General features: G+C 39.1%; 5 protein-coding genes and 3 pseudogenes across 5 annotated transcripts; 5 read left to right on the top strand and 3 right to left on the bottom strand.

Annotated features, from left to right (window-relative positions):
- Positions 1 to 1,254: 1,254 nt before the first annotated feature.
- LOC138086521 (olfactory receptor 2L3-like) lies at positions 1,255 to 2,190 on the bottom strand (annotated as a pseudogene).
- A 7,673-nt stretch (positions 2,191 to 9,863) lies between these two features.
- Positions 9,864 to 11,667, top strand: LOC138085838 (serine-threonine kinase receptor-associated protein pseudogene; annotated as a pseudogene).
- Positions 11,668 to 22,127: 10,460 nt separating this feature from the next.
- On the bottom strand, positions 22,128 to 23,066 carry LOC138086478 (olfactory receptor 2T27-like). The gene has a single exon (XM_068981291.1). The coding sequence runs from the start codon at positions 23,064 to 23,066 to the stop codon at positions 22,128 to 22,130; it is 939 nt and encodes a 312-aa protein (XP_068837392.1).
- Positions 23,067 to 62,159: 39,093 nt separating this feature from the next.
- Positions 62,160 to 63,098, top strand: LOC138086580 (olfactory receptor 2M5-like). Its single transcript, XM_068981422.1, has one exon. The coding sequence runs from the start codon at positions 62,160 to 62,162 to the stop codon at positions 63,096 to 63,098; it is 939 nt and encodes a 312-aa protein (XP_068837523.1).
- A 24,854-nt stretch (positions 63,099 to 87,952) lies between these two features.
- Positions 87,953 to 88,966, top strand: LOC138086273 (olfactory receptor 2L2-like). The gene has a single exon (XM_068981065.1). The coding sequence runs from the start codon at positions 87,953 to 87,955 to the stop codon at positions 88,964 to 88,966; it is 1,014 nt and encodes a 337-aa protein (XP_068837166.1).
- A 15,659-nt stretch (positions 88,967 to 104,625) lies between these two features.
- On the top strand, positions 104,626 to 105,575 carry LOC138086272 (olfactory receptor 2AJ1-like; annotated as a pseudogene).
- A 5,642-nt stretch (positions 105,576 to 111,217) lies between these two features.
- On the top strand, positions 111,218 to 112,165 carry LOC138086488 (olfactory receptor 2T2-like). Its single transcript, XM_068981301.1, has one exon. The coding sequence runs from the start codon at positions 111,218 to 111,220 to the stop codon at positions 112,163 to 112,165; it is 948 nt and encodes a 315-aa protein (XP_068837402.1).
- An 18,794-nt stretch (positions 112,166 to 130,959) lies between these two features.
- PGBD2 (piggyBac transposable element derived 2) lies at positions 130,960 to 138,932 on the bottom strand. Its single transcript, XM_068981064.1, has 3 exons — positions 138,811 to 138,932; positions 135,327 to 135,389; positions 130,960 to 132,724 (listed from the first exon to the last, which is right to left on the bottom strand). Exons 1-3 carry the CDS (start codon positions 138,930 to 138,932, stop codon positions 130,960 to 130,962), a joined length of 1,950 nt encoding a protein of 649 aa, XP_068837165.1.
- Positions 138,933 to 144,179: the final 5,247 nt, after the last annotated feature.

The following is a 144,179-nucleotide window of genomic DNA, read 5'->3' as shown; positions in this document are numbered from 1 at the left end:
GTTAGTTCTAGAAGGTGTTTTCTTGAGATATAGATACATATCTCAAGGAAATTTACTGAAGTTATTAAATTTAGGCTACTCTTGTAGCTTAAAGTGAACAAGGAATTCTCACTGTCTAAGGGGAAGCAAATCAACTCTGGAGAGTTCCTGAGGTTTCATTCAAGGGAAGGGAAAAATGTTGGGGAGAAAACAGCAGAAGGGCAGCATCTCATAATTTCCCCAATTGTTCAGTATACTACTTGTAGGTATTATTCTTCCCTATTAATTACGGTATGGAATTTGTATCCATTCAGTTAATGTGATTTTAGTAACTAATTATGTGTCAACTATGCAATAAGATATTTATACAGTAGGGTATGAGCTTATAACAACTAATACATATTTAAATGACTTTATCTCATCATCTTGTAGTTTAAAATGCACCCTTCCTTAGCATCTTGTATTATAAAAGATACCAGTTTATTTTAATATTAAACTTTGGAATTCACCTAAGCCTGGTTCATTTAAAATATTTTTTATTTATTGTATTTCAATTTATCTGCTAACTTTATTTTATGTTTTAATCTTTATTTATTTATCTATTTAATTTAAATTTATTTATTTTAATTAGAGGCTAATTACTTTACAATATTGTATTGGTTTTGCCATACATCAACGTGAATCCACCATGGGTATACACATGTTCCCCATCTTGAACCCCCTCCCACATCCCTCCCCGTACCATTCTTCTGGGTCATCCCAGTGCACCAGCCCCAAGCATCCTGTATCCTGCATGGAACTGGACTGGTGATTCATTTCTTATATGATATGATACATGTTTCAATGCCATTCTCCCAAATCATCCCACCCTCTCCCTCTCCCAGAGTCCAAAAGACTGTTCTATACATCTGTGTCTCTTTTGCTGTAGTAAGCCAGCTCATGGAATTTTAGTTCATCTTGAGGTCCAGAGTGAATTTATATTTTATTAGAGAAAATTTCTAAAAACTTCATACATTTCAAATAATATTTAACTAATTTTATGTAATATGTAAACTAATTTTCTTGAATTTTTCCTAACATAATAATGCCTCAATGAGAAGTTAAGGACCTCCATTAGAAACCTGGAAATCACACATGAGAAATTTTATTTACATAGGGTTGCACTCACCCTGGTTTCCTGAACCATGCAACACCTTGGTATTTAAACTCTGAACTGTAGTTTAGTCCGTGGTCATAAGCGTGTTCTTTGCACAGCTGAGAAGTATTCCTCATCTACTAAGATAGCCCACATCTCGCCATCAACTTCATGAGAGCTGCCACCACCTCCTTATTCCTCAGGCTGTAGATAAGGGGGTTCAGCATGGGAGTGAGGATGTTGCTGAAGAGAGAGAGAGCCTGGTCCTGCTCTGGACTATGTGAGGAAGTGAAAGTCATGTAGATGAATATGTTTGGGCCGAAGAAGAGACTTACCACAGTTAGGTGGGAAGAGCAGGTGGCCAGGGCTTTTTTCCTGCCCTTGACAGAGTTCATACGGAGGACAGTGAGGAAGATGAGTGTGTAGGAAGCTATGATGAGACTGAAAGGCACAACGAGCAGTACAATGCTTGTAACCACCACCACTAACTGATACACTGAAGTGTCTTCACAGGAAAGCTTAATGAGGACTGGGACCTCACAGAAGAAATGGTGGATCTCCCTTGACCCACAGATGTGAAAATGCATAGGGTAGACTGTATGGATAAATGAGCCTATGGAGCCTCCAATCCAACATCCAGCAACCATGTGCAGACAGAACCTGGGGCTCATGATGGAGGGATAACGCAGTGGGATGCAGACAGCCACGTAGCGGTCATAAGCCATGAGAGTCAAGATGAGGCATTCTGACATTCCCAACATCAGGAAGAAGAAACTCTGTGTTCCACAGCCAATCCGTGATATGGTCCTTCTCCCTGTGAAAAAGTTAGAGGCTGTCCTCGGAACAATGGTAGAAGTTAATGTCAAGTCAATGAGGGAGAGCTGACTGAGGAGAATGTACATGGGTGTATGGAGCCGAGAGTCCCCTCAGATCAAGACAATGAGAAGTAAGTTTCCCAGGAAAGCAAGGATGTAGATGAAAATGACCACGAAGTTGAGAACAGTGGAATGCTGAAACTCAGGAAAGAGTCCCACAAGGATGAAATCAGTTACTGATGATGCATTCCCACCCACCATGCCTCTAAAAGAAATATAACAAGGCCGGGGAACAAATCAAATGGATTCGAACAATGGACACTCAGTACTTGTCTTATATCAATATGTGGATCTAAAATTTTATATCTTTCCTCCCAACATTGGACTCTCACAATATGTGCTATGAACTCATCAGAAGTATTTAACTACATATTATTGAGCAATTGCCTAAAAGTGTGTTAAATAAAGAATATTAAAAAGAATGATCAAATTTAGTTCTTCACCTCACTTAGATTCATCTTGTTTTCCTCTTTCTATTCTTTATTTTTTCTCTCTCTTTGCTTTTACTCAGAGAATCTTATCGTAACAAAGGATCTACTTTCTGCAAATTTGAACCTCAAAATGTATATATTATTTCTGATAGTCATGGACCCTGATTATTAACTCTTGTAGATTTGGGCAAAAGAAATATCAACTTAATTCACTCAATTTAATTTTGAAAATCAGAAATCAATTGCTTTTCAAATTTTTAATGAAATATCCCATTGATTTACTTTTTATGGCTAAGTGCCATCAGAAACAGGCTTCCCAAGTGGCACAGGTGGTAAAGAATCTGCCTGCCAATGCAGGAGATGCAAGAGACATGGATTCAATCCCTGGATTGGGATGATTCCCGGGAATAGGAAATGGCAACCCATTCCAGTAATCTTGCTTGGGAAATCCCATGGACAGAGGTGCCTCGCAGGCTACAATCCATGGGGTCACAAAAAGTCAGACTTGATTGAGCAACTTAGCAGGTATGCATACCATCATAGATGGAGTAATAGAAATTCTTAGACTTACATTACTACCTGCTAGGAAGCCATCAATATTCCCTATTTCTGACCAAATAAAGCTTATATTTTCAGTCTAGAATTTTAGATTTTCCATGACTTGGGTCCAAGATACTTTTTAAACCTTAGATTCCATTAATTTAAAACAGATAGCTCAAATTCCAGTCAAACATACATTCTCATGGTTTCTCCACAGGACTTATGTATTCACACAGCTGAACCTTTGCTTTCACTTCTGCTCAGATTTATCAGTATACTGAAAGCTGAAGAAGAAGAAATTTTCTTATCCACATTCCCACAGTCCCTAATAACATCAGGCATATAATTATGTATCATCATAACTGAGAGACAGTGTGGCTTGGAGTCTAAGAGCATATGTCAGGGCTGCACACGTGTTCAGTCACTCAGTCGTCTGACTCTTTGTGACTGCAATGGACTGGAGCCCTCCAGGCTCCTCTGTCCGTGGGATTTTTCAGGAACAAATACTGGAGTGGCTTGCCATGTCCTCCTCCAAGTGATCTTCCTGACCCAAGGATCGAAACCACGTTTCCTGTGTCTTCTGCCCTGGCAGACGGATACTTACCACTGGGACACCTCAGGGTATCAAGGGCTAGGATACCCAAATTCAAGCCTAGCTGCATCACTTACTATCTGTGCCTCACTTTCCTCATCTTTAAAATAAGGAAGTTAATCAAATGACATCAAGAGTGTAGTCATGAAGCTTAGATGAGTTATTATTGTATATGTTTATTATAGTTTTCCATGTAAACATATTTCTCCCACATAAATGTTAAGGTTTTAAGTGCTAGGTTTGTGTTTTACTTATCTACTCTATCTCAATAAGATCAGCACAGTAGCTATAGAAGAATATATAGTCAATGAATATTTAACCAGAAAGTTGAACAAACCCCATGGAGTTAGCAGTAAACATTTTCATGTAGAATATATGACAAATCCCTCACTCGATTGGCATTGACGGTGAGAACTAAAGCTTGTTCCTTCCATGTCATCTTATGGAAAAGTGGATTTCCTACTCCTGAATAAGACAGTTGCTGTATATGGGGAAACTTCATATTCTTTGCTGTTTCCTCTCAGAAGTGCTGTAATATAGCATAGACATCAAAACAGCTGGAAATCCTGTTCTCTATGAATGCAGCAGGAATTTCATAATTTAAACAATGACCTCCTTTGGTTTAATGGTGATGGTTCATTTCTGAATGTGTTTATCCAGATGACTTTTGTAACAAAATATTAGTTGAGAAATACTATTATTGTTCCTTTAGAAACAACTCTGCTAAAATATAAATTATGAAGGTAATCTTGTTACAAATGATCAGGAAGCACAAATTTTGCTAAAGTCATATTCATATTATTTCAGAAGAGTTACAGAATAGTTCTTGAAATACTTTTACCATCCACTTATTTTTCATTCCACATTTACTTAATAATCACTATATTTTACACATTCTGTACTAGGTGTTGAAGAAGGGGCAGCAATGCATTAAGATACAGTCAATACCTTCAGTGAACTGTGAGTTTATGTATGAAATCATTTATATCTACTAATCACAGAAGAGTGAAATAAGTGCTATAACTAAGTCTCCTATAGGGTGACATGTCAACACAGAAGACAGAGGTAATGTCTGAGTATGATGTAAGTGGATAATTACGTAAGATTTAATTTGAGTTCTATCTACCTTGTGCTGTGCTTAGCTGCTCAGTCGTGTCTAATTCTTCGTGGTCCCATGGACTGTAGCCCGTCAGGCTTCTCTGTCCCTGGGGATTATCCAGGCAAGAATACTGGAGTGGGTTGCCATGCCCTCTTCTGGGGATCTTCCTAATCCAGGGATCGAACCCAGGTCTCCCGCATTGCAGGGGGATCCTTCACCATCTGAGCCACCAGGGAAGCCCCATAGCTGCCTTAGTACACAGCATCCCATGTACATTTAAAGACTGAGGCAACACAGAGTTTGTTGTGGTTAAAAACACATTGATGGCGAAAATCACATTTCCTAAGTAAGTGGGAAACAAATTAGAATTCTTACACACTTTTTGAGTCAACTGTTTTGAACTATATAACTCTGAAAGCCTGAGGTTTTCTCACTCCTGAGTAACCTCATGGAATTCTTAATTGTACAGTCATATCATGCCCCGTAACTTGCCCTGCCATTTACTTCAATGAGTCGAGACATCCAACTCTTTTGGTATTTTATGTTGAACTCATAAATCTATTAAAAATACTTGATTTCTTTTGCTAGAATAATACTCAAAGGACTTCCAGCTTAAAGTGAGTATGAGGTATGGCAAACATTCTAACATTCAAACATTCTAAATCTCAAAAATCATCAGTATCCCAGTAACCACCCTATTTGACAATTTGCTTTAGGTCTGTGCTCCTAACTTCAATTACCCAAGCTATGATATTCTTTAAGAGTATGAGTGGTTAACTTCATAACAATGAGAATACAACTGGCAAAAAGTTAACGAAGATGACCAAGTCAGTGTTTGAAAACATTGGAGCCAAAACTTTAAGAAAAAACATCCACATGTGTTTAATTGTTTTACTTGATACTTTTACTTAGCTTTTTATAAATTCTTATTAAATAATAACCAACTACCTGAAAACAAATTGTTGGTTGGTGTTTAGGAAGTAGAAACCAAATTATACACAGTATTTTAAAAATAGAACAATCAACTATCACTTAGTAAATATTTCTCTATTATTTATTAAAGTTTTCTCACAAAAGTGGATCAATTTGATTAGCTTAATTCAATGGAATAAGTGCTTACTGAGAGTCAACTCTGAATATATTTCCATTATTTCTCTAATATGGAAGATAAATCTACTTAAAAAGAGGACAGTGTGATATTAACCTGTAGAATTTTATTGACCTTTTAAGACTTTTTACAATGATATGACTACTATATCATTTTAGGAACAGAGTTTGTCCTTATTGTTAGTATACTTTGAGGTCATACCTATTATGGGTTGATACAAGGCAGATGGAAATGAAATCACAACTCAATCATCAAACAGCTTTTCTAAAGCAACAGGATTAATTCAAGAAATTATCAAGAGATTAAATTGTTTCCTGAGTTTAGGTGCATCTTTGGATATCAGTTTGAGTCTAAATGAATAGTAATTCTCATTCTCAAGTGTTTTACTTGACATCATAAATGGTACCTGCTCAGTATTATGCTGTGTTTGATTATATGAGTATTTATGACTCATTATTTAAGTGATATAATTAGGACAGATAGTCAAACAGAAATGTAATTCTATGTAGCTTTCCCTTAGACCTCAATCCTGGGAAGCCTACAGTCAGATTTTTATTTTCCTTTGATAAATATAATCACCAAAATCTGGCATTTGAGGACTTAATCATATAGATTCTCTACAGAATTTCCATTACCAGGCAAGGTTCAAAACTCTCTATTTTTCTCAGTTTCATTTCTACCTTAAATTCTTTTTGTCTCCAGTCTCCTCTGCCTCTTGGGGTTGCTGCAAACCTCCAAATTTTCTGTGATCAGGCACACCTTCTCACTATGCAGCATTAGCCCTTTATTTTGCATAGAAAAGTGAATGCAACTGACATGATGTTGATGGTGAGTCATGCATTTCAAAAGTGAGACCAGCAGCTATGATTCTATGTATATTATATACTGGTAGGTATATCAGTGAAGATCTAACTTAATAGATAGATTGTTTAATAATTTCCCATCAAGGATCTGGAGACCTTGGTAGTGAATGACTTATGGGAACACAGTCCCCAGACTTTAATTAATTTTGATTCCAGATTGTAATAAGAAAACTTAGAAATAAATTGGCAAAAGTTAAAATGTACAAAAATATTCCTCACCATGGAAAAACATTCAGATGTCTTAAAATATTTTCACATGATAAACCACAAGGCAAACGATGAATTTCCATCAAGGACATATAATCTGCCCTATGATAAACTTCAAAAATAGAAGGATACTCAATATTCAGTTTCTCTACATTTACCTCGCCTCCCAAGAAACTTCCCCCAATTTTTATATGATTCTTTATAGCCAATATGACTTATAATGAAGTTCATTTTATAGCAGTTTGATAATATAGCTTCATTTTAACATACTGACATTTGGTAAATAAAATTAACTGAGATCAGATGGACCTAAATTAATGGTCATCTCTCCAATTTTTTAACTGTAAATTTTATTCAAGTAAATTAAATTTCTGAGTTTTAGTAATGTTGTCTGTGGATGTGGGCATAGTAAAGCTGCCTCACTAGGCTGTGTTTTATACAACCCATTGAATTAACAAAATTAATGGAATCCTTGTAATGTTTCTCAGAAAGTCAATATGAGGTCTGTTGGCTTATTATTATTACCTGGTTTTGAGAGAAAAGATGGGCTTGATAAAGGACAGAAATGGTATGGACCTAACAGAAGCAGAAGATATTAAGAAGAATACAAAGAACTGTACAAAAAAGATCTTCACAACCCAGATAATCACAATGGTGTGATCACTCACCTAGAGCCAGACATCCTGGAATGTGAAGTCAAGTGGGCCTTAGAAGGCATCACTATTAACAAAGCTAGTGGAGGTGATGGAATTCTAGTTGAGCTATTTCAAATCCTGAAAGATGATGCTGTGAAAGTGCGGCACTCAATATGTCAGCAAATTTGGAAAACTCAGCAGTGGCCACAGGACTGGAAAAGGTCAATTTTCATTCCAATCCCAAAGAAAGGCAATGCCAAAGAATGCTCAAACTACTGCACAATTGCACTCATCTCACACACTAGTAAAGTAATGCTCAAAATTCTCCAAGCCAGGCTTCAGCAATACACGAACCATGAACTTCCAGATGTTCAAGCTGGTTTTAGAAAAGGCAGAGGAACCAGAGATCAAATTGCCAACATCCGCTGGATCATGGAAAAAGCAAGAGATTTCCAGAAAAACATCTATTTCTGCTTTATTGACTATGCCAAAGCCTTTGACTGTGTGGATCACGATAAACTGTGGAAAATTCTGAAAGAGATGGGAATACCAGACCACCTGACCTGCCTCTTGAGAAACCTATATGCAGGTCAGGAAGCAACAGTTAGAACTGGACATGGAACAACAGACTGGTTCCAAATAGGAAAAGGAATACGTCAAGGCTGTATATTGTCACCCTGCTTATTTAACTTATATGCAGAGTACATCATGAGAAATGCTGGGCTGGAAGAAGCACAAGCTGGAATCAAAATTGCCGGGAGAAATATCAATAACCTCAGATATGCAGATGACACCACCCTTATGGCAGAAAATGAAGAGGAACTAAAAAGCCTCTTGATGAAAATGAAAGAGGAGAATGAAAATGTTGGCTTAAAGCTCAGCATTCAGAAAACGAAGATCATGGTATCTCCTCTTATCGCTTCATGGGAAATAGATGGGGAAACAGTGGAAACAGTGGCTGACTTTATTTTTCTGGGCTCCAAATCACTGCAAATGGTGATTGCAGTCATGAAATTAAAAGATGCTTGCTCCTTGGAAGAAAAGTTATGACCAACCGAGACAGCATATTCAAAAGCAGAGACATCACTTTGCCAACAAAGGTCCATCTAGTCAAGGCTATGGTTTTTCCTGTGGTCATGTATGGATGTGAGAGTTGGACTGTGAAGAAAGCTGAGCGCTGAAGAATTGATGCTTTTGAACTGTGGTGTTGGAGAAGACTCTTGAGAGTCCCTTGGACTGCAAGGAGATCCAACCTGTTTATTCTAAAGGAGATCAGCCCTGGGTGTTCTTTGGAAGGAATGATGCTAAACCTGAAACTCCAATACTTTGGCCATCTCATGTGAAGAGTTGACTCATTGGAAAAGACTGTGATGCTGGGAGGGATTGGGGGCAGGAGGAAAAGGGGACGACCGAGGATGAGATGGCTGGATGGCATCACCGACTCAATGGATGTGAGTTTGAGTGAACTCTGGGAGATGGTGATGGACAGGGAGGCCTGGCGTGCTGCGATTCATGGGGTTGCAAAGAGCTGGACACGACTGATCAACTGAACTGAACTGAACGTTGCATATCTAGAGCAAAACACAGTATCTAAAGATTTAATGTTTCCTGTCTCTAAAAGTAGTCTGACTATGACTGAATATTTGCCCACAAAGACTCAAAAATAATTTGCAAAATAATTATCATGAAAACCAAATTGTTTTGAAATATATACTTCAATTCCTTATAACAACAGACAATTTTCAAAGGAAATAAAAAATCAGGCAAATACATTCAGAAAAAGTTGGAAAAGTAATGTACCTTAGTTAAAAAAGTAACCTTGGTTCTAAACACTTTAACCCCTTCATCACACATGTAACTCTCAAAAGGGTTGGAAATAATTTAATAATTTTATATTTCATCAATAAAAATGCAATTATAAATTAATATGTAGTATTTTGGCAATACCAACTCTTTGCACACAAATGTAAAAATTTATGTGTTTAATTTGTATAAGTGATATGAACAAGCATAACATACAGTACTCTGGATTTTTGATCAAAATTTCTGCCTTGTTATTTGAACTACTCTAGCATATGTGTTTACACTTTCATGTTATAATGCAGCTGTTGAGGACAAAGATAACACTAATTTACCTTTATATCATCTGCATTTGGAGTCAGCAACCTACCACCAAATCTGCCCTGCTGCATATATTTGTATGGCCCATGGGCTCAGAAAATTCAGATTTCAGTGTCCATCAGGAAGGCTTATTCTTTCTTATTAATTTCCATATTAGCTACAGTTGCTTCTATACTTTCAGAGTTGATTAATTGTGGCAGAGACCGTATAGACCCCAAAGACTAAAATATTAAATATCTGAATCTTAAAAGAAAAAGTTTGGACCGGTGTGGACGGTACGGGTCGTGGCCGCCCGTTCTCCGTTTCTCCCCTTCCCCTACTCTCCTCCCTCCTTCCCTTTCCCTCCCTCGGCGGCGGTCGGTCTCCCGTCGCGGACTCCCTGACCCGTCCCTAACCCCTTCCTGACCTTGGGGCCACCGGATTGGCCTTTTTCTGTGCCTTGGCCCAGCGTCAGTGTCGGGGCGGGGGCCTTGAAGAGCCGGAGGCGCTGCCACAGAGGAGAGAAAAGACTAGACGACCCCTCGGTTCTGCAGCGCGATCTCTCGGCTCGCCGCCGCCATGGCGATGAGGCAGACGCCGCTCACCTGCTCTGGCCACACGCGGCCTGTGGTGGATCTGGCCTTCAGTGGCATCACGCCTTATGGCTATTTTCTAATCAGCGCTTGCAAAGATGGTAAGCCTATGCTTCGCCAGGGAGATACAGGAGACTGGATTGGAACATTTTTGGGTCATAAGGGTGCCGTTTGGGGCGCAACATTGAATAAAGATGCCACCAAGGCAGCGACAGTTGCTGCAGATTTCACAGCCAAAGTATGGGATGCTGTCTCAGGAGATGAACTGATGACCCTGGCTCATAAACACATTGTGAAGACAGTGGATTTTACGCAGGATAGTAATTACTTGTTAACCGGGGGACAGGATAAACTGTTACGCATATATGACTTGAACAAACCTGAAGCAGAACCTAAGGAAATCAGCGGTCACACCTCTGGTATTAAAAAGGCTTTGTGGTGCAGTGAGGATAAACAGATCCTTTCAGCAGATGATAAAACTGTTCGCCTTTGGGATCATGCTACTATGACGGAAGTGAAATCTCTAAATTTTAATATGTCTGTTAGCAGTATGGAATACATTCCTGAGGGAGAGATTTTGGTAATAACTTACGGACGATCTATTGCTTTCCATAGTGCAGTAAGTTTGGACCCAATTAAATCCTTTGAAGCTCCTGCAACCATCAATTCTGCATCTCTTCATCCTGAGAAAGAATTTCTTGTTGCAGGTGGTGAAGATTTTAAACTTTATAAGTATGATTATAATAGTGGAGAAGAATTAGAATCCTACAAAGGACACTTTGGTCCTATTCACTGTGTGAGGTTTAGTCCTGATGGAGAACTCTATGCCAGTGGTTCTGAAGATGGAACATTGAGACTATGGCAAACTGTGGTAGGAAAAACATATGGCCTTTGGAAATGTGTGCTTCCTGAAGAAGATAGTGGTGAGCTGGCAAAGCCCAAGATCAATTTTCCAGAGACAGCGGAAGAGGAGCTAGAAGAAATTGCTTCAGAGAATTCAGATTCCATCTATAGTTCAACTCCCGAAGTTAAGGCCTGAGCACCAGGCAAATGCCACAGACAGTACACAACTTATGGACTAAAACAAGCAGAGAAAAGCGTCAGCCTCCAGAGTTACTCTCTGCTTACAGCAACATGGAGCAGTAAATAATGAGGAATATGAATTAGCTCCAGTGCTGGAACTAACCTACTTGGTGATACCTATGAGTGAGAACACAAGAGTATCAGCTAAAGGCAGGTGGGGTTATGCTCTTATAATGTGATGGTCTGTTGTCTTTTTAATGAGTATGTGTAAGCCAACATCCAGTTTCTCTTATTACAATTAGATTTCTTGTAGCTGTTTATGTTATTATGAAGAGGGAAAGTATATTGGCCTGTTTTTCTGACTTTTCCCTTAAAAGCAGAAAGCTGGGTTTTGTTTTGTTTTTTTTGCTTTAGTTATAAAGAAGAGGGAATACATGATAAAGTAACAGTTTGATTTCTCTTTTATTGTACACTGCTTCTGAACATCTAATTGTTTTTAGTTGTCTCAATAAAATGGCTCTAAAACAAAAAAAAAAAAAAAAAAAAAAAAAAAAAAAAAAAAAAAAAAAAGAAAAAGTTTGCCAACTCTGGTCTTTGTTATCTTCATAAGTTTATTGAAAACATATTCACTGTTAGCGAATATGAAATATGACATTATATTTAGTTTTATTCTCCATTTTAAGGATAAAGGGATTAGCAGGTTGGTGATATTCCCTAGAATGGTTTCATTCCAAATGTGATATCTTTGATGAATAAAATAACCACAATCTCTAGTACTGGTATTTGGTTGTTAATCTTGCAAAAATGTCCTTTTAATTTCCCACCAATGAAGAGAATGGGTCTTCCCTGGTGGCTCAGACAGTAAAGAATCTGCCTGCAAATCAGGAGACTTGCGTTCTATCCCTGGGTAAGGAAGATCCCTTGGAGAAGGGACTGGATACCCACTCTAGTATTCTTGCCTGGAGGATTCCATGGACAAAGGAGCCTGGTGGGCTACATTCCTTGGGGTCACAAAGAGACAGACATGACTGAGCAACTAACACTTTCACTTCACTTTTCAATAAAGAGAATAAAAAATGTTCAGTTATTATGTGGGAAGTACAAGTAGTAAATATTCACAGTCTTGCTATAGTGCAATGTTAAAACTCTCCATATCAAATATTGCTAGAAGAGTGAGGTAAGCATACAAATGGATAACAACCAGACTCTATCAAAACAGAACTTCTACCCACAACTTTCAGCAATCAGCCCAGGAAGCCAGCCTAAACTCTCTAGTAACCAATTCAAGAGATCAGATGATAACCCAATAGCAACTGACCCAAACCAGTTAAGACTTGATTAATTATTATCAGTCTCAGTTTTGTGCTCATTTCCAACTTATGACCTATTGGAAGAAGCCAAATATCCTCTCCTAATCAATGACACAGGACACTCTGTTTTTAGTTAGCCTGCCTACAGCTTCCACAAGTCAAAAACCTCCGATAGGGCATACATGACACCTTTGTTTTTCCCACAATGAAGTTTTCCCACTCCTCTTTGACTTTGATTCTCTACCAAACTGAAGTGATGGTAGCTGATTCCCTTACTGTAAAGCATTAGTCACTCAGTTGTGTCCAACTCTTTGTGACTCCATAGACTGCAGCTTGCCAGGCTCCTCTGTCTTTGGAATTCTTCAGGCAAGAATACTAGAAACAACAACAAAATCATAGGAGAATAAAATAAAAAGTAAAAACAAAACAAAACAAGAATACAGAATGGTTAGCCATTCCCGTCTCCAGGGGATCTTCCTAACCCAGGGATTGAACCTGGACCTCCGGCATTGCATGCAGATTCTTTACCTTCTGAGACACCAGAGAAACCCTCCTTACTGTAAAAGCTCTAATTAAATATCATTGATATTCTCTCATTTGTATTATCTTCAGTTATTTCCACAGTAGTGTTTAAAACGGTGTGTGGACTCTTAAACAGGAGCTATAGAAGAGTTACAATTCAGAATCCTAGGGTTCTAAAGTTGTCCATGTCTTCTATAGCAGAGCGTGGCTTATACATTGGACGCACAGCCTGATGTCAGAAACTGAACGCCTGTATATGACAAGTGACTATGCAGCAGGGGTAGCCTGCCATGAGCCATTATTTTAAATGGATCAGATTGTGAGTTTAACCAGGTGCAGCAGTCCAACATATAATGAAAATGATGTATTGAGAAATTGAATTAAGCAGATTCAGAGATCGTAAGTAATGATCCATGAATGGTACCACGAATGGTAGCCCAATCAGTCTTCAAAGATATCTACTTTTGTTAAACCAATGCCTCTTCCTAAGCTCATATAAGATCAAAGAATGCAAAAGGCAAAAATGTGAACCTAATTCACTGATGCATTGGTTTAGTACATTGGTTTAAGCCAAAATAAGGAATTTCTTTTACATTATGACCCCATTCTTAGGAGACCCTAAAGGACAGTTGTGTGTGAAAATCTTCCCTCAGGGCAGAGGTTTAATTATTTACTCTGTATGTAGAGAGATGTAGACTGAGATAAGGACATACATAACTTAAGCCATGGTTAATGGTTTGGCTAGTTTTATGTGGCCTGGGGAAGCATAATTTGAAAATCAGAAACAAAGAAGTCTAAGGAAGGAGCAAGAAGTATGAATGAATCTGTAAGATAGGAATAAACTGAGCAGAACTTTTTTTTCCAGTTAAGAATTTTTTTTTTATATTTTACAGCTTAAAAATTTTTTTATTTAATTAATTTATTTTTTTACTTTACAATATTGTATTGGTTTTGCCATACATCAACATGAATCTGCCGTAGGTGTACACGTGTTCCCAATCCTGAACCCCCCTCCCACCTTCCTCCCTGTACCGTCCCTCTGGGTCCTCAGTGCACCAGCCCCAAGCATCCTGTATCCTGCATTGAACCTAGACTGGCGATTCGTTTCTTATATGATATTATACATGTTTCAATGCCATTCTCCCAAATCATCCCACACTCTCCCTCTCCCACAGAGTCTAAAAGACTGTTCTATACATCTGTGTCTCTTTTGCTGTCTCGCATACAGGGTTATCGTTACCATCTTTCTAAATCCCATATATATGCATTAGTATACTGTATTGGTAGCAATTGGTAGAAATTTCTACTTCATATCAGTGCCTTCTCAGATCACCCATCATTGAATGGCCACCAAAGAAAGAGGTGGACAGAATGACTTATCCAGTAAAGGTCATGTAGTTTTTATCAGTGGCCCACCTGGTGCTTATATATAATAGGACAATGAATGGAATGACTATGAATGCAATGAAGCAGGCTGTGCATGGGTCCAATAACATGGACCAAAATCCAATACCATGGTCCAATACCCTTGAACCAAAATCAATCAATTGGGGATTATCTAGAAACCAATGCTGAATGAACAGTACAATTGTCACATTGGACCATAGTACCCCACATAAGACAGGGAAGCTTCTTTATGAGGCTTCTATGGTGGTGAGTTTGATTTTTATTTTCTGCACTACCTCTTCCAGTACTTCTTGAAGAGTTTGCACAGTTTCTTATTGAGAAATACTGAATCTTACATCAATATTGCCTCAGGCAAAGATGCCTATTTTACAGTGATGGCCTGTGGCAATGCATGTATGACCTCATGATTCTCTCATCCTACCATGTGAGAATTCATTTAGAAACTGTTAACTTGATAGAACAACAGAATACCTTTTAAAGTTTCATTGAAGATTCTAGCTCTAGGTCAGTGAGATGGGGTGTTGTTCTCCAGGGTGTGGTATATGAACTGAATCAAGGGTTATTACATGGTGTTGTAGCACAATACCTGGAATGTATCAGTGCAAGGGCTAAAGCACTGATTGCTTCTTCCTCCCTTTACTCTGTCACTTGTGACATTTATGCTTCCCATTCCCTCAAGCTTAAGTGAGTAAGTAAGTGAAGTCGCCCAGTCGTGTCCGACTCTGTGACCCCATGGACTGTAGCCTACCAGGCTTCTCAGTCCATGGGATTCTCCAGGCAAGAATACTGGAGTGGGTTACCATTTCCTTCTCCAGGGAATCTTCCTGACCCAGGGATTGAACCCGGGTCTCCCGTATTGGAGGCAGACGCTTTAACCTCTGAGCCACCAGGGAAGATAAAAATAAAATAACCTAACCCTCAAGCTTCAGTTTAGTTCAGTTCAGTTCAGTCGCTCAGTCGTGTCCGACTCTTTGCGACCCCATGAATCGCAGCACGCCAGGCCTCCCTGTCCATCACCAACTCCCGGAGTTCACTTAGGTTCTGTCAAAATATAGGTCCTGAACTTGGAATGCAACTGTGGAAGTAACTCCTGAGAATAAACATTGACCAAAGGAGATTGAGACTGGTGAGGGAATTTTTCTTCTACTGACCTTCAGTTAGGTAATTCTGGAAGGCATTATGTATGCTTCTTAGGAGTGCCAACAAAATAGAACTCCAGCTACACACAGTAACATCCTTGAATATCCTCTAATATGAAAATCTTATAATACATACTTCCCTGGCAGTTCAGTGGTTAAGACTCTGCACTCCAAACTCAGGGGGCAGAGGTTCCATTTCTGGTAGAGGAACTAAGATCCTGCATGCTCCATAGTGCGGCCAGAAAATGAACCAACCAACCAAACAAAAAAAACCCAATAAAAACTTTATATTTTTCCACCTTCTCTATGTCACTCTCCCTACTGTATCACTCTTGCTTTCTGAGATCATCTCCCAAGTCCCTGTATCAGGTTCTGTTTTCAGGAGAACTCAAGACAAGAAATTCTTCAAACTTAGTTCCCACCACTCTTTCCTTTCCTGCTAGTTACAATCACGAAGACTTGGAGACATCAATACCCAAAGTACTTCACAAATTCTAGAATCCTCTGCATTCTGTTCTTTATCCTGAAATACATTTTCTCTTTTCCTCAACTTCAGTTCAGTTCAGTCGCTCAGTTGTGTCCGACTCTTTGTGACCCCATGAATGACAGCACCCCAGGCCTCCCTGACCATCACCATCTCCCGGAGCTCACTCAAACTCACATCCATCGAGTTGGTGATGCCATCCAGCCATCTCATCCTCTGTCATCCCCTTGTCCTCCTGCTCCCAATCTCTCCCAGCATCAGAGTCTTTTCCAATGAGTCAACTCTTTGCATGAGGTGGCCAAAGTACTGGAGTTTCAGCTTTAGCATCATTCCTTCCAAAGAACACCCAGGGCTGATTTCCTTTAGAATGGACTGGTTGGATCTCCTTTCAGTCCAAGGGACTCTCAAGAGTCTTCTCCAACACCACAGTTCAAAAGCATCAATTCTTCAGCGCTCAGCTTTCTTCACAGTCCAACTCTCACATCCATACCTGACTACTGGAAAAACCATAGCCTTGACTAAATGGACCTTTGTTGGCAAAGTAATGTCTCTACTTTTGAATATGCTATCTAGGTTGGTCATAACTTTTCTTCCAAGGAGTAAGCGTCTTTTAATTTCATGACTGCATTCACCATCTTCAGTGATTTTGGAGCCCCCCAAAATAAAGTCTGACGCTGTTTCCACTGTTTCCCCATCTATTTCCCTTGGTTACTCCCTATTTTCATGTTTCAACTTCAGTAAAACTTCATCATAAATCAACAATACTTCAATTTAAAAAGTAAACTTCCTCAGAGGAATCTTCCTTGACACTCCCTAAATGTACTAAACTTGGAAGTCTGCTCATCCCAACATTATTTTTTACTCAGGTATAGTTGATTCACAAGATTCGATTAGTTTCAGGTGTATAGAAAAATGATACAGATATGTATTTTTTTCCCAGAGTTTTTTCCTTACAGGTTATGACAAAATATTAAATGTAGTTCCCTGTGCTATACAGCAAATCCTTGTTGTTTATCTCTTTTACATATAGTAGTATACATCTGTTAATCCCTTACTTCTGATTTATCCCTGTGCCATTTCCCTTTGATAACTCTAGGTTTGTTTTGTATGTCTATGAGTCTGTTTTTGTTTTGTAAATAAGTTCACTTGTACCATTTTTAGACTTCACATATAAATAATATCATATAATGTTTTTCTTTCTCTGTCTGATTTACTTAGTATGATAATGTCTAGGCCCATTCACACTACTGCAAATGGCAATATTTCATTCCTTTTGTAGAAGTAATATTCCATTTTCCATTGTGTATGTGTATATTCTTTATCCATTCATTTGTTGATGCACACTAAAGTTGCTTCCATGAATTGGCCAATTATAAATAGTGCTGATATGATCATTGGGATGCATATGTCTTTTCAAATTACAGTTCTCATTTTTTGGATATAGGTGCAGGAATGAGAATCTTGGATCATATGGTAACTCTATTTTTAAAAAGAAACTGCATACTGTTTTATATAGTGAATGGATCAATTTTCATTTCAACCAACACTGTAACAGCGTTCCCTTTTCTTCACATACTCTTCAGCATTTATTGTTTTAGTCTTTTTGATGTGCCCATCCCAACATTAAAAATAGACAGATTTTAATTCATATGCATTTTATGGGACTTTGGTCACAAACATCAGCATAGTTTATGGCACATAATATTTTCACAATACATTATATTCAATTTGATAAATATGATTGGTAAATCCTTGAGAGTAACAAGAGCTCAGGAAAGAAATGCATCTTAGTTCTCATTTTCTTTACTTAAGCAGGGTACTTAACATGGTTCAGACGTGTTCAAGAGTCACTATTCTGGAGAACCATATGGTAGATGTTATTTGGGATTTAATTAGAATATTTTTTCAGTTTTCTCAGGTGATAAATACATCATGAATACTACAAAGTACTATAAGGATACTAGGCTTTCCAGGTGGTGTTAGTGGTAAAGAGCCCTCCTACCAACCCAGGAGATATAAGAGATGCTGGCTTGATTCCTGGGTGAGAAAGATCCCCTGGAAAAGGATGTGCAACCCACTCTGGTATTCCTGCCTGGAGAATCCCATGGACAGAGGAGCCTGGCAGGCTACAGTCCATGAGATCACAAAGAATTGGACACGACTGAAATGACTTAGCACACATGCACAGGTATGCTATACACACAAAACAACTTTTTGAGTTATTTTATGATATGATAGCAAAATTGAGTTGTAGAAACCAATGAGAAAACAGTTTTAAATATATTTTTTCATAGGAAATGAACTGTTTGAGGCCCAATCTGGTTGCTTGCTGTAATTAAAAAACATTTTAAGCATATTATATACTTACTCTCTCATTTTACTTTGTTTCTGTGGGCATGTCCCTTTAGTAGCTTCTTTCTTTTGGTACTGAAGAGCATGTGTATTATTCAACTGCTTTGCTGAAGCCAGTGACTATGTTATTGACTCTATGTGCCAGGTATGACCTATCAAATCCCTTACAATTACACAGTGGAAGTGACAAATAGATTCAAGGGATTAGATCTGATAAATTGCCTGTAGAATTATGGATGGAGGTTCATAACAGGTACAGGAGGCAGTGATAAAAACTATCCCCAAGAAAAAGAAACGCAAAAAGGCAAAATGATTGTCTGAGGAGGCCCTACAAATAGCTGAGAAAAGAAGAGAAGTGAAAGGCAAAGGAGAAAAGGAAAGATATGCCCCTTTGAATGCAGAGTTCCAAAGAATAGCAAGGAGAGATAAGAAAGCCTTCCTCAGTGATCAGTGCAAAGAAATAGAGGAAAACAATAGACTGGAAAAGACTAGAGATCTCTTGAAGAAAATTAAAGATACCAAGGGAAAATTTCATGCAAAGATGTGCACAATAAAGGACAGAAATGGTATGAAACTAACAGAAGCAGAAGACATTAAGAAGAGGTGGCAAGAATACATAGACGTACACAAAAAAAGATCTTAATGGCCCAGATAACCACAATGGTGTGATCACTCAACTAGAGCCAGACATCTTGGAGGGCGAAGTCAAGTGGACCTTAGAAGCATCACCATGAACAAAGCTAGTGGAGGTGATGGAATTCCAGCTGAGATATTTCAGATACTAAAAGATGATGTTGTGAAAGGACTGCACTCAATAGGCCAGCAAATTTGGAAAGCTCAGCAGTGGCCACAGGACTGGAAAATATCAGTTTTAATTCCAATGCCAAAGAAGGGTAATGTCAAAGGATGTTCAAAGTATCACACAGTTGCACAGTTTCACATGCTAGCAAAGTGATACTCAAAATTCTCTAAGCTAGGCTTCAACAGTACATGAACCGAGAACTTCCAGATATTCAAGCTGGATTTGAAAAAGGCAGAAGAACCAGAGATCAAAATGCCAACAAGTTTAGGATCATAGAAAAAGCAAGAGAATTTCAGAAGAACATCTATTTCTGCTTCATTGGCTACACTAAAGCCTTTGTGTGGATCACAACAAACTGTGGAAAATTCTTAATCAGATGGGAATACCAGACCACCTTACCTGCCTAGTGAAACCTGTATGCAGGTCAAGAAGCAACAGTTAAGACCAAACATGGAACAATGGACTGGTTCAAAATTGGGAAAGGAGTACATCAAGGGTGTATACTGATACTCTGTTTATTTAACTTATATGCAGAGTACATCATGTGAAATGCTAGACTGGATGAAGCAGAATCTGGAATCAAGATTGTTGGGAGAAATATCAATAACCTCATATATGCAATTGACACCACCCTCATGGCAGAAAGTGAAGAGGAGCTAAAGACCCTATTGATGAAGGTGAAAGAGGAGAGTGAAAAAGCTGGCTTACAAATGAACATTCAAAAAATGAAGGTCATGGCATCAGATCCCATCACATCATGGAAAATACATGGAGAAACAATGGAAACAGTGATAGACTTTATTTTCTTGGGCTCCAAAATCACTGTGGATGGTTATTGCAGCCATGAAATTAAAAGATGCATGCTCCTTGGAAGAAAAACTATGACAAACCTAGGCAACATATTGAAAAGCAAAGACATTACTTTGCTGACCAAATGTCCATTTAGTTAGAGCTATGGTTTTCCCAGTAGTCATGTATGGATGTGAGAGTTTGACCATAAAGAAGGCTGAGCACTGAAGGATTGCTTTTGAAGTGTGGTGTTGGAGGAGACTCTTGAGAGAGTCCCTGGGACTGCAAGGAGATCAAACCAGTCAATTCTAAAGGAATTCAATCCTGAATATTCACTGGAAGGACTGATGCTGAAGCTGAACCTCTAATACTTTGGCCACCTGATGGGAAGAGCTGACTCATTAGAAAAGACCCTGATGCTGGCAAAGATTGAAAGCAGGGGGAGAAGGGAATGACAGAGGACAAGATGGTTGGATGGCATCACCAACTCAATGGACATGAGTTTGATTGAGCTCTAGGAGGTGGTAAAGGACAGGGAAGCCTAGGGTGCTGCAGTCCATGAGGTCACAAAGAATCTGACATGACTGAGTGACTGAACAGCAACAACCAGGACACAATACACAATTATTTGGCTAAGTATTCACCATACTCATTTTCTTTTCCTCTGGTGACACAGCTAGAAGATATTTTCCAGCCACCATTCAGTAAGATGTGGCATAGGACTTGCTGTTGTTGTCACTAATCAAGCTGTGTCTGACACTCTTGCAACCCCATGGACTGTAGCTCGCCAAGCTCCTCGGGAATTCCCAGGCAAGAATATTGGAGTGGGTTGCCATTTCTTTCTCCAGGGTATGTTCCCTACCCAGGGATCAAACCTACATCTCCTACATTGGCTCTATACCACTGAGCTGCCAGGAAAGCCCATGGTGTAAGACTGACAAATTCAATATGGGTAGATGTCATGTTTGCCACTTCCCTGACTAGCCTGTAACACCATCTCAGACGTTTCTGCACTCCTTTTTTCTGGATACACATCAAAGCCCATTCAGTCTTAGAAACCACATGCTAATGATGTCAGAACCTCTGTCAATCTGGATCACTGATTGTGAGAAACAGAACCACACATTTTACCTCTCTCAAGATTAGACTTTTATGAACAAAACATAAACTTTTATTGTGTTAGTGAGCTAAGGTTTGGGAGGGATATCTGTTATATCAGCTACCATTACTTTTACTAATGTTCTGTCTTTCTGAGATCTTGAAGGCATCATGGGAATCTTCTCTCTGCATATCAAGACACAGTTCCTTTGTTTGGCTATAATATTGTTGACCTCCATGAGATTCTGATATGGTAATGAGATACAATCTACTAACAAAACACTGTACTGTCTTCATCTCTCCTTTATCGCTCTCCCACTTTCACCATCCAACTTTTTCTCATAGGAAGTGGAGAGGGATAGGACATCCATCTGTCCTTGAAATTTCTTTCTCAAAAATATGTTGGTTTTGTTTATCCGAGAGAAATGAACAATGGGAGATGAGGTTAGAGAACTAAGAAACTGTAAACTAACAAATCTCTGAAAACTCCTAGTGTAACTATGAGGTCAGAATGTGATTTCGTTAAATTAAAAGATATGAAATACAGTCAATAGATAATTGTTCCTTAATAGTTGTCAAATAAATAAATTTGTTTTTCACTCAATCAAAAAATATTATTAATCTGGAGAAAATAGTTCTTCTTGGAGAAAATTAATGACCCTGTCTTATTCTTTGTTCTACTGTCAGACCAGGCTGATACTTAGTCAAACGTTAGAATAAGTAGTTCCAGATTTCTCTATCTCTGTGACGACAAAAAAAAAAAAAAAAAGATGGGAATCATCCACTTTTGTGGATGAATTAGGAAACTGAGTATATATGCTTCAATCTATGTGCTATTAAAGCCTTTTTCTCCAAATATTTCTATGAAAGCAACTTATAACTGAACTTAATTTTTTGTTTAAACATAATAAAGTAACTGGATAGCCCATATTTCTAAAATGATATATGTTCCTAAATAGGAATTCCGTGTAGAGGAAGAAAAAGCAAGCCAGGAACTTGGACTTCCATATTGAAACTAGGTTTATGGTAATGATATTTCTTAAATTACTTTGATACCAGCTTCTTCCTCAGGACCTTTCTCAGGGCCCCCACCACCTCCTTGTTCCTCAGGCTGTATATAATGGGGTTCAGCATGGGAGTAAGTACAGTGTAGAACACAGAAAGACCTTGATCCAATGCTGGGGTGTGGGAGGAGCCAGGTGTCATGTACACCACTATGCCTGGCCCCAGATAGAGACTCACCACAGTCAGGTGAGAAGAGCACGTGGCCAGGGCTTTGTTCCTCCCCTCAGGAGATTTCATTTTGAGAACAGTGAGGAAGATTTGAATGTAGGAGGCAATTATGAGGTTGAAAGGGATGAGGATAAATATGATACTTACCACAAATACCGCCATCTCATAATCTGAAGTATCCTCACAGGATAGCTTCAGGACAGCTGGTATCTCACAGAAGAAGTGATTTATTTCCTTTAGACCACATACAGGAAAATGCATGGTGTAGATGGTTTGAATGAGTGAGTTTAGAGCACCCCCAGTCCATGATGCTACTGCTATGAGCAAACAGACCTTAGAATTCATGATGACTGTGTATTGCAGGGGATTACAAATAGCCACAAATCGGTCATATGACATGAAGGTCAGAAGGAGACACTCAGCACCACCTAGACTCAGGCAGAAAAACATTTGGATTCCACAGCCAATGAAAGAGATGCTGTGCTTCCCTAAAGAATGGTTGATGACCATGTTAGGAACTGAGCTAGAGATGTAGAACAAGTCAATGAAAGAGAGCTGGCTGAGTAAGAAGTACATGGGAGTGTGGAGGTGAACATCCAGCCAGATCAGGAAGATGAGTATGGAGTTCCCTGTGAGGGCAATGAGGTAGATTAGAAGAATGAGGTAGACCAGGAGGCTGGCATATTGGAACTCAGGAAAGAGGCCCAAGAGGATGAAATCTGTAGTAGATACGTTATTTCTTTTTGCCATATCTCAACTTCCTCTATGATGGCTGATGCGCTGTGGGAGAAAAAATATAGGACATCTCGTAAATCTTATGCCTAGTTAAGAACCTTTATTTTAGACTAGTTATTCCCCTATCCATTCTTTCCATGTCTTAGTTGAACAAAATGATATTTAAAATGTCTTGAGGAACTTACAGTCTTCCCAGGTGGTGCTAGTGGTAAAGAACCTGCCTGCCAATGTAGGAGATGCAAGAGATGCGAGTTCGATCCCTGGGTTGGGAAGATCCCCTGGAGGAGGAAATGGAAACCACTCCAGTATTCTTGCCTGGAGAATCCCATGGACAGAGGAGCATGGTGGGCTAGAGTCCATAGGGTCGCAAAGAGTTGGACATGACTGAAGCGATTTAGCATGCACATGAGGAACTTATGGGTGTGAACATATGGAGAGTTGGGGAGAGTGAAGCATTCAGACAGGGCATGGAACCTCCATGTTTTACATATTTCTTTCATCTGAATGTTCATCCATATCTTTCACCACATCCTTTTATGATAAATCAGAAATCCATTAAAAAAAAAGGTGAGGTTCACCAGTCTTTAACTTATTGTTTTATAAACACTAAATGCTGATCATTTTATTCCACTATTTAAAAATTATTTCATATCTACACAGTTATCATACCCATCCAAGAATTAAAAACTCATTATTTGGAATTTCCTGGGACAATGAGACTCCATATTTTGGTCTCCTTTTAGTTTTTGACTTATCAACGGGACCATTTCCTCAAGCGTCTTAAGTAGCTCCTCCTCTCCTCTGTCTATATCATCTCCCTTGTCAATCTTTCATAGCCCTGTGCAGGACCAAATACAAACTTTACATGGCAAAATTAAAATGTGGTACCTTTTTTTCAAAATTATTAAAAATTTCAAGATGGCAACATCAGATCATTAAATCACACACGGGCCACTCCTAAGCACAGGACACTGTATGACCTCAGAGTGCAGCTTTTCCTGATTCTATGAGTTCAAGCTCTCAGAACAATATATTTACCTGTCTATCCTCTTTGGAGCTCAATTCTGTATTTCCAACAATTTCTTAAACACTTTCATCACATATCCTGCCAACACTTTCAATTTATCACGCCAAAACTGAGCTCAACTCCCACCTTTTATGCCTTGATTATTTCAGTCATCACCTCTCTTCTAACACAAACATTCAGGCTTATAACATTGAGACCACATTTAATTATTTTTCCTTATATATTTAATTAGTTAATTGATCTAACCATATTTAACTATCATATCTCTCAGACATTCCCCTCTTTTCCAAACTTATTATTTCACTCAATTCTAAATCTTTAGTCTTCTTCTCGTGATTATCTAGACTCCTTCTTCTTCAAACATAATCATCTTAAAGCATAGCTGTGATTGAGTCACTCTCCGTGGCAACATTTGAAATGTTCTCCATGAATTAGTGAATGAAACTCAATGCTGCTTATATTTGCATTTAAATACTCAACAAGTTTGTCACTAATTTAGCTGGCCAATTTTTTTGTATTGCAATAAAAATTTTCCCTTATAATGACTTACACCATAATCTTATGAAATATCATATCTTTCCATCTTCATGCATTTACTTATGTACTGATAGTTTTCCTTTTATTTAGACCTGGCTCCCTCCAGTAAAGGCTGTATCAAATCCTTCCCATCATTTAACATTCTGATCAATGTCAGTACCTTTCTGAAGTCTTCTCAAAACTCTGTCCATTCCATTCCAAATCAAAAACTGATTTTTACCTTCTTTTTAAAGTATTTGATTCCGTTTGAATTTCAACACTTGTAATAGAGAAGTAACTTTAATACCTGTAGTTGATAATCCCTACATATTGCTCCCTCAGTACAATTTTGCAACATGGATCATAAAATAGGTAAGTGTATAAGAAAGTATTGGAATGCAGATATTTCAAGATTATTATATCTTTGCTATTATTTGCTTTTGTGAACATATGAAAATGAAATATTACTTTACTTTGACAAGCTCAGTGCTTAAGCAGTATGTCTGGATGCTGTCAGAAATCATTGAAACCTAGAGTTAAAATAGCTCATGAAAAGAGGAGTTGAATAAAGATTGGGAGGAGAAAGAGAAAGAAATGGAATGGAGATAAAAGAAGTAAAATAAGAGGAGGAGGAAGAATAAGATGCTAGAGAATGTAAAGGAAAAAGAAGAAGAGGAAATGTGCTAACTGAAATGATGCCCATGGACTTCTCTAGCAGTCCAGTAGTTAAGAATCCCCATTTCCATTGCTGGGGACATGGGTTTGATTCCTGCTCAGGGAACTAAGATCCCATACGCCACGAGATGTGGCTAAAATATAAAATAAAATGGTGCCCAAGTTGTATTCTTTTATGATTTTATCAGCATGTACCATAGATATTATTACAAAAACTCTGCTTGTGGGTCACTTTTGAGGCCTCTAAGCCCTGGGTCCTTCTAATTACTTGTGAGTAATGGAAGAAACACAAGCTGGAATCAAGATTGCCGGGAGAAATATCAGTAACCTCAGATTTGCAGATGACACCACCCTTATGGCAGAAAGTGAAGAGGAACTAAAAAGCCTCTTGACAAAAGTGAAACTGGAGAGTGAAAATGTTGGCTTAAAGCTCAATATTAAGAAAATGAAGATCATGGCATCCGGTCCCATCACCTCATGGGAAATAGATGGGGAAACTGTGGAAACAGTGTCAGACTTTATTTTTGGGGGCTCCAAAATCACTGCAGATGGTGACTGCAGCCATGAAATTAAAAGTCTTACTCCTTGGAAGAAAAGTTATGACCAACCTAGATAGCATATTCAAAAGCAGAGACATTACTTTGCCGACTAAGGTCCATCTAGTCAAGGCTATGGTTTTTCCAGTGGTCATGTATGGATGTGAGAGTTGGACTGTGAAGAAGGCTGAGCGCCAAAGAATTGATGCTTTTGAACTGTGGTGTTTGAGAAGACTCTTGAGAGTCCCTTGGACTGCAAGGAGATCCAACCAGTCCATTCTGAAGGAGATCAGTCCTTGGTGTTCTTTGGAAGGAATGATGCTAAAGCTGAAACTCCAGTACTTTGGCCACCTCATGTGAAGAGTTGACTCATTGGAAAAAACTCTGATGCTGGGAGCGACTAGGGGCAGGAGGAGAAGGGGACGACCGAGGATGAGATGGCTGGATGGCATCACTGACTCGATGGACGTGAGTCTGAGTGAACTCCGGGAGTTGGTGATGGACAGGGAGGCCTGGTGTGCTGCAATTCATGGGGTCTCAAAGAGTCAGACACGACTGAGCGACTGAACTGAACTGAATCATTTATGTGAATTAATGTATTTGTTAATTTACTTTTTATTTTAACAAACTTTCCTTATGGCTCTTTGTCATAATCAAAATACAGTTTGTGAGAAATGTGCTTCTTCTATTATGTATGACAGTAAATTAGTTTTAGAAAAACCAAGAAATTTTCTCAATCACAAAAAAATTGGTATAGAATCAGACCTCTAACTGACAAAATTTGACTACTTTTCAAGACCTAATTAGGGCTTCCCAGGTGGCACTAGTGTTAAAAGAATCTGCCTGCCAATGCAGGAGACACAAGAGATGCAGATTCAATCCCTGGGTTGGAAAGATTCCTTGGAGGAGGAAAATGGCAACCTACTCCAGTATTCTTGCCTGACAAATTCCATAGATCAGAGAAGCCTGGTGGGCTGCTGTCCATGAGGTTGCAAAAAGTCAGACATGACTGAGAGACTGAACACAGTATGGCTTAATTATACCGTGTTTACAAAGAAATCTGAATTTTCTATGAAGAGAGGTAGAGACAGCTAGATAAACACATGCACTCAAATCTTCAAATTGGGTGAGAGTTATTATGCATCAGCTAAGTTCCAACTGGCAACCTGGTTTCAAGCTTAGCACTAGAACGTGACTAAATACTGGAATGCAGCCAGATCCTATCTCCAAAAGCAGGAAACATAATGTGCAGTCTATGGACCTTTTTAGAACTAGACTGTGTTACTGAAACCAGTGCACATTTATCACCAACAAATATAAAAGCAAAGACGTCTCCTGCTCTTGGACCACTGCTTATTAATTGAGATTAATTCCTTTTGGTCATTTTATACTATAGGATAAGGAAAAAAGGTGGGTGGGACACCATAGAAATAGAGAGTAAGGGAATAAGGCAGTTGATAAGGGAGAAATAAGGGAGAAAATGAGAGAAATAACTGGGCTCTTAGCTATAGCTCTCTCTGCTTTTACTGCCACACCCGCCACATTGCTGCTCCCCCTGTCACTCTAAATCTGTTAGCAACAGCTTCAGGCATTAAACCAAAAACTTCTACCTCTAATATCAGTGGCTTATGTGTCTGCTCTGTAGAATCCTATGATAGTTATCACCTGGCTGTTTTTGGAGGAAAACATGTTTAGAACTCTCCCCTGAACCTCATCAGGAACTAAGTTTCTCTCCACTAGAGAAAAAGCAGAGTAGAGGGTGAGGCTGGTGAAGAGAGCTGTTGCTTCTCACTACTCCATCATATAGAAAGAGACCCTGGAGTCTGTGTTCCAGGAGACCCAGTGGGAGCAGAGAAGGGGATGGAGCATAGGACATTTCCAGGGCTTGTAGAGGTCATGCAAGTCAACCGTTCATCAAATAAGGTGATCTCTGCAACAACAGACAAGAAAACAAATGGCGAGAACTTGCTTACCGAGCATTAAGTGCGTGCGTGCATGAATGCTCAGTTGCTTCAGTAGCGTCCAACTGTTTGCGACCCTATGGAGATTTTCCAGGCGAGAATAGTGGAGTGGGTTGCCGTGCCTTTCTCCAGGGGATATTCCCGACCCAGAGATTGAGCCCGAGTCTCCTACTGCTCCTGCTTGCAGGTGGGTTCTTTACTACTGAGCCTTGGGGAAGCCCACCAACCATTCAGTGAGTTCAGCCACTCAGCCATGTCCGACTCTTTGTGACCCCATGAATCGCAGCAGGCCAGGCCTCCCTGTCCATCACCAACTCCCGGAGTTCACCCAAACTCATGTTTGTCGAGTCGCTGATGCCATCCAGCCATCTCATCCTCGGTCGTCCCCCTTTCCTCCTGCCCCTAATCCCTCCTAGAATCAGAGTCTTTTCCAATGAGTCAACTCTTCACATGAGGTGGCCAAAGTATTGGAGTTTCAGCTTTAGCATCAGTCCTTCCAAAGAACACCCAGGGCTGATCTCCTTTAGAATGGACGGGTTGGATCTCCTTGCAGTCCAAGGAACTCTCAAGAGTCTTCTCAAACACCACAATTCAAAAGCATCAATTCTTTGGCGCTCAGCTTTCTTCACAGTCCAACTCTCACATCCATACATGACCACTGGAAAAACCATAGCCTTGACCAGATGGACCTTTGTTGGCAAAGTAATGTCTCTGCTTTTGAATATGCTATCTAGGTTGGTCATAACTTTCCTTCCAAGGAGTAAGCATCTTTTAATTTCATGTGTGCAATCACCATCTGCAGTGATTTGGGAGCCCCCCAAAATAAAGTCTGACACTGTTTCCACTGTTTCCCTATCTATTTCTCAAGCATTAAGTAGTACTAATTAAAGATGCCACAAATATTCATTTAAAAAATAGGTTCATATTATTAGTACCATCTCCATTTTTGCTGAGGTGAAACAGGGGCACAGAGAGGTTCTATAATTTCCCATTCAGCTATCAAGGAGCAGAGTCAGTTTTCAAACCAGGACCCTGAGCAGCTCTACAGCCAGGGTCTTCTGGCTCTCAAATGCCATAGAGCTCAAGGATGTTTTCCTTCTCCTAAAAGTTTTCCACAAGGGTCCACAATAAGTAGGGACACATGAGTGCTGAAAAAAAGAGAGGGTGGGGAATTTAGACGCTGGAAAAATGAAATGTGCTACATTAGAAATGTGTTATATACAACATAGATATCAGCAGTGATTTTGGGAGAGCAGAAAGAGGATGGTGCGAATGGACACAGCAGTGAAGTGAGACAGGAAAAAAATTGGAGAGGCTGTAAAAGTATTGATAAGGGGCCTTGATAGAAGGCTGAAGGAAGGAGTGACTGTGCCTGACAATGTAAGAAATCATTAGTTACCCGATATTTATAGAGAAGTTAGCATCCTTCAAGCAGTCCTTCATAATTTATTATTCCCATATTTTTCCAGTTTTAGTTTCTATCTATATATCTATCTCCACCACTAGTCCATGAGTTTTTTGACTGCTGTGATCCTGCCTCATTTATCTTGATAACCTCCACATTTAGTATTATTTGTAGAACATAGAAGGTGCTAATAAATGAAGAATGAGTAAATCATAACTCTATGAAGAAAATAGTATCATCTCTATTTTTCAGACAAGAAAACTGATGTTGAAAGATTCAGAAGTTGGCCCAAGTTTTCACAAGTATACGACATATCCTGAGTCCTTAGTCTGTCATGTCACAATTCCATATTTCGTCTCAATTCCCGTAGCATTGAACAACTAATGAGAACACCAGGAGTTTGGCTAAAGGTTTATTTGTGCTGGTGTAGTTACTCACAAGAACCATTTGTTGTTGTGCTGTAAAATATAGCATGGAAAGAGACAAGCTAAATGGTCTCCATATCCTTTTAGAGCTTTAATTATGAAAATTCTCTGCTGCTTAGTCACTCAGTCGTGTCTGACTCTTTGTGAACCCAAGGACTGTAGCCCACCAGGCTTCTCTGTTCACGGGATTATCCAGGAAAGAATACTGGAGTGGGTAGTCATTCCCTTCTACAGGGGATTTTCCTGACCCAGGGATCAGACCCTGTCCCCTGCATTGCAGGCAGATTCTTTACCATCTGAGCCACTGAGGAAGCCCTGGGAAATGCTCTAGTAGTGGCAAAAAGTGGCAGGGATTTGCTTTTTCTTGGAGGAAGGGCTGAAACTAAAGTACAGGTTAACTTACTATTGTTGTAGTCATATATATATTTCTACATCTATTCCCAAGCCCTGACTCAATCGTGTGTCTATTAATTGTAATTTTATGCTTCAGAAAATGCTTGTATAATGACTAGAAAATGACAAGAAAACGACAAACCTCAGGATATTGTTCTAGCAAGGTGATGACCTCTTAGACTTATTCAAGTCCATTCGATCTCTTTTTCTTATAAAGGTTGGTTTTCAGACTTTTGTTCAGTGGGTGGTGACTGTTATCACAAGGAGACACCTTGTGTTTTTAAGGAATGAAAACACAGATATATCAATGTGATACTGACAGAAATCAACACATCTTCATTTTCATCGGGTCACAGGCTTAGCCCTGAGGACAGGTTGTGATGCCAAAATAAACTATGGATTAAACATGAGCTGGGTTTGAGGGAGTGAAACCTCCCTCAAAGTATTAAAGCGAAGTATTTCATAAAAGGAAGCAAACCTCTTTCATTCTGGTCACTTAATAGTGTTTAGGGCCTTGTTTCAGGTCCCTTGTGGGATTTCTGTCCTTTCACTTTAATTATTAGGATCTTCCACTTCCCTGAGCTTGCAGAACTTCTCAAAGGTATACTCACATTTAAACAGCCACTTTTTTCCCCACTGGACCCTGGAATATGTATATAATATCACCTCCTTTGGGGCCCTGAGCCGTTGTCATCTTAAAGTTTCCCTAGGGTTTTGTTTCTTGCTGATGAGTAGAAGGCCTGTGAATTCCCTGGATGCTTTGTGAAATTAGCTATGTAAACACTTGATTTTTTTTCTCATGAGAGTAAAAGTATGATGAAAATGTACAAGTGTATGTTAATAAGAATAAGTTCTTACTAAGAAGTTGCTCACAAGAGATGATATTCAAGGAGTTTGATGATTCAAATTATATTCTTCAGGAATAATGTGTCATATTTATCAAAAGACTATTAAAATCTGCATTTGGATAGACTTTCAAGCATCATTCACAACTGATTCAAATTAAACTAATGGCCTTTTCCTTATTTTTTAAAATTTATTTTTAGTTGGATGGTAATTGCTTTACAATGTTGTACTGGTTTTTGCTGTACAACAACATGAATCAGTTAAAAGAATACATATGTCCCCTCTTGAAACTCCCTGCCACCCCCAATCCCATCTCACCCATCTAGGCTGTCACAGAGTACTGAGTTGAGCTCCCTGTATTACACGGCCACTTCCAACTAGCTTCTACTTTACGTATAGTGATGTATATGTTTATAAGCTACTCCCTCAATTCATCCCACACTCACCTTCCCCTGCTGTGTCCACAAGCCCATTCTCTGTATCTGTGCCCTGAAAATAGGGTGATCATTGCCATTTTTCTAGATTTCATATGTTCATTAACATATGGCATTTGTTTTTCTCTTTCTGACTTACTTCACTCTTTACAACAGGCTCTAGGTTCATCCACCTCACTACAACTGACTCAAATTCATTCTTTCTTATGGCTGAGAATATCCCATTGTATATATGTACCATAACGTTTTTATCCATTCATCTGTTGATGTACATCTAGGTTGCTTTCAAGACCTGGCTATTGTAAACACCACTGCAATGAACATTGGGGTATAGGTGTCTTTTCAAATTATGGGTTCCTCAGCATATATGCTTAGTACTGGGATTGCTGAGTCATGTGGTAGTTTTATTATTAGTTTTGTAAGGAATCTCTGTACTGTTCTCCAGAGGGGCTATATCTGTTTACATTCTTACCAACAGTGCAAGAGGCTTGGTTCCCTTTCTCCACACTCTCTCCAGCATTTGTTTGTAGATTTTTGTTCTGACTGGTGTGAGGTGATACCTTGTTGTGGTTTTCATTTGTGTTTCTCTAATAATGAATGGTAACTTTTCATGCGTTTATTAGCCATCTGTATATCTTTTTTGGGGAAATGTCTCTTTAGGTCTTTTCACCACTTTTTGATTGGGTTGTTTGTTTTTCTGATATTGAGTTTTATGACCTGCTTGTATACTTTGGAAATTAATCCTCTGTTAGTTGTCCCACTTGCTATTATTTTTTCCTATTCTGAGAGTTGTCATTTCACCATTTCTCCTTTACCGTGCAAAGTTTGTAAGTTTTATTAGGTTTCACTTGTTAATTTTTGTTTTTATTTCCATTATTCTAGGACATGGGTCATAGAAGGTCTTGCTGTGATTTATGTCACTGAGTGGTCTGTCTATGTTTTCCTCTAAGTTCTATAGATTCTGGTCTTAAAGTTAGGTATTTAATCCATTTTGAGTTTATTTTTGCGTATGGTGTTAGGAAGTGTTCTAATTTCATTCTTTTACATGTAACTGTCCAGTTTGCCCAGCACAACTTACTGAAGGGACTATCTTTGCCTCATTGTATGTTGCCTCCTCTGTCAAAGATAAGATGCCTATAGGTGTATGGGTTTATCTCTGGGCTTTCTGTCGTGTTCCCTTGGTCTATGTTCTGTTTTTGTGCCTGTACCATACTGTCTCAATGACTGTAGCTCTTTAGAATACTCTGAAGTCAGGAAGGTTGATTCCTTCAACTCCATTCTTCTTTCTCAAGATTCCTTTGGCTATTTGTGGTTTTTTGTGTTTCCATACAAATTGTGAGGGTTTTTTGTTCTAGCTCTGTGAAAAATGTGATTGATAACTTGATAGGGATCACATTGACTCTGTAGATTGCCTTTGGCAGGACAGTCACTTTCACAGTATTGTTTCTTCCAACCCAGGAACACAGATTATCTCTCCATCTGTTTATGTTTTCTTTGATTTCTTTTATCAGTGTCATAGATTTCTGCATACAGCTCTTTTGTCACCTTAGTTTTATTTATTCCTATGTATTGTATTCTTTTTGATGCAATGGTAAATGGAATTGATTCCTTAATTTCTCTTTCTGTTTTTCATTGTTATTTTATAGGAATGCAAGTGATTTCTGTGTATTGATTTTGTATCCTGCAACCTTACTAAATTCCTTGATTTGCTCTAGTAATTTTGTGATAATATCTTTAGGGTTGTTATGTATAGTATCATGTCGTCTGCAAACACGGGGAGTTTTACTTCTTCTTTTCCTATCTGGATTCCTTATATTCCATTTATTTCTCTGATTGCCATAGTTAAGACTTCCAAAACTATTTTGAACAATAGTGGTGAGAGTGGGTGCACTTGTCTTGCTCCTCATCTTAGAGGGAATGCTTTCAGTTTTCACCACTGAGAATAATGTTTGCTGTGGTTTTGTTGTATTAGGGCCTTTGCTATGTTGAGGTAGGTTTCTTCTATGCCCATTTTTGAAGAGTTTTTTTTTTTTATTATAAATGGGTGCTGGCTTTTGTCAAAGGCTTTTTCTTCATCTATTGAGATTATCATATGGTTTTTAATCTTTCAATTAGTTAATATGGTGTATCCCATTGATTGATTTCTGTATATTGAAGAATCCATGTATCCCTGGGATAAACCCAACTTGATCATGATGTATGATCTTTTTAACGTGTTGTTGAGTTCTGTTTGCTAGAATTTTGTTGAGAATTTTTGCATTTAAGTTCATCAGTGATATTGACCTGTAATTTTTTTCCCCTGTGTGTGTATGTGTGTGTGCGTGTGTGTGTGTGTGTGTGATGTCTTTGTCTGGCTTCGGTATCATTGTGGTGTTGGCCTTGTAGAATGAGTTTCAAAGTGTTCCTTCCTCTGCAGTTTTTTGAAAGAGTTGCAAAAGGATAGGGCTTAGCTCTTTTCTAACTGTTTGATAGAATTCACCTGTGAAGCAATCAGGCCCTGGGCTTTTGTTTTTTGGGGAAGTTTTTTTTTTTTTTTTTAATCACAGGTTTGATGTAGGTGCTTGTAAGTTGTTCATCATTTCTTTTTCTTCCTGGTTCAACCTTGTAAGGTTGACGTTTGCTAAGAATCTGTCCATTTCCTTCAGATCATCCATTTTATTTGCATTCTGTTGTTCATAATAGTCTCTTATGATCCTTTGTATTTCTATATTGCCTGTTGTAACCTCTCCTTTTTCATCCTAATTTTGTTGATTTGATTCTTCTCCCTTTTTTTTTCTTGATGAGTCTGGTTAATGGTTGGTCTATTTTGTTTATCTTCTCAAAGAACCATATTTGTTTTATTAAACTATTGTTTCCTTCATTTCTTTTTCATTTATTTCTGCTCTGATCTTTATGATTTCTTTCCTTCTACTAACTTTATGGTTCTTTTGTTCTTCTTTTTCCAGTAGTTTTAGGCATATAGTTAGCTTGTCTATTTGATGCCTTTCTTGTTTCTTCAGGTATTGATTGTATTGCTATAAATTTCCCTCTTAGAACTGGTTTTGCTGCACCCCATAGGTTTTGGGTCATTGTATTTTCATTGTTATCTGTTTCTAGGAATTTTATTTCCCTTTTTATTTCTTCAGTAATCTATTCACTGTTTAGAAATGTATTGTAAAATCTCTAGGTGTTTATGTTTTTACAGTTTTTTTCCCCTGTAATTGATAAATGTCCTATAGTGCTGTGGCCAGTAAAGATGCTTCATATGTTTTCAATTTTATTAAATTTACTGAAGCTTCATTTGTGACCCAACTGATTCTTGCATTTTCTCCATTTTATTTTCAAGGTATTGGATTATCTTTACTATCATTACCCTGAATTCTTTTTCAGCTAGCTTGACTATTTCCTTTCATTTATTTGGTCTTGTGTGTTTCTGCCTTGTTCCATTTGTGCAGTATTTCTCTGTCTTTTCATCACTTTTTTCTAAGTTACTATATTTGAGGTCTCCTTTTCCTAGGCTTTAGGGTCATGTTATTTCTTCCTTTTGTTTTCTACCCTCGATGCATAAGGTTGGTCCAGTTGTTTGCGTAGGCTTCGTGTTGGGAGTGACGTGTCTGCATTCTGGAGGGCAGAGGTGAGTTTTCTTTTTTCCCTCTGATGAGTAGGGCTGTGTGAGATGGTATGTTTTGGAGTGTCTCTGGTAATTTGTCTGCTGTTGATTGAGTCTGTATTTTTCTCTTGCTTGCTAGTTGAGTGAGGCATCCTGTACAGGGTGCTGTCAGCAGGTGGGCGATGCGGGGTCTTGCATATAAGTAGAGGCCTTTCTGGGAGTTCTCACTAATTAGTACTCGTCTGGGCTAAGAGTTCTTTGGCAGTTTAGGGTCCTGGACTCAGCAGTCCCACTCCAAAGACTTAGGACTGATCTCTGGGCAGGGAATCAAGACTCCACATATCACTTGTTATGGTATTAAAGGGGATTAAAACAAACGTGCAAAGCAAACAAACAAAAAACATAACAGAAGATAAAAGTTGAACCCAGAGGAATGGTAAGTGGAAAATTGGACTAATAATAACAAAAACAATGTAACATACCCACACACATATACACATAAACAGTCGAAACAGTACAAAGGAAATAAAAATACACTAGATTGACCTGGTAGGCAAAGGAATTAAAAAATTATATCAACCAATTAGAAACAAAGCTAGCTAAAATATAATCCAGGAAGCCAAACCAAAGCAGAGTGCCAACTGGTGAATATTGCAAAGAAAACAAAGCAAACTAACAAACATGGTTAAAAAAAGAAAAAGAAAGAAGAGGAAGAAAAGGTAAGAGGAAAATAACAGAAAAGAAAAGTTAAATAGAAATAATAAAAAGATTTGTATGTATTAAAGAATGGCTACAGCAGGAGAAGAACAATAAGAAAAACAAAGAAACAAGGCAGAAAGAAAAACCATTTCAATAAGCCAAAATGGAGTTAGAAGTATATAAATGAAATTAAAAGTGTGGTTGAAAAAAAGAAAAAAAAAAGTTCTCAAGGTTGTACTTGAGACCAAGGAAAACACACTATAAGAGAGCAATTCAATGAACAAAAGAAAGAAAAAGTAAAATTAACCAATTAAAAACAACTAACTAAAACACAAAAGAGAGAGAGAAAAAACAAACAAACAAACAAAAGAGAGTGCCAAGTGAGAAATAAAGCAAATAGGACAAACAGACAAAAATTGTAAAGAAAATAAAAGAAAAAACAGAAAAGCAAAGTTAAAATAGAAGTAAATATATATATATTCATACGTATATATATACAAACAAATAAAACTAGAAAAGACACAAAACAGCAAACAGTAGAAGTAGAAATATAGGAATAAAATAAAAGCATTGTTAAAATAATTCTATGTTTTCATAGGGTCTCAGCTGTCAGTGTTCTTGATCCCGGTTTCAGACACAACCTTCCTCCACCTTCTTAAGAAGCCCTCCAGTTCTGGGGAGGGCTGGTCTCTGGAGCTACTGTGGGCAGCTCAGACTCTAGTCTGGCCCTGCTCATATGTGTACTTGCCTCCAACGTCTGCAGCTGCCAGACCTAGAGTGTTTTCTTATGTGAAAACACTCATTGTCCTTTTACATATTCCATAGACACAGTCTAACTAGTTGATTGTACGTATTTCATCTGCAGCTTGTGCAGCTGATAGAAAGGCTTTCAATCCTGCTTCTTTGTTGCTCCACCCCTAGAGCTCAATTGTGGTTTTATATTCACCTCTGTGTGTGAGCCAGCCACAGGAGTATGCTCCTGAGGTGTCCCTGGAGGACTTGGGTCTGCCCTAGTGAGGACAATGAATAGAGGTGGCATGACTGCTTGGATAGCAGGGATTTTGGCAACACAAGGTGTGCAGAGAATACGGCAGCCATGGGCACAAGAGATATGGCTCTATTAGGAGTCTTTTCTAGCCTCCAGCAGCAAGCACTGAAAGGGCAGTCCTGACTGGTGCCTCTATTGCTCAACTGATAGCACTGCCAAGTGGGGAGAGAAGGTCTAGAGTGGTGACTCCAGTCCTGTACACAACTCAGCAGTAGCCCCTAGCTTCCATGAGTACCCAGTTTTTCTCCAAAGACATTGCCTATTGTGAATTTCCTCCCTCCCATTCCTCATGCCAAATCTCCTCAGTCAACAGCAGTCTTCCAGTTGAGATTCTAGTCCCCAGACCTGGTGCACACCAGTGGACCTGTGTCTCAGTCTGGGATATGTACAGCTGCAGAACTGATTTTGTGGTTTTCACTCATTTCAGACTTTCACAGATCAGCTACTTCACCCTCCTTCAACAGCCTCAAACGCTTCTCCTCTGTTCCAACTGATTTCCCTGGATGTAGGAGTCTCTCCTGCTTCAGCTTTCCCACCCCCACTGCAGGTCCTCTCTTGATTTTGCTCTGTTCCTCCATCTCCCTTATTTCTTTTGCCATAGCCAATCATGTGTCTATCCATATAATTCTTTCTGTTGGTTAAGGACTCCTGCTAGTATTCTTCCAATGATCTGTGAAAACTGTATTTGTATTCCCAATGCATTTGTGGACAGAGATGCACACACTCGATATCCACCTACTCCTCTGTCATCTTGGTTCTCCCCAGTCTTTCCCTTTAAATCCACTTCGCTCTCTCTATTTGTGATATAATCCTTGGAACTAATGCTGCCATGAGAGTAACTACTCAACAAAGAAACCCTGCTATATCAGATCAGAAAAAATTTTATATGGCTTTAACAGCTTTTTGGGCTCCAAGATCACTGCAGATGGTGACTGCAGCCATGAAATTAAAAGACACTTACTCCTTGGAAAAAAAATTATGACCAACCTAGATAGCATATTGAAAAGCAGAGACATTACTTTGCCAACAAAGGTCTGTCTAGTCAAGGCTATAGTTTTTCCAGTGGTCATGTATGGATGTGAGAGTTGGACTGTGAAGAAAACTGAGCGCCAAAGAATTGATGCTTTTGAACTGTGTTAGAAAAGACTAACAGTTAGAGAAGACTCTTGAGAGTCCTTTGGATTGCAAGGAGATCCAACCAGCCCATCCTAAAGGAGATTAGTCCTGGGTGTTCATGGGAGGAGCTGATGTTGAAACTGAAACTCCAGTACTTTGGCCACCTGTTGTGGAGAGCTGATTCATTTGAAAAGACCCTGATGCTGGGAAAGATTGAGGGCAGGAAGAGAAGGGGAAGACAGAGGATGAAATGGTTGGATGGCATCACCGACACAATGGACATGGGTTTGGGTGGACTCTGGGAGTTGGTGATAGACAGGGAGGCCTGGCGTGCTGCGATTCATGGGGTCGCAAAGAGTTGGATATGATTGAGCGACTGAACTGAACTTATTCCTAAGTATTTTATTCTTTTTGTTGCAGTGGTGAATGGGATCATTTCCTTAATCTTTCTTTCTGATTTTTCATTGTTCGTGTATAGGAATGTAAGGGATTTCCATATATCATATTATATATATTCTGTATAATATAGGAACAACTATATTCATTGATTAGCTGTAGTGATTTTCTGGTGGCATCTTTAGTGTTTTCTATGTAGAGAATCATGGAGAAGGTATGGAGAAAAGGGAACCCTCTTACACTGTTGATTGAAATGCAAATTGATAAAACCACTATGGAGAAAATATGGAGATTCCTTAAAACACTAGGAATAAAACCAACATATGACCCAACACTCCCACTACTGGGCAAATACCCTGAGGAAACCAGAATTAAAAAAATACACATTTACCCCAATCTTCATTGCAGCACTATTTACAATAGATAGTACATGGAGGCAACCTGGATGTCCATCAGCAGGTGAATGGATATGGAAGTTGTGGTATACATATATATACACACAACGTAATATTACTCAGCTATAAAATAGAATTCATTTGAGTCAGTTCTAATGAGGTGGTTGAACCTTGTGCCTATTATGCAGGGTGAAGTAAGTCAGAAAATATTATATATTAACACACACACACACATATGGAATCTAGAAAGATGGTACTGATGATCCTATGGGGAAGGCAGCAAAGAAGAAACAGACATAAAGAAAAATTTTTGGACACAGTGGGAGAAGAAGTGGGTGGGATGATATGAGAGAATAGCATTGAAACATATACATTACCATAAATAAAATAGATGGGCTGTGAGAGTTTAACGTATGATGCAGGGAACAAAAAGCCAGTGCTCTGTGACAGCCTAGAGGGATGGAGTGGGGAAGAAAGTGGGAAGGGGGTTCAGGATGTGGGGGATACATGTATACCTGTGGCTGATTCATGTTGCTGCTGCTGCTGCTGCTAAGTCGCTTCAGTCGTGTCCAACTCTGTGTGACCCCATAGACGGCAGCCCACCAGGCTCCCCCATTCTTGGGATTCTCCAGGCAAGAACACTGGAGTGGATTGCCATTTCCTTCTCCAGTGCATGAAAGTGAAAAGTGAAAGTGAAGTCGCTCAGTCATGTCCAACTCTTCGAGACCCCATGGACTGCAGCCTACCAAGCTCCTCCATCCATGGGATTTACCAGGCAAGAGTACTGGAGTGGGGTGCCATTGATTCATGTTGATGTGTGGCAAAAACCATCACAAATTGTAACTATCCTCCAATTAAAATAAATACATTAAAAAATTATTTTCCCATTTAGATTATTACAGAATGCTGAGCAGAGTTCCCTGTGCTATATAGTAGGCCCTTATTGGTTTTCTATTTTAAATAGAGTGGTGTATATATATCAATCCAAATCTCCCAATATATTTAATATACATATGAATGAATCACTTTGCTGTATACCTGAAACTAACACATTATTTTAAATCAACTATACTGCAATGTAATATAAAAATTAAAAAATAAACACACACACAAATGACCTAAAAGAGGAAATCTCGGTATCTAAGTCACTATCCAGTAATTTGTTTTCCAATCAATTACCAAATTTTAACAAGTTTCTCATCAGACTCGAAAAACAGTATTTGTATTTAATGACGATGATAAATGAAACCCTTTAAAGGGTTTCACAAGACAGGGCTTTCACCCACTCAAAAGTAAAGGCAAGATGATATAAATTCAGCACTACTTGGGCCTTTCTTAGCCTCAGTAACAACTGTCTCTTTATTTGTTTGTAAATAACTACATTTTTATCTTTTTTATTAGATTCTACACATGTGATATCATATAATTTTCTTTTTTTATTATAAATTTATTGATTTTAATTGGAGGCTAATTACTTTACAATATTGTATTGGTTTTGCTACATATATGCAATGGAGTATTATACCTGTCTCTTTAAATTACTTCTCATAATATTGCACCAATGTAGATTGGGGAAAAAATGCTTATATGTTGCATTCATGAGAATATACCTCTCTAAATTCCTCTCCTCCTATTATTCATTCTGGAAGATTCAGTTGATTTTTTTGCCCCAACTCTTTCCTCTACCAACCCCATATTTTAATCTTTCAAACTAACCTTTGAATATTTGCTGATTTTGAGTTATTAATGTAATTATTTGAAATGAGAAGAAAGGGAAATTGAGCATAGAAAATTGTCCTGTTCATTAGGAATGCACAAGACATGATTGTAAAATATACATCTCAGTGTTGTGCTGAGCTGTTTGCCATCAGACCCTTGAAACATTAGCTCACATTTAATAGATTAACAGTTGGGTCAGGCATATATTGTGTGTGTTGACATTCTACAGAATAAAGTTAAGTAGTTTATATTATAATCAAATTCATGGGTAAGATTTCAAACCATAACTGATCTTGTCTCTAACTGATAAAGTTAGAATCAAAGGAGCCCATTAGGGGGAGATTTAATTATGTAAATGACTATAAGATGAATTCTGAATTGTAAGGAAATTCAATACCCATAAATGTGATTCAAGGGAGACTGGGGAAAGAGTTTCTAAGAGTAGCCAATTCTTGTTTTTTAATTAACTAATTAATTTTATTTGGAGGATAATCACAATATTGTGATGGTTTTTTGCCACATATCAATATGAATCAGTCACAGGTATTCGTGTCCCTGCCCCCCATCCTGAGCCTGCCTCCCGCTGATTCTCTTTAGAGATTTTTTACAAGCATTCAATTCTAATTCTCCAAGGATGTATTAATTAAAGTTTAGGGGAATATTTTCTCCAGAAAACTGAGGTAAATCTCGTGTTTCCTCCATTATGAAAAAATGAATCTAAATTGAAGCTTCCTTCACCAAGCACTCTGGGTCTTTTATTTATAACAATGATCTCTGGCTCACCCATCCTGGAGAGATAAAATGGGCACTTGACTGAGTATTTTCCCTATGTGAACACCCTTCTTTCAGGTCTAAATCCCATACCTTTCAGACTACAGGTTTTCTCAGCCCTGGGGACATGGAGAGCTAGGCATGCCTCACAACATGGTCAGACAAAGTGAATCAGGGCATTGAGATGCAGACAAAGTGTGTATGATTATTGATTTATTTTTGACTTGTTAAGTTTTGCAATTAACTATAATTGTGAAAAAGAAATGTTCATTGCAGCGCTGTTTATAATAGCCAGGACATGGAAGCAACCTAGATGTTCATCAGCAGACGAATGGATAAGAAAGCTGTGGTACGTATACACAATGGAGTATTACTCAGCCATTAAAAAGAATACATTTGAATCAGGTCTAATGAGGTGGATGAAACTGGAGCCTATTATACAGAGTGAAGTAAGCCAGAAAGAAAAACACCAATACAGTATACTAATGCATATATATGGAATTTAGAAAGATGGTAACAATAACCCTGTATGCGAGACAGCAAAAGAGACACAGATGTATAGAACAGTCTTCTGGACTTTGTGGGAGAGGGCGAGGGTGGGATGATTTGGGAGAATGGCATTGAAACATGTATAATATCATATGTGAAATGAATCACCAGTCCAGGTTTGATGTACGATACAGGATGCTCAGGGCTGGTGCGCTGGGATGACCCAGAGGGATGGCATGGGGAGGGAGGTGGGAGTGGGGTTCAGGATGGGGAACACGTGTACACCTGTGGTGGATTCACATTGATGTATTGCAAAACCAATACAATATTATAAAATAATTAGCCTCCAATTAAAATAAATTTATTTATTTTAATTGGAGGCTAAAATAAATAAATATAAATTAAAAAAAGAACAAAAAAATTTATATTAAAAAAAAAAAGAAATTCTCACTGGGTTCAAATTCTTCTGAACTAATTACAAGCAGAATTACCTAGAGAGAGAAAACCCCATGGGTTCCATAAGGCAAATGGTCACAGAAGTTTATGAATGGATATTGGCAGACTTGAACCTGAGAAGCAGCCTCTCATCTCTGCTCTCCAGAGTCTTTCTCTCCTGAAATTCTCTTATGGGGTGATTTCCTCACCATTAGGAAAACGTATTCTCTAGTTGGTGGTAACAGGAAAGCATGAATATCTATCTGCTTTATTCTCAGCTTTAATGAGCCTTCCTCTTTGCTTTCTAGGTGGTGAAAGGAATGAACACAGACTTTCTCACTTCCCTGTTAATGCTTAGTTGCTAGAAAACTTGGGATGATGAGACAAAGGCCTGAAAAAAATGGAAATTCAGGTTATTTCCTGTGATTAAAAAAATAAAACTAGCAGTCAACGTAGTTAAGTAGTAAAGATGTAGGGAGAAAACATATATAAACATAGAATTTAGAATTGCAACAACTTGAGATGCCTTCCCCCTAATGGCCAGAAATGAAAGCTTGAAGGAAGATTATGGCTGCTGCATATTAAAAAGAAAAGAGAGTGGAATTTCAAGAAACTTAAGAATCCATAAATGATCCACTAATTGTATTTATTACAATTCAGTATAAGCATGTCTTTTACTTGCTGTAATCTCAGATGAGTCACAATTTGTGTATCTACTGTTCCTCATATTTAAAGTTGAAATGGCTTTGTAAACCTAGAGTCTTCACGGGGTTGTCATAAGAATGGCATGACCTTGTAAATGAAAGCTATGTAAAAACCTTTTTAGTGTAACCTCAAAGAGATTCACCTTTGGTTTTCATTTGGGGGTCAATTAAAACACTCACAAATTATAATATTTCCTTCTAGAACTGAGGCTGGAGATGTAAAAAGACAGAAAAAGAAGCTTGAGTCTCAAAAATTAATCTACTGTGTGAGCATTCTGATGCTTATTTAAAATACTTCTACTAAGATTATACTCTCAGAAATTCTCACTCAGTAGGTCTATGGTAAGAAGCAGATATAAGTATGTCAAAAGCAACACTGCCTTCCAGTACTTCTCTTGATTCATGTAAGAAATCTTGAATTGGAGCAAATATTTTATCACTGGTGGCTACTTAATCATTCTTGTCCCTCAATTCCTTAAGGATAAACAGAGTTAATGATTATATTCTGTTCCCTGAGACAATATGAAGATCTTTTCTTTTAAGGAAGAAACAGGTGCCTGAAAAAAACACCTCCAATCATATATTTTCCTTAATTTGTAGAGCAGCAGACATGAAGTTTTTATTCCTATTTACCTGAATGTCCAAAGTTTGGAAAATGAATATGATCCAGAGAAGATAATAAACAGTTGAAAGGATACAACTAAATGAGAGAGGTGAGTGAGAAGTGAGGAAATATTTTCTTCAAAGCAGAGTCTTCAATATAAAGATATTTACAATGCACCAGAAGAGCTTTTGTTCCAATCAATCATAAACCTAATTTTGTAAAGGAGAACAGAAAAGATTAGAGAAGACCACAGTAGATTGATCTGATGCCTATTATGAAACTAGACGCTGGGCTGGATGAAGCACAATCTGGGATCAAGATTGCTGGGAGAAATATCAATAACCTCATATGAATATGACATCACCTTTACGGCAGAAAGTGAAGAAGAACTAAAGAGCCTCTTGATGAAAGTGAAAGAGGAGAGTGAAAAAATTGGCTTAAAGCTCAACATTTAGAAAACTATGATCATGGCATCAGGTCCCATCACTTCATGGCAAATAGATGGGAAAACAGTGGCAGACTTTGTTTTTCTGGGCTCCAAAATCACTGCAGATGGTGACTACAGCCATGAAATTAAAAGACGCTTGCTCCTTGGAAGAAAATTTATGACCAACCTAGATAGCATATTCAAAAGCAGAGACAATACTTTGCCAACAAAGGTCTGACTAGTCAAAGCTATGGTTTTTCCAGTAGTCACGTTTGGATGTGACAGTTGGACTATAAAGAAAGCTGAGCACTGAAGAACTGATGCTTTTCAACTGTGGTGTTGGAGAAGACTCTTGAGAGTCCCTTGGACTGCAAGGAGATCCAACCAGTCTATCCTAAAGGAGATCATTGGAAGGACTGATGCTAAAGCTGAAACTCCAATACTCTGGCCACCTCATGCGAAGACTTGACTCATTGGAAAAGGTCCTGATGCTGGGAGGGATTTGGGGCAGGAGGAGAAGGGGACGACAGAGGATGAGATGGCTGGATGGCATCATCGACTTGATGGACATGAGTTTGGGTGAATTCTGGGAGTTGGTGATGGACAGGGAGTCCTGGCGTGCTGCAATTCATGGGGTCGCAAAGAGTCGGACACAACTGAGTGACTGAACTGAACTGAACTGAAAAATGAGTGAGGGCTTCCCTTGTGGCTCATGAGTGATGTTGATTATCCTTTCATGTGTTTATTGGCCATCTGTATGTCTTCTTTGGAGAAATATCTATTGAGGTCTTCTGCCTATTTTTTGATTTGGTTGTTTTTCTGATACTGAACTGCATCAACTCTTATCTATTTTGGAGATTAATCCTTTGTCATTTTCTTCGTTTGCAATTTTCTCTTGTTTTGATAGTTGTTTTATCTAAACTCTTTTGTGTTTAGTTTCCTTTGCTGTGAAAAGGCACTCCCTGGTGGTCTAGTGGTTAGAATTCGGAGCTCTCACCACCGCGGCCTGGTTCCCTGTCAGGGAAGCTTTTCTTCTCAGACTTACCTGGTAGCTCAGCTTATAAAGAATCTGCCTGCAATGCAGGAGATCCTGGTTTGATTCCTGGGTTGGGACGATCCCCTGGAGAAGGGATAGGCTACCCACTCCAATATTCTTGGGCTTCCCTGATGGCTGAACTGGTAAAGAATCTGCCTGCAATGTGGGGGACCTGGGTTTGATCCCTGGGTTGGGAAGATCCCCTGGAGAAGGGAAAGGCTACCCACTCCAGTATTCTGGTTTGGAGAATTCCATAGACTGTATAGTCCATGAAGTCACAAAGAGTCAGACACAACTGAATGACTTGCACTTCACTTCACTTCACTTCTTTGCTGTGCAGAAGCTTTTAAATTTAGTTAGGTCCAATTTGTCTATTTTTGTTTTTATTTCCACTACTCTGGGAGATGGGTCATAGAGGATCTTGCTGTAATTTATGTCAAAGAGTGTTTTATCTATGATTTCCTCTAAGATTTTTATAGTTTCTGGCCTTGCATTTAGGTCTTTAATCCACTTTGAGTTTTTATCAGTAGTATGTACACACACATATAAAATATATACACACACACACATACCATTTGCGCTTTATACATTCATTTATTGATGGACTGTTAGGTTGTTTCTATATCTCAGCAATTGTAAATAATGCTAACATGAACACTGGGATGAAAGTTCCTTTTAAAATTAGTGCTTTTGTTTTCTTCAAATATATACCCACAGTGGAATTGCTGGGTCAGATAATAGCTCTATTTCTTGTTTTTTTGAAAAACCTTCATACTATTTTACATGGTGACTGCTTCAATGTACATTCCTACTAACAGGGTATAAATATTTCCCTTTCTCTACATTCTCACCAACACTTGTTATTTGTGTTCATTTTGATGATAGCCATTCTGACAAGTATGAGGTGATACCTCCTTGTGTTTTTTATTTGAATTTCCCTGATTATTAACAATGTTCAACTCTTTTCATGTGTTTCTTATTTTCTACATTTCTTCTTTGGAAAAAATATCTTTTTGGGTCTTCTGCTCTTTTTAAAAAACTGGTTGTTTGTTTTTATTTTATTTTGCTATTAAGTTATATGGACCTTTTATATTTGCTGGATATCAATCCCTTATCAGCCATATAATTTACAAATATTTTTTCCCATTCAATTTGCTATCTTTTCTTTTAGTCAATAGTTTCCTTTGCTGTGCAAAAGCTTTCAGGTTTAACCATATTCCATTTGTTTATTTTTGCTTTTATTTCTTTATTTTTGGGGATATCTCCAAAAAACATGGCTAAACGGGGCCATTAGAATTTTTGATAGACATTGCACTTAATCTGTAGATCATTTTTGATAATATGAACATTTTATAATATTAAATATTTCTAATCCATATGAGGAATGTTGTTTCATTTAACTTTGTCTTGCTTAAATTCTTTCATTAATGTTTTATAATTTTCAGTGTATAAGCCTTTCATCTCCTTGGTTAAGTTTATCTCTATATTTTTTTATGCTTTTATAAATGGAATTCTTTCTGGATTTCCCTTTTGAATAGTTTGTTGTTAATTATAAAAATGAAGATGTTTTTATTCTTATGTAATAAAAATAAATGTTAAAAACGAATTATCTAGCAAACCATATCCACTAACACTTTAAAAGGATCATACACCATGATCAAGGTGGGATTTACCCCCAAATGCAAAGATTCTTCAGTATCTGCAAACTAATGTAATATAGCACATTAACAAACTGAAGAATAAAAACCATATGATCATCTCACTAGATGTAGAAAAAGCTTTAGCTAAAATTCAATACCCATTTAAAAACTCTCAAGGAAGTGGGAATACAGGGAAACTACCTCAAATAATATAGGCCAAACCCAAAGTTAACATCATTTGTAATCATGAAAAGCTGAAAATGTTTCAAATTCAGGAACAACATAAGATTGACAAAGCAATCTTCAGATAGAAAAACAAAAATGGAGGCATCACACTTCCTGATTTCAAAATATATTACAAAGCTACAGTAAATTAAAACAGTATGTTGCCAGCATAAAAGCAGATATATAGACATATGCCACAGAACAGAGGAAGCAAAAATAAAGCCAAATATATGTGGCTTTGACAAGGGTGCCAAGAATACACACTAAGGAAAAGTAGGTCTCTTTACCAAATGTGGGGAAAAGCATATATCTATGCAAGGAAGAGAAAAATTAGACTCTCATCTTGCACTATACAAAAAAATACCAACTTCAAATGGATTAAAACTTGAAAGTAAGAGCTGATTCTGTAAAAACCCTAGAATAAAACATAGGGAAAAATCTTCAGAACAGTGGTCTTGGTAACGATTTCTTGGATGTGACACCAAAAGATATACAACAAAGCCAAAAAGTAAAACAAAATAGGACTACTCAGGAGAAACACTGCTGCCCAAAAGAGAAGTCAACAGAATCAAAAGGCAACCTATAGAGTAGGAGAAAATGTTTTCAAACAATATATATAAATGAAGTGATTAATATCCAAAATATATGGTTGTTCAGTTGCTAAGTCGTGTTTGACTCTTTGCAAACCCATGAACTGCAGCACACCAGGCTTCCCTGTCGTTCACTATCTCCCTGAGTTTGCTCAAACTCATGTCCATTGATTCAGTGATACCATCCAACCATCTTATCTTCTGTTGCCCCTTTCTCCTCTTGCCCTCTATCTTTCCCAGCATCAGGATCAAAATATACAAGGCACTTCAAATGTCAATAGCAAACAAAACAAAACAAAAACAAAAACACTCACAAATAGCCCAATTTAAAAATGGTCAAAGGACTGAATTTCTTCAAGAAGATATAGAAACATATACGAAAAGATGCTCAGCATCACTAATCATCAGGGAAATGCAAATAAAAAGCACAAGGAGATATCACATCACATTTGTCTGGTATTATCCAAAGCAACAACAATGGAATGGAAAGTAACAAGTTCTAAAGAGGATTTGGATAAACTAAAACCCATGTTAACTGTTGGCTGGGATGTAAAGTGGTGAAACTACTATGGAAAAAACATTATGGAAGTTTATAAAAAATTAAAAAACTACCATATGATCAGCAATCTACTTCTAGATATTTATTCAAAAGAACTGACATTAAGATCCTGAAGAGATATATACACACACATTATTATGGGACTTGGCATTATTGACAATAGACAAGAGTTGGAAAAAACTTAAATACTCATCAGTAGATGAAAAGATACAGAAAATGTGTTATATACATACAATGGAATATTGTGTCTGTGTGCATGCACGCTCAGTTGTTTAGTCTTGTCCAACTCTTTGCAACTGTATGGAAAGGCACAAAGTTGGACCTCTCCAGATTCCTCTGTCCATGGTATTTCCCTGGCAAGAATACTGGAAAGGGTTGTTATTTCCTCTTCCAGGAGATCTTCCTGACCCAGGGATCAAACCCGTGTTTCTGGTATTGTACGTGGATTCTTTACTGCTGAGCCACTGGGGAAGCCCACAGTGGAATATTATTCAGCCTTAACTAAAGTATTCTTCCATATGTGATAGTATGTATGAATCTGGAGAACACTATACTGAAATAAGACAGTGAAAAAAACCCCCAATATTTTATGACCCCAGTCATATGTCATAGCTAAATTTGTCAAACACATATAACCAATAAGATAGTGGTTGTTAGTGACTATTGAAAAATGAAATATGGGCATTGCATTTCAACTAGTTTGAAGATTTACTTACACAAGATAAATTAGGCATCTAATTTATGCTGTATGATTAGTGCTGTACAACACTGTGTCTGTAGTTAAAATTTGTTATTTAGTCACTAAGTCATGTACAACTCTTTTGTGACCCCCATGTACTGTACTCATCAGGCTCCTCTGTCCACGGAATAGTCCAGACAAGAATACTGGAGTGAGTTGCCATTTCCTTCTGCAGGGGATCTTCCCAACCCAGGTATTGCACCTATGTCTCCTGCATTTGCAGGCAGGTTCTTTACCACTGAGTCACCAGGGAAGCCCTATAGTTAAAATATTTGCACTCCAAAACCATTGAAAGGGTAGACAATATGATGTGTGTTTTTACTACACAATAAAAAGAACCTTTTAGAAAAACAAATATCATATATATATATATATATATGTATGGAATCTGAAAAAATGACGCTGATGGACTTATTTTTAGGGCAGGAAAAAAGCTGTAGACATAGAGAACAGGCTTGTAGTCACAATGGGAGGAGAAGAGGGGTAAAAATTGAGAGTAGCACTGGCATATATACATTACCATGTATAAAACAGATAGTGGGAAGCAGCTGTAAAGGACAGGGAACTCAGCTTGGTGCTCTGTCATGACCTACAGGGCATTGGATGGGGGTTGGGGGTTGGGAGGCAGTCTCAAGAGGGAGGGAATATATGCATGCTTACAGCTGATTCATGTTGTTGTACAAACACAACATTGTAAAGCAATTATCTCCCAATTAAAATTGTAAAAGATACCCTTTTAAGAGGGTCAAAAGACAAGTTACACAAAGGGAGGAAATCTGTATCAATTACCTATCTGAAAAAAAGTATATATAGAATACATAGCAGACTTTCAAAGTCAATAGTAATAATCTAATTAGGAAATGGGGAAAAGAAATGAATGGACATTTCACTGAAGAACATACATAAATGGCAGAAAAGCACATGAAAATATGTTTAACATCATTACCCATTACAGAAATGCAAATCAAAACCATCATATATCATGACATACCTATCAGAATGAATGAAAGAAAAAGTAGTGACAAAAACAACTGCTCAAAAGAATGCAGAGATATCAGATGTTTCATACATTGTTTTTGGAACTATAACCAGCCATTCTGGAAATAATTATCCAGCAATTATATTCTTGGGCATGTATCCTAGAGAATGAAAACTTAAGCTTATGTGGAAACCTACACATACTCAAGCAACTTGAGTCAAAAATGGCCAAAATTGGAAACAATCTAACTATTCTTCAATGAAGAGTTAAATAAACTGTGATACATCCATACCATGAACTGCTACTTAGAAATAAAAATAAATGAGTGACTGATACATTATACAACTTGGATAGACCTCAAGGGAATTTTATTGAGTTAAATAAAGCCAGTATTAGTATGTAACATTTGTCAAATAAACATATGATTTGTATTGGCAAAGCTATGGCTTTTCTAGTAGTCATGTACAGATGTGAGAGTTGGACCATAAAGAAGGCTGAGTGCAGAAGAATTGTTGCTTTTGAATCGTGGTGCTGGAGAAGCCTCTTGAGAGTTCCTTGGACTCTAAGGAAATGAAACCACTCAATCTGAAAGGAAATCAACCCTGTTGATTCATTGGAAGGACTGATGCTGAAGTTGAAGCTTCAATAATTTTGCTACCTGATGCGAAGAGATGACTCATTGGAAAAGACTCTGATGCTGGGAAATATTGTAGGCAACAGAAGGGGACACAGAGGACGAAGTGGTTAGATAGCATCACTGATTTGGTGGTGAATTTGAGTAAACTCCAGAAGATAGTGGAGGACAGAGGAGCTTGGCATGCTGCAGTCCATGGGGTCACAAAGAGACAGAAAGGACTTAGCGACTGAACACAATGACGACAATAGAGAAGGAGAAAAGATTAGTGATTGTTCAAGAGTTAAGGAAAAGGGAGAAAGGGAGATTGCTGTGACTATGAAAAGGTAGTATGGGGGAATATCTGTGATGGAGACCTTCTGCATCTTGACTGTGTGGGTGGTAACACAAATTTACACATGTATGAAAAATTTGTAGATATAAACCCACAAACAGAGAAATGAGTAGATACAGACTGGTGAAACAGAAGTAAGGTCAGTGGATTGCATCAATTCCTGATTGTAACTGGGGAAAAGTATGTGATGCCTAATGAGATCACTCTATTATTTCTCATAACTGTATATAAAGCTCTGTCTCAAAACTAAAATTTATATAATGGTATTTGGAGGCTGAATCTATCACTTGTGGGTTTTTGGGAGAAGAGTTAAAGTATTTTTTTTCCAAAACATAAAATCTCTAAGTCCATACTGATAGAAGTAGTGATTGCAAAAGGAATGAGGAAAGGAAGGAAGGAAGGGAAGGAGGAAGAAATGGGGAAAAGAAGAGGGATTGCTGGAGGAACAAGGACAGAAAAGAGGGAATGAAAACAGGAGGAAAAAATCTGTGCAGGGAAATTCCAAATGATGTATATTGATACTTCATCCCTTAAGAAGGTAGAGCTTAACCTCTGTCTTGCCTGAAATGTAAGGTGCAATTAGTGACTTCCTCACAAAAAGCAGGGTCTAGAAAATGGGAGAAAAGTAACTTTACAGTTTGGAAAACATAGTCAAGTGGCAAGTCATGTAGATATCATGTGCCCATAAAATAACATGGTGATAAGGGCATTTTATCTCTGCAATCTTCTGCACCAAAACCTGTAACCTTAGTCTAATCATCAGAAACAGAAATCAAGGGATATTCGATGAACTATCTGATGTAGTACTCCTCCAAACTATCAAGGCCATTAAAAGCAGTCTGAAAAACTCTCAGTCCAGGGCAGCCTAAGGAGACATGTTAACTAAATACAGCATGATCTCCTGAAAAGAATTCTGGATGAGGGAAAGGACATTAGGGCAAAAATGAGTGAAATCTGAAGAAACTATATAATTTAGTTATTATTAGTGTACAAATATTTCTTGTTATTTGTACTAAAAAACCACTGTAAAATGTCAACAATGAGGAAAACTTGGTGAGAGATTTATGAGAACTTTCTGCAGAACTTTTTAAAAATTAAAAGGTTATTTTTAAAGTATTATTGGTCTTTAAAAGATATCTAGTTTGATGAACCAATTCACTTTTCTTTTGAATCCGGGATTTGTTTTGATTCATAGGAGGAAAACATCCAAAAAATCTGCCTGATAGATTCTGATAGTCAGTGTACTTGATTGGAGCTCAAAAACAATCATTATCAACAGCAACAAAGGTGACCGTGAGGGGAAGAATGAGGAGATAAGAATGTGGAAAGGAAATAAATTTCCTCCAAACACAAGATGTTTCTACATTTCCTTAAATTCTTCAAGGCCCTTGCTGAGTCTGGCTTCAAGAATGTGGCCACTTTAATATGTTGTCAATTTTTCTTATATCTTTATTTCATAATATCTGTTAATCATAGAACCTTCTCCACTGGGTAGGGGCTGGTGGTGCAATAACTTAGTACCTAAGTCATATTCATTCCCTAAGCTAAGTGTACATTTTGAGCCTCTTTCCATATTTCACCATCATTCCCTCTCCATCCCTACAGCTTGCATATCCATCAAAAATCATGAGTGACTAAGTTTTTCCATAAAAGCCATGTTAGTCCATCTGCCTTGACACTATTTCCTATGCTTAAATTTTCCTCATTCTTATTTTCACTTATTCCTATTTATTCTATTTTTTTTACTTTTTATTCAACTTTAGTTGATTGACAATATTATGTCAATCTGTGCTGTACAGCAAAGTGACTCAGTTTTACACATATATACTGTCTTTTTAAAATATTCTTTTCCATTATGGTTTATCCTAGGAGACTGGATATAGTTCCCTGTGCTGTACAATAGGACCTTACTGTTTGTTGTTGTTGTTCAGTCACCAAGTCACGTCCAACTCGTTGCAACCCCCTGGACTGCAGCACGCCAGACTCCTCTGTCTTCCTTGTTGTTTATCCATCCTCAGGGTCATAGTTTGCATCCACAAACCGCAGACTCCCAGTCCATCTCTCTCTTTACCCCTCTCTCTCTTGGCAGCCAAGAATCTGATCTCTACGTCTATGTCTATTTCTGTTTTGCATTCCTACATATACTTTAAGGTTTGGTCCAGATATTGTTAGTTTCAGGAAAATATTCTTTGACCATCAACCAGTTTTCCATCTAGACAACTTAATCCTTCCTTGTTTACGTTACTGTAGCAATTTCTACATGATTTTGCTGTGGTACTCATCTCCCAAATAATCATCTCTTTTTTTCATAAATCAGTTTAGCTCATTTTATCAGACCTTAGTGCACTTATTATTTTTTTCCTTTTGAATTCCCATATAGAGTAGATCATTTAATGATTTTAACAAAATTTAATTAGTAGTTTAAGTCACTGCCTACTATGAATAAAATAATCTACCAAATATAGGGAACAAAAGAAGGACTGAGGCAAAACCCTACACTTACATTGCTTGAAATCCCATTGTTAATTGTAAAAGCATGATAAAAATATCATTAACAATGTAATGTAGGTATGGCAAGCCAAGAAAGAGAGAGAAATGTTATAATTAATTAAAAACATTTTGATATTCATCACAGAAATAAAAGAAAGATGACTTTACTGAGGAGGTAAGAACTAAAACCAACCTTGGACAAAAGGGAGAATTTGACTAAGAATATAGGACAAAGGGGTATTTTAGACACAGGAAGTAGGTCTAGAGTGTGGGTCCTAAAAATAGAAAAGAAGGAGAAAATAAGAAATATTGGAAAGGACAAATCAATAGTTTGATGAATGTTTGTATGGCTTCCCTTGTGGCTCAGCTGGTAAAGAATCCGCCTGCAATGTGGGAGACCTGGGTTTGATCCCTGGGTTGGGAAGATCCCCTGAAGAAAGGAAAGGCTACCCGCTACAGTATTCTGGCCTGGAGAATTCCATGGACAGTATAGTCCATGGGGTTGCAAAGAATCGGACACGACTGAGAGACTTTCACTTTCACTTGTGTGAGATTGATGATCAAAAGTCAAAGAAAGATATAAATTGGATATCTGGGGAAATGAGAGCAATATTGACCAAGAAAATAAAAAATTCAGAAATGTAGATGCTAGTTTTCAAAAACTCTGATTATCTCCTGGGGGAAAGGACATGGGTTCCCAACCTCTGGGCCACGGACCAGTACCTGCTATCAGGTCAGGACTGGCATTAGATTAGAAATAAAGTACACAACATATGTAATGCTCTTGAATCATCCTGAAACTATCCCACACCCATACCCAGTCTGTGGGAAAATTGTCTTCCATGAAATTGGCCCCTGTGCCGAAAAGCTGCCTAGGACATTACACCTTGGCACTCAGGCTTTAATGAGCAGTTAACAGGGCTAAGTCCCAAAACATCAGTGCTCAGGCTGACTGGCCTCTCTGCACTGAATCTCAGGCCTTTGAGGAATTGAGGAGATTCCAGCTCTGCTTACAACTTGACAGACTGACAAGAGACAGGCTTTCCAGATCTACTTAGTTATCTGTCTTTTCCTACTGAAATAGGTTTTTTTTTTTTTCTTTTTAAATAGTAAAAATCAGAGTCATGGGAAGAAGGAATTTTATATATTTTGCTCTTTCTAAGAAATTGTAACTGAGCACAAATTCAAGGTAAGCATCTTGATAAAGAAACAATATACATTCTCCAGATTGTGAAAATCCATTCCTAAATGCTAATTCTATAGTTATTTGTCATTAGTATTTGTGAGGCTCAATCTTGTTAAGCAGATAATTATTCAGGAGTAGAAAAGTGTTATTTAACTATGTGACCAGATATGTTTACTTTCTGGATATCATTTCTTAAGTGGATGTAACAATGCTGAATTTCTTCTCATATATCCCAACCAGATAAAATGCTGAAAAGTGCTTTGAAGGCAAAAAGGGACCATAAGGCAAACAAAATATTGCCATTAGGTAGAGAAATGGTTTTTGTTCTGCAAGTATCTCATTTGATAAAGGCACTGAATTCAGAGTTCTAAGGCCTGAATTTCAGCTTTGAGCTGATTGCTTATTTAACTTATTTTCGTGGAAGGGAATGTGTTAGCTCTAGAGAGAAAAGGCAGAATTCAGCAAACAGTTTGTCAAAGATTTTATAATTTAAAGGATAAGATACATGTTAACACATATAACCACAAACAGTGATGAAACAGGCTTAAATTTATTTTTTTTAAAAATAATTTATTTATTTTAATTGGAGGTTAATTACTTATAATATTGTAGTGGTTTTTGCCATACATTGAAATGAATCAGCCATGGGTTCACATGTGTTCCCCATCCTGAAACCCCTTCCCACCTCCCTCCCCATCCCATCCCTCAGGGTCATCCCAGTGCACCAGCCCTGAGCACCCTGTCTCATGCATCGAACTTGGATTGGTGACCTGTTTCACATATGATAATATATATGTTTCAATGCTAATCTCTCAAATCATCCCACTCTCACCTTCTCCCAGAGTCCAAAAGTCTGTTCTTTACATCTGTGTCTCTTTTGCTGTCTCGCATATAGGGTCATTGTTACCATCTTTCTAAATTCCGTATATATGCATTAGTGTACTGTATTGGTGTTTTTCTTTCTAACTTACTTCACTCTGTATAATAGGCTCCAGTTTCAACCACCTCAAAAGAACTGATTCAAATGCATTCTTTTTAATAGCTGAGTAATATTCCATTGTGTATATGTATCACAGCTTTATATCCATTCATCTGCCAATGGACATCTAGGTTGCTTCCATGTCCTGGATATTGTGAACAGTGCTGCGATGAACATTGGGGTACACGTATCTCTTTCAATTCTGGTTTCCTCCGTGTGTATGCCCACCAGTGGCATTGCTGTGTCATATGGCAGCTCTATTTTGAATTTTTAAAGGAATCTCCACACTGTTCTCCATAGTGGCTGTACTAGTTTGCATTCCTACCAACAGTTTAAAAGTGTTCCTTTTTCTCCACACCCTCTTAAGCATTTATTGTTTGTAGACTTTTTGATAGCAGCCATTCTGACTGGCGTGATATGGTACCTCATTGTGGTTTTGATTTGCATTTCTCTGATAATGAGTGATGTTGAGCATATTTTCATGGTTTGTTAGCCATCTGTATGTCTTCTTTGGAGAAATGTCTATTTAGTTCTTTGGCCCATTTTTTGATTGGGTCGTTTATTTTTCTGGAATTGAGCTGCAGGAGCTGCTTGTATATTTTTGAGATGAATTCTTTGTCAGTTGCTTCGTTTGATATTATTTTCTCCCATTCTGAAGGCTGTCTTTTCACCTTGCTTATAGTTTCCTTCGTTTTGCAAAAGCTTTTAAGTTTAATTAGGCCCCAGTTGTTTATTTTTGCTTTTATTTCCATTACTCTGGGAGGTGGGTCATAGAGGATCCTGCTGTGATTTATGTCAGAGAGTGTTTTGCCTATGTTTTCCTCTAGGAGTTTTATAGTTTCTGGTCTTACATTTAGATCTTTAATCCATTTTGAGTTTATTTTTGTGTGCGGTGTTAGAAAGTGTTTTAGTTTCATTCTTTTACAAATGGTTGACTAGTTTTCCCAGCACCACTTGTTAAAGAGATTGTCTTTTCTCCATTGTATATTCTTGCCTCCTTTGTCAAAGATAAGGTGTCCATAGGTGCATGGATTTATCTCTGGGCTTTCTATTTTGTTCCATTGATTTATATTTCTGTCTTTGTGCCAGTAGCATACTGTCTTGATGACTGTAGCTTTGCAGTATATTCTGAAGTCAGGCAGGTTGATTCCTCCAGTTCCATTCTTCTTTCTCAAGATGGCTTTGGCTATTAGAAGTTTTTTGTGTTTCCATACAAATTGTGAAGTTATTTGTTCTAGTTCTCTGAAAAATACTGTTGGTAGCTTAATAGGGATTGCATTGAATCTATAGATTGCTTTGGGTAGTATACTCATTTTCACTATATTAATTCCTCCGATCCATGAACATGGTATATTTCTCCATCGGTTTGTGTCATCTTTGATCTCTTTCATCAGTGTTTTATAGTTTTCTATATATAGATTGAGGCAGGAGGAAAAGGGGGTGACAGAGCACGAGATGGTTGGATGGCATCATCAATTCAATGACATGAGTTTGAGCAAACTCAGAGATATTGAAGGACAGAGAAGCTTGGTGTGCTGCAGTCCATGGGGTCACAAAGAGTAGGATACAGTTTAGCAACTGAACAGCAATAAAATGTCAAGAAAGATGAAAACATGGTGAGGAATTTATGAGAACTCTCTGTGTTATTTTTACAACTTCTCTGTAAATCAAGAAATTTTCAGAAAATAAATGTTTATTTTAAAGTATTATTGGTCTATTAAAAGTGTGTAGTTTGATGAACCAATTTAATTTTGTTTTGGATCAAGAACCTATTTGAATTCATATTTAGAAGGAAAATACCCCAAAACTCTTTCTGATAAATTCTAACGGCCCAAATAATTTTTTTTTATTTTACTTTATTTTACTTTACAATACTGTATTGGTTTTGCTATACATCAACATGAATACGCCATGGGTGTACACATGTTCTCAATCCTGAACCCCCCTCCCACCTCCCTCCCCATACCATCTCTCTGGGTCATCCCAGTGCACCAGCCTCAAGCATCCTGTATCCTGCATCGAACCTAGACAGGTGATTCATTTCTTATATGATATTATACTGAGGTGGATGAAACTGCGGCCAAAATAATTGATTGGAGGTCAAAAGCAATTGTGAACAGCAGCAACAAAGTTGAGTGTGAGGAAAAGAGCAGAGGAGAGTATGAAAAGGCACAGAATTCTCCATACACAAGATGTTTCCACATTTCCTTAAATTCTTCAAGGCTCTTGCTGTGTCTATCTTCAATTGTGTAGCCGCTTAAGTATGTTGATTATTCTAATACCTGTCTTTTATTTCATAATACCTGTTAATCATAGAAGCTTCTCCCCTTGGTCGGGGCATACAATAATTTTGTGCCCAGATCATACTCACTTCCTCTAAGCTGAGTATACATTTGAGCCTCTTTCTATATTCCATCATCATTCCCTGTCCATTCCTATAGCTTCTATATCCATCAAAATTATGGATGATTAAGTTTTTCCATAAAAACCATGTTAATCCATCTGCTCTGAACCAGCTTCCCATGCTTAAATTTTCCTCATTTCTACTTTCATTCATTCCTACTTATTCTTTAAAATTCAATTCAGATGTTATTATACACATGAAACCATCCTTTAATCATCTACCAATTATCTATCTAGACAACTTAATCCTCCCTCACTTATGGAACCATAGCAATTTCTACATAATTTTGTTATGGTACTGATCGGTCATATCATAATCTCTCTTTTTTTTTCATAAATCAGTTTCCCTACTTGATCAGATCTTCTTCATTTATTATTTTTCCATTTCAGTTCTCAGCATATAGTACAGCTTTTGTTGATGAAATGAAACATAAATTTAATTAATAGTGTTAAGTCAGTGCCTACTAAGAATAAGATAATTTATGAAAAAGAGGGACAAAAAAGGAGGGAACATAATGAGGACTGATGCAAAATCCTAGGCTTCCATAGCTTTATTCCCACTGTTAATTGTAAGAGAGTTGGAAAAAATCATTAACAGTGTGACGTAGGTATGATAAGCCAAGGGAGAGAGAGAGAACTGTAATTAACTAATGAAAATATGCTGATATTCACTGTGGAAATAATGGTAGATTTTGATGCAGAGACAAAACTTAAATCTGACCTTGAAGAAAAGGGAGAATTTAGCTAAGAAGACAAGAAAAAGTGATATTCTACACAAGGGAAATAGGTCTACAGTGAGGGTCCTATGAATAGAAATGAAGGAGAAAATACGAATTGTTAAAAACGAGAAATCAATAACTTCTTAATTGTTGTATGAAATTAATGATTAAAAGTAAAAGAAAAGTACAAGTTGGAACTTAGAGGAAATGATGGTGGTGTTGACAGGAAAACAAACAAAAAATTCAGAGTATGTAGCTAGTGGATAGTTTAAAAAAACACTAATTATATCCTGGAGAGAAGATTCCTCTAGGCCACTACACCTGGGCACCTCAGCCCTTAATGAGCAGTTGGTGGGGCTGAGTCAGGAAGCAGCAATGCTCAGAGTGGCCACTCTACGCTAAATCCCAGGCCAGTGAGGAATTAGGGAGCTTCCAGTCCTGCTTACAACTTACGCTGAGGAGAGACAGCTTATCAAGATATACTCAATTACCTATCTTTTCCTACTGAATAGTTTACTTTTCTTTTTAAATGGTATAATCAGAGTCACTGGGCCAAAGGAATTTTTAATATTTTACACTTTGTAAGATCTTATGACTGAGCACAAATTCAAGGTAAGCATCTTGATAGAGAAACAATCCAATTTTTTCTGGTTGTGAAAAATCCATTCCTAATGTTAATTCTACAATTATTTGTAAATAATATTTGTAGGGTTCAATCTTGTTAAGCAGGTAATTATTAAGGAGTAAGAAAGTGTTATTTAACTATATGACTAGCAAAATTATGTGTCCTTTAGTCATTTATGGATATTATTTCTCAAGTGGACATGGAAATGATGAACCTCTTCCCATATAGTCCAACCAGATAAAATGCTACAAAATGCTCTGAAGTCAATGAGGGATCATAAAAGGAAAACAAAATAATGCTGTTACGTAGAAAGATGGTTTTTGTCCTATAAGCTTCTTTTTTGATACAGGAATTAAATCCAGAGTTCTAAGACCTGTATTCCAATCTTGAATTGATAGTGTATCTAACTTATTTCCACAGAAGGCAACATGTCAGATCTAGAGAGAAAAGGTGGAACTTAGCAAATACAGTTCCTTCCATCACAAATTTTATGACTTAAAGGGTAAGATACATATTAACACATGTAACCGCAACAATGAGGAAATATAGGTTTAAATTCAGACTGTGATGAATGGAATTTGGAGAGTTTATAATTGAACCTAGCCAAGTAGGAAAGCAACACCTGTGCTAGAAATGGGATGATGTGTAACAAGCACTTACATCACAGAATCCTGCTTTCTTATTTACAAAGTCAGAAAATTTTCAAGGATCTGGCCAGTCTGAAATCTCAGTTTCTCACCATCTGATGACTCTAGATGAACCACAAACAATGCCCTGACTGCACGAAGGCTCCCTTTAAGGCAGGAGAGAATAAGATAAATGTTGACCATTTTTATTATTAAATTTATTTTTTAAAATCTTAAACTGTCCACATCTAAAATCAGGCTAACTCATCAAGACACTCACCCAGGAGAAAGGCCCTGATTAACTGTGATTTCTTAGTTTGAAGGTGATCAACATGGTATGCTCAAATAAATGGTGGATATGTAAAGATAGATGTCTCAATCTGGCAGTGCCAACCCACAGAGTTCAGCTAGTTCTTCACAAGAAATGAAGCCTTTTAATGATTGATCAATGGGAGAACAACTTAGACCATTTTTGTTATCAGAATTCCTGCACTAAAAACATCATTATTTTTGATGAACAAATTTAAATCAGTATCTGGATGGAAGCAAGGAATTTAGGTCAAATTGCACAAGATTAGAAATGTATTGTTCAGTTGCTCAGCTGTGTCAGACTCTTTGTGACCCCATGGACTGCAGCACACCCGGCTTCCCTGTCCTTCACCGTCTCCCAAAGCTTGCTCAAACTCATGTCCATTGAGTTGTATACAATGACCTAATGTTTGAGTTCACTGTTTCTGAGAAGAGAATGTTGTGTTAGAGGGGGAAAGACTCTGCAAAAAGACTTCTTGCAAAAAGTAAAGGAAACATGGATCTTGTTAATGTTGACACATATACAATGCACACCTGTGAAGAAAGAACTAGCTTAACAGTTTAGAGATGATGTGTGTGTGTGTGTGTGTGTGTGTGTGTGTGTGCTCACTCAGTCGTGTCAGACTCTTTGTGACCCCATGGACCATAGTCCAACAAGCTCCTCTGTCCATGGAATCTTCCAGGCAAGAATATTGGAGCGAGTTGCCACTTCCTCCTCTAGGGGATCTTTCCTAGCCAGTGGTCGAACTGGCATCTCCTGTGTCTCCAGCATTGGTTGGTAGATTTTTTACCACTGAGCCACCTGAGAAGCCCCTTAGAGATAGTGAAAAGTGAAAGTGAAGTCGCTCAGTCGTGTCCGACTCTTTGCGACCCCACGGACTGTATAGCGTACCAGGCTCCTCCGTCCGTGGGATTCTCCAGGCAAGAGTACTGGAGTGGGTTGCCATTTCCTTCTCCAGGAGATCTTGCCATCTCAGGGATCGAACCCTGGTCTCCCACATTGCAGGGAGACACTTTACCATCTGAGCCACCAGGGAAGCTCCTTACAGATAGTATTTTCAGTAATTCCATTAACAAATTTGCAGGAAAGTAATAGAATAGGATATTAGAATACCTTATTCTACTACTAGTTATTAATAGTTAGGATGGCTTTTAAATCAGTATTTAGTAATTAATTTTATCAAGTTTTTGTTCTAATGTGTATACCTTTTTCTTTAATCTGTTCAAATGCTTAGACACATCCATTCTTACTTTATAAACATTCTAATGTTATTAATTGCGCTTACATTAAATTTGGACAATTATGAGGCTTTAATACACTGTTAGAGTCACTTTGATCTCTTTTAGAATTTTAAAAACTATTTTCATGAGTACAACTTGTTTACAATTCTCCCATCCTTATACTGTTTGGTCAGGTTTTTGTAACTAAGCCCTATGAGTCTCAGTAGACATGAGTACAAGTCCTCTTGTAACCCCAGCAGGAGTATGTCTAGGAATTTAAAGGGTTATACAGGTATCAAGGAGAAGGATTGTATACAGCTCAGAGAGTCTTAAAAGAAAAAGTTCCTAAGCCTGAGAGAAAGGAGCCCTAAAATTTCTCTGTGCTGATCATGCACATAAATACTATAACTAAAGTTTTAGGTTATATGAATTTTACAATATCAGGAACCCTGCTAGTTCATGTAGAAACACCTTTTTCCCTTATTGATACTTGGTATGAATTTATTGTATCGAAACCATGTAGACATAATGCATTTATTTGCCAGAGTATAAAGAAGGGTCGATTAGATTAAAAGCTTAAAATAACCTTAAATGTACATACTACAAAACACCTAATGACCAGTTAATTGTATGATTATGATGCCCAAAGCCAGAAGCTTTGATTAAAAAGGAGCATTAAAAATTTTTTTAAATCCTTATATAAATTAAATTAATACTATTTTTCATGAGCAAATAAAGACTATATGACCTGGAAATAAATGTAAATTATTCCTCAAAAATATTGCTAAGAAAATCATTGAAAGGATAAAAATGGAAATATCATTATTTTCTAAAAACAGCAAAAAACTGAAAATGTGCAGGTGGTGATTGTGATTTCTCAACCCAATAACAAACATTACCATTCTAAAGAAAAAACTGTAATGATCAAAAATTATTCTTAATATAAGAAAATATATTTCAAACATTAATGATAACGAGTCACATTTAAAAACTTACACTCTGGTTTCTAAAGTACATTAGATTGTGGTTCAGGGTTACTGAAAAAAAAAAGTTAAGAATTGATACAGATGATCATGGATAAGCACTTTTATGCTAATCATTTTTGTTATAAATTATTTTAAACAAACTTTAAAAAACTGTTTCAGCACTGACTTTTTTTTTTTAAAATAAATCTCCTCCCTTTGTGTTGTCATTGCAGAGAGCCATGTGGGGAGGGAATGAGACAGAACTCACAAATTTCATCCTCCTGGGATTCTTCCCTGAATTTAGATACATCACAGCTTTGGTTTCCATTGTTCTCCTCATCTACATGGCTGCCTTCATTGGCAACACTCTGCTGGTCCTCCTCATTTGGTTGGATTCCCGGCTCCATACCCCCATGTACTTCCTGCTCGGTCAGCTCTCTTTAATGGATTTGACTTTGACCTCTAGCATCATACCCAAGATGGTGGCCAATTTCTTCTCTGGACAGCAAAGCATCTCATTCCTGGCTTGTGGGACTCAAATATTTTTCTCGCTGACAGTAGCCATTGGAGAATGCATCCTTATAACTGTCATGTGTTTTGATCGCTATGTGGCTATCTGCAGTCCCCTGCGGTACCCTGTCATCATGAGTCCTAGGATGTGCTGGCAGATGGCTGCCATGTCTTGGGCTGGAGGTGCCCTTACTTCCTTTGGCCACACTGCTTTCACCTTACATTTTCACATCTGTAGCCCCAGAGAGATTCCTCACTTCTTCTGTGAAGTCATGGCTGTTCTTAGGATTGTCTGTGAGGACATCTCAGCCTATGAGAAGGCTGTAGTGGTGACCAGCATCCTAGTCCTGCTGCTGCCCTTATCTCTCATCTTGTCCTCCTATGTTCTCATCTTCCTTGCTGTACTCCGAATGAACTCCCCAAAAGGCAGGAACAAGACTCTGGCCACTTGCTCCTCTCATCTCTGTGTGGTGGGTCTCTATTTTGGTCCAGGTATGTGCATCTACATGAGGCTTGGTTCTGCCAAGACTCCAAAGTTGAACCAGGGTCTCTTTCTCTTTGGGACTGTCCTTACCCCTCTCCTGAACCCTCTTGCATACAGTCTCAGAAACAAAGAAGTTCTATGTTCACTAAAAAAGTTGATGGGGAGGTTTCAGTCCACCAGATAGAGAGCAGAGTTTTCCTTTTAGCTGCAAATAATCTTAGTGATGCACATGCAAAGACAAGTTTTTTTTTAAAATTAAAATATAATCCCTGTAAGAATTATATTGTATAATTCCTGAAAAAGTCAACCAGTTTTTAAGAGCTGCTTCCCTCAACCTGACTTCATCTGGAAGAAAAAAAGTGTTTGATATCCTCCTTTCTCCATCTTGGAATTTCTGTTAAATTGTCATAGATGATACATTGATGAGGGAAAAGATATTTTGCTCATCAGCCCTCCACACCATTCATACTTGATAGCCTCGTGTACCATAATATTTGCCAAGTTTCTTGTTGTTTCATGAGAGAAAGGTCAATATCTGCACCTGTAGAATGAAGAATATTGTTAAGCACACAGGTGGTGCTCAAAATCATTCACTTGTTAAATTAATGAGCATTATAAAGTTTCCAGTGTTGTTTTGTTCCACCAAACAGGAATGTAGTATCTCTAAATCCTATGGAAATGCAAAGTCTTCAATCCACATCACTGTTTACAGAGTAGTTCTTTGATCATCTGCTTTAGAATTACTTATTGCCTTTATTAATAGTATCTATAAAGTTCAGTTCTGTGTCCGTCTCAGACCAGCAGAATTAGAATATACTATGTGAGCCTCAGGAATCTGAGTGGAAGACCTTCTTCCATTGATTCTCTCATGTAACAGTGGGTAGGAGCCACTGATCTACTTAATGATTTAGTTTCCTAGAGCATCATTACAAAATGATTTTTCAGTCTTAAAGTGTCCCGATCTGTTTTTTTTTTTTTTCTGATCTGTTTTTAATGAAGCATCAGTTCAGTTCAGTTCAGTCGCTCAGTTGTGTCCAACTCATAGGATGAGTTAAATAGATGGCAAAAACTATTATTTAAGAAAAATAGTAGAGGCTTCCCTGGTGATTCAGTGGTAAGGAATCCAGCTGCCAATGCAGGAGACATGGCTTTGATCCCTGATCTGGGAAGATCCTACATGCTGCGGAGCAATTAAGCCTGTGAGCCACAAATATTGAGCCTGTGGTCTACAGCATGGAAACCACAATTACTGAGCCCAGGCACCACAGCTCCTGAAGCCCATGTGCCCTAGATCCCATGCTGCACAACAAGAAAAGCCACTACAGTGAGAAGCCTGAGCACTACGAGGAAGAGTAGCCCCTGCACGCTGCAACTAGAGAAGCCTGCATAGCAATGAAGGCCCAGCACAACCAAACAAATTAATTCATTCATGTAGAATAAATTAATAGTGTAGAAACGGTTTCAAGCATCTTTTCTGACCACAACAGCTTGAAACCAGAAATTTACCAAGGGGAAAAAAATGAGGAAAAAATAATTACATGGAGCTAAATAACATGCTACCAAAATGGCTCAATGAAAACATTAAAAGGGAAAAATTAAAAGAAATTAACAGATACCTTATGGAGAAGGCAATGGCAACCCTCTCCAATACTCTTACCTGGAAAATCCCATGGATGGAGGAGTCTGGTAGGCTGCAGTCCATGGGGTCGCTAAGAGTCGGACATGACTGAAGTGACTTAGCAGCAGCAGCAGAAGCAGCAGCAATAGATACCTTGAGGCAAAAGAAAATGAAGCACAACCATATGAAATCTATAGGACACAGCAAAACCATTTCTTGGCAGTTCATAGCGATAAGGGCTGTCCTCAAACACAGAGCCAAAAACCAGGAGAAACCAAACTGCCAAACAGACCACTAAAAATAATTTGATAAGAAGGTGGGATGATTTGGGAGAATGGCATTGAAACATGTATAATATCATATATGAAATGAATCGCCAGTCCAGGTTCGATGCATGATATTGGATGCTTGGGGCTGGTGCACTGGGACGACCCAGAGGGATGGTACGGGGAGGGATGAGAGAAGGGGTTCAGGATGGGGAACATGTATATACCTGTGGTGGATTCATGTTGATGTATGGCAAAACCAATACAATATTGTAAAGTAATTAACCTCCAATTAAAATAAATAAATTTATATTTTTAAAAAAGAAGAAAAAGAACAAACAAAACTCAATGTCATCTAAAGGAAGGAAATGACAAAGATCAGGGAGGAAATAAATAGATATTAAAAGAAAAAACAATAGGACAAAAATACACAAGAGCTGATTATTTGTAAGGGTTAACAAAATTGACAAAACTTTGGCCAGGTTCACCATGAAGGAAAAAGAATCTCAAAAAATAAAACCTGAAAAAGGAGAAATCTCAACTGATATCTCAGAAATAAGAAAAGAAAATACTATGAGCAATTATATGACAACAAATTTTTGAAAACCTAGAAGAAATGGACAACAGTCTGAGAAACATATAGCCCACCAAATTGAATCAAGAAGAAATAAATAATTTAAATAGAACAATCACTAGACATGAAATAGAATCTGTAATTTAAAATACAAGAAAGAAAAACAAAAAAACTCCCCACAAAAAAGTCCAAGACCAGATGACTTCACAGGTGAATTCTAACAAATATACAAGGAAGAGATTATACTAATCATCCTTAAACACTTTCAAACTGTTGGAGAGAAGGGACCACTCCCAAAGATATTCTATGAATCCACCATTACCCTAATATGAAAACCAAAGATACCACCAAAACAGAAAATTAAAGGCCATATCTTCGATGAATATAGGTCCAAGAATTCTCAACAATATATTACCCAACCAAATGCAACAAAACATAACAGCAATCATACATAACCAAGTAAAGTCAACCAAAAAAATAAATAAATAAAATATCTAGGAATCGTTGTTTAGTTGCTATGTCGTGTCCAGTTCCTTGAAATCTCATGGGCAGCGGGCTTTCCTGTCCTTCACTGTCTCCTGGAGTTTGGTCAAACTCAGATCCATTGAGTTGGTGATGCCATCCGGCCACTTCATGCTCTGTCATCCCCTTCTCCTCCTGCGTCTTTCCCAGCATCAGGGTCTTTTCCAATGAGTCAGTTCTTTGCATCAGGTGGCCAAAGTACTGGAGCATCAGCTTTAGAATCAGTCCTTTCAATGAATATTCAAGGTTGATTTTATTTTAGGATTGGCTGGTTTTATCTCCTTGCTGTCCAAAGACTCTCAAGAGTCTTCTCCAGAACTACAATTTGAAAGCATCAGTCTTCAGATTAAGCATTCATCCTTTTTATGGTCCAACTCTCACATCTGTACATGACTACTGGAAAAAACCATAGTTTTGAATGTATGCACCTTTGTCAGCAAAGTGATGTCTTTGCTTTTTTATGCTGTCTACGTTTCTCATAACTTTTTTTCCAAGAAGACAACCATCTTTTAATTTCATGGCTGTGTCACCATCTGTAGTGATTTTGGAGCCCAAGAAAATAAAATCTATCACTGTTTCCATTTTTCCTATCTATTTGTCAAGAAGTGATGGGACTGGATGCTGTGATCTTAGTTTTTTGAATACTGAGTTTTAAGCCAGCTTTTTCACTGTATTCTTACACTTTCAGCAAGAGGCTCTTTAGTTCCTATTCAATTTTTGCCATTAGGATGGTATCATCTGCATATCTGAGGTTGCTGATATTTCTTCTGGCAATTTTAATTCAGCATGTGATTCAACCAGCCTGGCATTTTGCATGATGTGCTCTGCATATAAGTTAAATACACAGGGTCAGGGTACTTCTTCCCCAGTTTTGAACCAATCTGTTGTTCCATGTCCAGTGCTAACTGTTTCTTCTTGACTTGAATACAGATTTCTCGGGAGGCAGGTAAGGTGGTCTGGTATTCCCATCTCCAAGAATTTTCCATGGTTTGTTGTCATACAGATAGTCAAAGGCTTTACCATAGTCAGTGAAGCAGAAGTATATGTTTTTTCCGGAATTCCTTTGTTTCTCTATGATCCAGCAGATGTTGGCAATTTGATCTCTGGTTCCTCTGCCTTTTCTAAATCCAGCTTGTACATCTGGAACTTCTGAGTTCACATACTGTTGAAGTCTAGCTTGAAGGATTTTGAGCATTACTTCACTAGCACATGAAAAGAGTGCTATTGTATGGTAGTTTGAACATTCTTAGGCATTGCCCTTCTTTGGAACTGGAATGAAATCTGGCATTTTCCAGTCATGTGGCCATTGCTGAGTTATCCAAATTTGCTAATATATTGAATAGAGCACTATAACAGTGTCATCTTTTAGGATTTGAAATAGGTCAACAGGAATTCCAACACCACCAATAGCTTTGTTCATAATAATGCTTCCTAAGGCCCTGACTTCATACTCTAGGATATCTGGCTCTAGGTGAGTAACCACATCATCATAGTTATCTAGGCCATTAAGAGCTCTTTTTGTGTAGTTCTGTGTATTATTGCCACCTCTTCTTAATCACTTCTGTTTCTATTAGGTCATTGTAATTTCTGTCCTTTTTTGTGCCCATCTTTGCAAGAAATGTTCCCTTGGTATCTGTAATTTTCCTGAAGTGACCTCTAGTCTCTCTCATTCAGTTGTTTGCCACCATTTCTTTGCATTGTTCACATAAGAAGGCTTTCTTATCTCTCCTTTCTATTCACTGGAACTCTGCATTCAGTTGGATATAAGTTCCCTTTCTCTTTTGCCTTTTGCTTCTCTTCATTTCTCAGCTATTTGTAAGGCCTCCTCAGACAACCATTTTTCCTTCTTGCATTTCTTTTTCTTTGGGATGGTTTTGGTCACTGCCTTCTGTACAATGTCACAAACCTCCATCCATAGTTCTTCAGACACTCTGTCTATTAGATCTAATCCCTTGATTCTGTTTGTCACCTCCACTGTAAAATCAATTGTAAGGAATTTAATTTAGACCATACCTGAATGGCATAGTGGTTTTCCATACTTTCTTCAATTTAAGTCTGAATTTTGCAATAAGGAGCTCATTATTTGAGTCACAAATGTCAGATTTTTGGCTTCCCTGATAGCTCAGTTGGTAAAGAATCCCCCTGCAATGCAGGAGATCCCAGTTCAATTCCTGGGTTGGGAAGATCCCCTGGAGAAGGGATCGGCTACCCACCCCAGTATTCTTGGGCTTCCTTTATGGCTCAGCTGGTAAAGAATCTGCCTGCAATGCGGGAGACCTGGGTTCGATCCCTGGGTTGGGAAGATTCCCTGGAGAAGGGAAAGGCTACCCACTCCAGTTTTCACAAAGAGTCAGACATGACTGAGTGACTTTAAATGTAAATGTAATATATCTGAGTCATAGTCAGCTCCACATCTTGTTTTTGCTGACTGTATAGAGCCTCCCCATCTTTGGCTCAAAGAATATAATCAATCTGATTATGGTGCTGAACTGTGTGTATTATGGTGATGAACATGTATAGATTCATCTCTTGTGTTGTTGGAAGAGGGTGTTTGTTATGACCAGTGTGTTCTCTTGACAAACTTCTGTTAGCCTTTGCCCTACTTCATTTTGTACTTTAAGGCCAAATTTATCTGTTACTCCAGGTATCTCTTGACTTCCTACTTTTGCCTTCCAATATCCTATGATGAGAGCTTCCCTGGTGGCTCAGAGGTTAAAGCATCTGCCTGCAATGTGGGAGACCTGGGTTTGATCCCTGGGTCGGGAAGATCCCCTGGAGAAGGAAATGGCAACCCACTCCAGTATTCTTGCCTGGAGAATCCCATGGACAGTCCATGGGGTCGCAAAGAGTCGGGCATGACTGAGCGACTTCACTTTCACTTTTCATCCTATGATGAAAAGGACATCTTTTTTTGGTGTTAGGTCTTGGAGGTCTCCATAGAACTGTTTGACTTTAGCTTCTTCAGCTTCTTTGGGCATATACTTGGTTTACTGTGATGTTAAATGGTTTACCTTGGAAATAAAATGAGATCGTTCTCTCATTTTTTTGGGCCTGCACCCACTGAGATGGCAAGTACTGCATTTTTGGACTCTTCTATTGACTATGAGGGTACTCTATTTCTTCTAAAGGATATGTGTAAAAATCTTATATGCTGTGGACTATAAAACATTAAAAAAGAAAATAAAGCAAATTCAAAGAAATGGGAATATATCTGATACTCTTGGATTTGAAAAAAATAATATTGTTAAATGGCAATACTACCCAAAGCAATGTACAGATAATGCAATTTCTATCCAATTACTCATGATATTTTTTTCACAGAACTAGATAAAAAAATCCAGAATTTTATATGAAATTATAAAAGACCCAGAATTGCCGAATCAATCCCAAGGGGGGAAAATCCCAAAGTAGGAGGCATAACCTTCCCAGATTTTAGAAAATATTACAAACTTGCACTAGTCAAAAATCTTGTGGTATTGGTAGAAAAGCAGACATATGTATTAATGTAACAGAATAGAGACTCCAGAAATAAACCCACATACTTAAGATCAATTAATCTTCAACAAAGAAGGCAAGAATATAAAATGAGAAAAAATCTCTTCAGCAAGTGAAGGTGAGAAAGTTAATCATTGAAATTAGGACACACCCTCACACCATGCATGAAAATAAATACATGATGGCTTAAAGATTTAAACTAAAGTTATGACACTAGAAAACTAGAAGAGAGCATAGGAAAAACATTCTGTGCCATAAATCATACCAATGTTTTCTTAGATCACTCTCCCAAGGCAATAGAAATGGAAAAAATATAGAGATGGGACCTAATCAAACTTACTGGTCGGGGCATAGACTTGGATTGCCGTGATACTGAATGGTTTGCCTTGGAAACGAACAGAGCTCATTCTGTCGTTTTTGAGTTTGCATCCAAGTACTGCATTTTGGACTCTTCTGTTAACCATGATGGCTACTCCATTTCTTCTAAGGGATTCCTGCCTGCAGTAGTAGATACAATGGTCATCTGAGTTAAATTCACCCATTCCAGTCTATTTTAGTTCACCAGTTCCTAAAATGCTGATGTTCACTCTTGCCATCTCCTGTTTGACCACTTCCAATTTACTATGATTCATGGACCTAACATTCCAGGTTCCTATGCAATATTGCTCTTTACAGCATCGGACTTTACTTCCATCTCCAGTCACATCCACAACTGGGTATTGTTTTTGCTTTGGCTCTGGGTTTTCATTCTTTCTGGAGTTATTACTCCACTCTTCCCCAGTAGCATATTGGGCACCTACCGACCTGGGAGCTCATCTTTCAGTGTCCTATCTTTTTGCCTTTTCATACTGTTCATGGGGTTCTCAGTCATGTCTGACTCTTTGGAACCCTATGGACTATGCAGCCCATGGAATTCTCCAGGCCAGAATACTGGAGTGGGTAGCCTTTCCCTTCTCCAGGGGATATTCCCAACCCAGGGATTGAACCCAGGTCTCCTGCATTGCAAGCAGATTCTTTACCAGCTGAGCCACAAGGGAACCCCATAGATTCAAGGGATTAGATCTGATAGACAGAGTGCCTGAAGAACTATGGACAGAGGTTCACGACATTGTACAGGAGGCAGAGATCATGATCATCCAAAGAAAAAGAAATGCAAACAAGGCAAATGGTTGTCTGAGGAGGCCTTACAAATACCTGAGAAAAGAAGAGAAATGAAGGGCAAAGGAGAAAAGGAAAGATATACCCATTTGAATGCAGAGTTCCAAAGAAGACCAAGGTGAGATAAGAAAGCCTTCCTCAGTGGTCAATGCAAAGAAACATAGGAAAACAATAGAATGGGAAAGACTAGAGATCTCTTCAGGAAAATTAGAGATACCAAGGGAACATTTTGTGCAAAGATAGGCACACTAAAGGACAGAAGGTATGGACCTAACAGAAGCATAAGATATTAAGAAGAGGTGGCAAGAATACACAGAAGAACTATACAAAAAAGATCTTCATGACCCAAATAAACACGATGGTATGATCACTCACCTACAGCCGGACATCCTGGAATGTGAAGTCAGGTGGGCCTTAGGAAGCATCCCTACGAACAAAGCTAGTGGAAGTGATAGAATTCCAGTTGAGCTATTTCAAATCCTGGAAGATGATGCTGTGAAAGTGCTGCACTCAATATGCCATCAAATTTGGAAAACTCAGCAGTGGCCACAGGACTGGAAAAGGTCCATTTTCAATCCAATCCCAAAGAAAGGCAATGCCAAAGAATGTTCAAACTACCACACAATTGCCCTCATCTCACACGATAGTAAAGTAATACTCAAAATTCTCCAAGCCAGGCATCAACAGTATGTGAACTGTGAGCTTCCAGATGTTCAAGCTGGATTTAGAAAAGACAGAGGAACCAGAGATCAAATTGTCAATATCCATTGGATCATTGAAAAAATCAAGAGAGTTCCAGAAAAACATCTATTTCTGCTTTATTGACTATGCCAAAGCCTTTGACTGTGTGGATCACAACAAACTGTGGAAAATTCTTAAAGAGATGGGAATACCAGACCACCTGACCTGCCTCTTGAGAAATCTGTATGCAGGTCAGGAAGCAACAGTTAGAACTGGACATGGAACAACAGAATGGTTCCAAATAGGGAAAGGAGTACGTCAAGGCTGTATATTGTCACCCTGGTTATTTAACTTCTATGCAGAGTACATCAAGAGCAAGCTAGAATCAAGATAGCTGGGAGAAATATCTATAATCTCAGATACGCAGATGATATCACCCTTATGGCAGAAAGAAGAAGAACTAAAGAGCCTCTTGATGAAAGTGAAAGGGGAGAGTGAAAAATTTGTCTTAAAACTCAGCATTTAGAAAACTGAGATCATGGCATCTGGTCCCATTGCTTCATGGGAAATAGATGGGGAAACAGTGGAAACAGTGTCAGACTATTTTGGGGGGCTCCAAAATCACTTCAGATGGTGACTGTAGCCATGAAATTAAAAGACGCTTGCTTCTTGGAAGAAAAGTTATCACCAACCTGGAGGGCATATTAAAAAGCAGAGACATTACTTTGCCAACAATGGTCCATCTAGTCAAAGCTTTGCTTTTTCCAGTAGTCATGTATGAATGTGAGAGTTGGACTATAAAGAAAGCTGAGCACTGAAGAACTGATGCTTTGAACTGTGGTGTTGGAGAAGACTCTTGAGCATCCCTTGGACTGCAAGGAGACCCAAACAGTCCATCCTAAAGGAAATCAGTCCTGAATATTCATTGGAAGGACTCATGTTGAAGCTGAAACTCCAATACTTTGGCCACCTGATGTGAATAACTGACTCATTTGAAAAGACCCTGATGCTGGGAAAGATTGCAGGCAGATGACAAAGGGGATGACAGAGGATGAGGTGGTTGGATTGCATCACTGACTCAATGGACATGAGTTTGAGTAGGCTCTGGGAGCTGGTGATGGACTGGGAGGCCTGGGTGCTGCAGTCCATGGGGTCACAAAGAGTCAGACTTGACTGAATGACTGAACTGAACTGATGGGGTTCTCAAGGCAAGAATATTGAAGTGGTTTGCCATTCTCTTCTCTAGTAATTGAACTCACCTGTGAAAAAAGAACAGAAAAGAGTGGATATATGTTTATGTATAAATGATTTACTCTGCTGTACATATGAGCTTAATGCAACATTGTAAGTTAGCCATATTCAATTAAAAAATTAAAATTAGTCAAATATTTTAACAGCTTCTTCAGATACCCAGAAGAAGAAATTACTTCTGAAGATGGCCTTCGGATTTGAGTTGCAACATCAGCTCTTAGGAGAATCTGTAGCCTGTTGTCCTGATGTAGAATTTAGTCTTGCCAGCTTCCAGAACTGCAGAAGCCAGTTACTTTCAATCAATGTCTATTGTCAGTCAATGTCAATGTCTGTCTCTCTAACTCCTTCACAGGTATATATACATACATGTGTATATGCACACACACACACACACACACACACACACACACACACACACGTCCTATTGATTCTTTGCAACCCCATGGACTGTAGCCTGCCAGGCTCCTAAGGCCATGGAATTCTCCATGCAAGTATACTGGAATGGGTAGCCATTCTCTTCTCCAGGGGATCTTCCTGACCCAGAAATTGAACACAGGTCTCCTGCATTGCAGGAAGATTCTTTATCATTTGAGCTACAGTACATCATGTGAAATGCCAGACTGGATGAATCACAAGCTGGAATCAAGATTGCTGGGAGAAATATCAACAACCTCAGATACACAAATGATACCACTCTAATAGCAGAAAGTGAAGAGGAACTAAAGAGCTTTAGATGAGGGTGAAAGAGGAGAGTGAAATGTTGGTTTGAAACTCAAAACACTAAGATCTTGGCATCCAGTCCCATCACTTCATGGCAAATATTAACAGAAGGGTGAAAAGTTGAAGCAGTGACAGATTTTGTTTTCTTGGGATCCAAAATCACTGCAGATGGTAACTGTAGCCATGAAATTAAAGGATGCTTGCTCCTTGAAAGAAAAACTATGACAAACCTAGACAGCGTATTAAAAAGCAGATACAAAAAAAATAAAATAAAATAAAAAGTAGATATAACACTTTACCAACAAAGGTCCGTATAGTCAAGTTATGGTTTTTCCTGCAGTCATGTATGGATGTGAGAGCTGGACCATAAAGAAGGTTGAGTGCCGAAGAACTGATGCCTTCGAATTGTGGTACTGGAAAAGACTCTTGAGAGTCAGTGGCCCACAAGTAGATCAAATCAGTCAACCCTAAAGGAAATCATTCCTGAATATTAATTGGAAAGACTAATGCTGCAACTGAAACTCCAATACTTTGGCCATCTGATGCAAAGAGCTAACTCATTGGAAAAGGCCCTGATGGTGGGGAAGAGTGAAGGCAAAAGGAGAAGGAGCAGTAGAGAATAAGATAGTTAGATAGCATCATCAACTCCATGGACACGAATCTGAGCAAAGTCTGGGAGATAGTGGAGGACAGCGCAGCCTGGTATGCAGGAAGTAGTCCATGGGGTCAGATAGAGCCACGCATGACTTGAAAGTGAAAGTGAAGTCGTTCAGTTTTGTCTGACTCTTTGTGACCCCATAGACTATAACCTACCAGTCTCCTCCATCCGTGGGATTTTCCAGGCAAGAATACTGGAGTGGGTTGCCATTTCCTTCTCCAGGGGATCTTCCCAACCCAGGGATTAACCCGGGTCTCCTGCATTGTAGGTAGACGCTTTGCCTTCTGAGCCACCAGGGAAGTCCATGACTTCCCTTCCATGACACATGCCTTAGTGACAAAAAATTAAAAAAACAAGAATATTGAAATGGAAGAATAACTTAATGAAATATGGTATTGATGATAAAAATAGCACAAAAATTCTTTTAAGCAAATTTGTACAATAAAATCTACCTTATCTGTTATAAATATAAAGTATTTATAATCTAAAATACTATAACATATAAAATTGATGAATCTGATGATCTGAAAATAAAAAAACCTTCAGTTCAGTTCAGTCGCTCAGTCGTGTCCGACTCTGCATGAATCGCAGCACGCCAGGCCTCCCTGTGCATCATCATCTCCCGGAGTTCACTTAGACTCATGTCCATCGAGTCCGTGATGCCATCCAGCCATCTCATCTTTGGTTGTCCCCTTCTCCTCCTGCCCCCAATCCCTCCCAGCATCAGAGTCTTTTCCAATGAGGCAACTCTTCACATGAGGTGGCAAAATCTCCAAGCAAAGTCAAATGATAAATGAATAACTGCAGAAAATATGTTTACACTTGTACCACAAAGAATTAGTGTTTCTAATATTTAAAACCTTCTTAAAAATGAGAGTTAAAAATCAACAACCCCTTAGAGAAATGGCAAAAGCTTTGAAAGGACAGTTTATAGATAGGGAAATGCACATGGTTCTTAAATACTAAAAAATGATCAATCTGATGCTCATAATACAAATTAAAATAATACTATATTAAAAACACAATGCCTCACCTACAAATCTCCTAAAGTTTAACAACACATATTATTGGTGAGGCTGTGGAAAATCAGTTCAGTTCAGTTGCTCAGTCGTGTCTGACTCTTTGTGACCCCATGGACTGCAGCACGCCAGGCCTCCCAGTCCATCACCAACTCCCAGAGCCTACTCAAACTCATGTCCATTGAGTCAGCGATGCCATCCAACCATCTCATCCTCTGTTGTCCCAAACTAGGCACTTTCAGACATTGCTGGTAGAAACAGAAAATGATACAATCCGTATACAAAGAAATTTGTATTTAGTAAAATTACACTCACAGTGCCCTCCAACCTAACAATACCACTTCTAAAATCCTAAACTGAATTTACACATGTAGAAATTAAAAAGGTATTTGTTGTAACGCCATTTATTTTACAATAAATAAAGGAATCAAAAGAAACCTTTTGATTTCAAATATACCTTTCCTATTTTTTTAATTCATGCTCTCTTTAGGAATGCAATCTTGACACTGTGATGCTTCTTCAATTTTCTCCATTATCAAAGAAAAATATACTAACATAAATACACATTTATGGAATTTTACAGTTTTGTTATTCTATATGCCATTCTGCAACTTGTTCTCACTTGACATTACCTCATGGACATTTTTCTCAGTAAATAGATTTGGATGTAGCACATTGCTTTTAACATATACAAAATACAAAAATATGAATGTGTGTCAAAATGTTCAGCTCATTTGCAGGATTTTGCTTCCATGGTTAATGGTAGTTACAATAAAAATTCTTAAACATATATTTAAATTGTGGTGCTTTCATTTCTGCAGAATAGTTTTAAGGTATGTATGTTCTAATGTGTTTTCAGGTTACTTTCTTAAAAGATTGTGACAATTTACCCTACCACCAACAGTTTATGAGAAGGTATATTTGCCTGAATCTTAACTAGCACTTGATAGGGATTATGGAATAAGGTTGTAGTCTGTGAAGCCTTTACATTCACTCTAAAGTGAATTGGCTTAAACAGAGATTTAACCTTGGATCCTAAGGCCACTGACTCAATCATTAATATAATAATTACAGATACATCCCAGACTAAAGAATATGGATTAAAATGGTGACATGATCTAGAAACACCTGGCTAAACTGTATCTTCTTCCCATAATTTCCATTAGCCTTCTCCTCTATTTATTGGTTTGAATAATGCATATTTTATCACTTTAATTAAGTGAAAGGAAGTGAAGTTGCTCAGTCATGTCCGACTCTTTGTGACCCCATGGACTGTAGCCCACCAGGCTTCTCTGTCCATGGAATTTTCCAGGCCAGAGTACTGGAGTGGGTTGCCATTTCCTTCTCCAGGGAATTTTCCCAACCCTGGGATCGAATCCAGGTCCCACATTGCAGGCAGACACTTTACCGTCTGAGCCACTAGGGAAGCGGGGTTGTATAATGCATATTTTTTCACTTTTACTTAAGTGCATTGTAAACACCACATCCAGGTAAGTCACACCAGCCTCTTGTCATCCTTTGCCACAATAATGAGTCCAATGATGGGATAAAGCAGAAGTAAATTAAGCAAAATGTTGGCTAAATTTGTGGCAGCCTGAAGAAAAGAATGATGAATGGTGGCTATTTTTCTTCAGAGAATAATTGTAAATAATTAGATGTGATGAATATGCTAATTTATCACAATATGCAGGTATAAATTCATGTTAATTAAAGCCTTTGGACAAGTTTCCAGGACATCTCCCCCTGAGGTCCTCAATTAGCCAAGCGTCTGGATTGTCAGACACATCCTGCCTCTGATCAGTAAGCTTAATTTACAGACACTACTCATATTAATGATGGTTTAGGGCCTTTTAGGAGATAAAATGAGCCTCTATCCACCTACACCCTCAACCAACCCTTAGTCTTAGTTCTGACACAGGAAAGGAGAACATAGCACTTATCACCCAGGGAGAAGCACAGAAGACCCCTGGATTTCCAGGTGACAGTGACAGAATTCACAAGGTAGCTAACTTTAATATTTACTTTTGCATAAGATAGCAGAAGATATGCCTATAATTTTCTCGTACTTCCTAGACAAAATTAATCATATTGATATTTTACAGCTAATTTACATTAATAATGAAATCATGGGCTATTAAATACAATTTTAATTACCCGGCATGTTGACTCTGATGGGCCAAGCAGATAAAATTGTCAAATTATACTGAGAATGTAGAAACAAAGTCATAGCTATATGGATGGTTAATAAATAGTGCCTATCGTCATGTTCTGTATAAGAGTTTTTATTTAATGATGTGTAGAGTTTTAATGTTCCATCTCTGAGATAATTTTTCCTCATAACTTATATATTAATAATAGATAAGCCTACATATATTTTGGGCCTAAAATTTTATATTAATGATGGTGATTATGGTCATGGGCCCCAGAGTATAATAGAATTGGGTTAAAACTTCATCCCCATCACCTATATGCTCTGTGGGCTTGGGCAAAGAGTTAATATCTTTCTATACTTTGGCTTTGACATCTGGAAATTGGATGTATCAAGAGCACCCATCTCTGAAGGTTGTCAGTGGGACTGAATGCAGCAATGTGTGTGAAGAGCTGAGCTGGTACTCAATAAAGGAAGGCTTGTAACTGTTATTTTCTCCAGTCAGTGAAATATGTAGTGACACAGGAGGCTCTGTGTAACTTTCTTCTACATGTTTTTTTACCAAGTTGCATATTTGGCTGATTTTGTATAGTCATGTGAATATTAAAAATAGAATTCATTAAAAATTCTATCCAAGGGGTTTCCCTGTGGTTCAGTGGTTAAAACTCTGCACTCTCAATGTAGGGGACTCAAGTTTGATCCCTGGTCAAGGAACTAGACCTGGCATGCCACATTAAAGACCTAGTGCAGACAAATAAATAAATATTAAAAATTTTTTTCCAATAAAATGTCAATATTAAACCATAAATCAAAGCAGACGATTATAACATAATCTAACATGTTTTTAAAAGTCAGCTTATGAAATCATCTTTATGTAAGAATCAACACACCAGTTAGTCTCTTAGGGATCTTGTCCAACAGTTTTTTCCTAACAGAAAACATTTGGAAGGTCATGCTAAAACCAAAGCCATCATGGGTGGGGCTATGATTTGCTTTGAGTTTTTTTCAGTTCCTGACTCATCCAGATTTAGGAGAGGTGACAGACAGGCATTCCTCTTACCAGTGAACTGTTCTGATGTCATGGAGAAGGATAGGGGTGTGCTCACAAATAGCACCTCTGCCCCAGGGTTATTAGGACTGATTTGAAGCTGAGCGGAGGCAAAGTTGTTTTTCAAAGAAGTAAGAATTGAACAGCCAGAAGGCCACTACAGGTGTGGAGTGTCGGATCCCTCTCTGTTCTATTGGGTCTCTGGGAGAGAGGCCACAATAGATGGAGATGTCTCATGAGAATCACTGGACACCATAACAAATGGCATTTCATTGGCAGGCGGGCCAAAATGTGCCAGGCCATGTTAGCTGTTCATTCTAAGATGTGTAGTACAAAAGAGATGTACTTATTTCCACCTGGCTTTTTGATGTTGATACTCTCAAGAAGAGGAAAGAAAACTTAGGAAGAAAAACATTGATACAAAGGAGAGATATAGGGGCTCTGGTGACTGAAAAGTAAAATGTTTTCTCTGAGAATATAGGTATATGATATGTCATTAAAGCATTCTGATTCTCTGGAGAATTTCTTCTCATCTGTTCTTAAAGATTAAATTGAAACCCTTTTTAATGTCCACCCCCTATTCCAGTAGCTTTGGATTGTGGTAAGGAAATCTGGGTTTTTATAAAGGTCTTTGAATCTGATGAACATGTAATTTTAGGAGATATTGAGTAAGTTGAGTTCAGGCTCTAGAATCAGGTTGCCAGGGTTAGTTTATGGCTCCTTGCCTTTGGAAAGTTAATCCCTCTAAGTTACAGTGCTTTTATCAGTAAAATGAGACTACAGTTAATAATTTATATAAATTAATTCTTATGTATTGTTGAGAGAATTCAATTATAACAAATGCCTATAAAATGCTAGCATTTGATGAGTGATCAATAACTATTATGTTATTATCACTGTTGTTATGGTGATGAATTGTACCAAATGCTTTAGAATGATGTCAATGTGCATTAGAAGTAGTATATCCAATTGCTATAAAAAAGATGTTTTAAGTGCCATGCAAATAGATCTTAACTCTCTGCTAATTCTCTAAATACTCCTAAAATGTGAGAAACAGAATCTATTTGTATGGCACCTAAAGCATTTTAGTTACAAGGTCTCACTATAAATTGCTTATCTAAATATTTACATTGACCCAAGGCAAAAGGCAAACCCAAATCTCAGGTCTTCCTTGAAATGAACTGCATAAAAATAGACCCATCAGCAGAAACACTGTGTCTTCTATATTCATATACCTTATTATGCATTTCTGAGGGGCAGAATATATTTCTAAGTGTACAGTGATTGTTAATTAAAAGCCATCTTGGAAAAACAAAAACAAAAACATAGGCTCCTTGTTGACTCAGCCTACGCCAGGCCTATTGGAAAGAAAAGAGAATAACCTCACCCTGGGCCGAAGTGAAGCTTTGCCAAGGGTTAATTTTTAGATAAGAAGTAAATATGACAGTGTGGATGACAGTGATGAAAAATGGCAGAAAATTAAGTGGATAAAAGATAATTGGTAGAAAATATGAAGGCAACATGGGGAAAGTGCAAAGCAAATGGTGCCATGTATCATACTATTGGCAGGAGGAATGTGTGGCTACTTACTTATATTTAACTTAGTAGAGCAAGAAGACCCCAAATTTCTTCATTGCTCTAACTCTGGTGATTGGCATTCCAGCATTAGAGATCCTTCATCTTTCTTAAGGGTTTCTTAATGCTAAAAGTTTAACCTCCTCATCACCCAAACATCAGATTAAATATTAGAGCACTGTTTACAGCCAACCAATTACTGGGACTACACTTGAGAATGACAGAAAGCTTGAGAATGTTGGGCACCAACATGGTCAAGGGAAGCCATCTGAAGAAGAATAATTAAGTAGAGCAGTTGGTAGCCCTCTTCATAATTTGGCTTGTCAGGAAAATGACCATGCATTGTTTTCAAGGTTCATATATATGTGCACAGTCATCAGTGAGCATGATTTTATCTTCCTCTGCCCTCTGTGATCCCTCCAGATGAATCTGGAGAGTGACAATGTTAAAAGTGTCACAGCTTTCCCAGATGCATAGAATGCAATAGTTCTAATACTAGGGCACCAACCATCTCTGTTAAAAGACTGTATGAACATTCATAATATGGCTCAGTGACAATCTAAGTAGGCTGCCTGCCTATGTAACATGTTCACAGAGGGCACTGGAATCCTCAGTAGGAGCACAGACATGATCGGGGTACCTGACACTTATTGTCAAAAACTACCAACACTCAGGAAACATTCACTGAACATGTGCAATATTCCAGAAGCTGGTGAAAGACTGACTTCATAAAAGTTTTATTAAAGCCATTAGCCTTCTTCTCTCGCCACTGTACCTCCTCTAGAACAAGATCATATCGGTGCGCATTGCTTCCTCTGTTTATCAATCTCTCAGTCATGTCTGACTCTTTGTGACCTCATGGACTGCAGCATGCCAGGCTGCCCAGCCCATCACCAACTCCTGGAGCTTGCTCAAACTCGTATCCATCAAGTCAGTGATGCCATCCAACCATCTCATCTCCTGTTGTCCCCTTCTCCTCCTGCCTTCAATCTTTCTGAGAATCAGGGTCTTCTCCAGTGTGTCAGTTCTTTGCATCAGGAGGCCTAAGTATTGGAGCTTCAGCTTCAGTGTCAGTCCTTCCAGTGAATATTCAGGACTGATTTCCTTTAGGATGAACTCGTTTGATCTCCTTGCAGTCCAAGGGACTCTCAAGGGTCTTCTCCAACAACACAGTTCAAAAGCATCAATTATTCAGCGCTCAGCTTTCTTTATAGTCCAACTCTCATATCCATACATGACTACTGGAAAAACTATAGCTTTGACTACATGGACATTTGTTGGCAAAGTAATGTCTCCGCTTTTTAATATGCTGTCTAGGGTTAGTCATAGCTTTTCGTCTAAGGAGCAAGCCTCTTTTAATTTCATGACTGCAGACACTATCTGCAGTGATTTTGAAGTCCCTCAATATAAAGTGCCTCACTGTTTCCATTGTTTCCCCATCTATTTGCCATGAAGTGATGAGACTCTATGCCATGATCTTAAGTTTTTTGAATGTTGAATTTTAAGCCAAATTTTGTCTCCTCCTTCACTTTTATCAAGAGGCTCTTTACTTCTTCACTTTCTGCCATAAGGGTGATGCCATCTGCATATGTGAAGTTATTTATATTTCTCCAGGAAATCTTGATTCCAGATTGTGCTTCCTCCAACCTGACATACCGCATGCTATACTCTGCATAGAAGTTAAATAAGCAGGGTGACAATATACAGCCTTGATGTACTCCTTTCCCAGTTGGAACCAATCTGTTGTTCCATATCTGGTTCTAACTGTTGCTTCTTGACCTGCATACAGATTTCTCAGGAGGCAGATAAGGTGGTCTGGTATTCCTATTTCTTGAAGAATTTTCCACAGTTTGTTGTGATCCATACAGTCAAAGGCTTTAGCAGAGTCAATGAAGCAGAAATAGATGGTTTTTTTATTCTGGAATTCTTTTCCTTTTTCTATGATCTAACAAATGTTGACAATTTGATCTCTGGTTCCTCTGCCTTTTCTAAATCCAGCTTGAACATCTGGAATTTCATGGTTCATATACTGTTGAATCCTAGCTTGGAGAATTTTGAGCATTACTTTGCTAGTTTGTGAAATGAATGCAATTGTGTGGTAGTTCAAACATTCTTTGGCATTTTCTTTCTTTGGGATTGGAATGAAAACGGACCTTTTCCAGTCCTGTGGCCACTGCTGAGATTTCCAAATTTGCTGACATTGAGTGCAGCACTTTCACAGCATCATCTTTTAGAATTTGAAAGAACTCAACTGGAATTCCATCACATCCACTAGCTTTGTTCGTAGTGATGCTTCCTAAGGCCCACTTGACTTGACACCCCAAGATGTCTGGCTCTAGGTGAGTGATCACACCATTGTGGTTATCTAGGTCATTAGGGGTTTTTTTTGTATAGTTCTTCCATGTGCTTTTCACTCTTCTTAATATCTTCTGTTTCTGTTAGATCTATACCATTATTGTCTGTATTATGCCCATCTTTGCATGAAATGTTCACTTGGTATCTCTAATTTTCTTGAAGAGATCTCTCGTCTTTCGCATTCTATTGTTTTCCTCTATTTCTTTGCATTGTTCACCTAGGATGGTTTTCTTATCTCTCCTTGCTATTCTTTGGAACTCTGCATTCAGATGGATATATCTTTCCTTCTCGCCTTTGCCTTTCACTTCTCTTCTTTTCTCAGCTATTTGTGAGCCCTCTTCAGATAGCCATTTTGCCTTTTTGCATTTCTTTTTCTTGGGAATAGATTTGATCATTGCCTCCTGTACAATGTCATGAACCTCTGTTCATAGTTCTTCAGATACTCTATCAGATCTAATCTCTTGAATCCATCTGTCACTTCTACTGTATAATCATAAGGGTTTTGATTCAATTGTGCCTGAATGGCACAGTGGTTTTCCCTACTTTCTTCAACTGAAGTCTGAATTTGTCAATAAGGAGTTCATTATCTGAGCCATAGTCACCTTCCAGTCTTGTTGCTGACTGTATAGAGATTTTCCGTATTTGACTGCAAAGAATATAATCAATTCAATAGTGTCATCTCTTGTGTTGTTGGAAGAGGGTGTTTGCTATGACCACTGCGTTCTCTTGGCAAAACTCTGTTAGCCTTTGCCCTGCTTCATTTTGTACTCCAAGGACAAACTTGCCTGTTACTCCAGGTGTCTCTTGACTTCCCACTTTTGCATTCCAGTCACCTATGATGAAAGGACATCTTTTTTGGTGTTTACTTCTAGGTCTTGTAGGTCTTCGTAGAACTATTCACCTTCAGCTTCTTTGGCATTAGTGGTTGGGGCATAGACTTGGACTACTGTGATATTGAATGGTTTGTTTTGGAAATGAACCGAGATCATCCTGTTGTTTTTGAGGTTGCACTCAAGTACTGCATTTCAGACTCTTTTGTTAACTAAGATGACTACTCCTTTTCTTCTAAGAGATTCTTGCCCACAGTAGTAGATATAATGGTCATCTGAATTAAATTCACCCATTCCAGTCCATTTCAGTATACTGATCTCTAAAACGTTGATGTTCACTCTTGCCATCTGTTTGACCACTTCCAGTTTGCCTTGATTCATGGACCTAACATTCCAGGTTCCTATGCAATATTGCTCTTTACAGCATCAGACTTGACTTTCACCACTAGACACTTCCATAACTGGGCATTGTTTCCGCCCAGAAAGGCTCAGCCTCTTCTTTCTTTCTGGAGGTATTTCTCCACTTTTCTCCAGTAGCCCGTTGGGCACCTACAAACCTGGAGAGTTCATCTTTCCATGTCATAGCTTTTTGCCTTTTCATACTGTTCATGGGGCTCTCAAGGCAAGAATACTGAAGTGGTTTGTGTTCTCTTCTCCAAAGGACTACATTTTGTCAGAACTCTCCACCATGACTCTTAGATTCCATAAATAGACATGATACTTCCAATATTACATCTCACTTTCTCTCTTTTTTCTCCAGAAAGTTGGAGCCCTGAAATAAAAGAAAACTGCCTATAATCCTATTTCTTATTCCCCTGCTTCATTATGTATAGTGCTCCTGACCCTTGAAATGCCCTTTCTGAAATGGAAAACTTATTTTTCCATTTAATGCAATCTCATATTTTATTATATTAATGGTCCTTCTGTTTCCTCAAGCTTACTGAGGCCAGAGGGGAGGATTTATTAGAGTTTGTCTAGAACAGACACTGGACTCAATAGACATGTATAGAGTGAAAGAATGACAAATGACAGTGAAATGAGTCATGTAAAAAATGAGGGATTAATTTCTAAATCTATAAATACATAAATCTTGAATTCATCTTCTTTACCATGATTATTAGTAGATGACTACATGTCTTGATGAAAACGTATAGTCTTAGATATACCCTGTAATAAAAGGGAAAAAATGATGAAGAAGTGAGACATTTTTGTTCTGGAAATAACTTACAATAAAATACTGGATGTAACTGAAAGATATGTCTAGTTTTCAAGTTTTACTTGACTGACTTACCATGTGAACTAGCAAATATTATACAGCTTTGAGTCAATTTAATCAAGTCAATTAAAATCAATGAGTTTCATTTCCTTGTTTATATAATGCAATTACTGTACTACATCTCTGTTTCTTAATTTGATCTGATTATAAGGACCACTTGGAGAATATGATTTAATAGGTCTGAAGGAGGGGACAAGTGATTTTTCAATAGGCAGCTGTATGTAACTCTGGAACACTTGATTTCATGGAACTGTAAGAATCAAATATTGTATTATTAACTTCTCAGAAGCTATAAGCAGAAAATATGGGAACAAAATCCATCTTGTCACATAGTTATTGATAACCTGCTTCTTCAATTTACAGGCCTAGGCAATCTTGGGAGTTCAAAGTATTTTATTTAAGGGAAAAAAGCAGAACCTCTCCTCTGAAAAGGCTAACAATCTACAGGGTTAAAGATTAATCCACAAATAACTGTGGCTTAAGGCAAACTGCAACATACACTGTGATAAACTGATGAACATAAAAGAGGACAGAGAAGCAGTGGATGCTAACGGGGAGGACCACAGAGGAGGGAACATCTAAGCTGGGACTTTGAAAGTGGATAATATGATTTATTAGTTCAAGTAAAACTGAATTGCTGTCCCTCTATCCACTGGGTTTTTAAAAACATGCCTCAAATCTGTGGCTTAGTCACACTTCCTCCCATACAGCCCTAAGAAAACTGTTATAAATTCCTGTCCTTTACATTATTTTTCCTTCCAGTTTTATTGAGATATTGACATACAGCACTGTATAAGTTTAAGTACAGCATAAAGATTATGTACAGCATAAAGATTTGACTTACACACATCATGAAATAATTAACACAGTGAGTTTCAGTTCAGTTCAGTTCAGTTCAGTCGCTCAGTTGTGTCCAACTCTTTGTGACACCATGAATCCCAGCACGCCAGGCTTCCCTGTCCATCACCAACTCCCAGAGTTCACTCAGACTCACGTCCATCGAGTCAGTGATGCCATCCAGCCATCTCATCCTCTGTCGTCCCCTTCTCCTCCTGCCCTCAATCCCTCCCAGCATCAGAGTCTTTTCCAATGAGTCAACTCTTCGCATGAGGTGGCCAAAGTACTGGAGTTTCAGCTTTAGCATCAGTCCTTCCAAAGAAATCCCAAGGCTGATCTCCTTCAGAATGGACTGGTTGGACCTCCTTGAGTCCAAGGGAGTCTCAAGAGTCTTCTCCAACACCACAGTTCAAAAGCATCAATTCTTCGGCGCTCAGCCTTCTTCACAGTCCAACTCTTACATCCATACATGACTACTGGAAAAACTGTAGTGAACATCATTTCATATAGATACAAAATTAAAGAAATACAAAAAAATTTTCTTTTGATGAGAACTCAGGATTTATTCTAATTACAGCTTTCATAACATACAGCAGTTTAATTATATTTATCATGTTGTATATTACATCCCTAATGTTTATTTACCTTATTACTAGAAGCTTGTACTTTTTTGTCAAAAGGACCACCTTCAGCCAATTTCCTCAGCTCCTATCCCACCACCCCTAGTAACCACAAATATGATCTTTTTTCTGTGATTTTGTTTATTTGATTGTTCTTGAGGTATAATTGACCTACAATACAATGTTATTTTCCTGGTACACAACATAGTGATTCAGTCTTTCCATATACATTTTTATTGGCCATGCTGTTGGGATGTGTGATCTAAGTTCCCCGACTAGGGCTCACACTCATGCCACCTGCAGTGAAAGCATGTATTCTTAACCACTGGACCACCAAGGAAGTCCTTATTTCTATACTTTTAAAAATGATCACTATGATAAGTCTAGTTGCAATATCACCACACAAAGATATTATTTAGATGTTGGCTATACTCCCTTCTCTGTATATTTCATGTTTGTGACTCATATTTCTCTCTGCCCCTCAACCCTCTATACTCTGGCAACCACCTGTTTGTTCTCAGTATCCATTACTCTCTGTTCATTGATTTTTAGATCCCACATATAAGTGATATAGCACAGTATTTGACTTTCTCTGACTTATTTCATTTTGCAAAATATCCTCTAGGTCCAGTGCACCTTACCAGTCAACGTACAAGAAACATAGCAGAATCACTCTGATTAACTGTGTGAATGTCAATAGCTGTGTATGTAATAAGGGACCGGAAGGCCTGATTCTGCCTCTTGTGCAAAGTAAACTTCAATTATACCTACTATATCCATTTAACACTGCTGCCTAGGCAATGTTCTCAAATCTATACTCATTGATACTTTTAATCTGCACATCCTTCCTATGTTGTGCGTTTGCTTTAGTCCAGTTTTACAAAGGAAAGAAGAGAGGCACAGAAGGATGATTGTCCTAGTCCAAGGATATCAGGTAGGTAAATGTGGTCTTTTAGCAGGAGCTTTAAACCATGGTACTGATCTTCTAGAAGTTATACTTTTAACTGGTCCACAATAATCTTTCTGCTAATAGAGTTAATAAACCCAACCAAAACTTTGCTAAACAGAAGATATCCTGCCTTTTAAAATAAATAATTTCTTACAAGCTGTATCCTAGCAATCCCTTTCATCTTGACCTTGTGTTTCTCCTTTTGCAACATCAGCTAGTACCAGGAATTACATTGATGATAGGTTCAAAGTTTACAAGGAGGAGGGTGACTTAGTGAAACTGGCAAAAATCATATTTTTAAGGTTCCTCCTTAAATACTGGTGCTATATATAGTTGGTCATTCTGTTCCAGTTGACTTAAGAGATACTTGTTGCTATTGTTCAGTCGCTCAGTTGTATCTGACTCTTTGTGAACCCATGGACAGCAGCACACCAGACTTCCCTTTCCTTTACTAAATCCCAGAGTTTGCTCAAACTCATGTCCATTGAGACGATGATGCCATTCAACCATCTCATCTTCTGTAACCCACTTCTCCTCCTGCCCTCAATCTTTCCCAGCATCAGAGTCTTTTTCAATGAGTCAGCTCTTCACATCAGGTGGCCTAAGTATTGGAGCTTCAGAGGCAGCATCAATACTTTCAATGAATATTCAGGGTTGATTTCCTTTAGGATTATCTGGTTTGATCGCCTTGCTGTCCAAGGTACTCTCAAGAGTCTTCTCCAACACCACAGTTCAAAAGCATCAGTTTTTGGTGCTCAGCCGTCTTTATGATCCAGTTCTCACATCCATACATGACTACTGGAAAAACTATGGCTTTAACTATATGGACCTTTGTCAGCAAAGTGATGTCTCTGCTCTTTAATATGCTGTCTAGGTTTGCCATAGCTTGAGTCAGGATCAAAGTTAGGAGGACTCATGGGAAGTGGGAAAGTTCCCCACATGAGAGGAAAAGGTGAACATAGACCACATTCAATTCTGAAAATGTTTTTCTTTACTCAGGTTATCAAGGCTCTACTTCCCATCTTCAAAAGAATCTTTTTTTTTTCATGAAACCTCATAAGATTGAGTGAAAATGTTGACTTTTCAAAATTTAAAATCATCATAACTGTTCTGTTGAAGCTGTGTGGGCCTCAAGGTGATGACTAAATGAGCTCTTTAAGAATTTTCATCAAATTGACTGACTTGTTATTGATAGCACATTCAATGTATCTGTATTCTTATTTGGTTAGTGTTAGTGGTTATAGTTTGCAACAGTAGGTACAGTGTGTAAACATTAGGTTATTAAGTAATCCATGAGATAATGAATGAAAATTATATATTTTGAGAAGTTATGCATAATACTGAAGAGACCTCAACAGGAAAAAAGTTACAAAAAAATATTCAAAGGAGTCCTGGGAGCAAGGAAAATAGACAAGCTGTACAGCAACACATCATCAGATGGAACAGTGTTCTTACAGTTGTTTCCTGGGCAATAATGTTCATCCATGGAGAGAAACAATAACTATATCCACAGATTTTATTCTCCTGGGGCTCTGGCCTGAGTCCAGCCACCTTGTGATCCTTATCTACCTTATCCTTTTGGTCTACTGTATGGCTGTTATGAGCAATGTTGTTCTCATTCTCCTCATCTGGCTAGATTTGCATCTCCAATCCCCCATGTACTTTCTGCTCAGCCACCTCTCCCTCATTGACTTGGCCTTGATTTCAACTTCTGTCCCCAAAATGGTCACAAACTTCTTCTCAGGGGAAAGAGTCATATCACAGGTAGGTTGTGGAACCCAGATCTTCTTCAGCTTAACCCTGGGAATTGCTGAGTGCCTCCTGCTAACTCTCATGTCTTATGACCGCTACATTGCCATCTGTAACCCACTTCGTTACTCAGTCATTATCAGCCATGTCACCTGCAAAAAGATGGTCATTGTGTCCTGGGCAGGGGGAGCAATAACTTCCTTGGTTCATACAGCCTATGCTATGCATTTTCCCATTTGTCACCCCCGAGAGATCCTGCATTTTTTGTGTGAGGTCATGGCCCTCTTGGAGCTCACTTGTGAGGACATTTCAGCCTATGTGAAGTCAGTGGTGGTCTCAAGCTTTCTGGTGGTCCTCATCCCTCTAAGTCTCATCCTGGCCTCCTACACCCTCATCTTTCTTGCTGTCCTCCACATGAACTCCTCTGTGGGCAGGAACAAGGCTCTGGCCACCTGCTCCTCCCACCTTTGTGTGGTCAGCCTCTACTTTGGCCCTGCCATATTGGTCTACATGAGACCAGGGTCTTCTAAGACTCCCAGATTAAATCAATCTCTTTTTATGTTTAATGCCATCCTTACCCCTATGCTTAACCCACTCATCTATAGTCTCAGAAACAAGGATGTTATAGAAGCTTTGAAGAGTAGAGTCATCAATAGATTCCCCCTGAGGAAGATGAAAAGACATCTACATTGCTATACATGATTATAATCTTATGTTAGCATATTTGTTTAAATTGCTTTCAGGAGACTTTAAGACTTGAAAAATTCTGTTATAAATTATAGGATGTTAAAAGTATTTATTTCAATCCTTTTGTTGTGTGAAAATAAAACACAAAAGAATCTGTCCATGGTCTCAGAGCACCATCAAAGAGCCAGTTCTTCTGACACAAAATTCTGAAAACACACTTATTTTCTAAATAACACAGAGAATCATTTTTGCTCATGTATGCCCAAGTTATGAATGCACTCATCCACTTAAATATACCTGTGAAGAAGGCATGAGCTGGTCCTCAGAACGAAGCAGAACTTCTGATATATACTTTCAACAACTGTGATATTAAAATAGTCTGATCTTTCTCGAATGAAGAAAAGCAGCTTTTAGACTGCCAAAATATCATACACATTCAACCTAATGTCAGCATTTTGTTTCATGAGAAACAAAGGGTAAATCTGTCTTTTCTTTCTCTTGGCTCCAACAAAGGTTTCTTTTTCTTTGTGCTCCTCCTTCTGAGATCAGACCCATTGTCTAAGGCAAACACAGCACTAAATAAGACCACAAAATTCTGACAATCTGAGAAACTGGGAAAAAATGATGGTACCTTCTATCTAGCAGTGCTAAGAGGATTAAACAAGTTATAGTGTGTAAATCAGAAAAGAAAGCAGGAAATGAGTGCTATGTTACAAACGTCTGTGCAACTGAAGGCCGGGCACTGAACTTAGCATTCAGTAGGGAAGTAAGAGAACTAGACTCTTTAAAGCCTTCCTCCTAGGTATGGCATATTGAACTTTATTTTAAAGATAATAAAGATTTACTATATTCACTTTAGGAGGAATGCAAAATGAGTGCTAAAATCAGCCCTAGTCAAAGCTGAGGGAAAAAAATTAAAAGCTTTCTCCTACAATGTAAATAAATTAATCTGTATCATTTCTCTATATTCCATATATATATGTATTAATATATTTGTTTTTCTCTTTCTGACTTATTTCACTCTGTATGACAGACTCTAGGTCATTCCACATCCCTACAAATGACCCAATTTCATTCCCTTTTATGGCTGAGTAATATTCCATTGTGTATATGTAAAATAAATCTAAAATTGTATTCAAAAAATATAAATGATATTGGTGCTTTATTTTAAAAAGTTGTAGTGAAATTTTAAAATATTGTAATTATTGTAGAGAATGATAATTTCTCAGCATTATCAGCTCCTACAATCACTGTATGGTAAATATTTAAACTGATAAATATCTTTTACTATTTTGATTATGTAACTATTATTCACTTAATACCATTATACCACTATTGGTCAACACAAAATAATAGAATTCTATATCACTAAAATTACCATTCAGTAGAAAAACATGTAATTATTTTTAAAAATCCAGATGCATATCAGAATTATTTCGGAATTTTTGGAAAAATACAAATGCCCATATATTGACATTTTCCCCCCAAGGCTCCAGGTGTGTTTTTAATGAGCAGCCATGTTTAAAATTCAAATTGTGGTGCCGGAGAAGACTCTTGAAAGTCCCCTGGAGAGCAAGGAGATCAAACCAGTCAATCCTAAAGGAAATCAACCCTGAATACTCATTGGAAGGACTGATGCTGAAACTGAAGCTTCAATACATTGGCTGCCTGATGTGAAGAACCAACTCAATGGAAAAGATCCCAATGCATGAAAGATTTAAGGTAAAAGAAGAAGAGGGTGGCAGAGGATTAGATGGTTGAATAGCATCACCAGTTCAATGGAGATGAACTTGGGCAAACTCCAGGAGAATGAGGGACAGGGAAGCCTGGTATTCTGCAGTACAGGGGGCTGCAAAGAGTTGGACATGACTTAGGGACTGAACAACAACATGTTTAAAAACAACTGGATTACATGATGATGTTTTACTTTTATCTAGTTTGTTTTACCTTTTCTATTTAATATTCAGTGCTCCCATTTCATTTAGTTTAGTTTTTCAATTTCTCTCTGTTTTGTTGTTGTTCTTTCTCAAGGCTTTATCAAGCAGAGAAGAAAAGTTTTCGTATATGTATGTATATTGTGGTCATTCAGTCGCTCAGTGGCGTCTGACTCTTTGTGACCCCATGGACTGCTGTATGCAGACCATCCCCAGAGCTTGCTAAAACTCATGTCCACTTAGGCAGCGATGCCATCCAACCATGTTGTCCTAAGTCATCCCTATCTCCTCCTGCCTTCAATCTTTCCCAGTATCAGGGCTTTTTCTAATGAGTCGGCTCTTCTCATCAGGTGACCAAAATATTGGCACTTCAGCTTCAGCATTAGTCCTTCTAGTGAATATTCAGGACTGATTTCCTTTAGAATGGACTGGTTTGATCTCCTTGCAGTCCAAGGGACTCTCAAGAGTCTTCTCCAACACCACAGTTCAAAGGCATCAAATTCTTCAGTGCTCAGCTTTCTTTATGGTCCAACTCTCATATCCATACATGACTACTGGGAAAACCATAGCTTTGACTAAAGAACCTTTGGTGGCAAAGTAATGTCCCTGTCTTTTAATATGCTGTCTAGGTTTGTCACAGTTTTTCTTCTAAGGAGCAAGCATCTTTTAATTTCATGGCTGCAGTCACCGTCTGAAGTGATTTTGGAGCCCAAGAAAATAAAGTCTGTCACTGTTTCCATTGTTTTCCCATCTATTTGCCATGAAGTGATGGGACCAGATGATGTGATCCTAGTTTCAGGGTAGCTACAAACAAAAAGAAGATACGCACAAAAGATAGAAAGAAATCAAAGCATGACATTACAGAAAATCATTGAAACACAAAGAAATGTAGCAAGAGAGGAAGAAAGTAACAAACAAACCAAGAAATAACCAGAAAACAACAAAATGACAAATATAAGTCCATACTTATTAATAAATATTTAAGTGCAAATCACTTCATGGGAAATAGATGGGGAAACAGTGGAAACAGTATCAGACTTTATTTTTCTGGCCTCCAAAATAGCTGCAGATGGTGACTTCAGTCATGAAATTAAAAGACGCTTACTCCTTGGAAGAAAAGTTATGACCAACCTAGACAGTATATTCAAAAGCAGAGACATTACTTTGCCAAATAAGGTCTGTCTAGTCAAGGCTATGGTTTTTCCTGTTGAGGCTGAAACTCCAATACTTTGGCCACCTGATGTGAAAAGCTGACTCACTGGAAAAACCCTGATGCTGGGAAAGATTGAGGGCAGGAGGAGAAGGGGACGACAGAGGATAAGATGGTATTATGGCATCATCGACTTGATGGACATGGGTTTGGGTGGACTCCGGAAGTTGGTGATGAACACGGAGTCTTGGCATGCTGTGGTTCATGGGGTTGCAGAGTCGGACATGACTGAGCGACTGAACTGACTGAATGCAGAAAAAAAAAGACCAAAATTTTGCTGTCCATAAGAGACTTACTTCATGAGTTAGGCCACACATAGCTTCCCTGGCGGCCCAGATGGTAAAGAATTCATCTGCAAAGTGGGAGACCTGGGTTTGATTCCTCAGTTGGGAACATCCCCTGGAGCAGGGCAAAGCAACCCACTCCAATATTCTTGCTTGGAGAATCTGCATAGACAGAGAAGCCTGGTGGGCTACAGTCCAAGGGGTTGCAAAGAGTCAGACACTACTGAGTGACTAAGCACATAGACTAAAAGTGAAGAGATGGAAAAAGATATCCCATAGAAATAGAAACAAAAGAGATCAAGGGCAGCTATACCTTTATCTGTATAAGTATATAAGGAGGAGAAGTAAAAGTATATAAGGAGGAGAAGTAAAAGTATATAAGGAGGAGAAGGGGACGACAGAGGTTGAGATGGTTGGATGGCATCAGCTACTCGATGGGCACAAGTCTGAGCAAGCTCTGGGAGTTGATGACGGACAGGGAGGCCTGGCTTGCTGTAGTCCATGGGGTTGCAAAGAGTCAGACACGATTGAGCAACTGAACTGATAACTTTTATTGCATTAAATAGGCCTTAAGAAAAAGCTATTACAAGAGAAAAGGAAGATTATTATATAATAATAAAGGTGTCAATTAATCAGAATGAGGTAAGAATCATAAATGTATATTCACCCAACATTGAAAAGTGAAAGTGTTAGTCACTCAAGTTGTGTCTGACTCTTTGTAACCCCATGGACTGTAGCCCACCAGGCTCCTCTGTCTGTGGAATTCTCTAGGCAAGAATACTGGAGTGGATAGCCATCCCCTTCTCCAGGGGAACCTCCCGAACCAGGGATCGAACGTGGGTCTCCTGCATTGTAGGCAGAGTCTGAGTCAACATTGGCGCACCCAAATATATAAAGCATACAGATATTAAGGGGGAAATGGAGAGTAAAAAAATAATGGCAAGGGATTTCAATAGCCCACATTTAACAATGGACAGATCATGCAGATGGAAAAATCTATAAGGAAACATTGGAATTAAACTACTTAATATCAGATTTAAGCAGTAGAATATACATTGTTCTCAAGCTCACATGGAACATTTTCAAGGATAGGCTATATTAGGCTGCAAAGCATTTCTAACAAACTAAAAATGATTTAAATCATATCACACATCTTTCCAACCACAATGGTATGAAACTAGAAATCAATTACAAGAAGAAAATCTACAAATATGTGGGAATTAAACAACATACTTTTAAACAACCAGCTGGCTAAATAGAACTAAAAAGGAAAATCAAAAGTCAAAGACAAGTGAAAATGGAAATACAGTATATCAAAACTTAGCAGCAAAAGTAGTTCTAAAAAGTTTATAGTGATAAATGCATATATTAAGGGAAAAAATCTCAAATAAAAATTACTTTATAGACATCCCTGGTGGTCCAGTGGTTAAGAGTTCACCTTCCAATGCAGGGGACACAGGTTCAATCCCTGGTCTGGGAAGATTCCACATTCTGTGGGACAACAAAGCCAGTGTGCTACAACTGCTGAGTCTGTGCTCCATAGCCCATGAGCTGCAACTGCTGAGACTGCATGCCTCAACTACTGAATCCCATGTATTCTAGAGCCCATGATCTGCAATAGGAGAGGCCACTGCAATTGGAAGCCTTTACACCACAACTAAGGGTAGCCCCCTGCTTTCCACAACTGGAGAAAGCCCACACACAGCATTGAAGACCATAACCAACACAGCCAAATATAAACAAATAGTAACAGCTAATTTCTTTAAAAAAAAAAACAAACTAATTTTAAACCTCAAGGAAAAAGAAACTTTGAGAATCATAAGAACTACTATGAACAATTACATGATCACAAATTAGATAACCTAGAAGAAATAAATTCCGAGAAATGTAAAACCTACCAAGATTTAATGAAGAAACAGAAAATATGAACAGACCAATTATTACTTAATTAGTAAGAGGATTGAATTCATAGTCAAATACCTCCCACCAAAGAGAAGTTCAGAATCAGATGACTTGAAAAATGGAATCTACTAACATGTAAAGGATAATTAATGCCAGTTCTTCTCAAACTCTTTCCAAAACTGAAGAGGAAGGAATATTCCCAAACTTATTTTATGAGGCCAGAATTACCCTAATAGCAAAATCAGATAAGAACACTGAAGGACAAGAAGATTACAGACTAAAATCCTTGATAATATAGATACAAAAAAATCCTTAACTAAATAGAGTCCCTTGGACAGCAAGGAGTTCAAACCAGTCCATCTTAAAGGAAATCAACCCTGAATATTCAGGGTTGAAAGGACTGATGCTGAAGCTGAAGCTCCAGTCTTTGGCCACCTGATGCTAGGAAAGATTGAAGGCAGAAGGAGAAGAGGGTGACAGAGGATGAGATGGTTGCTTGACATCAAGAATGCAATGGACAAGAACTTGGGCAAACTCCAGGGGATGGTGAGGGACAGGGAAACCTGATGTACTACAGTCAATGGGGTTGTGAAGAGGCAGACATGACTTGGGGACTGAACAACAACAAAAATACTGGTAATCACTTCAACAGCACATTAGAGGAATATATACCATGATCAAGTGAAATTTGTGCCTAGGATGCAAGAATGGTTCTACATACTCAAATCAATAAATATAACATATCACATTAATAGAATTAAAGGTAAAAATTATATGATCATCTCAATAGATAGTGAAAAAAACATTTGACAAAATTCCCAATCCATTCATTACAGATACCTCAAAAAGTGGAAATAGAAGTAACATATCTCAACATAATAAAGGCCATATATAACAAGCTCACAGCTAACATCATATCCAATCATAAATGGATTCTTCATTCATTCAGACTGAATGTTTTCTTTTGGGATTAGGAATAAGAAAAAGGTGTCTATTATCAATTCTACTTTTCAAGATAGTACTAGAAGTCCTAGCAAGAGAGATCAAACCAAAAAAATGAAAGATAGACAAACTATGAAGTAAAATTATTTGTTTGCAGATGGAATTGCCTTCTATAAAGGAAATCCTAAGGACTTAAAAAAAAAAACAAAAACAGTTATAACTAATAAACAATTCAGTAAAGTTGTAGAATAACAAAATCAACATAGAAAAGTTAGTTGTTTTTCTATGCATCAAAAATGAACTGTCTAAAAAAGTAATACAGAAAACAGTCTCATTCATAACAGCATCAAAACAACGACAGACTTAGGGGGTTCATGTTTGGGAACGCATGTGCACCCGTGGTTGATTCATGTCAATGTATGGCAAAACCAATACAGTATTGTAAATTAAAATAAAGGAAAAAAAATTATTACAAAAAAAAAAAAGTAAAAAAAAAAAAAAGAAGTAAATTTATCCAAGGAGGTGAAAGATCTGTACAATAAAAATTATAAGACATTGACAAAGAAAACTGAAGAAAACACTAGCAAGTGGAAAGATACCCTGTGTCCAGTGGTTAGAAGAATTTATATTATAAAAAATATCCATACCTCACAAAGCCAACTATAGATTCAATGCAATTCCTATCAAGATCCTAAGGGCATTTCTCACATAAACAGAAAAGACAACCCTAAAATTTGTATGGAACCACAAAAGATCCTGAATGAAATCTTGAAAAAGAACAAAAGTGAAAGCAGACATCACACTACTTGATTTGAAACTATCATACAAAGCTATAGTAATCAAAACAGTATGATAATGGCATAAAAACTGACACATAGACAAATGGAACAGAATGGAGAATCCAGAAATATATCCAGGCGTATACAATCAATTAATACTTGAAAAGGGATCCAAGAATACTCGATGTTGAAGTGATAGTTTCTTCAATAAATGATTGGATATGCAAATGCAAAGGCATGAAATTGGACCCCTATCTTGCATCATTCACATAAAATTCATAGGAGAAAACCTAGGAGAAAATCTTCCTGACATTGATTTTGGCAGTGATTATTTTTGGGTATGACCCCAAAAGCACAAGCAACAAAAGCAAGAATCAGCAAGTAGGACATCAGATGAAAAATCTCTGCACAGAAATAGAAACAATCAATAAAAATAAATAGGAAACTTACAGATTGTGAGAAAAAAAATTTAAAAACCACATATCTGATAAAGCATTCCAAAATATATTGAGGAACTCATACAACTCAGTAGTGAAAACTCTAATAATCCATTTTTTTTAAAGGGGCAAAGAACCTGAATGGACATTTTTCCCAAAGAATACATTCAAATGGTTAACAGTTTCTTGAAAATATGCTCACCACACTAATTTGTCCCAAATGCATGAAGAAAGTAACTGAGGATAGGGATGGTTATGATTCATTTTTTGGTAAAATTTCTAACTTGAAACCATGTAGTCTAAATTTTTAATTTATCAATGAGGACACAGAGCTCTAATAAGGCTCTGTGTTCAGATGGTATCATGCTATTAACTCACTCAGCCTAATGTCTAACACACAAGCCAGAAAATCCAGGAAAATAAAACTTCAAAAATCAGAGCCAATGCCACTAGGATCTCTGTCTGGGATCTGGGATTTGGAACCTACTGCTCTAATCCCCAAAGGTGATTGGAACTATCCAATAACCAGGTTGAATGGCACTTTTCCTGCAAACCCTAAACCAACAGTAATACCAAGTTAACAACTATTATTGAGCACATTTGTGGGTAAAGGTTTTATATCAAGTCTCTGCTTGTATCCATACATACTCCAGCATGGAGGACAAACACATTCAGGGTCTTTCATTTTCACCCTCCATGTCTCCTAAGAGCAGCAGATTTAATTATCTATTGGGAGGAAAGAGGAAACAGTGTTTCTTCATGTTACCTACACATTAGAACAAGGGTGGGAGAAAGATTAAATTTCTAATGGTAAGGATATACCACCCTGTTCTTGAATGATGCAGACAATTTCTACCTGCAGCCAGCGTTAAGATCTACCACCAGGAGCTCTGTCCTCCACTATCACTTTTTGGTGAGCAAGTAAATCTTCCATTAATCAGTTTTTTGCCACATTTGTCTGGTGGTAATGACAAAGAGACCTTGATAAATACACATATTCCTGACATTTTGATTCAGGAACATTAGAATTCCTGTGTTTCCTCAATCCTCAGGTGATATCTACAACTGAACAAGCTGGGGAGACACTGGTATAGAAAAGACGCTACAGGAGTAACCTGGGGTATTTTTACCTAGTGATATCAGCAGTGGGAGGGACAGTACACCGACTCTCAGTTGTGAGTTAGGGTAATTAAGGCTCTGATTGGTTCTGTTATAGAGAAGATTTGTCAAATCCTGGAGAAGATTTGGCTGCACAAGATCTTCCTGTGTCGAGCACCTTATTATTTGATCCACTGCAGTGCAGTGAGGAGGCTCAAGGAGAAGTGAAAAGAATAATCTTGATGAAGACCAAGTCAGTCATCCAGATGCCACCAGGTCTAGGCCTGTACTGAACAGAGCAACAACACCACGAAGGGACCTTGAGGATTTCAGGTGAGATGAGGCACAAAATGACAATACTAGTAAGGATACTTTCTAAACATTCACATTAAGATTGGAACTTTCTGCTTTCCAATTTTGACTTCACTAAGTATGATATGCAGGTCAGGAAGCAACAGTTAGAACTGGACATGGAATCACAGGCTGGTTCCAAATAGGAAAAAGAGTATGTCAAGGCTGTCTATTATCATCCTGCTTATTTAACTTATAGAGTACATCATGTGAAATGCCGGGCTGGATGAAGCACAAGCTGGAATCAAGATTGCTGGGAGAAATATCAATAACTTCAGATATGCAGATAACACCACCCTTATGGCAGAAAGTGAGGAAGAGCTAAAGAGCCTCTTGATGAAAGTGAAAGAGGAGAGTGAAAAAGTTGGCTTAAAGCTCAACATTTAGAAAACTAAGATCATGGCATCTGTTCCCATCACTTCATGGCAAATAGATGGGGGAACAGCAGAAAGAGTGGCTGACTTTATTTTTCTGGGCTCCTAAATCACTGCAGATGGTGATTGCAGCCATGAAATTAAAAGACGCTTACTCCTTGGAAGGAAAGTTCTGACCAACCTATACAGCATATTTGGAAAAGGAACTGGCAACCCACTCCAGTGTTCTTGCTTGGAGAATCCCAGGGACAGAGGAACCCGGTGAGAGGCTGTCTATGGGGTCGCACAGAGTCAGTCGGACATGACTGAAGTGACTTAGCAGCAGCATATAGCATATTAAAAAGCAGAGACATTACTTTGTCAACAAAGGTCCATCTAGTCAAGGCTATGGTTTTTCCAGTGGTCATGTGTGGATGTGAGAGTTGGACTATAAAGAAAGCTGAGCTGAAGAATTGATGCTTTTGAACTGTGGTATTCCCTGGTGGCTCAGATGGTAAAACATCTGCCTGCAATGTGGGAGACTCGGGTTCGATTCCTGGGTTGGGAAGATCCCCTGGAAAAGGAAATGGCAATCCACTCCAGCACTCTTGCCTGGAAAATCCCATGGAGAAGGAGCCTGATAGGCTACAGTCCATGGGCTCACAAAGAGTAGGACACGACTGAGCGACTTCACTTTCACTATTGGAGAAGACTCTTGAGAGTCCCTTGGACTGCAAGGAGATCCAACCAGTCCATCCTAAAGGAAATCAGTCCTGAATATTCATTGGAAGGACTGATGCTGAAGCTGAAACTCCAATACTTTGGCCACCTGATGCAAAGAGCTGATTCATTTGAAAAGACCCTGATGCTGGGAAAGATTGAGGGCAGGAGGAGAAGGGGATGACAGAGGATGAGATGGTTGGATGGCCTCACAACTCAATGGACATGGGTTTGGGTGAACTCCAGGAGTTGGTGATGGACAGGGAGGCCTGGTGTGTTGCGGTTCATGGGGTCGCAGAGAGTCAGACACGACTGAGCGACTGAACTAAGCTGAACTGAAGTATATGATATTACATCTACAAACCCAGGTAGAAGAGAAATGTTCTCCGTGTATGCATTGTCCACAAAAGAATTAAATTTTACTATCCTATTTTGCAATGGGCTTTATAAGAGTTGAGCCTTTGATCTGCCTCTCAAAGAATCGGAACATTCCATTCTTCTTCCACAGAAAGCAAAAGTGTGTCTCCTGAAATTAAAGGAGACAGAACATCCTATATCTAATGACAATGAAATTTTCTTGCCCAGATAGTGTTCTACATCTAGCGGCTATGTACAAAATGCTATAAAATTGTTTGGGTTTACAGTGATAAGTGAAAACCATATTCTCCACCTAAACAGAGTATGCAAGAATTTTGATGTTCTCTGTTTGTTAGACAGTGGGAGGAAAATAACCTACTGAATGAAATATAAGACTAAGAGGCCATCTAAAGTATACATAAGTAAATGAATCACCTAAAAAAAAATTCATACCTATGTTTACACACAAAATACACACACATCTCCAAAGATGAGATTTTAAATAATTTAATTACAAAAACAATGACTTACAAAATGTATTTATACATACTTTTCTGTTACCTAAACAAAATATTTCATGTTTAATCAGTTGCATGTCAATCATTCTCACAAAGTGCATTCCAATTGTTTGATTCTATTCCCCTCTAGTTTGTGTTTCCTCATGTCCATGTTCTGGTTTTTTGCTCTTCTCAGCAATTTCTTTTGAATCTATCTTGTGCATTTCCTGAATTAACATTGGCATTGATCTGAGAGTTTTTGTTTTTTAGATTCCTTTTATACTTTGTTTTTAATAAGAATATGGTCTATATAATACTTTCCTTGTAAGGTGCAGAATTAGCATACCTTTCATCTTCTAGATTTGACTAACTGCTTGTAAGACATCTTCTTCTGTTATACCTTGGGAGAATAGCCATCCTTACCTCTTTCCAAAACTGTTTTCTACCCTGGAACTTCACTTAGCTTTCACCAGCCTCTTACTACAGATATTTATTTAATGCCACAACACTTGTTCAGAAATGAATAAGAAATAAAGACTTACTCCTCAGACTTTCAGTTTCAGACAAGAGAAAAATTCTCACTTAATTTTCCCTTGATATTCTCCTCACTTGCCTGAATAATCCAAACTCTAATATCCCTCCGTCGCTGGAGTATTTTTGGTGTTAATTATAGAAAGCATTTTGTTAAAATAGAGAATGAAAATCACTATATTACTATCATCTTACTTGCACAGGAGAGTGCATTTTGAGAGGAAGATACACTTGAGCACAAGATTCCGTAGGTTCAAGTATCTTTTTTCTGACCAACAGCTCACTTAACTTCTTGGAGTATAAATTTCTTAGTTTATGGTATAGAGGGGGAAAACACCTGCTGTCTCTATCCCAGTGGTTTTTGTGGCTCATCCAACCAGATAATATTCGTAAACAACCAGATTCTGTACAGAAGAAAGCGGTTCAGTGATGAACTTGTCAAGTGCTTATTTCTCCTAAGTAGTTCTGTATCAATTGTTCCTTGAGCTAAAGCATCTCCTTCTGGACACACCAACCTCACTGTACAGCTAAAGCGAGTGAAAACACTGTCATCCAGTGAATGAGCTGGACCATACTGTACTGGGCCAATGAAGTAAATTAAAAACAAAAAGCTTTAGCTTGGCATATCTGAATTCCCACTTCTTTACTGCCTTCTGGGGAAGAGCCACCATGCACAATGGTTTTGCTGGTTCCTGGACGTGTTGTATCTGCTCTAGACAGCCAGGATTCCAGGGATATTCACACCTTCTACATGTGGATCATGAGAAATAACACTGGAACTTTTTCCCTTCATCGAGCCATTCAATCTAGATTAGAATGGACACTGAAGAAATGAACAAATAAGCTAATCTTTTTGTGTGCTTTCTCAAGATATTTCATGTACATAAATATTATGATCACACTACCCCCCCACCCCCCAAAAAAGAAACTTTTTAAAAAAGAGAGAGATAGAGATAGAGATAGAGAAAGAGATAAATTCTCCTGTAGAGTCTGTGCTCCAGGGACCAGAATTAAGATATGTTAGACTTCATTTATACTATCAGTCAACTCATATGAGTTTTTTTAAAAGAACAAAACACTGATATGTGCCCTCAGAATATAAAAATATTGGTAAAAGTAGAAGGAAGAGAAAACTCAAAAAGGTTACCAGTTTCAGTGTGAAAGTATTTCACAGTATCAGTTAGGTTTGGTGTTCAATTGTCTTAGAATCAAAGAATATTGAACTAGATGAGCTCTTAGGCTTTAGACCAGAGGCTCTTAAATGTTTTACTTAAGAAGAAATAGATATTCAATAATTAAAGATTGACAAGATAGAATTGTATTGGTGGAAATAGTGTCTTGCTAGTTAACATGGTGAATAGTAGAAATGGGTTGCTGCAAGTAAGATTAAATGTAACCCTAATATATGGATTAACTATTAAAAGTTTTCTTAGATACATTCTCTACTCATGAGTAAAGCTTGGTTATGTGTATGCTTTCTTTTATTTATTTTTTAAAAAATTTTTATTTTTTTTTAATTTTAAAATCTTTAATTCTTACATGTGTTCCCAAACATGAACCCCCTTCCCACCTCCCTCACCATAACATCTCAGTGGGTCATCCCCATGCACCAGCCCCAAGCATGCTGTATCCTGCGTCAGACATAGACTGGCGATTCAATTCTTACATGATAGTATACATGATAGAATGCCATTCTCCCAAATCATCCCACCCTCTCCCTCTCCCTCTGAGTCCAAAAGTCTGTTATACACAGCTGTGTCTTTTTTCCTGTCTTGCATACAGGGTCGTCATTGCCATCTTTCTAAATTCCATATATATGTGTTAGTATACTGTATTGGTGTTTTTCTTTCTGGCTTACTTCACTCTGTATAATCGGCTCCAGTTTCATCCATCTCATCAGAACTGATTCAAATGCTTTCTTTTAATTATGAGGGATCTAGGCTAAACTCACCAGCCAGGCCATACCAAGCCTTAAACTTTGGATTCTGTTTGCACAATGCTGGCTTTCTGGATGCTAGAAACATACCTCTCACTGTTGAATGAATGAAATGAATTGTTCATACAGAAGATATTGAGAACATCTAGGAAGACTAGGCTTCCTTGAACTCACAGAATAGGTCCCATAAAGTTTCTTGTGAGCCTGTTTCTTATACATGTTTGGTCAATAAATACCTGTAGGTTTGGCAGAATTTAGAAACTTGCGAAGTTACTTTCTTATTTATTTCCCCCCAGTTTTAGTGGGGTCATGGGGAAAAGAGCTAACCCTCTCTCACCTCAGTACATCTTTGGCTACTTCCATAATCTTTAATACATACACACAAAGTGTGGTTGGTTTAGGAAGATTTATAGAAGTGGTAAAATTCATACTGTGGGCCTTTGAAACTACTTATTGGAAAATTTGGAACAACAACTTATATCAAGTCACCAATATGACTGTGCTCTCCATAGTTTGTTAAGGTAACACACTGAAGCAATAAATTATTTTGGCATTGATCGTTCATACAAAGGCATCAAGCTGGTATCAGTTCACTTTGGTGACTCTGAGAGGCAAACTCCATTGAGAGTAATAAATTCTTCATTTGAAAGAGAGAATGCAGACTATTTTAATCACCTGGGCATCCATGAAATGTATGGACATCAAGGTATATAATAGCATTTTATCAGATCTATTGACTTCAGTTAATAAATCTGATATGTGACACAGAACTATAGTAATCATTCCACTACTGCCTGTGGTTACAGGATCAAAGCTCTGCAATAATCTAAAGGTACCAATCAATTCAGTTAGTTATGTAGTTTAAGAGAAAATATGAAATACAATTTATGCATGTGTCTCTGGGGTTAAGAGGAGAATGTAACACAATGCACAGATATCACTACTGAATATGGACCCTATAGCTTAGCCAGGGGGCTTCCCAGGTGGCACTAATGGTAAAGAACCTGCCTGCCAAGGTAGGAGATATAAGAGACTTGGGTTCAATCCCTAGGCCAGGAAGATGCCCTAGAGGAGGGCATGGCAACTCACTCCAGTATTCTTGCCTGGAGAATCCCATAGATAGATGAGCCTGGAAAGCTACAGTCCATAAGGTCACAAAGTCAGACATGACTGAAGTGACTTAACACGCATACACAGACCTTCTCCAGGACCAGGCTTCTCAAGCACAGCCTATATTTCCAACATCAGAATCACATGGGCTCCACTTACAGATGAAGGTTTCAGGATCTCATCCTAGACCTAAGCATCCAGTTCTCTGGGAGTACATTTTATTAATAGTAAGCAGTCCATGTGGTCCTGGTACATAGTGAAGTCTAAGAGCCACAAGTAAAAGCTCAAAGTGGTCCAAGAAACCAAGTAGAAAGAAAGAGACAGGGCGGCACCTCCTCCCTCTGGCTGAGGGACTCAAGGCAGAGGCCATTGTGTTCACAGAGATTCAATAAACTACTTGATCTGCATTTCACTCAGATGTTTGGGTATTTCTTTTTCTGATGGATCAGGTTGGCCATCAGTGCAAAGGGTAACTGGGGGAAGCTGTAAACCCTTGAAGCAATTTCCTTGTTTCTCTCTATATAAATGAAATAACATTCCATCCAAGTTGACTCTAAAATACAGTAAGAATGGGCATCAACTTTAAAAGTTGTGTCCTTTCTTATCCTTCCGAGAGATATCAAATTTAATCTTTGCTGCTTGTTTAATCTCTGAATACATTTGGTGCAGGAAGACTTAGAAAACCCATCCTACTAAGGGCAAATTTTTCTGAAGACCTAGTATATTTCAGCATTCATTGGCCCCTATCCTGAAGGAAATTCAACATCAAGTCAAATATGTGATATTAGAGTTTCCCAAAACACAATTGTTAACTTCAGGAGATGTGTTTAGTTCATGTTATACCTAAATTATAGATTTATTTCATTAAGGTATCCTTGGTGATACCAAGATTGCATTGACTGAAACTAGGAATACGAAAAGATGCAGAAATATTAGAATTGTTCATATTATCAGAAGAAGATAATTAAAAGTGAAAACACTTGCCTACAGGAAGGGTTAGGACACTGGTGGGGAAAAAAACCTAGTGTCACTTTTATGCTCTAGTTATTAATTTTTCTCCTATGGTTTTAGCATCTTTATGAAGCAGATAAAATTCCATTTTCAGTCCTTCCAAAATGTTCTATGTTATGCCATCACTTACTAAATTTATGTTTCTGGTTTAATTCCTTTCTCATTTACACATGTGTTTAAAAGTCTCCGTTTTCTTTTAGGTGAAGCTGGTAAGGAGACAACATGGAGACAGGAAACAAGACACTGAGCACAGATTTCATTCTCTTGGGCCTTTTCCCAGGAATGAGACATACTGATCTCCTTGTCTCTGTTGTCCTCCTCATCTACATCGTTGCCATCATAGGAAATATCCACTTGATTCTTCTCATCTGGACAGATCCCCACTTTCATACCTGCATGTATTTTCTGCTTAGCCAATTCTCTCTCATTGACCTGATTTTCATCTCTTGCATAGTCCCCAAAATGTTGGTCAACTTTTTCTTAGGGAAGAGAATCATTTCCCTGATTGGCTATGGGGCCCAGATCTTCTTTACCTCGACTCTGGGGATAGCAGTGTCTTCCTGACACTCATTGCTTATGACCGCTATGTGACTATCTGTCATCCTCTCAAATACTCAATCATTATCAGCCACTGGGTCTTCCAGCTGATGGCTGTGGGGTCCTGGGTGGGAGGGGCTCTGGCATCCTTGGTCCACATGGCTTATGCCATGCACTTTCCCCTCTGTGGCTCCTGAGAGCTCTACCACTTTTTTTGTGAAGTCAAAGCCCTCATGAAGCTGTCTTGTGAGGACATATCTGCCTATAAGAAAGGACTAGTAGCGACCAGCATTGTTGGGGTTCTTCTCGCCACAAGCCTCATTCTGACTTCCTATACTCTCATCTTCCTCCAGGTCCTGCAAATGAACTCCCCCAAAGGCAGGAACGAGGCCCTGGCTACTGCTCCTCCCATCTTACTGTGCTCATGTTTTACTATGCCCCAGCCATGCAAATATACATGAGGCCTGGATCTTCTCACACCTCTGTTCTGAACCAGGCTCTCTTTGTTTGACACCATCCTCACTCCCCATGCTGAACCCCCTCATCATAGCCTAAGGAACAGGGAAGTTGTGGGCTCAATAAGGAAGATGCTCAGGATGTACCCTATTTCAAAACAGGCTCCTATGTCCCATTGAGTAGACAGTTCAGAGTTAAAATCTCCTTGGAGGCAGTAGGATCTGATAAAACCCAATGAAACTCTCCCTGTCTTCATTTTCTCTCTACAAATGTTGACTTTATACCCTCTCTCCTGATAAAGTTAGTTTTAAGTAACTAAATCAGTGAGTTCTCTGAGAGCAGAGGAGCACAAAACTACACCACTTCAAAGTAAATATATACGAGGCCTGAATAACAACCCATTCTCTGTGTAAAAATAGCCTTTCTCCTAATCCCCTCAGCTTGCTTCATTTGTGTTGCTGGAGTGATAGGTCCCTCTTCTTTCATTCATTTTTTAAAACTTATTTGATGACTGGAGGAAAATTGTTTTGCCATGTTGGGTTGGTTTCTACCGCACAACAACACAATTCAGCCATCAGTTCAGTTCAGTTGCTCAGTCGTGTCTGACTCTTTGCGACCCCATGGACTGCAGCATGCCAGGCCTCCCTGTCCATCACCAACTCCCAAAGTTTACTCAAACTCATGCCCATTGAGTCGGTGATGCCATCCAACCATCTCATCCTCTGTTGTCCCCTTCTCCTCCCGCCTTCAATCTCCCAGCATCCAGGTCTTTTCTAGTGAGTCAGTTTTTCAAATCAGGTGGCCAAAGTATTGGAGTTTCAGCTTCAACATCAGTCCTTTCAATGGATATTCAGGACTGATCTCCTTTAGGATGGACTGGTTGGATCTCCTTGCAGTCCCAGGGATCTCAAGAGTCTTCTCCAACTCCACAGTTCAAAAGCATCAATTCTTTGGTGCTCAGCTTTCTTTATGGACCAACTCTCACATCCATACATGACTACTGGAAAAACCTTAGCTTGGACTAGACGGACCTTTCTTGGCAAAGTAATGTCTCTGCTTTTGAATATGCTGTCTAGGTTGGTCATAACTTTCCTTCCAAGGAGTAAGCATGCTTTAATTGCATGGTTGCAGTCACCATCCGTGGTGCTTTTGGAGCCCTCCAAAATAAAGTCTGTCACTGTTTCCACTGTTTCCCATATATTTGCCAAAAAGTGATGGGACCAGATGCCATGATCTTAGTTTTCTGAATGTTGAGTTTTAAGCCAACTTTTTCACTTTCCTTTTTCAAATTCATCAAGAGGTTCTTTAGTTCTTCTTCACTTTGTGCCATAAGGGTGATGTCATCTGCATATCTGAGGTTATTGATATTTCTCCCAGCAATCTTGATTTCAGCTTGTGCTTCATCCAGCCCAGCGTTTTTCATGATGCACTCTGCATATAAGCTAAATAAGCAGGGTGACAATATACAGCCTTGAAATACTCCATTCCCGATTTGGAACCAGTTTGTTGTTCCATGTCCAGTTGCTTCCTGGCCTGCATACAGATTTTCAAGAGGCAGGTCAGGTGGTCTGGTATTCCATCTCTTTAAGAATTTTCCACAGTTTGCTGTGATCCACATAAAGGTTTTGGCATAGTCAATAAAGCAGAAATAAATGTTTTTATGGAACTCTCTTGCTTTTTCAGTCATCCAACATATGTTGGCAATGTGATCTCTGATTCCTTTGCCTTTTCTAAATCCAGCTTGAATACTGGAAGTTCATAGTTAATGTACTGTTGAAGTCTGGCTTGAAGAATTTTGAGTATTACTATACTATCATGTGAGATGAGTGCAATTGTGTGGTAGTTTGAGCATTCTTTGGCATTGCCTTTCTTTGGGATTGGATTGAAAATGGACCTCTTCCAGTCCTATGGCCACTGCTGAGTTTGCCAAACTTACTGGCATATTGAGTGCAGCACTTTCACAGCATCACCATTTAAGATTTGAAATAGCTGGAATTCCATCACCTCCACTAGCTTTGTTCATCGTGATGCTTCTAAGGCCCACTTGACTTCACATTTCAGGATGTCTGCCTCTAGGTGAGTGATCATACTATCGTGATTATCTGGGTTGTGAAGATCTTCTTTTTATAGTTCTTCTGTGGATTCAAATGAGTTATCTCTTCACATCAGGTGGCCGAAGTGATCAACATCAGTCCTTCCAATGAACACCCAGGACTGATCTCCTTTAGGATGGACTGGTTGGATCTCCTTGCAGTCCAAGGAAATCTCAAGAGTCTTCTTCAACACCACAGTTCAAAAGTATCAATTCATTGGTGCTCAGCTTTCTTTATAGTCCAACTCTCACATCCATACATGACTACTGGAAAAACCATAGCCTTGACTAGACAGACCTTTGTTGACAAAGTAATGTCTCTATTTTTTAATATGCTGTCTAGGCTGGTCATAACTTTCCTTCCAAGGAGTAAGCATCTTTTAGTTTCATGGCTGCAGTCACCATCTGCAGTGATTTGGGAGCCCACAAAAATAAAGTCTGACACAGTTTCCACTGTTTCCCCATCTATTTGCAATGAAGTGATGGGACTGGATGACATAATCTTAATTTTCTGAATCCAGGTTAAATCAATATTAGATATTTTGTAATGTGATTGACTCCGAAAAATTCATCTTAAGGCTATTATGGCCAATTAGGATATACTGTTCACACTCATTATTACATTTAGCCATGAGGGCAATTCGATGAGAAAGTCTATTGTTATCACCAATTTGTAGATGAGGAAACAGAAGTGAGGAAGTCAGTGGAAATTTCCCAGGTCATGCAGGTATTAAAAAGTGGTGAATCAGAGTTTAAATCTCATTTTGCTTTTTAACCATCATCCTGCTGAGCAGATGGCTGAGAGTGACTTTTTTCCCTGAATGAATTTGCCCCCTGGTAGCTGAGCTCATTACCTACCAGGGCTGGACTGAGCTGACACATTCCCCAGAGTGTTCACGGTATCTCTCTTGTCCACAGTGCTGTATTTAATCTCTGCTTCATGGCCTACCAGAGATATTCTGGATCAGCTATGAGCTTGCAGTACCAGCTTCAGCAAGATCGTCAGCTATAAGACTTCATTCCACTCATAAAGAGCCTAATGTTTGACTTGATGAGCTGCACAATACAAAAGAAGGTATAGAAGAATTTAGAATCTCCAGGAGGTGACAAGGATGACGACACGTATGGTAACAAGGTAGCCCACAGTGGAGAAACAAGTAGTTGTCTTACGCTCTTGTGGGGAGACACAAGAATTAGAAATAATTTGTGACACTCTGTGTGGGTTAACATCTTCAAAGTGCTTCAGAATAAACTCCCCGCTGTATGATAAAGCCCTCCTGGAGAGTTGAGCAGCTGCATGAGAATTCAGTGAGTTGCCAGACCCTGAGGCAGATCATCGGAGAAGGCAATGGCACCCCACTCCAGTATTCGTGCCTGGAAAATCCCATGGAGGGAAGAGCCTGGTAGGCTGGAGTCCATGGGGTAGCTACAAGTCTGACACGACTGAGCGACTTCTCTTTCACTTTTCACTTTCATGCATTGGAGAAGGAAATGGCAACCCACTCCAGTATTCTTGCTTGGAGAATCCCAGGGAGGGGGGAGCCTGGTGGGCTGCCGTCTATGGGGTCACTAGGATCGGACACGACTGAAGCGACTTAGCAGCAGCAGCAGCAGCAGCAGCAGAGGCAGATTATATGTGATAAGTTCATGGGTCATCTGTATTTACATATACACAGTTTATAATGCTATTAAACTGATCAACTACTAGTTAGTTAGTAACTGGTGAGTTTAAGAAAAATAGTTAAACTCTTTGTGTTATAAACATTGGTGCAATCCTTTGTTCTCAGAAATGTGGTTTAGAGTCCCTTTTTTGCCCACCTGAAAATAAACATTGTTAATTGTCTATATTCCAATATAAAATAAAAAGTTTTTCTTTTAAGTTATCTTTGTTGTTTTCTAGGCTTTGGAAAGAAGTTCTAACTAAGCCAAATTTCAAAAAGAGCATCTTATTATTCAGGCTTCCTTGGTGGCTCAGTGGTAAAGAATCCGCCTGCCGATTCAGGAGCTGTGGATTTGAACCCTGGGTCAGAAAGATCCTCCAGAGAAGGAAATGGCAACCCACTCCAGTATTCTTGCCTGGGAAATTCCAGGGACAGAGGAGCCTGGTGGGCTACAATCCACAGAGTCCCAAAGAATCAAACACATCTTAACATCTTTGTTGTTTTCTAAGCTTTGGAAAGAAGTTCTAACCAAACCTAGTTTCAAAAAAAGAATATTATTCAACATAGTCATAAATATTTAAAATACTGGCTTCAGATTTACACATTCACCAATGTATACTCAAATTCATGCTTGAATTTGTAAATTCAACATACAGTCATAAAGGCCAGGGCAGGGCTGCATAGAACCCTCTCCCTAGTCACTCATTTGTGAGATGAACCCAGTTCATTTGCTTACTTTAACACAAGGCTATCATGTTGGAAAATCACTTTTTCAATTCTTTAAACTCAGAGATATGTGTGAGATAGCCATATCCAGAGCTGGAAAATTCACGTTGTTCATTTTGATTTTGCACAGGCCACCTCCCCTTAGTCGAAAGTCAGCTCCACTCCACTCCTTGCTGAGCAACTCTAGGACCTTAGTTGTGCATAGAAGCTGGAGGAGCTGAAGAATGAGGCCAACTTGGATTTGGAAAATCATGGAAAAGGCCAGCAGATAAAGTTTCTTGGGAGTAGAATAGCAATGTCAGCATGTGATTAAGCCATTTATATAATGATACTCTGCTGGGAATTCTGGTCTTTATCCCTGTTTTTTCAACCCTCTCTCTATGTATAGAAGCTTTTCATCCTTTTCTGTGTCCCATAAATTCTGATTGAGTGCCTGGTACCTGCCAGGTTCTTTATTGGCACTGAAGAAACAATACTTAGTCAATACCTGGCCCTCAGAGAAGCTGCATTTTTATGGGGGGAACAAACAATAGTTAAATAAACATGCAAATAACAGTAAGATTTCAAATGGCAAAGGAATATACAATAAGGGCTAAGGAATAAAGCAAGCCAGTGATACGCTTTCAGTAGAATGATCAGGCAGACATATCGTGCGAATAATGTTCGGGAGAAGATGGATTGAAAAAGGATACTTCTTCCATCACCGGTTGTTACTTGCCATTCTGTGTTGCCGTCATGTCTTTCCACTTCCCAGATTTCTCCCTTATCCTTTCTTATCCCACCTTCTTTTCTTGACATCTTTCTATAGAACTAGGCAGTAAAATTTCTCACCCATAACCAGGCCACCTGCTTGTGATCTCTGAGTTCCCTAAGGATAAATCTAGACTTAGTTGGAGAATCTATAAGCAATAAATATGCTGACATTCCAGATCCCAGTGGTGGCTGTGCATTAAAATCCACTTCAGAAGAAGTCTGGGCGTATATCACACCACCAAGATGTATGGAATTTTCATACTGAATGAAGATCACACTTCTAATCCTTAACAAAATTATAGCCACAATGTGCTAAACAATGCTAAACAATATGACCAAAATATATTTTCTTCATTTGCATTGACTATCCTGTCAGATGGATTGCTAAATAATGTTTTTAAATATCAGTGGATGCCAAATCATTAATCTTGCCCACATTTAAATATACTACTACATATTTGAATTCACTTCATAAATATTTGATTTTCAGGAAAAGATAAAAGTCAGTGGTATATTTACAAAGGAAGAGCAGTCTTACTTTCTGTGCTTTTCTCCCTTGATCCTCCAGATCAAACCAGTCAACTGAGACATGAAGCAAGGAAATGAATCCTCCATTACTGATTTCATTCTCCTGGGCCTCTTCTCAGACTCCAGGCATCCTGGCCTTCTCATCACCATAATTCTGTTCATTCTTGGGGTTGCCATCACTGGAAACTCAGTCTTGGCCCTACTGATCTGGGGTGATGCCCACCTTCACACTCCTATGTATTTCCTACTCAGCCAGCTCTCTCTCATGGACCTCACCCTAATCTCCACCACTGTCCCGAAGATGGTCAATGATTTCTTCTCTGGACAGAGTTTCATCTCTCACATTGGCTGTGGAGCCCAACTCTTTCTTTACTTGATGCTAGGAGTGGCTGAGTGTGTTCTCCTGACACTCATGGCCTTTGACTGCTATCTGGCCATCTGTTACCCCCTCAGATACCTAGTCATCATGACCCCCAGAGTCTGCTTGCAAATGGCCATTGGCTCATGGGTTGGGGGTATGCTTATCTCCCTTATGCACACAGTTTATGCCATGAATTTCTCTACTTGTGACTCCAGGGAGGTTCACCATTTCTTCTGTGAGGTTATGGCCCTTCTGAAGCTCTCTTGTGAGGATACCTCAACCTATGAGAAGGTGGTGTTGGCATCTGGCATTGTTTTCCTCCTCATACCTTTTGGACTCATCTTGACCTCCTACATCCTCATCTTTCTCACTGTCCTCCATATGAACGCCCCTGAGGGAAGAAACAAAGCTCTGGCCACCTGCTCTTCCCACCTCAGTGTAGTGAGCCTCTACTTTGGTCCAGCTATGATCATCTACGTGACCCCAGGTCCCTCTCTCCCCGCAGATGTGGACCAGTGTCTCTTTGTGTTTGATGTTATCATCACCCCCATGCTCAACCCCCTTATCTATAGCCTGAGGAACAAAGAGGTATTGGAGGCTCTGAGGAACATTCTATGGAGAAAGCTGATGTTTATCATGAAAAGATGATGCCACTTAAAAAAAAAAAAAAAAGAACTCGTATTCTCTATTGTTCCCCATTTAATACTGGTGCTATTAGGAAAAAATTAACTTTGAATTTCAGTTTTCAACAATATTAAAGAAATGACACTTTTTCTTTCAGATTTCAAGTAATGTGAACCATACTACAAAGGCAACAGGGGAATTCCTATTTAACAGTGTTACGCTATTTGACTGATCATAACTTAAATATCCAATTTTCCCAGAGCTCACAAATCAAATTCATAAGGAAACTGATGTAGGCATATATATTCAACAAGCTTTACAAGATTCAAGATAACCTGATAAATAACATGGTCCTAATGTACCTTTTCTAGCTGCTTTGGTGGCTCAGATGGAAAAGAAACTGTCTGCAATGCAGGAGACTCAGGTTTAGCCCCTGGGTTGGGAAGATCCCCTGGAGAAAGCAATGACTACCCACTCAAAGTATCCTTGCTTGAAAAACACCATGGACAGAGGAGCCTGGCAGGCTACAGTTCATGGGGTTGCAAAAAGTTAGACATGACTGAGAAACTAACCATGCACGCACAAAGTAGCTTTTCAATCACATGTCCTACACTTACCATCAATACACTCTAATTTGCACCATATTGGTATATTCAGGTTTGCACTTTTCTCAATTTTATCATTCAGTTCAGTCCCTCAGTCATATCCAATTCTTTGCGACTCCATGGACTGCAGCATGCCAGGCTTCCCTGTCAATCACCAACTCTTGAAGCTTGCTCAAACTCATGTCCATCGAGTCAGTGAAGCCATCCAACCATCTCATCCTCTGTCATCCCCTTCTCCTCCTGCCTTCAATCTTTCACAGAATCAGGGTCTTTTCTAAGTCAGCTCTTCGCATCAGGTGACCAAAGTACTGGAGCTTCAGCTTCAGCATCAGTCCTTCCAATGAATATTCAGGACTGATTTCATTTAAGATTGACTGGTTTGATTTTGCACTCCAAGAGACTCTCAAGAGTCTTCTCCAACACCACAGTTCAAAAACATCAATTCCTGGGCACTCAGCTTTCTTTATGGTCCAACTCTAACATCCATACATGACTACTGGAAAAACCATAGCTTTGATTGTGTGGACCTTTGTTAGTAATGTCTCTGCTTTTTAATATGCTGTCTAGGTTTTTCATAGCCTTTCTTCCAAGGAGCAAAATCTTTTAATTTCACCACTGCAGTCACCATCTGCAATGATTTTGGAGCCCCCCAAATAAAGCCCGTCACGGTTTCCATTGTCTCCCCATCTATTTGCCATGAAGTGATGGGACCAGATGCCATGATCTTTGTTTTTTCAATGTTGAGTTTTAAGCCAGTTTTTTCACTATCCTTTTTCACTTTCATCAAGAGGTTCTTCAGTTCATCTTTGGTTTCTGCCATAAGGGTGGTGTCATGTGCATATATGAAGTTATTGATATTTCTCCCTGCAGTCTTGATTCCAGCTTGTGCTTCATCCAGTCCAGGATTTCACATGATGTACTCTGTATCATGTAAGGCTCACCACACTGAGGTGGGAAGAGCAGGTGGCCAGAGGTTTGTTTCTGCCCTCAGGGGAATTCATATGGAGGACAGTAAAATAAGTTAAATAGGCAAGGTGACATGATACAGCCTTGACACACTCTTTTCCCAATTTGGAATGAGCCCATTGTTCCATGTCCAATTCTAACTGTTGCTTATTGGCCTCCATAGACATTTCTCAGGAGGCCGGTCAGTTGGTCTGGTATTCCCATCTGTAGAAGAATTTTCCACTGTTTGTTGTGAGCCACGCAGTCAAAGGCTTTAGTATAGTCAATGAAGCAGAAGTAGATATAGCAAGATCACTCTGGCAGACTATGTGAATGTGCACAGCTCTGTAATTTACAAAGGATCTGAAGGCAGTGATACTGTCTCTTGTGCAAGGGAAACTTCTAATTATGCCTAATATATGCATTTAACACTGTTGTCTGTGCAATGTTCTAAAATATATACTCAGTAATTCTTTTAATCTGCACATCATTCCTGTGTTGTGGATATGTTTTAGTCCAGTTTTAAAAAGGAAAGAAGAGAGACATCAAAGGACGATTCCTCTAGACCAAGGATATTAGGTAGATGTAGTCATTTGGCACGTGCTTCAAACCCTGGTACTGATGTTTTAGAGATTATATTTTTAAATTGTTCCACAATATTGTTTCTGCTTGTAGAGTTTATAAATCTAACCAAGTGTTTGCTAAATGGAAGCTATTCCACTATTTAAAACAAACCACTTCTTGGAAGCTGTTTCTTAACAATCTCCCCCATCATGACCTTGTGTCTCTCCTTGTGCAGCATCAACTAGTACTAGGTTGATGCTGCACACCTTTACACAGGTTTAAACTTTACACAGACTAGGGTGACTTCTGGGAAACTGGCAAAAATCATATTTTTCAGATTCTGGTGCACCAAATACTGGTGCTATGGTCAGTCATTCTGTTCTAGTTGAGCTGACTTAAGAGATGCTTAAATTGGGAGGACTCATTGGCAAATGGGAAAATTCCATATATGAGAAGGAAAAGGTGAACACAGACCATATTCAATTATGAAAATGCTTTTCTTAACTCAGATTATCAAGGCCTCTACTATCCATCTTCAAAAGAATCTTCTTTATTTTCCATGAGGCCTTATAAGACTGAGTGAAAATAATGACTTTTCAAAATGTGAAATCATAATGCTTCTGTTGAAGCTGTGTCTGCAAAGGACCTCAAGGTTATGATTCAATTAGTTCTTAAAAAATACACATGATATGTGTGAAATAGAGAGCTAGTGGGAAGTTGCTGTATAACACAGGAGCCCAGTCTGGCATTCTGTGATCACCTAGAATGTGAGATTGGAGGAGTGGAAGTAGGGGATATGTGTGTGTGTATATATATATATATATACACACACACATATATATAATTACTTTGTCAACAAAGATCCATCTAGTCAAGGCTATGGTTTTTCCAGTAGTTATGTATGGATGTGAGAGTTGGACTATACAGAAAGCTGAGTGCCGAAGAATTGATGTTTTTGAACTGTGGTGATGGAGAAGACTCTTGAGAGTCCCTTGGACTGCAGGAGATTCAACCAGTCCATCCTAAAGGAGATCAGTCCCGGGTGTTCATTGGAAGGACTGATGCTGAAGCTGAAACTCCAATACTTTGGCCACCTGATTTAAAGAGCTGACTCATTTGAAAAGACCCTGATGCTGGGAAAGATTGAGGGCAGCAGGAGAAGGGGATGACAGAGGATGAGATGGTTGGATGGCCTCACTGACTCAAGGGACATGGGTTTGGGTAGACTCCGGCAGTTGGTGATGGACAGGGAGGTCTGGCGTGCTACAGTTCATGGGGTTGCAAAGAGTTGGACATGACTGAGCAACTGAACTGGAACTGGATATATATATGTACATGTATACATATATATAAGAAGAAAGAAAGAAAAGATGGAGATCTCAAATTAACAAAACACAATGAAAGAGAAAAAATAATAACCAATATCTCCCAAAATACAAAAAAGAAATCTATAAGAGAATGCTATGAACATTTGCCAACAAATTGCACAACCTAGAACAAATGGACATGTTTCTTTTTTTTTTTTTATATGTATCTTTTTTTTTTTAATTTTAAAATCTTTAATTCTTACATGTGTTCCCAAACATGAATCCCCCTCCCCTCCCTCCCCATAACATCTCAGTGGGTCATCCCCATGCACCAACCCCAAGTAAGCTGTATCCTGTGTCAGACATGGACTGGTGATTCAATTCTTACATGATAGTATACATGATAGAATGCCATTCTCCAAAATCATCCCACCCTCTCCCTCTCCCTCTGAGTCCAAAAGTCCTTTATACACAGCTGTGTCTTTTTTCCTGTCTTGCATACAGGGTCATCATTGCCATCTTTCTAAATTCCATATATATGTGTTAGTATACTGTATTGGTGTTTTTCTTTCTGGCTTACTTCACTCTGTATAATCGGCTCCAGTTTCATCCATCTCATCAGAACTGATTCAAATGAATTCTTTTTAATGGCTGAGTAATACTCCATTGTGTATATGTACCACAGCTTTCTTATCCATTCATCTGCTGATGGACATCTAGGTTGTTTCCATGTCCTGGCTATTATAAACAGTGCTGCGATGAACATTGGGGTACATGTGTCTCTTTCAATTCTGGTTTCCTCGGTGTGTATGCCCAGCAGTGGGATTGCTGGGTCATAAGGTAGTTCTATTTGCAATTTTTTATGAAATCTCCACACTGTTCTCCATAGTGGCTGTACTAGTTTGCATTCCCACCAACAGTGTAGGAGGGTTCCCTTTTCTCCACACCCTCTCCAGCATTTATTGCTTGCAGATTTTTGGATCGCAGCCATTCTGACTGGTGTGAAGTGGTACCTCATTGTGGTTTTGATTTGCATTTCTCTGATAATGAGTGATGTTGAGCATCTTTTCATGTGTTTGTTAGCCATCTGTACGTCTTCTTTGGAGAAATGTCTATTTAGTTCTTTGGCCCATTTTTTGATTGGGTCATTTATTTTTCTGGAATTGAGCTGCATAAGTTGCTTGTATATTTTTGAGATTAGTTGTTTGTCAGTTGCTTCATTTGCTATTATTTTCTCCCATTCAGAAGGCTGTCTTTCCACCTTGCTTATAGTTTCCTTTGTTGTGCAGAAGCTTTTAATTTTAATTAGATCCCATTTGTTTACTTTTGCTTTTATTTCCAGAATTCTGGGAGGTGGATCATAGAGGATCCTGCTGTGATTTATGTCTGAGAGTGTTTTGCCTATGTTCTCCTCTAGGAGTTTTATAGTTTCTGGTCTTACATTTAGATCTTTAATCCATTTTGAGTTTATTTTTGTGTGCGGTGTTAGAAAGTGATCTAGTTTCATTCTTTTACAAGTGGTTGACCAGTTTTCCCAGCACCACTTGTTAAAGAGATTGTCTTTACTCCATTGAATATTCTTGCCTCCTTTGTCAAAGATAAGCTGTCCATATGTGTGTGGTTTTATCTCTGGGCTTTCTATTTTGTTCCATTGATCTATATGTCTGTCTTTGTCCCAGTACCATACTGTCTTGATGACTGTGGCTTTGTAGGAGAGCCTGAAGTCAGGCAAGTTGATTCCTCCAGTTCCATTCTTCTTTCTCAAGATTGCTTTGGCAATTCGAGGTTTTTTGTATTTCCATACAAATCGTGAAATTATTTGTTCTAGTTCTGTGAAAAATATGGCTGGTAGCTTGATAGGGATTGCATTGAATTTGTAGATTGCTTTGGGTAGTATACTCATTTTCACTATATTGATTCTTCCAATCCATGAACATGGTGTATTTCTCCATCTATTAGTGTCCTCTTTGATTTCTTTCATCAGTGTTTTATAGTTTTCTATATATAGGTCTTTAGTTTCTTTGGGTAGATATATTCCTAAGTATTTTATTCTTTTCGTTGCAATGGTGAATGGAATTGTTTCCTTAATTTCTTTTTCTACTTTCTCATTATTAGTGTATAGGAATGCAAGGGATTTCTGTGTGTTGATTTTATATCCTGCAACTTTACTATATTCATTGATGAGCTCTAGTAATTTGGACATGTTTCTAGAAAGTTTCTAGACATATACAGCTGACCAAAACTGAATCAAGAAAAAACTAGATAATTGGAACAAATCCATCACTAGACATACAATAAAATTTGCAGTTAAAAAAAAAAAAATAACAACTTCCTGCAGACAGAAGTCCAGGACTGAATGGCTTCACTGGGGAACTGTATCAAACATACAAAGAAAAACTTATACCAATATTTTTCAAACTCTTCCAAAATATTGAATGAAAAGGAACATTCTCAAAGTCATTCTGAGAGACCACAATCACTATGATTTCAAACCAGACAAACATACTCCCAAAAATATATACATAGGCCAATATCTTTCATTAACATAGATGCAAGGATTCTGAACAAAACATTAGCAAACTGAGTCCAACAGCACATAAAAAGAACCATACACCATGATCAAGCTGGATTCATCCCAGGGTCACAAGGATGATTCAGCACATGCAAATCCATCAGTGTGATACACCACACAAAACACCACAGAAACACATGATCGCATGAAACACACGATACACCACAGAAGCCACACGGTCATCTAAATAGATGCAGAAAGATCGTTAGATAAAATTCAACATCTATTCATGATAAAAAATCTCACCAAAGTGGGAATAGAGGGAACATAGCACAGTAAAAATCTCTACATGACAAACTCACAGCCAGCATAATACTATCAATGAAAAGCTGCAACCATTCCTGCTAAAATTTGCAATAAGACAAGATGCTCACTCTCACCACTTCAATTCAGCATAGTGTTGGAAGTCCTAGTGATAGCAATCACACAAGAAAATAAAATAAAATATATCCATATTGGAATAAAAGAGGTAGAATTGTCATTATATGTAGATTACAAGACACTCCATATAGAATACCCAATAGACTACATATGAACACTATTAAAAAGGATAAGCAAACTCAACAAGGTAGCAGGATACAAGATTAACATACAGAACTCCGTTGCATGTCTTCACACTCATAATGAAATATCACAAAGAGAAAGTAAAAAGGAAAAACAACTTTTAAAATCACATCAAAAAATTAAATGAAATACTTAGGAATAAACCTGACCAAGGAGGTGAAATACTCTATGCTGAGAACTATTAAACACTGATTAAGGGAATATTCCATGCTTTCAGATTGAAAGAATTCATATTGTTAAAATGTCCATAATACTCAAAGCATTCTACAATTTAATGTGATCTAGAAGGCACAGTGATAAAGAATCTGCTAGCCAATGCAGAAGATGCAAGAGACATGGGTTTGATCCCTGTGTCAGGAAAATCCCACAGTGTAGGAAATGGCAACCCAATCCAGTATACTTGCCTGGAACATTCCATGGATAGAGGAGCTTGGTGGGCAACAATTATGAGACCACAGAGTCAGATTCGGACATGACTGAGCACACATGCAACTCACTATCAAATTATCCATGACATTTTCACAGAACTAGAGCAAATAATCCTAAAATTTATATAAAACCACAAAAGATCCAGAACTGTCAGAGCCACTCTGAGGGAAAAGAATAAAGCTGGAGGCATAACTTTTCCACACTTCAGACAATACTACAAATAGATAGCAATCAAAAAAGCATGATATTGACAAAACAGACACATAGATCAGTGGAACAGAATAGGAGGCCCAGGAGCAAACACTCACACCTACAGTTAGTTATTCATTTTTTGACCAAGGATGCAAGAGTATACAATGAAGAAAAGACAGTGTATTAAACAATGAGGGTTGGGAAAGCTGGACAGCACAGGTAAATCAACAAAGTTTGAAAGTTCCTTCACACCATACACAAAAATAAGCTCAAAATGATATAAAGACTTGAAAATAAGGCGTGCCACCGTAAAACTCCTAGAAGAGAACACAGGCAAAACATTCTCTAACATAAATTGTAGCAATAATTTCTTAAGTCAATCTCCCAAGGCAAAAGAAACAGAAGCAAAAATAAGGTGGCTCAGATGGTAAAGAGTCTGCCTACAGTGTGGGAGAGCTGGGTTCGATCCCTGGGTCAGGAAGATCCTCTGGAGAAGGAAATGGCAACCCACTCCAGTACACTTGCCTGGAAAATCCCATGGACGGAGGAGCATAGTAGGCTACAGTCCATGGGGTCACAAAGAGTCGGACATGACTGAGCGACTTCAATTTCACTTTTCACTTTCATGCATTGGAGAAGGAAATGGCAACCCACTCCAGTGTTCTTGCCTGGAGAATCCCAGGGATGGGGGAGCCCGGTGGGCTGCCGTCTATGGGGTCACACAGAGTCAGACACGACTGAAGCGACTTAGCAGCAGCAGCAGCAGCATGCGGTAGTTTGAGCACTCTTTGGCATTTCCTTTCTCTGGGATTGTAATGAAAACTGACCTTTTCCAGTCCTGTGGCCACTACTGAGTTTTCCCAATTTGCTGGCATACTGAGTGCAGCCCTTTCACAGCATCATCTTTTAGGATTTGAAACAGCTCAACTGGAATTCTATCACCTCCACTTGCTTTGTTCATAGTGATGCTTCCTAAGTCCCACTTGACTTTGCATTCCAAGATGATTGGATCTAGGTGGGTGATCACACCATCATGGTTATCTGGGTCATGAAGTTATTTCTGGTATAGTTCTTCTGTGTATTCTTGCCTCTTCTTAATATCTTATGCTTCTGTTAGATCCATATCATTTCTGTTCTTTATTGCGCCCATCTTTGCATGAAATGTTCCCTTGGTATCTCTAATTTTCTTGAAGTGATCTCTAGTCTTCCCCATTCTATTGTTTTCCTCTATTTCTTTGCATTGATCACTGAGGAAGGCTTTCTTATCTCTCCCTGCTAGTCCTTGGAACTCTGCATTCAAATGGGTATATCTTTCCTTTTCTCCTTTGTCTTTCACTTCCCTTCTTTTCTCAGCTATTTGTAAGGCCTCCTCAAACAACCATTTTGCCTTTTTGCATTTCTTTTTTTCTTGGGGACAGTCTTGATCACTGCCTCCTATACAATGTTATGAACTTCTGTCCATAGTTCTTCAGGAATGGCCAGTCAGAGAGGCCCTCATCAAAAAAACCTACAAATAATAAATGCTGGAGAGAATGGGGAGAAAAAGGAACCCTCTTGCACTGTTGGTGGGAATGCAAATTGATACAGCTACTATGAGAAACAGTATGGGAATTCCTTAAAAACTAGGAATAAAACTACCATATGACCCGACAATCCCGCTACTGGGCATATAACCTGGGGAATCATAGTTGAAAAAGACACATGTACCCCAATGTTCATTGCAGCACCATTTACAATAGCTAGGACATGGAAGCAACCTAGATGTCCACTGACAGATGAATGGATAAAGAAATTGTTGTATATGTGCTCAATGGAATATTACTCAGCCATAAAGATGAATGCTTGTGATTCAGTTCTAACAAGGTGGATGAATCTAAACCTGTTATATGAGTGAAGTAAGTCAGAAAGAGAAAACAATATTGTATATTAATACATATACATGGAATTTAGAAAGATGGTCCTGATGAACCTATCTGTAGGGCAGCAATGGAGATGCAGTTTAGAGAGTAGACTTGTGGACACAGCAGGAGAAGGAGAGGGTGGGACAAACAAACTGAGAAGACAGTAATGAAACATATACATTACCATACGTAAAATTAGATAGCCAATGGTCATTTGCTCTATGACGCCTAGTGCTCAAATCCAGAGCTCTGCAACAACCTAAAGGGGTGGGATAGGGTGGTTGGTGGGAGGTAGGAGAGGGGTTCATGAGGTAGGGGAATATGTATACCTAAGGCTGATTCATGTTGATATATGGCAGAAACCAACACAATAATGTAAAGCATATATTCTCCAATTAAAATAAAATTAGAATCTCAAAGAGATGTCTGCATTCCCATGTTCACTGCAGCATTTTTCATAATAGTCAGGATATAGAAATAACCCAAATGTCCATTTGACAGGAGAACTGAAAAGAAAATGTGGTATACACATATAATGGAATATTGCTCAGTCTTTTTTAAAAAGAAGGAAATACTGCCATTTGTGACAACATGGATAAACCTAGAAGACATTATGCTGACTGCAATAAGCCAGACCAGGAAAACAAACACTGTATCATCTCAGTTCAGTTCAGTTCAGTCCAGTCGCTCAGTCGTGCCTGACTCTTCACAACCCCATGAACCTCAGCACGCCAGGCCTCCCTGTCCATTACCAACTCCCAGAGTTTACCCAAACTCATGTCCATTGAGTCAGTGATGCCATCAAACCATCTCAACCTCTGTCGTCTCCTTCTTCTCCTGCCCACAATCTTTCCCAGCATCATGGCTTTTTCAAATGAGTCAGCTTTTTGCATCAGGTGGCCAAAATATTGGAGTTTCAGCTTCAACATCAGCCCTTCCAATGAACACCCAGGACTGATTTCCTTTAGGATGGACTGGTGGGATCTCCTTGCAGTCCAAGAGACTCTCAATAGTCTTCTTCAACACCACAATTCAAAAGTATCAATTCTTTGGCGCTCAGCTTTCTTTATAGTTCAACTCTCACATCCATACATGACCACTGGAAAAACAATAGCCTTGACTAGACGGACCTTTGTTGACAAAGTAATGTCTCTGCTTTTTAACATGCTGTCTAGGTTGGTCATAACTTTCCTTCCAAGGAGTAAGCGTCTTTTAATTTCATGGCTGCAATCACCATCTGCAGTGATTTTGGAGCCCCAAAATATACACTGCTTCCACTGTTTCCCCATCTATTTGCCATGAAGTGATGGGACTGGATGCCATGATCACTTATTTTAAGATAATAAAAAAGAAAGACTGGACAAAGAAAATCCCGAGGCAAAGCTCTCATCCACTTCCTCACTACTGTCAATGTCACATCCCTTATCAACAGACTTCCGGTAAATGGGATGCATAACCAACTCAACTCAGCAGTTAGGAAAAAGACAAATGCAGTCCCACTGCCCCTGAAAAGTTCATTGACCTATCACAAATCTCTCTCCATGGAGAACGAAGCCACATGGCAGAAACCACTTCTTTCTGATCTAGTTGGAAACCTCTCTCTGTGTGTGTTAGTTGCTTAGTCATGTCCAACATTTTGCAACCCCATGAACTCTTCTGTCCATGGGATTTTCCAGGCAAGAATACTGGAGTGGGTTGCTGTTCCTTTCTCCAGGGGATCTTCCTGGCCCAGGAACTGAACCCAGGTCTCCTGCATGGCAGGCAGATACTTTACCATGTGAGCCACCAGGGAAATCTCTGAAAATGTCTTAAAAGAGAAGATAAAGTTATCTAGTGCAGAGAAATGAGATACTACAAAAGGTAAAAAAGACTAGGAAAAGACCTGCAACAGAGTGAGGGTAAGGCAGAATGGGAAACCAACTTTTCTCTTTTTAGACTGGAGTTTCTTTGGAAGGGAGAGTCTCTAACATAAACTTAAACCTCACTGAAACAAAAATTAGTCTTTGTAGAAGACTGAAATTGTCACTGGTCCCTTATTGTCCTCTTCCTCTGAAATGAACAATTAGATGAACAGCATCCTCACTATCAGACCAAGCTGCATCAATGAATATAGTAAAGTCATTCTTAAATTCTAAATAATTGATCTAGCATGATTTCAGTTCCTTTATTTGAATCTATTTCCTTCCATGAATGATCTAGATTCCACCTCATTTGCCATTTTTATTGTGATTTAACCAGCCTCCCTGCCCCTCTGTTTTCACTTAACAATATAAATGCTAAGAACTAACTTTCTAATGCTATGTATATATATATATATATATACACACACACACACACACATATGTATAGTGTTCCAACCCTGAATGATTCCAGAATTCTGTATTAGAGCTGCCCAGTGGTGAACCAATTGCAGAATCATCTCAGGAAAAGAGCATAAACAGCCCCCAAGGACAGGACTTTTCTCAGCAACCATCTCAGGACCTTTCCGTGAGTGACGACTATGCTTTCTCCCAAGTTTTTCTTACAGCATCCTTAATTTTGAAGACTTCATACAATGCTAGAGATGCAATGACACAAATTTTAGATGAGGAAACCAAACCCATCAATGTGAGAAAGAATTTGAACCAAAGAATTAAAGCTAGAAGGAATGTCAAAGATTCAGAGTGAGGGAAACAGAGAAAGAGAGAGACTGAAAAGGAGGAAAGTAGGGAGGTTGAAGATATATTTTCTCTAAGTTAATGTAACACTAGATGACTTTATTCCAAAGATTTGACACTAGAATTTCTCAGATTTAATTCATATGACACCAGCAACAAGAGTGCAAAACAAAACCACTCAGTTACAGTGACAGAGCTACCAAGTTGCTGTCATAGTTGGTTCTGCACAATCATCCACCAAGGATGAACCCAAATGTAGACTGTTACATGCAGTTTTCTGCACTGTCAACTCTGTTCATCCCCATGATGGTTTATTGAAGTACCTGACACTCCTGGATCATTTCTGGACCATAATCACTAAGATCAAAGCTGTTATGTTCTTGGGGTGACCTAGGTATTGTGTAAGAATATTACATTCTTGAGGTAATCCAGGCAAGAATGGCCTCTTAATCCAAGGTTTCTGTGTTCATCAAACCAGGTAGCTGTTTAATATCAATAAAAAAATTGCCATCTTCCACACGTTCAAATATTACCACATGTCTGAACATACCTAATAAATAGAGCCAGAAGTAAAATGTTTATATTAACAAGATAGAAAAGCTTTGCAAAAATTTACAAAACCACACACTCTGGTTTTCCTTCCCACAATTTTTCAGATGAAATCAATCAAGGCTAAACTATGAGGCAAGGAAATAAAAGTTGACACAAGACTTCATTTTCTAGAACTATTCTCTAGAACTTCCTTGCTACCTCACTTCCACTCACCTTTTCTCCAGGTTGCTTGTCCCTGGAAACACAGATCTGACTTTCCTTCATTCAATCTGCACCTTCTTCCCTGCCCTGCTTCATCCACCAACATCCCCAAGACAGCCTCCAGCTTCTAAAGAATAAGGAAGCACTCTCAAAAGGGCTGCGGAGCACATATTTTCTTTCACTGACATCTTATTTGCTGAATGTTTCCTCTTCTGTGTCTTCTGATCTATGGCTGTCACCCTTCCACTGGTCCTGCTGAGTGCTTGGTTAGGTGGCTTGTTTTTTCTAAACCTTATGGTTTGTGCCATATATTCCACCACCAGTGTTCTGGAGCTGGTTCACACTGACTCACAAGAGCTAATTGTTAAATAATACTGCAAGTTGGTTGTTAAACCATTGATAGCATGGTGGAGGTATTCAGACTATGGCAGCTGAAAAAGACTATAAACTAATGCTTTTTATTGATCTTTTTGTCTTGGAATATTTTTTTCAAGAGCTAATTTACCAACACATCACTGTCTCCACCTACACCTTGAAGGAGAGCATCATCATTTCTTCTGTGAAATCACTGCCCTCCTGAAATTCACTTCTGAATTTCACTAGACATAGTTTTTGATTTCAGGGTTTGTTTAACCTATCCTTTTTATAACTTACCCTCCTCAACCCCTACAAGTACTCCGCCCAAGTGCTGAGCCCCTACTCTTGTGCTGCCACTGTTACAACCCCAGAGACCACCCATGTACACAGGGAAAAACAACTTATTTTTCCCTTTGATTCACTGCACACCAACACCCCTCATTTATCATTTAAGAAACAAGGACAGTTATTCTATCATTCAAGAAATAAGTGAGAGGGTAACAGGCAGGACGACCAGGGGTCTCCAAATGGAGGAAATAGGCTGCAAGTGTCAGACATTGTTTTCTCTCTCTTAAGTGGCAGGAGGAAACAAACTAGCGATACATTTTCCCTCCCCTCCTCTATATAAATTTAAAAAGAGGTTTCTCCTAAAATACTGTGTTGGCATAATGACACCTGGTTCCACCTGAACTTAACTATTCTCAAACCTTGAGTTAACCAATGCATTTTTCTTATGGAAATGTTTGTCTTAAGCTATGTTAATATATTACACATTTACCCCAGCCTTTGTCTTCAAGTTGGTTCTGCCTAATGGCTCAGAATCAACTTGACAAACCAGTATGTTATACTCAGACATTGTTTCTCTAATCTATGTAAGTGAAACTATTTGTATGGTAATCTGCCTTTCTACAAGATTCAAGTCAATTGTTTTATGTCCTGGGATGACTCATCTGGTGCCAAGATACATCTTATGGATGAGGGGCCTGGTGCCATTCTCTGAGTTTTAAGACATTCCTTTCTTTCATTAACAGACTGCTAGTAACTATATAATATCCAGCTAAAACTAGCAGGGGGGTATTCTTTCTGCCGTCTTCTGATGTCTATGTCAGAAGCTTTCTCTATCTCCTTTATACTTTAATAAAACTTTATCACATAAAAGCTCTGAGTGATCAAGCCTCGTCTCTGGCCCCAGATTGAATTCTTCTCCTCTGGAGGCCAAGAATCCTGGCGCCTTTTCGTGGCTCAGCAACAACCTTTCACAAGGACAGTTCTATCATTCAAGAACAGTTCTGAAGAGTATTAACATTCAACAAGGACAGTTCTGAAGAGTATTAAGATATTTAAACAAAACATTTGATGAAAACTGAACTGACATACCCAAGAAGCTCAAATATTCACAAGCAATAGGAAGAAACAGGAAGAAAACTACAAAGAACAGCATAATAAAATTGCTAAAAATCAGTGATAAGGAGACAGCCTTAAAGCACCTGGGGAGAAAGACACATTATGTACAGAACCAGGAGAATAAGAATTACAAGAGACTTACCAAAACAACAACAACACAAGCCAGGAGACAATGAACAGGTATCTTCAGAGTACAGAAAGAAAAACTTGTTTATGCAGCAAAAACAACTTTTCAAAACTAATGTTAGTAAAAATGCCAGAGTAAGGACTTCTGAAAATAAATTTCATACCCATAAAAGCAGTGAAAACACTGGACATTTTTCCACAATCAACTTTTTCAGACTTCTGAAAATTAAACAACAGCTTTCAGCAATCTGGTGAGGATTTACTTGAGAAAAATGGCTGAAACTTACTAAATCTGTGAGTTTTATGGCCTTTTAACTCATCTATTCTTATTGTTCCCTCTCCTGTTTAGCTATAATCCTGAAAAACAACAGCCTGAAATGGAAAAAACAGGAGCAGGGCAATAACTGGAGTGGCAAGTCAAGACTGGATCTCCTTCAAAGACCAATCCCCAGAGAATTATCATGTACTCTGTTTGCTGATTCCCTGGAAGATCACCACTAGCAAAACCATCTATATTTGATCTGACTCAGCACTCATCCAGTACAAATAGGCTCCATAGGCATTTTGAAAAAAACAATCAAAGGTGACTCTTGGAACATAGTGACTACCAAAGGCAATATATACTATTTGGGCAAAAATTGGTTAACCAAAAGACTTAAAAAGAAAACTTGGGCAACGAGATATCTATAGCAGACTCTGAAAAGCTTTCACACAGTCCTGGGATTCTTGAAGGCCGTGTGCTTTCATAGGATTGTGTACACTGCCAGAGATGTGTGCTTACTCAGGAATACCTCAGAAGCTCTAAGCACTCACTTCTGGTTAACAAGGAGGCTCAACAAAAGCTGGAGGTGAAGGCTGAGGTGAAACTGTACACTGCCTGACTGAATGCTGAAGGCAGGTCCCAACATGCAAACTGCGGTCCACAAAAAAGACTGGGAGACTTATGGGTTATAGGCTGAGGGAAGAGGGAAAATGAGTCGTTGTTCAACTGATACAGTTTCAGTTCTACAGATCTTTTGCACAACAATGTGAACATATTTAACACTACTGAACTATATATACTTAACAATAGTGAAGATAGTAAATTTTATATGTTTTACATTTGTTATTTTATAAAGACATAATTGTCTGGTAATCAATGAAGCCTTAAGACAAAGTCGTTTTCATTGTTCATTAGAACTTCAATGTTATACATGTTTCCACAGTCTGGTATACTGTTTTTTGTCTGTTTGTTTTTGTTTTAATTTTGTCCAGCTTCTTAACAACTGGAAGGATTTTGAAATGTCATTCAGAATAATCAGGACAACTTTCATATCCTTTCCAGTTAAAAGATTCGTGAATGGTTCTGCTAGAGTAGACAAGGCAGACACTCTATTCAAGGCCTTCCCTACTTGTGGGATTGGGGACCAACCATAGTTTCATTTTGTACCCTAAATTCCTTTGGGAGCATGCCAACAAGGAATGTCATCTGGCCTTGACTGCCAGTTGTGATACTTGGTACTGTCTACACAGATTCTACTGTATAGATCTGGCATCATTCAGTGGCCTGGAATAGTCTGCACATGTTCCTACATCAATTACAACTTGAGACTATCCATCAGTCTCAGCGGCAATTTTTCCTTTAGCTCTTAAGAAAGTGTTAGTCACTTAGTTGTATGTGACTCTGCGACCCCAGGGACTATAGCCTGCCATGTTCCTCTGCCCATGGAATTCTCCAGGCAAGAATACTGGAGTGGGTAGCCATTCCCTGCTCCAGGGGAGCTTCCCGACCCAGGATTGAAGCTGGGTCTCCTGCATTGCAGGCAGATTCTTTCCCATCTGAGCCACCACAGAAGTCACAATTGGCCATTCTGTAGCTTCTGGAAGCTTTACAAACTGTTCTCACAACCATTCAATTAATTCAGTTGGATGATTAGTTAGGTAAAAAATACCTGGTAAGTAAATGCTAAAATCTCAGGATCATTATGATGCAAGAGACGAAAACTGAAAAGTAAAATTTGATCAACAAACTTCTTAAAACAAATGCTTTTAAGTGTCCAGGCTAGATTCCTAAAAATGTGCCAAAGGTAGAAACATTTTTTAACGTCCATTTTGAAAGCATTTCAAACCTACAAAAGTTCCAGTGGTACTAGATAGCTAGCTCCTATTACCTATCTTCCCCAGATGTTGACATCCTACATAATCATAGTACAATTGTCAAAGGCAGGAAATGAGTATTTATAAAATGGTGTAACTTCAGACCTTATTCAAGTTTCATCAGTTATCCCACTAAACCTTTTCTGTGGAACCTGGCCAGTATCACACATTGTATTTGTTATACTTCATTGGTCTCATCTAATCTTGGACAGATCCTCCTTTTCATTTTCTTTTACAGCCTCAACACTTTCAAAAGGTATTAGCCAACTGTTCTATGAAATGTCCCTCAATTTGGGTCTATCTTGTGTTTTCTCATGATTTAGAATTCAGGTTGTATCTTCTGGGCAGGAATATCACAGTGTACCTACCATACCTGAGGTGAGATGGGTAGCACAGGGCATCTATATCTCAACACTGGTAGTATGCTGCTGCTGCTAAGTCGTTTCAGTCGTGTCCGACTCTGTGCGACCCCATAGACGGCAGCCCACCAGGCTCTGCCGTCCCTGGGATTCTCCAGGCAAGAATGCTGGAGTGGGGTGCCATTTCCTTCTCCAATGCATGAAAGTGAAAAGTCAAAGTGAAGTCACTCAGTTGTGTCCAACTCAGTGACCCCGTGGACTGCAGCCCACCAGGCTCCTCCATCCATGGGATTTTCCAGGCAACAGTACTGGAGTGGGGTGCCATTGCCTTCTCAACTTTGATTGTGGTGGTGTGCCTGATTTTCCCACTAAGTGGTTACTGTTTATTCCTTCTGGAAATCTTGTAAGGAAATTCTTGGCCCTAAGGTTAGCATCTATGGATAGTCATTGCCTGCAGAATGACTGCTGTGACATTTGCCAAATAGCAGTATTTTATTTCCATCCTCCCTTCTCCATTTATTTGTTGGGATTCTACTAAAAGAAGGATCTGTCCCTTTTCTCCCTTTTATTTACATCACAAGGGACCAGACATTTGCTTTTCTATGGGTATAAACAATTTTTAAGATTTTGGATGGACCTGTTAGATCACCTTCAGAAAGGCTGTGCAGATTCATACTTCCTCAGGTACTGCATGAGTCTGTCACCTTTCTATACCCATACCAACAGGAATTATGTACAGATAAATTAATTGGTTTAAAAAAGGATATCTCAGTTCAGTTCAGTTGCTCAGTTGTGTCCGACTCTTTACAACCCCATGGACTGCACCACCCCTGGCTTCCCTGTCCATCACGTATGTATCTTCACTGTTCATCTTCCATTTGTTCTTTTATATATAAGCGCACATTTTATTCTTGCCACCTATGTGTTTATAAGATCTTTTGGCACTGAAGATACTACTACAAATGGAATAATGTGAAACATATCTTCTCAATTTCCTGGTGTTTTCCTTTGCTAATGGATGTTTTAGTTTTATATGGTCAAATATATTAATATACTCTTTTTATTTGTGCTATTGTAGCAAGTTCTTTCCCAAATAAAAATACTCAACATGCTCTCTTAGGTTTTTTATTAAGTCCAAATTTTTATATGTATTTCTTATATTCTTCTGGATTATATTCCACTAGGCTTTCCAATATAAACTTTTTTCTTTGTTTCAATACTTTCCCCCAAAGTTCAGGAATTTTTAAAGGCAGATATTAAATCATTGGGGAAATATATTTAATCTTTAATAAATGATGCTGACCATCCTTTTGGGTGAAAAAATTCCCTCCTTCACACTATTTATAAAAATGGATTCCATATGGATATACATGTATTAGGAAAATATTTTTTATCAAGAAAATACAAACTCTATAAATCTAGTCAGCTGGATAAATAATGGCAGATTATCTATCCCTGGAAAGTTTGCTAGCATTAGATAAAAGTGAAATAAATATGACTAAGATATCCTTCATCATATTGATACAATATTGCCTATATCAGATTAGTATAACTGATAGCATATACTATAAAATCTTTTTACTGTTCACAAGTTTCTCTAAGGTTTTGGTTACATTCAATTGTCCTTACCAGACAGCTATACCCCAAAGGAAGAATTTTATTTGAATAAAAAGGGCCCATAAGTTGAAATAAATAGCTGTATAAAATATATCTTTACAAAAATTTATGATTACTAATATAAATATTAATGTATATTACATATAAGCATAATAGAATATAATTAAAAGGTAACTGTAATGAAAATGGGGAAAAACACAAAACCAAATCAAGGACTCAGGTCTCTTTTTGTCAACACCACACATAAGTGCCCCAAATGCTCTATGTAATTAGCTGTAAACATCTCATTGCAAACCAAATATCCAGAGGGCTCCCTCTGCCCATCAGGCATTACCGGATGTGGTATGCCCTGAAGCACTTGGCATGGACGCCCTTCTGGCACTTCTCGCAGCGGGTGTTGGTCTGTGAGTGGCACAGGGCACACCGGGTCCTCTTGTCCTGGTGGATGATCCAGTGCCCAATCATGTCGAAGCGGCTCTCAGTTTCCAACCGCCTGCTTCTCCTCCCTTGGGATGATGTGTCTGCATTGCTCTCTAAGTACACACAGGCCACATATCTTCGGAAGGCCAGGAGGTCCACCTGGGCATCACGGGAGCATATCCTATGCAGCTGCCAAGCATTGTTAAGAGCTGCATCAATAACATAACCAATGAAACTCGAGTACCACTTCATACCCCGGATCTTCACCTTGTACTTGGCGATGTTCTGGTCCATACGGCCGACACCCCCCACCTTCTCCTGGTACAGTCTCAGCAGGGATGGCTGATGAACCTGGGTCTGCATCTTGGCTGCTCCTGAGTGATGGCTCGTCAGCCCCACCGGCTCTATGCCCACAGCATTGGAGCAGATGTTGACCACACTGCTATCGTGCCAGCGGCACACAATGATCTCCTCACTCTCATCAACTTTGTAATCAAACGAACCCCTCTTCATTTTCTTCAGTTCTTTGGGATCTTTAAGGGGACAACGCTCAGTTCTGTACTCACGAACAGTTCCTGTGGCCTTCACTCCTTTCTTCCTTAAAATGGACATCAATTTGACACTTGTAAAAACCTTGTCAAAAAATATGTGGTATGGCAGACAGCCACGCGTCTGAAGTGCGTCCACAAATTTCACTACCATACTGCCTCCCAGGTCCAGGCCCCTGTCTGGCTTAGTGAACAGTGTGCCCTGGGAGGGCTCAAACCACACCAGATAGCCCCTGCTGGTTGTCCCACACCAGATCTTGTAGCCCAGCCGCACAGGCTTCCCTGCAGGCAGCTGCTTAGACCCCCGGTATCCAAAGTATTCACACATGGATTCGCCAAAGCTATAGAACTCTTCCAAGGGTGCATGTTTCCGGAAATTGTAGTTCATGCGTACAATGAGAGGCCTGACCTTGGCAAACCTATCACTTTCATCAAGCTCATTGTTATCTGCAAAATGCAGGTATGAGAAGATCAGTTCAAATCTGTCCCTTCGAATTGCATCAGCCACAAGATGGTGATGTGAGTCAGGAGATGTTTCCCAAAACATCCTTCTCCTTGGATAAGAGATATACCCACTTAAAATCAAAATGCCCAAGACACACTTCAATTCCTGGGCTGTGAGACCCAGGTTGACATTTTTCTGCCGAGCATAACGATTGGTTTCATTAACAATAAAATTAATCGTTCCTTCATCAAAAAACAGTTCAAAGAGACCTACAGGACTCAGTTCCTGGCTTTTGAGATCTTCCATATGAGGATCTGTTGCTGTCCAACTGCTGAAGTCCGGGCGGATATCTCTTTTGGTCCAAATACGTTGAGGTTCCACTACTGCCTTCCGCTTCTTCGTGGCTGGCTGCAGCTGCAGGTCATCCTCCTCCTCCTCCCCAGTGCCAGAGTCCTCAGGGACCACAAAAGCATGCAGCACATTACCAGGCACATGGGTTCCTCGCTGGCCATCTTCATCACCTGAGTCTTCATCAGTGAAGTCCCCTGCAGCATTTTTGGGCGGTGCAATGAAGATCTCCTCCCTACTGTGGCCAGATTCCTTCTCTTCCAGAGCATTCAGAACCTCAAGTAACTTCACAGACTTCAGCTTTGAGCTGGTACTTCTCCCAGTAGAGAGGCCGCTGCAATGACAGGAAACAGAATGAAGAGAGGCCATGCAGGAAAGCTAGTGCTTCAGCAGAAAACTCCACCAAACCACTGCTCAAGAGGGGGGCACACCCACTGTAACAGCATCTCAGATCCAACACCACCAGGCAATGCGCCAGATAAGTCAATGTTCCAGACAAACACAGATTACTCTTCTAATCTGTGCTTTAATAAAGGGAGGCATTCTAAAGAGGTATTCCATACTTCCTTTCCTTCTCAAGTCTTTGAATAGAGGATTCCCTCTAGTGATGAGTCCAGACGCCACGGTCATCACCTGGTTAACAGTAACTGCCGATTGGAAGGCTGGGCTGCTGAAGTGACCTCCACTGATGTCTCTTGACTTAGTGACCAGAGCAGCCCTGCTTTTGTGCTTCTGCCTTACCTCTCTCTTCCCTTGTTCTTACTCACTTGACAAATATAAGTTTCCTCACTTCCCAAATTCTCATTATCCTTACCTGAACTCTCACTACCCAAATTCAAGACCTAGCCAGATTCAGACAGATTTTCAGATGGTTCCCGCAACATCTGTATACTGCCTGCCAAATGGATTGAAAACATGGAAACCCCTGCTATTCTAATTCATGCCTGTCCATGTGGAACCAAATACAAAAACATGGAAACCCCTGCTATTCTAATTCTGCCTGTCCATGTGGGAACCAAATACAAGAGATGTTTGTATTTAGTGCTGCTCAGGGACTACAGTGGCCATACTCCACTCCCCAACCTGCATAGCACTTGTTTCCAAATGAAGGAAACAAATGACATATCAACAAGCAAGTAGCTATACAGGATGGCATCAGGTAGTGATGAGAGCCATCCTGAAAAAGGGACAGAGAATACAGCTGTATTCAAGTAGCTGGGGGTGCTACTTTAGACAGATGATGAGGGAAGGCTTACAGGGCAGACAGACTGGCAACATGAAGGAGTGAGCCTTGCAGACAGTTGGACACAGGGTATCCCAGATGGAGAGAACTGCAGGTACAGGCACAAGGCCCTGTGGCCGAAGGGACTTGATGTCTATGAAGAGCAAGGAGGTTAGTGACACTGCAGACCACAGTGAGGGGAGAAGAGTAGAGCAGAGGTAGCTAGGTCCAGGGCCAAGGCTCCACAGGGTTCCAGAGTCCTGATGAGGACTTCCAGGTTATCAGAGGAAGTCCCTAAGGGGGATGGAGCAGGACAGTGAGCAGTCAGTACATCACTGTGGCTATGAGAACAGACTGGACTTGAGTAGGTGGGCACGCTGATGTCCTATTTCCTGGCCACTGCATGAGAGAAAAGCCACACACCAGAGGGAGGATGAGATTTTACCATGAAGTTATTTCCCTGCAGGCCTGCCTTCTAGTTTTGGAGTTTAGGTTGCATTAGAGACTCACTCCAATCTCACTTTCAGGGCATTGGCTCCACCAGCCCCCATGCTAGAGGCTAGGGCACAAGACATCTGACCTCTGGGGAGATGAAGTACACCTCAAGCTCCCTGGGCCAGCCAGAAAGGGAGAGGAAACCTGAAGCTCTGCCTCTCCACAGACCTCAAACGAAGACATGTTCTCAAAGAGCATCAGCCCTTTTCATGCCTCCTCCAGCCACCCATGGTCTATAGCAGCAGATCCAGACCTGCCCAGCCATGGTCTTGGCTAATCTCACCACTCAAGCTGTTGTGCACCCACAGGCCCTCAAACACCTTCTCTGCCTGGCTATTCACACCCTATAGTGAGAAAGCCTGCAGGAACTGAGGCAGCCCCACACAGAACCCTCTTGTGTCTTGAAGGATAGGGAAAGCAAATCACATCTTTAGATCAAGTGTGGAACTAGAGCTACACAGCTGCATCCACACTCCCTTGTCTGCCTTGCCTTTTCTCCTATCTTCCTTTCTCCTCTCCCTCCTTGGTGCTTCATAGACAACAAGTGCTTAGGATGGCTGGCAGGACTGAGAGCTGAAAATGTTATAAACTTGGCCATTCTAAAGCAAAGGGGTAAATACAGTTAGCCTTGAATAACACAGGTTTGAATTATGTAAACTAAGAGAAGACTCTTGAGAGTCTCCTGGACTGCAAGGAGATCAAACCAGTCCATCCTAAAGGAATTCAGTCCTGAATATTCACTGGAAGGACTGATGCTGAAGCTGAAGCTCCAGTACTTTGGCCACCTGCTGCAAAGAACTGACTCACTGGAAAAGACTCTGATGCTGGGAAAGATTAAGGGCAGGAGGAGAAGGGGACAACAGAGGATGAGATGGTTGGATGGCATCACTGACTCGATGGACATGAATTTGAGCAAGTTCCGGGAGTTGGTGATGGACAGGAGGCCTGGCGTGCTGCAGTCAGTGGGGTCGCAAAGAGTCGGACACAACTGAGAGACTGAACTGAACTGAACTCTGTGAGTTCACTTATACATGGATTCTTTTTCAGTAAATATGTACTAGAGTACTACACGATCCTCAGTTGGAGCCAGCAGTGCAGAGGGCTCCATTATAAAGTTACACACAGATTTGTGAATGCACAGAGGTGAGCAACCCTAGTACCCATGTGTTGAAGAGTCAACTATACTTGCATAAAGCCTTTCTTCAAACATTATTCCTACCTTGAAGATGAAGCCATGATATACTGGGAACACAGGTTATCTTTACTTGCAGAGTCTAAGAATCTGTAAGAAAATGGAAGTCAGTTTTAAGAAATCATATGCAAGACAATAGGACCTTCTCTATCATTTGAGGGAAAAAAATCTCCAGATTCACTACCAACCAGAGGGAACTGGATCAAGTACACACAGAAAATTATGTGTAGTTGACTAGCTAGTCAGAGGAGAAAAGAAGAAGCTCCTCCATCTCACACCTCACAACAAAACACATTCTGGGACAGGGTTTCCCATAATCAGAACTATTGGCATTGTGTTTGTTGTAGCTGGCTTTCCTATGTATTATGTGATGTTTAACAGCATCCCAGGCCTCCATTTATTACATACCAGTAGAACAACTGTCCCACTAATTGTGAAAAACAAAACGGTTTCTAGACATCACCAAGTGTTCCCTGCTACTGTCCTACGTCAGTGCTGCCAATAGAACTTGCCACAATGATAGAAATATTTTGTATCAGTGCTGTCCAATAGAGTAGGCATGAGACACATGTGGAGATTAAGCACCGGATATATGGCTAGTGTGACTGAGACACTGAATTTTTAATTTTATGTAATTTTTAGTAATTCTAATTTACATAGTCACATGTGGACTGTAGCTACTTTTTAGACGGTGAAGTTCTAGATTGATTAAGCACTAATTGCAAAAAAAAAAAAAAAGGAAAACTTTAAAACTTTTGAAGTATATTAATGACCACAGCATGGGGAAACTTTTCTTTTAGAAAACACAGAAACTCAAAGGAGGATGGACAATTTGAACTATATCAAACTTCCAACAAATCTGTAGTAGGTTGTTTTTGAACTGTGGTGTTGGAGAAGACTCTTGAGAGTCTGTTGGACTGCAAGGAGGTCAAACCAGTCAATCCTAGAGGAAATCAACCTTGAATATTCACTGAAGGACTGATGCTGAAGCTGAAGCTCCAGTTATTTGGCCACGTGATATGAAGAACTGTCTCACTGGAAAAGACCCTGATGCTGAGAAAGATTGAAGGCAGGAGACGGGACGACAGAGGACACAATGGTTGGATGGCATCACCGACTCAGTGGACATGAGTTTGAGCAAGCTCTGGGAGATGGTGAAGGACAGGGAAGCCTGGTGTGCTGCAGTCCATGGGGTCGAAAAGAGTTGGACATGACTCAGTGACTGAACTGACTGATCCCTAGAAGCCAACACAGTCCCTGGCATGTAACAGGCACACAGTAAATACTTTCTGAACTGAACAACTTCTGTTGAAGAACAAATGGCCATACTACAGGGCATTCTCCTAATTCTATAGCAGGCTTTCATTTTCATTTTAACTTTTTGGCTTTAAGACAGCTATTTACTAAAGTACTAAGGAACTCAATACTTAATTCACCCTAACAAAAATGCATTCCTAAAGATTCTCTAAAACTTTGCATAGGAAATGTCTAGCAATGGAGAGCCAACTGATACAGTGGACTCAAACAAGAACAGAAGGGATAGCTAGGCAGAAAGGGTAGGAAAAGCCATTTCTCTCTTTCTCTGGCTGTGCTCCTCAGTCCCTCCATTTCCTATTGTATGGCCCTTCCATCCTTCTTGCTCTTCTTGACAGAACCACCAGAGGAACTGGACACGAGTAAACAGTGCCTCTGCAGGCTAAGCAAATTCCCAACGGGAATGATTTCCAGAAAGAGACACTCCTTTAGCAAACACATAAGTGACTACTAGACACCTAAGCATGTATAAAATCACTACTCTAACAAGGCTACCAAAAAGAAGAGGTAGGCGAGATTAAGATCTACAAAACAGGACTTGGTTAGATCTAGTCAGGAAAGTCACAGAACTTCTTTCTAAGCAAAGGATAATTAGACCTCCCCTAGGAAAGAGACCCTCCAAAAGAGTACAAATTCCCCGAGGAGGCAGAGAACAGCATCCCAAGCAGAGGAAACAGCAAATAAGCGGGAAAGCAAAGACAATTAGGACAGAGAGAACCCAAGGGAGAGGGTGTACAAAGAGACTGGATCAGCTATGCCATGTCTTGAAGGCACTGTTTAAAGAGACTTATCTTTATCGTAAAGCAAAGGGAAATCAAAAAAGGTTATAGGCAGAGCATGACACAGTGGAGTTTACATTTTAATAAGTTTATTCTGACTGTGGTATAGATAGCTGAGTGGGGGCACCAAAGCAGATGTAGGGAGATAAGAGCAATAATCAGGATGGTGGGGCTTATGGCAAAAAGTGGGCCAGTCCAAGTAGGATTCAAATAGTAAACCAACAAGTTTGGATCATTGAGGGGAAGGGAGAGGGCTGATCAGGGAGGCCTCCCAGAGTTAAGGCTTAGTGGCTAGGGTAGGGTGGTGCCATTCACAGAGGCCAGGAGCACAAGAACGGCATGAGATGTGGGTGATTTGGAGCTGTGTCTTGCACATATTGGGATGGAAATGCCTTTGAGATAACCCAGAAAGGTACTGAAAGGCCACAGTCCCTCTGGGTCTGAGAAGTGGCCTGGGCTAAAATCATTAGTGAGTCAGTTTTCTGAGGATTCGTGGAAGCCCCAAAGCCACAAGAATCCCTGAAGCCACCGGTGATACCCAGGGAGGAAGCCCACATTGAAAGAGAAGCTGGAAAAGGAGGACATCTTCAGAGATGTCTAAGAGATCTAAGGGCAGGAGGTTGACCTGAGAGATAGAAAAACCAGGAGATGCTGAGCAGTCAAGGGCCAGATGTGTCAAGGCACAGGTGTGCAAAGCTGTGGCTCAGTTGGACATTCTCCGTTGGACATTCCCAGAGGCTCAGCTGGACATTCTCAACTGGCTCTGGCACCCAGGAAGAAAAGGCTCTTAGATTTGAGATCTGATGTTCCTAGAGCCATTCTGAAGGATCTTGGAGGTGAGGGGACCTCTAGTGCTTAAGATATTAAATTTTCCAATGAGACAGGACATCTAAATGGAACTAAATCCTTACTTGGATCCTATACCACAAAAAGGAAATGGTTGAGAAGAGCAAAAAAATTCTGAACGAGGCCTGTAGATCTTTGGTGTCCTGGTTCCACTAACTGCTCTCTTAAGTAAGATGTTAACATTTGGGGAACCCAGGTGACTCGAATGTAGAGATTCTTTGTATTAGTTTTCAAAATTTTCTCATTTTTTAAAGTTACTTAGAAAAAACATTTTTTAATAAGACATTTTATAAACGTAAATGCCTCAAAGTCAAGCCAGGTGCAAAACGGCTCAAGAAAGGCCTTTGTGAGTGAGATCGGGGGCCCTCCTTCTCATACTCATCTCAATGCTAAACAAAAAAGGGGAAGAGAGGAAAACAAAGATGCTATGCAACCTCAGCGATCCCAGAAGCAGGCAGAAACTGTGGAAATGCCAAAAGCGCCCTTCACACAGCGTATCCCCACTTAGAACCCCCTTCTCTCCCTAAAGGGCAAGGCCTCTAAGCCCGCCCGATCCCGCCGACCCCGCCCACAGATGTCCACCCGCTCCGCCCCCAGCGTCAGCCCGCCCCAGCCCCAGCTCGGCCCACAGCAGTCCTTCCAGCCCCAGCCCGGCCTTGCCCCGCCCCCGATCCCGCCCAAGGGCCCTAGCCATTCCTCCCTCAGCACATCCTGCGTTAGCGGGCCCCCGCTTCTCCCACAGCCCAGCCTAGCCCAAAGGCTCCCACCCCCACGCTCGCTCCGCCCCAGTTGACCCCGCCCCGGTGCCGGCCCCGCCTTCCGCCCCAAAGGGGGACCCCCTCAAACGGCTCTCTGAACTCGAAGCCCCGAGGTCCGTTGTGCCTGTACCAGTCACACCTACTCACCGTCCGCCCGCGGCAACGAGGCCCAACGCCCGGGGCACCGTTGAGAAAAAACATCGCTACGGTCCGCCGCTCCCACATCCAAGAGGGGTATAGTAGGCGGTGCAAGCGGAGCGACCTCGATCTGCGATGAACAGACTGGAGCCTCGTGTTTCGTGCCAGATACCACTCGTAGCGCGGAGCCTAGAGCGCCTCGGCGTTGCTGGCATCGGCCGTCGCGGCAGCGCAACGTCCGGCAAGAGAGCGCTCCACTCGCCTTCGGCCCGCCTTCCGCTCCCCGCCCAAGACACACCCCTGCTTAGGACACGCCCCCGATCCCAGCAACCAACGAGACTTTGGGGCTTCCGCGGTGCTTAGGGGAAACCCGGAAGCGCCTGTGAAGCCGGGGCCAGGGCAGTGAAATATACTCGGTCCCTCTTGCCCCCTCCACTTGCCCGGTTCCTTTACTTGCTAGCCTAGGCACTTTCCTCTCTATTACTAACGGAGCCACTAAACCTTTTTTCTCTCTGGTGGTTCTCCAATATAATTCAACAACAGCTTCGCTTGGGAACATGATAGAAATGCATATTCTGGGGCTCCATCCCAGAAATACCTAATCAGAAATTCCGAGGCTTGGCCCAGTAATCTGGATAACCTGCTCAACTTTACACCTTGGACTTTTTAGTGTGGATAATTCTTTGTCGTGGAGGCCTGTCCTGTGTATTGCAGGTAGGATCACCAGATATAAATCAGGGTGCTCAGTTAAGTTCGACTCTCAGATAAAATATATACCCCAAGGTTAATAGATTGGCATGCTGCAGTCCATAGGGCAGCAAAGAGTTGGACAAGACTAAACAATAAGATTAATCTAGCAGTTAAGTATTTCATCTGGTGACGCTGTTGTTCAGTCCCTCAGTCTTGTCCAATTCTTTGTGACCCTATGGACTGACTGCACGCAGCATGCCAGGCTTCCCTGTCCTTCACCATCTCCCAAAGTTTGCTCAAGCTCATGTCCGCTGAGTCGGTGATGCCATCCAACCACTTCATCCTCTGTCTCCCTCTTCTCCCCATGCCCTCAATCTTTCCCAGCATCAGGGTCTTTTCCAATTGGCTTTTCCCATCAGGTGGCAAGGTATTGGAGTTTCAACTTCAGCATCAGTCCTTCCAATGAGTATTCAGGGATGATTTCCTTTAGGATTACTGGTTTGACCTCCTTGTTGCCCAAGGGACTCTCAAGAGTCTTCTCTAGTACCACAGTTCAAAAGCATCAATTCTTCAGCACCCAGCCTTCTTTATGGTCCAAATTTCACATCTGTACTTGACTACTGGAAAAACCATAGCTTTGAATATGTGAACCTTTATCAGCAAAGTGATATCTCTGCTTTTTAATGGTAGGTTTGTCAAGCTTTTCTTCCATGAAGCAAGCATCTTCTAATTTCATAACTGCAGTCACCATTCACAGTGATTTTGGAGCCCAAGAAAATTAAGTCTCTCACTGTTTCCATTTTTTCACCATCTGTTTGCCATGAAGTGATGGAACCAAAATGCCATGATCTTAGTGTTTTGAATTTGGAGTTTTAAGCCAGCTTTTTCACTCTCCTCTTTCATCAAGTGGCTCTTTAGTTCCTCTTTGCTTTCTGCATAAGGGTGGTGTCATCTGCATATCTGAGGTTATTGATATTTCTCCTGCAAGCTTGATTCCAGCTTGTGATTTATCCAGCCCAATGTTTTGCGTGATATACTCTGCATATAAGTTAAATAAGCAGGGTGACAATGTGCAGTCTTGACATATTCCTTTCCCAGTTTTGAACCAGTCCATTATTCCATGTCTGGTTCTAACTGTTACTTCTTGACCAACATACAGGTTTCTCAGGAGGCAGGTAAGGTGGTCTGGTATTTCCATCTCTTTAAGAATTTTCCAGTTTGTTGTAATCCAGACAGTCAAAGTCTTTCTCATAGTCAGTGAAGCAGAAGTAGGTATTTTTCTGGAATTCTCTTGCTTTTCCTGTGACCCAACAGATGTTGGCAATTTGATTTTTGGTTCCTCTGACTTTTTAAAATCCAGCTTGTGCATCTTGAAGTTCTTGGTTCAAGTACTGTTGAAGCCTAGCTTGAAGGATTTTGAGCATTACCTTCCTAGCATGTGAAATGAGCACAGTTGTGCAGTCATTTGAACATTCTTTGGCATTGCTCTTCTTTGAGATTGGAATGAAAGCTGACCTTTTCCTGTGGCCACTACTGAGTTTTCCAAATTTGCTGGCATATTGAGTGCAGCCTTTTTATACTGTTCATGGAGTTTTTGTGGCAAGAATACTGGAGTGGTTTGCCGTTCCCTCCTCCAGGAGATCAAACCAGTCAATCCTAAGGGATATCAGCCCTGAATATTCATTGGAAGGGCTGATGCTAAAGCTGAATCTCCAATACTTTGGCTACCTGATGTGAAGAGCAAACTTACTGGAAAAGACCCTGATGCTGGGAAAGACTCAAGGCAAAAGGAGAAGAGGGCAGCAGATGTTTGGATGGCATCAGTGATTCAGTGGACATGAACTTAGTGAACTCTGGGAGATGGTAAGGGACAGGGAGGCCTGGTGTGCTGCAGTCCATGGGGGCACAAGGAATCAGACACAACTTAGTGACTGAACAACAACGAGTGAAGCACTTTAACAGAATCATCTTTTAGGATTTGAAATAGCTCAGCTGGAATTCCATCGCCTGCATTAGCTTTGTTCATAGTAATGCTTCCTAAGGCTCACTTGACTTCACACTCCAGGATACCTGGTTCTATGGGAATGACCACACCATCATGGTTATCCAGGTCATTAAGACCTTTTTTGCTGATTCTACCTATAGGTATTTTTATTTGCTAAATCTAGTAGCACTGAGTTAGGATTTTGAGCATCCCTTGGCTGTATCCACTAGGGGCCAGTAGCAAACCACACCCCCTGTTCCACCAGTTATGATAACATCAACTACAAACTGGTACTTGCCATGGGTGCTTTCCATCTACTTCTACAAGGATTAAGTCATGTGCTGCTGCAGCTGCTGACCTTCAACACCCCGTGAAGGAGTTGAGGCTGGAGAGAAGAAATGAGGCGCTCTGTGCTCAGAGAAAAACTGGCAGGACAGGTTCTTCAGATAGTTAAGTATTCTCAGGAGCTGATTTTATGAGCCCAATTCTCATATCATCTCATATCTAGAAGAGCACCAAAATCTTTCATGGTGATGACTGTTTCTTGTGACTAGCAGAAGCTTCACGAGACTAGTAGAAACTTTTTGGAAAATATGTGCTCGATTGCAGGTACTCCCCCCATTACTAAAATCACATATATACTGATCTTTCTCCCTTGCCTCTGTGGAGCAGTTTCTCAGAGGTATCTGAGGTGCTGTCTCCCGAACTGCAGTCCTCATTTTTGCCTCAAATAAAACTTAACTCTCACACTGTGCCTTTTTTTTTTTTTTAGTTGACAACAACTAAAATTGTCTGCAGGTGCTCTGAAGGAGGTGGTGGGCAAAGTCCCCCTTCCACCCAGGATTACACCCATCTCCTCCCTATACACACACTTTGAGACTCAGCTCCATAAGGTATATATGAGTGTACTTTACAGTAAAAGGTGCCTTGACCTCCAAGGGATTTTCTAAACACAAAAATCCCTGGGACCAAATCGTGCTAAATATTCAAGAAGGGGGCCAAGTAGTAAAGATTCTGTATTGGCTTCTCTAAGTTGGCATTTCTCCATAAGGATTTTGGTTAGTGTAAAGTGTAAACCACCTAGGTCAGGAAAATAAGTCATCATCCTCATTTGTGAGATTCTGGAGCCAAGGGCACACTCAAGTTTGTCATTGTTTATTCCACAAATCTGTATTGATGGCCTGCAAACAAGATACAGCAGAGAACAGAAAAGTTCTTATTCTCATTGGAGTCTCTTTTTAATATAAGAGGCACTCAAGAAACAAATAGTGTCAAAGGTGATAGGTGCTGTGAAGAAAAAGGAAGTAAGTTAAGTGGGTAGATGAGTTCTGGGAGGGTGGGGTGCTATTTTAGGTAACATAAGTGCAGTGTTTCCTATCTTCCTTTGTTCCCCATGCCTACATCTCATTCATTCACACATTAGGCAAGATCTGTTGCAGTAAAAACAGAAATGAGTGAGTGGCCTTTGGCACATACCAGTCAAACAGGCCTGCAGGAGTTAAACAATCTTTGTTGTTCCTTAGCTGTTGCTACTAGCAAACACTTGTAGCTGAACTTGACCTTCACAAAGCTAATCACTCTCTGACTGATATATAGATTATACTCTGCACCTGGCATTCTTTGCCCCCTACACTCTTGTAGCATTCTGCATTTCAAAAAGAAGGTCATGGGCCAATAACTGCAGGGTCACTAGACCCAGTTGCTGAGTTGCCTGATGGCAGCTGTGGCCATTTTGAGACTACAGAAGAAAAAAAATAAAAAGCAAGACCTTTAAGAGGATATAAAACCTCTCCCTATTCCTGAGCAAGGGGGGCACAGCTCTTGAGGAGCTAGCCAGCTGTGTTTCCCTTTTCCTTGGCAAAAATAATAAAGCTACTCTTTTCTGTTTACCCCGAACTCTGTCTCTGTATTTCTATTTGGCATTGGCAGACAGGGAGCCAAGATTTTGGCAACACAGCTACTGAATGCCCATTCTGTGACAGACACTGCTTACATTCCAGTGAGAGAAACAGATAATAAACAAACTGGTAAAATATGTGATATTTATTATAAGTGGAAAGTTCTATGGAAAAAATAAAATCAGAAAAGGGGGATGTTGTATCCTGTTTTAATAGTGTGGTCATGGAAAATATCCCTGAAAAAAATTATATTTGAGGGAAAAGCCAAAAGATGTGAAGAATAAGCCACTCAGAATTCAAGCAGGGAAATACTTGAGATGGGGAGAATAGCATGTTCAAAGACCCTGAGGTGGGATGAACCCCAACACTTTGGAGGAATGGAATAGCTGCAGCTGAGTAAAGAAGGGGAATCAAAACAGTGAAGTTGGAGAGATGATAAGTTATATGCCAGAATTGGCCAGCCTCTGCATGCA

This window comes from Capricornis sumatraensis, chromosome 9 (genome assembly GCF_032405125.1).
Source record: "Capricornis sumatraensis isolate serow.1 chromosome 9, serow.2, whole genome shotgun sequence".
In the NCBI taxonomy this organism is placed as follows: Eukaryota; Metazoa; Chordata; class Mammalia; order Artiodactyla; family Bovidae; genus Capricornis; species Capricornis sumatraensis.
Note: the sequence above shows the minus strand (reverse complement) of the source record. Positions and strands in the feature narration are given on the sequence as shown.

Bases quoted from the DNA above. Each gene is read 5' to 3' on its own strand.
- LOC138086478 (XM_068981291.1), bottom strand. From the start codon at position 23,066: ATGGCAAAAAGAAATAACGTATCTACTACAGATTTCATCCTCTTGGGC.
- LOC138086580 (XM_068981422.1), top strand. From the start codon at position 62,160: ATGTGGGGAGGGAATGAGACAGAACTCACAAATTTCATCCTCCTGGGA.
- LOC138086273 (XM_068981065.1), top strand. From the start codon at position 87,953: ATGGAACAGTGTTCTTACAGTTGTTTCCTGGGCAATAATGTTCATCCA.
- LOC138086488 (XM_068981301.1), top strand. From the start codon at position 111,218: ATGAAGCAAGGAAATGAATCCTCCATTACTGATTTCATTCTCCTGGGC.
- PGBD2 (XM_068981064.1), bottom strand. From the start codon at position 138,932: ATGGCTAGGGCCCTTGGGCGGGATCGGGGGCGGGGCAAGGCCGGGCTG. The intron at 135,390-138,810 runs GTGGGCGGGGTC...ATTTTCTTACAG, and splicing joins GGCGGAGCGGGTGGACATCT to ATTCTTAGACTCTGCAAGTA. The intron at 132,725-135,326 runs GTAGGAATAATG...CTGTCATTGCAG, and splicing joins ATCATGGCTTCATCTTCAAG to CGGCCTCTCTACTGGGAGAA.